This window comes from Chrysoperla carnea, chromosome 5 (genome assembly GCF_905475395.1).
Source record: "Chrysoperla carnea chromosome 5, inChrCarn1.1, whole genome shotgun sequence".
Classification (NCBI taxonomy): domain Eukaryota; kingdom Metazoa; phylum Arthropoda; class Insecta; order Neuroptera; family Chrysopidae; genus Chrysoperla; species Chrysoperla carnea.
The window spans coordinates 65,468,366-65,612,544 of record NC_058341.1 but is presented as its reverse complement, the minus strand read 5'-3'; the positions used below and the strand labels follow the sequence as shown (position 1 = coordinate 65,612,544).

The following is a 144,179-nucleotide window of genomic DNA, read 5'->3' as shown; positions in this document are numbered from 1 at the left end:
CGCACTGGATCATCAAAAGTTTCTTCTACCTCTGGAAGGTCTTCGTCAATGAAGTCATGATCTTGAAATACATTCCTGTTCACGGGATATATTCCAGTTGCACGGAAGCCGTTAATGGCCAATTCTGCACGCTGAGCTCTTATGTAGGCTTGACCAAATAATTCTGCGATGTCGTAATGTGTTATTGCTCGAGCTTGCATTCGTAGTCTTTTACGAATTTCTTCAGTCAAATACTTTTTTAATGGACCCATAAATGTTTTATCAAGTGGCTGCATTTTGTGACTTGAGTGAGGGGGTAGACTCAGCAAGCGAACGTGGTTTTCTCTGGCTAAATCCACTACTTTGATATTTCGGGTGTGACTGGCATGCCCGTCTAAAATCAGGAGAACTGGCGATGTAGCAGTTGGTTTCACATGCTGTAAAAAGTGCTCGAACCATTGAGTAAATAGTTCAAGTTGTATCCATCCTGAGGGATGACAAGCGTGAATGGCACCAGGTGGAGCACCTTTCATCAGTAGTGGATTATCCCGTTTTCGCGGAAATATCATCATCGGTGGCACAAATGTGCCACCTGCGCTCATACATATCACACAAGTGATCTAATAATCACTGTATGATTCTAATTAATTTCCAATGTCTTTAAATACAAAATTTGTAGGTCAAAATATTAAATATTTTGACGTATAAATTAAAATATTAAATGTTAATTTTGCTGACAAGTAAATATAATTAGAACCATTCTGCTAATATAAATTAGACCTCAATTCAATTATTACGATATTACAATATTTAAAATTAGGTTATTAATAAAAATGATTACTTAATATGAATGATTTAGTGTGATAATATAGAACCACGTTTTTAAGGATAACGCTGTCCAGGGCCTAACAATATAGATAGAAACCATGGAGACTATATAGTCTATTCTCCTGTACTAAACTATATTATGTATGTAAAAAAACATTCATCAACAAGAATAATTTTACAAGAAACATAATTATTATTGATGTAATATACGAGATCATAATAATTAAGTAACAACGGTAATTCGACAAAAAGTCTATATAAAAAATTTTGGAGTAGATGCTAATATAGTTTATGCACTTCAAGATGGTATGCGGGATTTTTCCGGCAGTTTTTGAGCGCGCATACCAAGCTATTTTTAAAAATTACATAAAAATGAATAAAATAAAAAAAAAAAGTTTCCGGCATGATGGAGAAATTTTAGCCCTCATCACACACTTCAAATAGGTATGCCAGACTCTTCCGGCAAGAAAAAGTGGTTTGCGTGATTTTTTTCTAAAAGCTAATAAAATTTACTGTCGAATGCATAAAAAAAAATTAATATCCGCGATGACGGTAAAACATTTTTCCATTTTTTAAATAATTTTTTTTTTCACATCGTTTCGGCAATAGGAATCTACGCATACCGAGCTTAATTTATTCCTATACTTACTTTCTATTTATTTAAATAAACATTTTTTGATTCCGCTATGACGGGACTTTCAGTGTTACCGGCTCCTGGACTAATTGTTTAACTGGCTACTGCACATGTCATAAATCTAAAACAATGCAAATTTTTTCAATTTAAAATTTCATAAATTTACGAAATAACATTTTAAGTAGTTTATTTTTTATGCCTTACAGCAGCATCTATGAGAAAATGATAGTTTTTTGCAACATGAAAATTTCATTTTTGTCATTTAAGTATAAGGTATTACATATATTTATAAATTTAGGTATTACATAAATAAAAAACTTACATAATAACATAATGAACCCTTCTCTTTTGAATTGAAACAAACATTATCAAAGCTTTTAATATGTGCAGCTATAATTTCACCAATTTTATTGATGTCTAATTTCATTTTAATTGTAAATTTACCAGGGTTCGAAAATATCCGATATTTATTAAAAATATCAAAATATCGGATATTTTGATATATATCCGATATATATTCAAAATTTTGATTTAAAAAAAAAAAATAAATAAAATGTTTTAAATGTTGTATTTATTAAGGTACTTAAAATTAGACACATGAAACCAAAAGAAAATATTCTTCTATATCACTCAAAATCAACAAAAATCATAAAATTTTATAAATAAAAATCAACTCTAACACATAAAACAATTTTATAAATTCTAATCAGTCAATACCTACACTTAGGTAACAAATCAATAAACATTACAAATAATAACTCTAGAGTATAATCAGTCTTTTAACTATGAAATCAGTCATCAGTCATTCCGAATAAACTGTTAATTATCAAATTAAAAAAAAAAAAACAAAACAAAACAAAACAAAACAAAAGTTGTATTCATAATTTTGCTGGGTTTGCCTGCAAGGAAGATAAAGGTAGGTCATCTTCCGATTCTGAATCTGGACTGGATAGGACATCAACGACATTTTGAATCATACCATTCTCTATATCAGCTGCAAGTTGAGTAACATCATCATGTTGTTTAGGATCCGATATCCAATCTAAGTTCCTTTTCGTTGCTGAAGACTTGTTGAGGCGTTTAAGCAAGTACACCAATTTATTAGCTTTGTCAATTCCCAAACGGTTTCTCAGCTTCGACTGCACCAGACCAAAACTTGAAAAAATTCTTTCAAGACCCGCTGTTGAAGCAACGGCAGTTAAGAGTTGCTCACACATATTCAAGAATCTTTTTTTCTGTTCCCATTGCTCCCATTGAACATTTCTGGTGTTCAAGTCTAGGAGCTTCCACCAATCCAGCGGTGGGGTTGTTTGGAACTGAGACCCGAAAAGATATTGCGGAAAAATTAATGATTGGGTCATTATCGATGTAACCATTGGCATAAAGATTATGTCCAATTCAGAAAATGCTGTGTTTCGTTGTTCAGGGGACAAGTTTTTGCCTGCAAATCGTTGATCGAGTATATTTGCCAAATAATGTGGGGCACCTAACGCCATATCGCGCCTTTTGTTGAAAGCCGATTTCACTTGAATCGGTTGACTTGATAAATCTTTCTCTAAATTGCTCCAAATTTCAACAGCTACAGAAATTGTGGTACCATCTCGTTGGGAACGATCTAAAGCTTTTGCGATTGGATCCAGTCTTGCCAGCAAATCCAATGAATTGTTAGCAATTTGAATGTCGTTGACAATTCGGTAAATGTCACTATCAATTGCATCTCTATGATTCTGGCAAATCTGCACTAGAATTCCGCGATTTTCGACGAATGATCGAACTGTATCCCGAATAGAGTTCCAGCGTACGACAATAGGCATGATCAATTTTTTGCCTTTTGCTTCTTTATACCACGCTGCTGGCAAATGCTTATTTCTGAAATATTTGACGACTTTTATGATGTGTTTAGTGACGCCCTTCACTTCTACGTCTTCAGCAAGTAGATTTAACAAGTGTGCACTACATTCATATTGGATAATGTCAATGCCTTCTTGCATTTCCAACTCACGTCGCATTTTAGTTACATTTCCAGTATCTTCTTCAGTCTTTTTTATTGACTGCTTAGCAACAGTTGTCAAATATTCGGCAGAATGCGAATTGCCAGACGTATCGACAGTATGGACGAGAACGGAATCTCCTTCACTTGTTGTAATATTTCAACAAACAATTGGTTCGTTGAGTATATTTGACCAGCCATCTAAGGACATAGAAACGGTTTTGCCGCGTAAACATTCTTTATCCTTCTCTACAACAGATGCGTGTGTTTGATTGAGTAGTGGTCCAGCTAACTGGAATGCGGACCGTGGTTTGTATCCTGGGCTCAGAGCTGTGATCATTTCCTTAAATAGTGAATGATCTGCATGATTGAATGGTGTATTTGTTGCATAAAAAAATGTTGCAATTTTAGAATCAAGTTCTTTTGATAAAGCTGTAGAAGTACGTATTACTTTATCGTCAATTGTTGAAGTTGAGGTTGTTTTCTTTTTTTTTTTTGATTCAAATTCAAAAATAGAACTTGTATCAGCAGGACGTGTTCTGGACGTACTCTTTGAATTATAATGTGTGGTGGGGTTAGAGCTGCCTGCTCGTAAACAGGTATTTTGATGTTTCACCATACGCTCGGGAATGCCCTGCAGTTCTTTGGCGCAATGTTTACATTTCGCCCACTTGCCCGTGTTATTAGGCTTTGCTATAAGCTGAAAGTCAGCCCAGACTGGATTTAGAGGCTTTGGCATGATTTGTATATTCCTATTAAAGCCAAAATAAATTTGAAGAAAAAAAAATTAACTAAAGAACATTCGACAAAAAATGACAAAAGTTGTATCATTACTTCTGTAATGTTTTTAATATTTTATATTAAATTACCTCGAGGAAAAATGATTGAAGAAAAATGAATGAAAAATTTGAAACTACTCTACTTTTTAATACTAAATTCGTATACAATATTTAGCATAGAGACACCTATTCTCTATTACGAATCAAATAAGCACCTATATTAACAAGCAAATTCAACATTCATTTATCAGCCCAAAATTTTTACGTAAAATCTATCAATCTCGAATAAAAACTTCATAGCATGGCTCTTTGATAACGTTTTTTTGTTAAAACTTTAGGTTATGTCTTAATTTTAAACTTAAGACATAACCTAAAAAAAAATTTCATCATTTAAGAAACAGTTATATTCTATAAACACAAAAGTTATTTATTTAATGCTTCTTAAATACTCAATAATGAAGTAAAATCGTTTCTGCACTTTGTCAATTACTGTCGTTGTAAAAAATAATAGAATAAATACAAAAAAACTTACTCTTTAATAACGAACTTTTTCTCACATGACACGATTAGATTTAAAACTTAGTATGTTTTAACTCAACTACAATGCCATCTAACTTTAGGAAGTAGAAATACAGTAACAAACGCCAAAAATAACTAATTAACATAAAATTTTTTTTCATCATTTTTATATTGATATATATCATAAAAATTCATGTGATATATATCGGATATATATCATGATATATATCCATTGATATATATCCTCGAAACCTGAAATTTACTACTTAAACTACTAACTACTAAAAAAAATTTTTAGAAAAAACGTAATATAAAATTAGCGATAAAATACAAGCGCAATGTTATTACTCAAGCTATTAACATCAAATGCTTAAACTAATTTTTATTTTTCAAAATTTTTTAAATATAGACCTCCTGCGCATAAATGTGGATTTTTATATTTGATCAAAAATTATTAGTACAGTGAATAAATGCAAAATCAGTAAACTTATTTTTTTTTCTGTTTGTAATAAACCGATTTTGAGTTAATACGGCTGATTTTCGGGAAGTCGACTTTAATGACCCATAGTTACCGAAAGGTTTAAAAAAAAATTGAGGAAAAAAAGGCGTTCTACTGTATATGACAATATTCTAATGACAGTTTGTTAGATATATTGTCCAATTAACTTCAGTGCGGATAAAAGTGTCTATAATATGTAAAATAAGGGAGAGAAAAATACATACAATCCGGAATAATTAGCTTTAAATTTTTGATAAAATCGGTGGACGGCGGCGACCATTATTCAGTTATGTATATGTAAAAAAATTTCAAAGTGCTCTGGGGGGGGGGGGGGGGGTTTGGTCCCTTGAATTAGAAAATGACCTAATACTTTTTTATTCAGTACATTATAAAGAATCATTTTTTGATAAAATCGGTGGACGGCGGCGACCATTATTCAGTTATATATATGTAAAAAATTTTCAAAGTGCCCTGGGGGGGGGGTGTTTGGTCCCTTGAATTGGAAAATGACCTAATACTTTTTTATTCAATACATTATAAAGAATCATTTTTTGATAAAATCGGTTGACGGCGGCCTAAATTTTTTTTAAAATAATTTTCAGTTAATAACTAGTTGAAACTTCAGTTACATAAAATTTAAAGCTAATACTTTGAAATAATTCTGAAAAACCTACCTATAATTTTTTTTAATATGTCGATTTTGAACTAATATTTTCGATTTTCAATTATAACACTATACTACCCACTTTAGTTGATTTAAAAATTACACATTAGTTGATTTTAAATTGTAATATTACAATTTTGTCGTTAATTTTTTTTTCTTCACTGATCTACAGGTTGGCCATGCCTTTAATGGGGTCGTGTTAGCCTAACAGGTCTGCGGGTTTTTAGCCTTTGCGTTTACCCTGTGATTGCGTTCATTCACTGATCTACAGGTTGGCCATGCCTTTAATGGGGTCGTGTTAGCACAGGTCTGCGGGTTTTTAGCCCTTGCGTTTACCCTGTGATTGCGTTCATTCACTGATCTACAGGGTTGGCCATGCCTTTAATGGGATCGTGTTAGCACAGGTCTGCGTATTTTAGCCCTTCCATTCACCCTGTGATTGCGTTCATTCACTGATCTACAGGGTTGGCCATGCCTTTAATGGGGTCGATCACAATGATTATGAATTAAATTACAAAAATGGCGAATTTAATGACATAAAAATTTCATTTTTTAGACTTCATTATCTCGAAAACCAAGCCAAAAAAAACAAAAAAAATTAAAAAAAATTTTTTGAATGATATACTGAGAGATTATAAGATTTTGAAAAAAGTAGAGGCAATGCCGTCCGTTTGTTCGTTGACCAAATTCTTTGTACCATTTTTATTTTTGTATATTTCCATGGCTTCCAGAACATCCAATCTGTAACCCATCGATGCTACGTGTAAAATCTCAACTGTAGTTGGGAAACTATGACCCTGTTCGATAAGCTGGTTAGCGAATTCCGACTCCTCGTTCTTGTTTTTTCTGAAGGATCATTCCTCTTAGGTGATCATTCCTTCTGATTTGGAAACTACGTCCAGTTTGGCCGATGTATATACTATCGCAATCCGGACATGAGAGCTTATACACTCCAGATTTTGATAGGTTTTCCAATTTTGTTTTGGAGTTAATTAGGCAGTTGCTGAGTTGGGTATGGGGCTTGAATTTTTTTGTAAAATATTTCCAATTCTGTCTGACAATGGTCCAAGGTACGTGACAACTTTAAAAGGATGGCTTGGCTCTAAAGTGTTGGGATAGGCGGCTTTTAAAGCTAACTTTTTCTGTTTTTTTATTAATAACCTATCCACCATATTAAGATCGAAGCCATTATTAACAGCGATACTCTTGATAGTGTTTATTTCGTTTTTAAATCTATTAGGGGAAAGTGGTATGGTTATAGCCCTATGTATCATTGAATTATACGCTGATAATTTCTGGCTATTATGGTGAAGGGAATCTTTTGGAATAGTTCCATCGCAGTACGTGGGTTTTCTATAAATATCGAATTCCAAGCCATTTCATGACTTAATGATTGTTAAGTCCAAAAAATTAATTTTATTATCACGTTCCTCGTCCATTGTAAACTGAATTTTAGGGTTGATTGCATTCAACCACTCAACTAAAGAAGAAAGTTGTCGATCTGATCCATCAAAGCATATGAGAATATCGTCAACGAACCGGTACCAGAACTTTATGTTTTTGGTTTGATCATTTTTTTAAATATTATTTTCAAACACAGCCATATAAGTTTCAGCCAAGAGGGGGCTTAGTGGGCTGTCCATGGCTAGACCAGAGGTTTGCTTGTATATTTTCTGGTTGAATTCGAAATAGTTTTGTTTGAGGATGGTAGGTAAGGTATTGACAACATCATCAATGATCAATGGGTTGGTGCCTTTCTTCTCTAGGATGTCTTGCACTAGCCTAATACACTCTTCACAGGGAATGTTTCCAAACATATTGGAGATATCTAGCGATACCAATTTGTATCCCTGACGCATGTTGATATTGGCTAGCTTCTGTGTTAGGTCGAATGAATTCTTTACAGTCGGAATGGTCTTTAATTATTTGATCCAGTTTCTTAGAAATTTTTCTGGAGGGACAACCCATGTATGAGACGACAGGTCTGATTGGCTTATTTTCTTTATGATTCTTTATTAGACCATAGAGTCTGGGTGCTCTTGAATTCATTTCTGTTAACTGATATTTGTCATTATTGTTAAAAATGGAAGTACCAGTTTTTATACAGTTTCTTATTTGCTGTTGAAACTTATCCGTAGGATTGGTCCTCATGCGTTGAATTTTTTCTTTTTGTATAAAATCTCCCACTTTGTTTATGTAATCTTGTTTTTTCATGATGATGGTTGTTTTCACTACCTTTATCGGCTTGAGTGATAATATGGTTGTTGTCTTTAACTTTTTTGTTAATGTTGTAATAACTTTGATAACCCTAAAATCACTTTTATTAGTTTTTAAATTTGATTGATTGGTCTTCTTTATAAGTTCTTTTGTAAGATTACAGTTATTATTTCTGAGAGCAACTTCTACGTCGGCTATTAAAATTTCTTTTTGGTATTTTGGATTGGTTGGTAGTGCATATTTTAATCCTTGGTCTAACAACTGGAGTTCTGCATTGTTAAATTCAGTATTACTTAGATTGATGGTACGTTTCTCAAATTGAAACTGAGGCGTAATAATCTGTGGAGTGTTTATCTCAACCGAACACAATTTCTTCAATTTAGCATGTTGTTTCAAAAATATTGTGTGTATTGTTTCACTGACTTTTGTCCTTACTTGGTCGTGATAAAATGGTACAAAAAATTTGATCAACGAACAAACGGACGGCATTGCCTCTACTTTTTCAAAATCTTATAATCTCTCAGTTTATAATTCAAAATTTTTTATCTCCCGGTACTTGTTTTTAATCTTGATCTTGATAATTGATAAACACGTGAATAATTGATTACTTCTTAACAATTTATTTAAACAAAATAAAATCGCCTTAACATGTTACAACAACTCCTTACACATACTGACCACTACTACTCAACTACTAACTGAACGTTATATACAAAAATATTTTAGAAAAGGATAGCTTCTTACTGCGCAATCTCACGTGGTTACTACAGTTTCTCCCACGCTTATTTATTTACGATATATTGACTTAGGTGAGCCGGTATCTTTCGCTTTCGGCCCGAACGACGCGGTTCAATTTCTGAGTCAGTGAAGGCAGGTGCAGCTGGTAGATTTAGTTCAGGCTGTTGAATTGGAGCAAGCTGCGGTGTCTGAACAAGCGGTGGTGTCTGAATAGGCGTCGCTGGAATGCTTTGTTCATCCACTGGTGGCAATTGAGGTAAAACTACCACATCGCCCAATTTAGGGTTTTCTGTAGGTTCGTCAGCGAATGTTACTTTTTTCTTAGATTTCTTTTCAGGTATGTCGACGCATCGAAGCTGGTCTATATGTCTTTTAAGAGTATACCCATCATCTAATGATACTGGATAATGGAGTTTTCCGAACTTCTTCGTTATCGTACCCAGTTTCCATTGATTTTTATTACTTGCGTAATATCGAGATTGCACCCTATCTCTCACGCTTAATTATCGTGCTGGCAAGGCTGGAACATTCGATGATTTTACTGGCAAAATTGGCATGAGAGCATCCAGTTTAATTCTGATGTTTCGATGTAGATATTGCTCCGCGGGCGTTTTGTTATTCTTCAATGGTGTCGCTGTATAGTGGAATAAGATCTCTCTAATTTTTTGTTTCATGCATAATGGTTCTGCAACCATGGCGGCAAGCCTATTTTTTAAAGTTTGTACATTTCTCTCGGCCAGACCATTCGTAGCAGGATGGCCCGGAGCAATAAACTTTTGAAAAATCCCGGCTTCTTTGCAAAAGTTAGTGAATATTTCGCTGGTAAAGATAGTTGCATTATCAGACACCATGATATCTGGAAAACCGTGCCGGGAAAAAACATTTTGTGGTAATTCAATGGTCGATGAAGAATTTGGAGCTGAAGTACACATTTCAATTTCAGCCCATTTAGATTTTGCATCCACAATTACAAGGAAATAATAATCTTGGTAAGGACCAGCGTAATCTATATGGATACGCTCCCAATTAAATTCAGGTTCTTGCCATGGATGAAGAGGCGCTCTGCAAGGGCTGTTCCTAATGGACACGCAATCTGGACAAGCGCGGACCATTCGTTCAATGTCTTTATCGATTGATTTCCAATATACATATCTTCGGGCTAGTTGTTTCATTTTCGTGACTCCAATATGAGTTTGATGAAGTTCTTTTAAGACAGATGCTTGCAGAGAAGCTGGTATTACAACACGTTGTCCTCTAAATAGTAGATCACTATCGATAGTAAATTCTGATTCGGAAGTTTTCCCTTCACGTAGTTCCTGAATTAGTTTTGATAATATTATATCCTTCTGAGTTTCGTCTCGAATTCATTGATAAGTTAGTGCTGGTGAAGAAATATAATTGATTGACGCCTCACATAATTCGTGGACTTCATTATTAATTGCTCCATCCGTTTGTGGCTTAATAGCAATAGGCGCTCTCGATAAACAGTCTACATTTGAATTTTCGGAACCTTTTTTAAAACTGATTTCATAGTTAAAACCAGATAAAAATGCTGCATATCGCTGTAAACGAGCAGATGTCATTTTTGGAATTTTCGCATGTTGATGAAAAATTCGCTCCAATGGTCGATTATCAGTTATGATCTTAAATGGTCTTGCGAACAAATATTGACAGAAATGGTCCACACCAAACACAATTGCGAATGCTTCCTTGTCAAGCTGTGAATAGTTTTGTTCTGCTTTTGTTAATGATCTAGACGCAAAAGCTATTGGTCTTTCTTTGTCACCAATAATGTGAGACAAAATTCCAGCAATTCCAAAAGGACTGGCATCACAAGCGAGCTGGATTGGAAGATTTGGATTAAAAGGCATAAGCACCCGATCACTTGCGATTTCTTCTTTTAGCTGCTTAAAGGCTGTTTCACATTGATTGGACCATTTAAGGATTTATTTTTTTGAATTAGCTGACGTAGCGGAGCAGTAATAGTTGAAGTATTAGGAATGAATCGGGAATAGTAAGTGACCATCCCGAGGAACCGTCTTACGTCATCGCTTGATTGTGGCTTGGGCATATTAGTGATGGCCGCAACCTTTTCTGGGGATTTAGATATTTTATTAAATTCGATTACATGTCCGAGGAATGTTATGCGTGTTTTGAAAAAAAAACTTCCGATTTAAATGGTCGTTCGATCTCCCGCAGTTTATTTAGGCAGCAAATGAGATTACTTTAACATTCTTCTATCGCTGTTCCATGAACTATTATGTCGTCAAAATAGAATTCCGTTTTGGGAATATCTTTCAATATTTTATCCATGATGCAGTTGAATTCTGACGGTGCTGTTTTTATGCCATGAGGTAATCGATTAATTCGAAATGTTTCTCTGTGGGTTGTTATTGTTTCGCTTGATTGAGTATCAACTTTTATATGAAGATATGCTTTAAATAAATCTAGCCTGCAGAAATATCGAGAATCCCGTAGACTATTTAAAATGTCATCTATTTTGCGGATGGGGTAGTGTGCTTTAACGAGGCATTTATTAACACCTATCTTGTAATCCACAAATAGGCGGACCCCTCCATCCGATTTAGGTATAATCACCAAGGGTGATCCCCAGTCGCTAGCGTCCGTTTTTGATATTATGCCCGCAGCGGCAAGTGAATCAAGTTCTTCTTCTACCCGATCAAGAAGCGCATATGGTACTTCCCGTTCTCGATAAAACATCGGCGTCACGTTCTGACGTAATTGGAATGTAACTGTGAAGTGGGGGACGCAGCCGATTTTGTTCTGTTCAAAAATGCCAGACAAATTGTTGATAATGTCGTTCTCATCAATAAATTTGATATACTGAGAAGGTGTAGATCGTGTCGCAACGAGCTCTTGTAAATCTATTTTTAATTTTCTAATCCAGGCTCTTCCCAGAACAGCAGTAAAATTATCTGGAACTATGTAAATATGATCTTGTATGGATGTGCCTTTATAAATAGCATGAACAAAAATTTTACCATCAGGCAGACATACATCTTTAGTATACGATCGAAAAGCTATATTTGCTGGTGTTAAGGCTACATTTAGATTCAGTCGAGCAAATTGATCTCTAGGTAAAAACGTGTATCCAGATCCAGAATCAACTTCGAATTCCACACGCTTTCCTTCTATGTCGATAGTCGTATGATACCGTTTTAGGCCTTTACTTGTTTGTTGAGTGTGATAAATATCTACAATCTGATTAACTCCATATTGATGAGCAACCGAAACATCCGGATCTTCTTCCACTAAATTAGTTGATTTCTTATGTTGTTTAGATTTTTTTGCTAATAGTGTAGTAATGCATACCCTTACAAGGTGTCCTTTTTTATTGCACCCTGTGCATTTAAGCTGTAATTGATTAGTTCGGCATTCTTTTGTTAGATGATTATCTTTTCCACATCTGAGACACAGTCCGTCAATGCCTAAATGTTTGTAATCTATTCTCGATTTTGATGATTGCCTTGAATTAGAAGCTCTATTTCGTGATTGGCTGCGATATCTTGGTGCGGTATTTTCGTTGCGCACTATTAGATACCTTATTGATGTCAACCGTTGTTGTTTGCGAGGTCCTTTTTTGCGCAAGTACTTTTGAATCAATTTTTGAGGCTTCAAGTGCCGTAGCTTTGCCTAATATATCCGCAAAAGACGTTAAATCTGCTTGCAAAAGTTGTTCTCGAATGCTATTATCTCTTAAGCCGCGGATGAATTGCGCTCGAAGAAAGATATCGGTAATAGAAGCTTTGCACTTGCATGATGATACAAATTCACAATTACTTAAATCGCCCCTTAAAGTGGCAACAAACTCAGCAATTGATTGTTGTTCCAATAAGGATCTAACAGAATTATTCGATTTTTTTTTTCGGCTGTACAAACAATAAAGTGTGCGCCAGTGTGCATTAAATTGATAAGGTAATAAAAGTGTGTCATTTAAATTATCTTCTATATTCATAATAGATTTCTGTTCCTTCTTGTGTCTACATTCCCATTTATCGCCTAGAACTGTTCCCCCAATATCTGTTTGGAAATAGGTTATATTCATCCAATCTTCGTTATAACATGCCACGTATGAATCAATTATTTCGCCATCTATCCAGCTGTTCGAACTTTCCAAACATTTGTAATTCATGGTTCTCAATTGGTGTTTTCTAAATTTATTTATAAAACACTTTTGAGACCCTGTATAACTACTTATGTTTATATAAGGCGAAGTGGATGATAAATAGTATTTTTTATAAGGTTCGTCGGGTCTTATTAATCCGTTGTCTAACAGCTGTACGGTAGAGCTTTTATTAGGTTTTGCAATTTTATTTTCAATTACTTCTATATCAAGGTTTATATTATTGTCTGACAGGTCTGGTTTATCTTTTAATTTCTGTATTGTTCCAGGATTTGTCTTAACATGCAGATCTAATTTATTTTCTGCTAATACCTCTACTAGTTCCTCTTTTTCGGATTCCACATTTGGCAATTTTATACGCATATTTTTCTTTTTTTTCTTTTGTTTCCTGAGGTATCTTTTTATCTCTTTTACTATTTGTATCCTGAGGATTGAGTTTGCGGCTTATTCTTTTAATTACTTTTCCATCCATGTGTGAAGATCTTTGTTTTATTTTTTTTTGTAATTTGCATACCCTTTTCCTTTCGTTCCCACTTTTCAGTTTCAAAAGGATTCGCAGCGGCTTCTGGATATAATGGACGCTCTTTTACGTTAATTTTCTTTGATCTTGACGTTTCTATTTCGTCTACAGTATTTAATTGTTCGTTGTACTGTCGAAGTGCGCGAACTATATCGCCTAATTTATTTAACCGCCGTCCATTTAAAATGGCTTCTTTGTAATATTTATTGTGTGCTTCGACATACGCATTCGAAACCCGTGATATTGTTGGATCCTCTAAATCGAGCATAAGTCCACCCCAAATCGGACAATAGGGCATAAAGTTAGTAGTAAAGTATTCCGCAAATTGGGGCGCATAATACTTTGAAACTGTTCCTTTGAAATCTGTTTGCCCCGCGTCTATTTCTTTTTTTGTTTTATCTAGAATTGTCCTATATTCGATATAGAACTCTGAGTTCGCATATATTGAGACGATTTTACGATAAGGAACTATATCGGTTTCCAATGGCGGATCTTCTTTTAAACATTCAAATTCCTGTTTAATATCTGTATAACATGTTTTGTTATTTTCTAACATTGTCTTGAATTCTTTAAAATAGTTTGCTATTAGATTTTGATCCTTTCGAAGGATAATATTTAAAATTAGTAGGAACATGGTTTGCATTTGAATTTGGTTGCGACAAAGAATTAATATAACAACACATTCCAGTAGAAATGCTTTAATGTTTACCAATTCTGAAAAGGTATTACTAATTATTCTACTAACTCTATGAATAGTGTGTGCACAGCAGCTTAATAAAATTACTACTCTAGTCGGAAAAGGTTTTGAATACTTGTAATAATCGTGACAAATTTTTAGGTATCCGATTATATCAATTTCATTCCACACAGACATAACCGAATTCATGAGAGCCCAACTCCAATCCGTAACAATCGCTTTTGCTGGAGGCCACGAATTAAGTTCTTCACGCACAAACATTTTATATTCCATTAAAAAAATGGAAATCGATTTTATATTATATTGCTCTGTTATCATTTTTGCTAGAGGAATTGATGCTGTGGTCGCTCTATGAAGTAAACAGTAGTAAAGTATTTTTGCTCTTTTCATAAAGTCCGGTATATAAGCGTTAGCACCCGTAGCATCGAAATATAGAATTATATTTTTTTTTTTTTTGATTTATTGTACATAATTGTTTCCTAGTGTACATTATAATTCGTAAAGGTAATGAAACTTGTCGAATGAACGGATCTATTTCGTGTCTTTCATCTATATATGATTGCATAATATCCGAAATGTCATTGGATTTTAAAGTTTTTCTTTGAGCAACATTATACTCAGATTTAATTTTGTGTAAAGTGTTTATTCTATAACAACTTTGTCCAAGTCCACTTTCAGCGAGTAACTCTTTGTCACATTTCTGTTTCTCTTCTAATTGCAAATTTCTAGCTGAACGATACTCGAGTAACTTCATCATCTTTAGACGATTTTTACCTCGAATTTGTCTACAAATTATCTTACCATCTTCATCGTGTTCAAAAGTGTTTGTTGTACAGCTTACGACTGTTTTAATGTAATTATTATCAATTTCATAGATATCAAAGCGAAATCTAGCGGCGCAAGATGCTACACGACAATAAGCATACGCAACATAGCCATATTTGTTTCGGCGTAAATCACTATAATATGTATAAGGGCATGGGCAACGAAGTTGTATCATCCCTGAGTTAATATTATTTCTTAATAATTCCGTATCTACGTAATCACCTGTAGCGATATTAGCGGTTGTTGTATCAAACCATCTTAAGAGCATGTTTATATAGGTTGCGTTTTTCTTTAGTTTTAGTTTTTTCATGTAATTTGGATGTTAATCGGACGCTTTTATCCTCGTGTCTGAACTTAAAGATTGCATACTTAATGAATCTGATAAAGATTTCTCGCTCCTAACCGGCGAATAATTCTGAAGAGAGCGGGAGATGCTAATAGGTTTTTCAGTTTCAATTGCTTGTTTAAAATTTTCAAAAGCAAAAGAATCGGTAGTGATAATTGAATCTATGTTAAACATTTCTCGCTTATAACCGGCAAAGAATTCTGAAGAGAGCGAGAGATGCTAAGAGGTTCTTCAGTTTCAACTGGTTGTGTAGTGATTATTGTATTTACTATTTCCGTATTAGTTCTTTTTAATTGTTGAACTTTCTCAACTTGATAAGGTTTTATCGGACCATCGTCAGAGAACTCGTAAATACCCACAGATTTTTGACTTGATTGTGGTAAATTTTGAAGGGTCTTATTATTTTGGCTTTTGATTTTTAAAAGTTCAAAGTGACCTCTTCGTTCGTGCCCTGTAAATAAGGTATTCACCGGTTCTCCTTCAATTATTTCGGCATCGATGGTACTCGAAAAAACAAAATTATTTTTATCATCCAATTTCCAAATATTAATTTTTTTATTATACATTTTCGCAAAAATTCCCAGTTCGAAATCAGTTCCGAAAGTTTTATCTACACCCATAACTAATTCGTAATCTTTGGCATCTTTATATTGACGTTCTACACAACTGGCATTAAAGGTATCTTTTTCATTATCAAAATTGTTTATTGCATAATCTACAATTTTTTGTCGTACTAATGTATACGTATTTCGGGAATCGTACATAACGCACGACAGAGTGCGGAATAAACAATTACCATCGGGATTGATCTTAATTATTTCAAAATAATTTTTTTTATTATTTACCTTTGATTCGGTGAAATTGTTTCCACCCTTGACATTTGACTGCAAATTTTTAGAATCATTTGCCTTTGATTTGGTGAAATTGTCTGGAATATTTTTTGATGATTGTTTTAGTACTTTACAATCTGCTCCTTTGATTTTTGATTGCAAAATGTGTTCCACTTTTTCTCGTAGATCACCTTCATTCCATAGATAATGCAAAAGACCTTTTAAATACTTGTTGCAGGGTATTTTACGTTGTTTTGCAACCTGCCAATATATATTACAATAAGCATTACCCAAGAATATTTATTTAAAAAGTCGTATTGATAGCACCCCCATATTTGAATTTTCATTATATTCTAACGGATTCAAGGTAATCAGATTAATGAAGAAAATAAAGGTAAAAAAATGTGATATATCGAACATTTTTTATAACAAAGAGCTTCGTAACAGCATGATGAAATGAAAATTTTTAATAATCAAAAAATTATTCCTACTTTTATAATATGTATTTCTGCATCTGAATATATAATTTCATTCCTGTATTTCATATATTTTATCCCAAATATAAAAAATTATTCGAAAAATTCTATCCATTTTGATATATATATAAATTTATTCGAAAGGTCATATTTTATTTTTTCGAAAACAATTTTAAATATTTTTTCCCATACGTCTTATTATAATCGACTTGTTTTAAAACAAAAATTGTTTTAAAAAAAATAGCAACTAGATCACCATTAATAAATTGTTTAACTGGCCACTGCACGTCATAAATTTAAAACAATGCAAATTTTTTTAATTTAAAATTTCATAAATTTACGAAAAAATATTTTAAGTAGTTTATTTTTTATGCCTTACAGCAGCATCTATGAGAAAATGATAGTTTTTTGCAACATGAAAATTTCATTTTTGTCATTTAAGTATAAGGTATTACATATATTTATAAATTTAGGTATTACATAAATAAAAAAACTTACATAATAACATAATGAACCCTTCTCTTTTGAATTGAAACAAACATTATCAAGGCTTTTAATATGTGCAGCTATATTTTCACCAATTTTATTGATGTCTAATTTCATTTTAATTGTAAATTTACTACTTAAACTACTAACTACTAAAAAAAAATTTTTAGAAAAAACGTAATATAAAATTAGCGATAAAATACAAGCGCAATGTTATTACTCAAGCTATTAACATCAAATGCTTAAACTAATTTTTATTTTTCAAAATTTTTTAAATATAGACCTCCTGCGCATAAATGTGGATTTTTATATTTGATCAAAAATTATTAGTACAGTAAATAAATGCAAAATCAGTAAACTTTTTTTTTTCTGTTTGTAATAAACCGATTTTGAGTTAATACGGCTGATTTTCGGGAAGTCGACTTTAATGACCCATAGTTACCGAAAGGTTTAAAAAAAAATTGAGGAAAAAAGGCGTTCTACTGTATATGACAATATTCTAATGACAGTTTGTTAGATATATTGTCCAATTAACTTCAGTGCGGATAAAAGTGTCTATAATATGTACAATAAGGGAGAGAAAAATAGATACAATCCGGAATAATTAGCTTTAAATGTTTGGTAAAAAGTCTAATTTCCCAACAAAAATGGGTCGGTTTCCATAGTACATATGTGATAGAACCGTGTTACTTGACATCGGATTCGCATTCAGCGACCAAAAATACCTACTAGATGATAATTCTGAGACAAAATAATCATTAAAAATTTGTTCCCCTAACTTGAATATATTTTTTCGACTTATTTACTGTACTATTTGTTATTTATTTTTATATGACACTATTAAAGATTTTTCGAACAAGATTTAACAGGAGTAAATTTTGTCAATAATATTGATGAATATCGTGAGAAAGTTACTGAACAACAAAATACATTAGTATGGGAGCAACGGTTAAATGATTTTTCTAAGTGGGCTCTGAAGAAGTCATCTGTTTCTGTATATTGTGAAATGCTTTCTATAATTATTCCTTAAGTACATAATGAGGAACTATTTTTTACAAAATTGGAGCTGGCTTTCCGGAAAAAAAATTTTGATTTCAAATACAATGCATAATTGAAAAATATTTGTTAAGTCCTGTGAGGGGGTGTTGTTTCGGTAACTGTATCGTAAAATGCTTCCATAATTATTAATAACAAAGTGAAAAGATAACTGCCTAGCGATAAATGGCTTAGAAATTATTTTATATAAAATTAGCGGGCTTTCCGGAAAAAATCTGTGAATTTAATACAATGCATAACTGAAAAATTTAAGTTAAGGCCTGTGATGAGGTGATGTTTCGGTAAATGTATCGTAAAATTATTCAGTACATTATAAGAAATCATTTTTTGATAAAATCGGTGGACGGAAGACATAAATAAGGTTCAATTTATATATGTAAAAGTCCCCTGGGGAGGTGTTTCTTCCTTTGAATTGGAAAATGACCTGATACTTTTTTATTCGGTACATTATAAAGAATCATTTTTTGATAAAATCGGTGGACGGCGGCGACCAGTATTCAGTTATGTATATGTAAAAAATTTTCTAAGTGCCCTGGGAGGGGGGGGGGTTGTTTGGTTGAAAGAATTTTTTTATTTACCCAGCGAAAATCACCACAAAATCTAAAACCATTCTTTTTTTAACAAAGAAGCATGGCGATGAATACGGAGATTGAATTGGAACTAAAATGTCACGTTTTAATAATTCGTCAATATGCTCCTGTAATAAAATAGTCTTATCAGGCGGAAGGTAATAAGGATGACGACGAACAGGCTCATTATCCTTTAACATAATACGGTACTCGAAATTTTTAGCACGGCCAGGAATCGACGATAGCACCTTGTCATATTTTTTTAAAATTGATTGTAATCGTAAATTTTGTTCATCCGTTAAATTAGCTTTAACTTCAGAAATTAAAGAAAAATTAAATTTACCAGAACTATTTGGCAAAAATGAAATTTTACAATCAGGATTATGACTAAAGGAAACTAATGAATTTTGAAAGTCGATTTTGACACAGCAATCTTTTAACGTGGGAGAACCGATAATAAAATCAAAATGTAATTTATCCACAAGATAAAACCATTTGGACCAAGATAACGTATCAATTTTAAAATGAAGGAGATATTTTTTATGTAAATTTAAAACATTTGAACCAGGAAGTGAAGCAGTAACAGAACAAATAGAGCTTTTAATAGATTTTAAAAAAAATTTTATCGCGTTTAATACGATTAAAGGCAGAACGAGAAATAACGTTAATAGATGAACCGGAGTCTAAGAGAGCAGAAAGATCGATACCGTTAACCGAAATATTTATGATTGGTAACGAAAAATTATTACAGCTATATGTGTGTTGATAAATCAGTTTTTTGGATTAGTTGCAATTTGTAACTTGTCGACATTAGTTGACGAAATTGCAGATGGTGTAAAGTCAGAACACGATGGATTTAAAGTAGAATTAGACGCATTCCTATTAATATTGGAAATTAACTTGCGATTACTATCCAAGTTTTTATTTTTGGCAGCAAGAATTTTACAATGTTTAATATCGTGAGTATTTTTCTTACAATATTTACAGAAAAAATTAGAAGAAAGTTTACGTTCTTGTTTCGTATCGGAAGAAAAATCAACCTTTGGAGATTGAGAATAAGAAGGGATTTTTGAAACTTGAACAGAAGGTTCACATGCACTGTGAAGTTTTGAAGAATTATTTTTAAATTGTTTTGAACGCACTTGAATTTGTTCAAGACGAGCGGCAAGTGCTTTAAGATCGGCTGTATTCTTAGGACAATCAATAAGTTTAATTAATTCAAAGGTTTCTAGATTAACATGGGCAAAAATAATATTTGCAATTTCCATTTCGGAAATACCCGGAGTAAGAAATTTTGCATATTTACAAATAGATTGAACAAACTTGAAGAAGCCTTCGTCATCATATTGACGGCGACGAATAAAAGTATCAATAAGAATTTGTAATTGCGTAGCGGGTATAAAATTCAATAAGTATATCTTTATTTTTTGCCAAGAAGAAACAGAGGTAATGAAACTTGACCAATGTTCTCTTGACTGATAAGCCATTTTAATAGATAAAAATTTAATTAAGGATTGTTCATCAAATAAAGATAACTTGACAATATCATCAACAGCAACAACAAATTTTAAGATAGAAACTGCCGATAAAATGTCAAGCGTTGGTACATCCTTTATAAGGGTATGTATGTCAAATTTAGGCTTGATTAAGTTATTATTATCCTGTTTAGGAGAATGAATACAATTCAAAGAATGATTACTTAACTTGGTTATGATGGTTTCATGTGAAGAAACTGCAACAGTAAGTTGATGTAAAGCTGAACAGGCTTGATTTAGAAGTAAAGAAGTGTTGAAAACTTGTGTATTTAGATTATTTTCACCAGTTGTATTAGAGTTTGGTTGGTTGACAACAGCATTGTCGTTGGGATCTTGAATATTTTCTGTAGTATTCATTTCAACTTGTTGTTGAACATCCAAATTATCCAAAATAACATTATCATCTTAAGGGGACAATGCTCCGTCATTAAAAATCGGATTGGTAGTATTTTCATCCATTATAAAAGTTTTTTGATAACTTGTCTTAATAAAAATATAATGACAAAAGACAGAAAACTATACATATATAACGTAAAAATTTAAAAAAATAATAGATATATTATTTATATCTGAATATAACAAAGAGATTTAAATTGTTATTGCGTAACAATGGATAGAGGAAGCCCAAATTGAAGGAAACGTTATAATAAAAATTTTCTGTCACCAGAATGGGTATATTTGTTTTAAGGAGTGGAAGCGTATTATTAAATATAGGAATTATTGATATTTGGGAAGTATGGTGAATCCCAAGATTGTATAATTTAACTATGGGGACCATAGCATGATTAAATTAAAGAAAATAAATTTAAAATAAGATAAACACTTTTCGAAATATCATTTGTATTATAAATCAATTTAATTCAGTTCATTTGACAACGTGGATATGACAAAATATTTTATAAGATTACGAGAAAAATAAATAACAAAAATATATCAATGATCTCCATTCTCCATAATCATACATAATTAATTAATATCATAAGCTATGATGCTTTTAAATTTAATCAAAAACAAAATAAGAAGTATTCAACAAAGTAACTTGAAGATAATTAGCAATGTGGTAAAACACGTGCTTATCATATTTTCGAATGTCAACCAAAAAATATTAAAAAAATATTTCAACGGTACAAAATAAAAATAATTATGAATAAAATTACCTTAATAAATAAAAATATATTTTCCAGGATTACCGAAAATTATTAACCTCTTCACTACTGATGTACAATATATTGTACATAAAAATTTATGGTACGGTAAACCCAACTTTGAACGCCGAGTAGTAAAAAAATATTTTTCGTGAAAAGATTTCATAAAATACTTTCATTTGACGAAATAACAACAGAAAAAAAAAATTTTCCTTTTATTGTGAGTTTTCTGGAATGTACAATTTATTGTACATTGGTTGTGGAACGTAATAAAATAAAAACAACAGTTAATCAATGATTTATTTTTATTTTTTATTTCAAAGTATAATTATTTTTAACTATTGATGGTACTCCAAAAAATTTTTTTCCCTGTTTATACACAAATGTACTTCACATTTGAGACACTTAAAAAATGTTCTTCCCAAACATTTTTTTGCTTTGCATCGTGTTGGAGCATTTTTTCCGTCATGGATAGGCAAATGGTCAACCGTATCCATTCTCACTTCGTCTATCGGTCGATTTTCAATTTTTCTTTTTTTTGAAGGACCCGGTTCAGGAACTTCTGGAACTTCTGGTAATTGATTCGATGGTCCAGGAATTGGTTCAGGACTATGTAAAATAAAATCTGGCGTTGCGGATCTTGATTTTGTCGAAGCACGAGAAGATGGTCGTCCTTTCCTACGCCCAACAAATGTAGAATCTGCTTTTACTAACGATTCCGCAATCCTCATTCTAAAATGTAAAAGATCCAAAATATTTTTCTTTGGCATTTGTAGTTTCATGGCATCTGTTCGATACTCGATCCATGAGTTCGTTATAGCCAAATCCACTGCATGAAATATCATTCTTGATGTCCATTTTCGCGATTTTATATAAATGCGATAAAGACTGATCAGTCTATCAATAAGATCGACTCCCCCCATTCCGTTATTGTATTTTTTAACAATTTCTGGTCTAGTAACTTGAATATACTTTTTTTCTTTGCTATCCCATCTCTTCACCGTATCTTCTTCACCTATCCCAACAAAAGTTGAAGCAAGGACAACACTTCGATTGTCTTTCCATTTCACAAGGACTACGTCTTCCTCTTTATTGCAAATTTCTTGCGAATGTCCTCTTCTTTTTTATCAACAAGGAACGGAGGGTTTTGAAACCGATTTACCCGAACTGTACATGCTGCGTAAATGTTTTTAGATATTAATTCTCGTAAAAGTGTGTATGACGAGAAATAATTATCAAAATATAGATAATAGCCTTTGTTGTCAAGCCTTTTTGCTAACTGTAAGACAACCGTAGCACCAAAACCGTACATTTTTAAGGACTTTTCATCAAGACCGGTTGTAGATCCCTGGTATAAAATAAAATCATAACAAAGGCTGCTTTTGGAACATAATAAAAACAGTTTTACGCCCCATGGGTTTGGTTTTCCTTTAATGTATTGCTTCATGGAAAGCTGTCCTCTGAAAGGCACTATTTGTTCGTCTATACACACTTCTTGTACTAATTCCAGTTCCAACATTCTTTTTTTAATACAATCGAAAATGGGCCGCACTTTATAAAATTTGTCGGTATTAGTACCTTTTGCCAAATTATCCACCAAGTGCAAATTATTCCGGAGTTCGTAAAATCGATTTCGTGTCATGTTTTTTGTGAAAAAATCAACACATAGGCTCGTATCCCAGTATAAGCTTATACGAGGAAATTTTAGTGATCCCATTGCTATGTGTAGACCAAAAAGTATTTTCAGTTCCTTTGCACTGCAATGTTTAAATCTCGTATGTCCCTTTTGAACAGTGTACATATTCGTATACATTTCCATTTGTTCAAAAAGCTCGTCAGTAATATATTTTGAAAAGTATTGTATTGGTGACAATAATTCGATTTCCTCATCGATTTCAGCCAGCAAAATACAACTTTTTCTGCTGAAGTTTTTGTTTCGCCAATATATTTTTGTCTTTGATTTTGAAGTTGATGGAGTATTTGGATCGGAATTTTCTTGGTTGGGTTCATCTTCTGGAATATCTTCTTCAAAATCATTGAGATTTTCACGCTCATTGTTACGAACAACATCAGCTCCTACTCTTACGATATTTTGGCGAATTAAATATTCATCATTCATAATATCTAAGTCATTTATTTCGTCGTCAAAATCTTCATCGTCCTCTAACATTTCAATATCAGACACATCATCAGCTTCTAAAATTTGGAAAATTTCAGACGAAGTTAATTGTTGATTGGCCATGGCACGTATGGAATCTATATGACATAAAACAATAAACTGTCAGATATAACAACTATTCATAACCAATGTACAAAATATTGTACATCAATTTTACATTGAAAATTCGTCCATGAAAAATTTATAAAAGATAACTTACCTATTATATTTCAATTAGTTAAATATTTAACTATTAATTTTTCTCAAAAATTAATCAAAATTTCCACGAAAAAAGAATGAAAAACACAAATAAAATAAACAAAGCATGAACTCTCAGAACACTAACACAATTGGGCTGTTTTCAACAAGTACAACTTTTTATAATAATACCAAAAAACTGTGAATAGTGACAATTCTTATTCGTAAGTATCTATCCTTTGAAATTTAGTATGATATTTCAAGTTTGATCTCGTTTCTCATTAAATTGTGTACATTAAAGTTTATGTACAAAAGTTGTCAATGAGGGTCTAATTTTTCAAATAAGTCAGTAGTGAACGCTCTATCGGCAATATCACAAACTAAACAAGTATACCGTAGATTCGCAAAATATGTGAACCATTGACATAGAAAATATGTGAACCATTGACATAGAAAATATGATAAACCATTGACATAAAGAATATGATAATTACATAAAATAATCAAATAAATAATTTTCAAAAGAAACAATGTGATGTTTAATATTTTCGAAAATCAAAACGTCACAAACCCGTTGTTTGCAAATAGAGAGTGTTTCGCTTTGAATAAGAATATCATCAAAGTATGCTAAGGTACCTTCTAGGTTTGAAAGAATCGGGTTTAAAATTTTGTGGAATTCCGCGGGTGCTGTTTTCAGTCCGTAAAACATGCGTTTAGCAAGATATGTACCTTTATGAGTTGAGATAGCCGCAATATGTGAACTTTCTTTATCTAGTTCTACATGTAAGTATGCTTTGTGTATATCTAGTACACAAAAATAGTTTCCACCACGTAATTTGTTAAATAAATCTTCTACCCTGGGAATCGGATACCGGTTATCTAAAAGGAGAGGGTTGATACTGATTTTATAATCAGCACATATGCGCACACCCTAATTGCCTGGTTTTGGTACTACTACTAATGGTGAACCCCATTGGCAATAATTTGATTTTTCAATTATACCTTGCTTTTCGAGGGAATCAAGTTCATCGTTCACTTGATCTATTAAAGCGTAAGGAATAGGCCTTGGTTTTATATAAATTGGTTTTGCATTTTCTTGTATCTTTAATGAGCATACAACATTCGGGATACGACCTATACGTGCTTCAAACACGTTTGAATATTGAGAGAGAATATCTTTTGAGAAGGTTTCTGGCGTATCTATAGCTAGAACACGTGGTATAATACTTCTTACGTTACGATTATTTTCAATTTTGTTTAGATTTATAATTCCGAGCCTTCTAATCCATACTCTTCCAAGTATGAGTGAATAATCTCTTTCTACCACATATAATTCTTCTAGTGATTTTTTATTATTATAGGAAACTGGGACGATAGCCACGTCTTGTGGAGAAAATAGCTCCTTAGTGTAAGATCTGAATTTAATATTTGTGGGTTTGAGTTTAACGTCGAGGGATAGTGAGTCGAAGTCCTTCCGCGATATAATTGTGAAAGGGCTACCGGAATCTACTTCAAAAGAAAAACTCTGTTTATTATGACCTATACCAACAGATACTATAATTTTTTGGTCAAGATTCGCTGAATTGATATCGAGTATTATTTTAGTTTTTGAAGGTATAATATTGAGTGCGTTAATAGCGTATTCATCTTCAGGATTATGTTCGACAATATTAACGGTTGATGTAGATGAATTGAAGGATTGGTTAAGTTGCTTGTTACCTAACGCTGTAGACATGTAAACTTTTACTAGATGGCCAGGTTTCTTACAACCTGTGCAAAATAATTTATTCTTAATTTTACAATCGCGTGTTTTGTGATTTTTATTGCCGCATGATAGGCACGTATGTTTAAGTCCTAATCGTTCAATTTGTGATGATCTGTCTATAAATTGAGGACGTTGTCGAGATTTTGAACGATTTCGCTGTTGTTGTTTATTATAAAATTCTGGTTTTGTTAGATCTTCGAGTATTACCGATACGATTGAGAGGTATAGAGGGATTCTGGTAATCTTCTTTGTTTTGTTTTTTTGCTGCTTCAATAGCTAAAGCAATTTCGAGAGTTTTATCGAAACTAATAGTTTCATCTTGTTGCAAAATCTTTTCACGAATATCTACATCTTTAAGTCCGCGAATAAATTGTGCTTGTAATATAGAAAGGATGGGCTGTTTACAGTTGTCGATTGGACAAACCCATTTACACGTATGAAGAAGTAGTTTAAGAGCTGCTACATAGCTTGCAATTGATTCGTCTGAGTGTTGGATTCTCGATAAAAATTTATGACGTTCAGTATGAACATTTGAGGAGGGGTTTAATTGCTTTTCTAAAAGCTCAATTAGCTCCGTGTATGTTTTGTCGCTAGGTTTACTTGGAGATGTTAAACTTGAAATAAGTTGATAATATGTACTTCCTAGACAATTAATAAGAATTTGCACTTTAGCTTTTGCAACCTCGGCACTCGTACCTGAAATTTGACGTAAACTAAAGAAATTTTCTAACCTTTCCCGATATGGTGCGAATGTTTCAGCTTCTTCGTTGAATGCTTTGAATGTTATTGAATGTGTTAATAATGTATCCGTTAAATTTCTTGTTGATGTTTGTGTGTTACTACGGCTTACTGATATTTGATTCATGATAGTTGTTAGCGCTTCACCTTGAGCTTTGAGGGCAAGCAAAATTGCTTGTGTTTCCGGATTCATGGTTATGTTATGTAAAAAATTTGTTTCTTCTTTTAAATATATATATTTTCATTATTTAATCCTCGTCGCCAATTTGTTGTGTATTTGAGAATTATGCACAATTGATAACATAATTAATTAGATATTTATTGTATTAATAATTACATAGTTTTTTAATATAAATTAGCACGCGTTCACATTTAACAGATTCTTAAAAAATGCGTAATCGAATACTAATAATGTTGGCTGCAGATTGAAGTGCATACCAAACACAGACATTAACAATTATAGACATAACAAATAGTTTCCGAGATAAAGACTTTCGAAATGTATCATTTTTGAATGATTTTGGACCCTGAGCAACTTTAGCACACTTCGTCGGAGGTAAGTGGAACTACCCTCTGCTAGAGTAGTTCGAATTACATTTGAAATATTGCAAAAAATTCGAAGTTAGAAAAAATGATGAATTTTAAACAACTTCATCTCGGAAACTATTGGGTCTCTAGATATGATTTTAGTCTCATATATATTGAAAAAGTACTTCAAAAAATACCCCTTTAGGGTTATAGTCGCCAAAATCTGAAAAACGAAATTTTCAGGAGTTTTTTCGATTTTTGCCAAAATTGCGTTCGATGCTCGAGGTCATAAACTTGCTCATTGGACCAATATCTTAAAAAAGTCTGCTAAAAATGAGAACTACCGGATTTGACGTTAGCACTGATGTATAAAGTTACGTCGGTAAATTTTGTGAGTCTACAGAGTCCATTCTTGTCTCAAATTGTAGCAACTTTAGTGTACTTGAAAAACGTTCAAAAGGTTCTATTCAAAAACTAGCCCTTTAGTGTTATAATCACCAAAGTCCGAAATTTTCACGGATTTATCGATTTTTGACAAAGTTGCGTTCGGCACTCGAGGTCACAAACTTGCATTATTCATTAGAACAACATCATAAACAAGTCGAGCGAAAAATCAGAACTACCGGATTTGATGCAGATTAGCCCATACTGTCAGAAAACAAAGTTACTGAATTACAGTATATTTTATACGACAATCGTTAATATTATGTAATAATAATAATAATCATAATTAATAATTAATTAGGGGCAGGGTTGGTACAAAGCCTTATTATAGTAGGGGAGCTCAGAGGGCAAAATGCGTTTTTACTCCAGCGTTTTATAGACCTATCAGATCGCGAAGATTATATGCTAAAGAAATGAAAAGTTTATGTGAGGTATACCTGTTTAGTGGTGGGGGAAGCGTGTATAAATTTTTAAAAATGTAAAAAAAAATCGTTACAAAAAAATTGTCAAGCGCGTCAGAATTCAATAGCGTGTACGGTCTACGAACTCCTGTTTACAGAGAAATATTAGTCTGACGAATTGCTAGTTGCAGGTAGCCGTATTACGAGGTAGAAGTTGGGGAAAAAATGTTTTTTCTCGGATTCGTCAGCTATTTAAAAGAGGGGTTAAGTTAACTATAAAAAGTATCCTATTACTAAGACTGACGATTTGGACGTGACCAAAAGTTTATATCGATTTTTGAAAATGCAAAAAAAAAATCATGACCTTGAAATACTCGTGCGTGTCAGAATTTTTCACAGGTGGTTCAACTCGACATTCTAGCAGTGTAAACTCTTAATCTGATGATTTGGTAGAGGAATTTTTTTAATCTGACGAAAATAAAAAAATTTTTTTAATTTTTTAAAAAATTTTTTTTATGTATTATAAATAAGATATTAATCATAGGAAATATTTTATAAAAAATATATTCATATTCTTTTATATTCAATCTTCGTCATCCGTTGAATGATCCTCGTATCGAAAGTTTAAATCAGATTGATCATTTTCATCGACATCTTGCATATCTGTAACAATAAATAATGATCTTAAAAATCTTTTATTTATTTTTCATGATATTATTACAGCGTTAAAAACTTACCAGAATCGGTAGAATCCGGAATATTTCCTAAAATCTCAGGTGTAACAACAATATCTTCATAAGCTTCTGGTAGTTGATTTCCAGTAAACCAAACCATCTCTAATTTCCCTTCAACATTTTTCCACCCGAAGTCTGTTGGTGACATTTCACTGATAACACGATAGTGAGCATTTCTCCACAGACATGCGATATATTTTGTTCGTAATAAATGCTGTCGAAGCTCTGATTGACATGGTGGTAAGTTACAAGCATCGTAATTACGGACATGTAATGAGAAAGGTTGTGTAGTATCAGTAACTTTGTATGTCCTATTGAAAATTTCAATTCTAGCTCTATTAACATCAGATAATTTTCTTAGACCGTATAAATGGCAAATAAAAGATTCCATTGTCAAAAATAATTCATCAATTGTGTATGTTTCCAAGCCTAAATTGGCAAAGGCTTTCAGAAAAACTTCAGAGCCCATCATTATGTCCAATGGTTTTTTTTTACCTCGCTTATAAAGAGCAGGATTAAAATCACATCCTGTTAATGCGTGTAAAGCTGGTAATGCTTGTGAAGCTAAAAGGCCTAACTTGTCAAAAAGAGCAGAAACATCGACATATCTGCGTGCATTGCCTACTCCAAGATCGAACCATATTTTTACAGAGGCTTGCAGATGCTCCATATTGGCTAACATGATCACAACAATATCAGTATCTGAAGTTCTTATTGTAACCATTGCATCTTCTTTGATTTGACACGTAAAAAATACGATTTTTGTATCTGCTTCTTCATGGTCTTCACAGGATAAATCATAATCAATTTTTCGTGTAACTTTATTATCCGTAACAGAATAAACGTAACATAAATCGTGATTCAGATATATTGTTTTGTTACTAATAATCGAAGCCATCTCAGGATCAGTCCAATGATCAATCAAAAATTTAACAAGAGCTTCTTTGAACTTGATGTTTTTTAGTTCTTTAGTAAAATCTGCCGTTCTCGTTTGTTGTGGCCCGCTAATATTAAAATCTTTATCATCAATAGTACCTCTGATAGTATGTTCGCAGTCTTTTATTGACGGTGTAAAATAGCGATCAAAAATAATAGCTATGTGACTAGCTGAGTTATTCACAAGGCTTTGAAGGATTCTTTTTGACAAATCTCCGAAACTGCGCGGCACCTGCTTCAAAGTATTGAAGAAAAAGAAGCCATCTACAATAAAGAAATCCAACTGCTGCGGTGGTTGATCCATTTGTTCAACTTTTTTTTCTAATTCTTGCATTAAAACAGACTTAACAGTCTTATTCATAGAACCATCAATGTGACAAAGCGATAAAGGGACAGGAGTTATTGGGAAACAGAGAATTTTGTCAAGATCAATATTGGTATCGATTGCAAGTGATAAAGCCAATAAACGACCAAATAAATCACGCTGTAATTTAACTGTTGGGGCGATGGTCGCTGGTTTAAGAAAAACTAAAATATTTCCCAACACTTAGCGAATTTTAAGAGCGTTTGAGAGCTGTTGGACTGTATGAAAAAAAATATATGTACTCACCAGTTTTTTCTCCAGGTTGACACTAGTCAGATAATGAAGTTGTTATTTAAAGGTTTGATCGGATAAAACTCAGGAAAAAGGGAATTTGGGATGATTTATCAAACCTTTACGTTGAATTTGTTCACGCCTTTTTTGCTGTTGGTTATTGACTTTTAATTGATGAAAATTGCAATATGCGTTAAATCCCTCAATGGCGGGAAAAATATGTAAAATGTTTAATGCACTGCACTAAAAACACATGGTTCACTGAGAACTATTCGAATTTAAATCCAAAATTAAACTTGATTATCAAGATAAATATCGATTTCGAAATTAAACTTTAACACATTGTTAAATAGCAAATTTAAATGTAGAAAACCACGCGTTTCTACATTGAAAAATAAAAACTTGAACTTGAAACTTTGAAAAGAAAACAGAATCACTGACTCGACAATGTTTAAATTAAATTTTTAGATTGATTAATTAAATCAACCGAAAGAAATGATCTATTCAGATCAAGAAACGAATTAATTCTAATTATAAAAAAGTAAAGAGTTATGAACTCAGTTAGCTTGGCCAGCCCGTAGGCTGACCGAACTTGAAAATAAGTAAACAACTTATACAACACAAGACTATTGTGCAGCGGAAGTTTGGTAAAGTCAGTTAATACCAACTTATTATTAATTAAAATCACCAAAGAAAAAAGTAAAAACACTAACTTGTGAAATGTCCCTGACATAAGTCGCCCCCCCAAATTCGATAGAATTTGAGCCTACCTAAACAAAAAGGGAAAAATTCAGTTACATGGGACCGAACAAATTGAAAATGTCAACAATGTAGATGAAATAAGAGAAAACATGGATAAAATCACAGATGAAGAGTGGACTAAAAGACCGCTGCCAATTACCTACCAAGAGATGATTTCAACTCGATGTTGTTTTCTATTATTTTTAAAAAATATTTTACAGAAAAAGATGAATGAATCATTGAACAAAATAACAGATATGTTTTATTGTATGGCAACGGATACATTGAATCCTCCTGTTGAAGAAACAATTTTACCAAAAAGATTATTACAAATGTTATAATGACGTACTGAAAATCAGTGATAGAATTTTATTATTTTGTATAAAAAACTTTAATAAGAAAAGCAGAATCTATGTTAATTTGTTTTATGAAAATGTACAATATGATTTTTCATGAAAATTTATATATATATATATATATATATATATATATATATTTTTTTGATATAAATAAATAATTAAATTTTGAAAAAAAAAATAAATGAATGGGGGAGCGAAGGATAAAATGGGATTACTCGATCGACCCACGCAGTGGAAGCAGTCTGGCGACCGCCCGAGTAACTACTTGCTGATCCGCAAGTTTTAAATCGGCAACACGAGGTATACCGTCTGCAGACATGTGAAGTCTGATTATACGACCAATAGGCCAAGAAAGTGGGGGAGTTTGATCCCCTTTTACTAATACGACATCCCCAACCTCAGGGGTGGCGGCAGGCGTTTTCCATTTGTTTCTTTGAATTAAAGTATTTAAATACTCTTTCGACCAACGTTTCCAAAAACTTTAAACCAAGCGTCGCAGGTTCAGCCAACGGTCACGAACGGGCTGTTCACAAGGTGGGTAACGTTCGGGCAACGAGGTCAAGGGGGTGCCGGTAAGAAAGTGTCCAGGGGTTAAATAAGACGATGCCTCAGAAGGATCAGCAGGCAGATCGTACAGTGGGCGACTGTTCAACACCGCTTCAATGCGGGCGAATATCGTGAAATAATCTTCAACGGAATAGGAAGATCCCTTGAACATGCGTTTGAGGAGCGATTTGGCGGATTTGACGCCAGCTTCCCATAAACCCCCGAACCAAGGTGCATATGCACAGTTGAAATGCCATTGTACACTTTTAAGAGACAAATAATCGGAGATGTTCTCGCGATTTTCTTGTAAGAAAATAGAAATTTCATTTAAAAGGCGTGAGGCGCCAAGAAAATTCCGACCTTGATCGGAATATATGTCGGATGGAAGACTCCGACGAGCTACAAATCGATCCAGTGCTGCTAGAAAGCATTGAGTAGTGAGTTCTGAAGCGAACTCAAGATGAACACATTTTGTGGAAAAGCACACAAAAATGCAGAGATAACCTTTTGTTAAACGAGGTTTACGTGGGTTGCCGGATTTAACAACGAAAGGACCGGCGAAGTCGACTCCGGTATGAGAAAATGGTTTCGAGGGGGTGACTCGAGATTCGGGTAAAGCTGCCATTTGAGGCGTAAAGGGCACAGCACGAAATCTGTAGCATGTGGGACAGTTACGGATCACTTTCCGAACGAGACCACGAAGCCCGGGAATCCAATAAACAGCTTGAACAGAAGCTTGGACTGCTCTGGGCCCAGAATGAAGAGAACACAAATGAGCATGAACGCATATTAATTGGGAGATGTGTGCCACTTTGGGCAACAAAATGGGGTGCTTGGAAGCTGAAGAGAGTGGGGAGTGGTCGAGGCGACCACCCACTCTAATTATGGAAGAAGAATCTAAAAACGGACTGAGCGAGCTGAGACTGCCTTTAAGAGCTTTATGAGCGGACAACAAACGAATTTCGGATGAATAATAATGTTTTTGAGTTATATGAATGATTTTGATTTTCGCAAAATCTAATTCAGTGACGGACAACGGACCAGAAATGGATTCTAGATGCTGTAGGCGTGCTTTACACTGTTTGATGAAACGAAGCATCCATGCGACTACTCGGATCAAACGCGTCCATGACGAAAAGCGAGAAAATAATTCTAACATTTGATCCGGAGTAATTAAATTGGCTGCGAGAGCCAAGGGTTTAATTTCAGGCAGCTCAGCAATATTGGAAATTGTATCTGTAAAAGGAGGAGGCCACTGACTGAGAGGCTCCGAAATTAGCGATGGTCCGTGAAACCACAAGTTATGTTGAGTAGATTTGCAAAACTGATCAGGGGTCAGTCCGCGAGATGCGATATCAGCAGGGTTGACAGAAGTGTGAATATAAGACCAGCACATTTGTTGAGTAATTTGTTGAATGGCTACAACACGATTGACAACGTAAACTTTGAGTAAATGTGGAGGAGTGTTGAGCCAATATAAAACGATGTGAGCATCGGTGAATAGACGTGGGGGAATTTTGAACAAATTCGGCATATTTTGACGGACAGACGAGACGAGTTTGCTAAGCAGAAGTGCTCCGCAGAGTTCCAGGCGCGGTATGCTCAGGGTTTTTAATGGAGCCACCTTAGTTTTAGCAGCAAATAAATTTGATGTTATGGTGTGTCCGTTATCGCAACAGAGATAAAGCACAGCTGCGTATCCAAGCTGACTCGCGTCAGAGAAACCGGCCAACCATACCGACCTACTTTCTGAAGGAGCAATGAAACGGGGAATGCGAATTTGAGTTACGAGATGCATGTTTTGTTGATGGAGGTCCCAAATTTGACGAATATGTGGAGGTACAGGGTCATCCCACCCTGAGTGATCTAACCATAACTTTTGCAGAATACACTTCAAGCTAAAGGTAATAGGTGCTAAAAAACCCAAAGGATCATACACTCCTGCCACATGTGAAAGCAAAGTGCGTTTTGTCAAAACGTTTTCGAATGATTTAAATTGAAATAGAAAACTATCTGTGTTTGGGTCCCACAGCAGCCCAAGTATTTTGAACACAGTCTCCGTTTCGAACATAAATGGCGTCTCGATGTGATCTACAGGGAGATCATCTAATATAGAAGGATCGTTGCTAGTCCATTTTCGCAACTCAAAACCTCCCCTACTCATTAAAGTTTGTAATTGTGTCATTAAAGTTTTGGCTTGTTCAGGAGACGAAGCACCAGTAATGATATCATCAACGTAAGTGTTGTGCAGAAGGGCTTGAGAAGCCAAAGGATAATGATGGCCTTCGTCGATAACTAATTGTTTTAGGCACCTTTGTGCAAGAAAAGCGGAAGGAACTAAGCCGTATGTCACGGTATTTAGTTCAAATTCAACGATGTCGGATTCAGTGGATGGTCGGTAAAATATATGCTGATAAATGCGATCTTCTGGACGTACCAAAATTTGTCGATACATTTGACGTATATCAGAACACAAGGCTATTGCGTTAAAACGGAATGAATAAAGGATATCCGAGATATCGTTTTGTAATTTAGGACCGGCCAACAATAATGAATTTAAAGAAATTTTGTTATAACCTGGGTCCGATGCGTTAAAAACAACACGCAATTTGGTGGATGTACTAGTGTCCTTAGTGACACAATGATGGGGAATTATATAACCTGATGAGTTAGTTGCCTTTGACATGTGACATAATGAAATGTATTCATCCATGAATTCGGTATACGCCTTGTATTTTTCTGGAAATTTAGACAATCTTTTTTCCAAATTAATAAAGGAAGCGAGTGAACGCTCCTTGTTGAAAAGGGCAGGGAGGCTGCCCGGACGAAACGGAAGAGCGACAATGTATCGACCCGTTGAGTCACGCGAATGCGTGTCTTTAAAATGGCGTTCCGCCAAAATATCTGAAGGATTTGAGGGGATGGAAACCGAAACTTCTTCAGTTTCCCAAAAATTTTGTAAGTGATCACTTATTTGAGCAGTGCTCAGAAGTGAAATGGGTTGAGTAGGGGGGTTGCCCTCAACAGGACCGATAATCAACCACCCAAAAATACTGTTTATGGCGGAAGGGAATCCCTGAATATTTTGAGAATCCGTACATGACAATATAGAGGGGAACAAATCTGCCCCTATTAAGAAATCCACGGGGGATGATTTATAAAATTGGCTATCTGCCAATTTGAGTGACGTGAAGCGACTGATGACTTCTTGAGATAATTCAATTGAAGGTAAATTTAACGAAATAGTAGACATGACATATGCAGTTGTAGAGACTTTTATGTCAGAATATTTTGACTTTAAAATACACGAAACCGTACCATGACAAGAGGTTTCGGTGGCGCCAATACCAGAAATTTGAGTTGAAGTGGGTTTAATAGGTAAACCAAGAGCACGACAACATGATAATGAAATAATCGACACTTGGGAGCCAGGGTCCACAAGTGCCCGAACAGAAAAATAATTACCACTGGGGGTATTAATTAAAATTTGAGCTGTGCCCAGTAAGACCCCTTGTGGGTTTTGGGCATATGAAGTACATGACAGTGCCGGGATGTCGTTACCGGTGCTGTGAGGGGGTTGAGTGATTGAGTTTGAGGGAGACGCATTCAAGTCCGAAACGGTGGCTTTGGTTGCCGACGTGACCGGTGATTGAAACCCAGGATGAAGGGTAGTGTGATGTTGATTAGAATCACACTTGCGACATACATTTTTAGAAGCACATTGGCTTCGAAGATGAGAACCTAAACAATTGAAACAACGAGTGAGTGATTTTAAATATTGATATTTATTTGATAATTCCATTTTTAAAAATGAAGGACAAGCTGCGAGATTGTGAGGGCCTCTGCAGCGAATACATTTTGAAATCTGAGAGTTTTGTTTAAATGAAGAAATTTTATTCGTGTTGTGAGCGGTGTTTACTAAAAATGATTTCGGTTTATTTGTTTTTGGAAACGCTGAGCTACTGGTGCGAGTAGTGGGTAATTGCAACTCTAATGAGCGAAGCTGATTAGTAACAAACGTGATTAAATCCGTGTATGACGGAATCTCCTTGTCTGAATGACGCAACTCAAATTCACGGCGCATATTAGTGTCCAGATTATTTAGTGTTAAGTTGAAAAAAATGAAATCAATTAAATCTGGTAAATCCATAGAGCGAATAGATTTTACTGCAGTTTCATGAGTGGTGAGAAATGAATTTAAATTATTTAAATTAGACAAATGGGTTGTCTTGAACTCTAAAATTTTTTGTAAATAAAAACTGGCTATGCGCCTTTTATTGTTGTAGCGAAAACGTAATGCTTCGTATGCTAATGGATAGTTTTCGCTAGTTAAGGCAAACCCAGAAATCACTGCTGCCGCGTCCCCTTTCAACGAGGTTTTAAGGTAACGAAATTTGCAAATATTGTCCATATGTTTTGAATGGACAAGGCTGTCAAATATAGAAATAAATTCCAACCAGGAATCTATATCGCCATTGAATTGGGGTAAATTAATACGAGCTAAATTGTTATCTTGTTGAAGAGGTTTGACTGAATCAACCGATGTTGAATCAGAAACTTTGTTTGGCATTAACGCCTTCATTTTGTGGTAATGCAGCTTGATTGAAAATGTCAACTGATCGTAAGCTATTTGAGCTGAAACTGTTTCGATTCGCTTACGTTTTTCTACGGCAGAATTAAATTTCAAAATATCACTTTGAATTATTTTATGATTTTCAATGAAGGATGGCAATTCTTTAAATAATAATTCACACTGTAAAAAATCGGCTTGTGCAAGACCCCTTACAGTGTCATAAATTGCGTTTACTTGCGCAAAGGCATTTTCACGATGAAGGACTAGGTTTTCCTTCACTGCTTCCATGTTTTCTCCATATTGGAGTAAGCTGTCAATAACTTGTGCCATCTTGAATGAAAATGCAAATAAAATTGAAAAAAGGAATAATATTAATTGATGAAGGATTGATAAAACAATCAAATGACTTTAAATAATTAAAATATTATTGATAAGCGATACGTTGATGATTTCAATCGAGTTACAGAACCACTGAAATTAAATTTGTTTAAAATCAAAAGAAAATTTTTAATAAATTAGAGCAAATCCGCATAAGTTACCCGGGCACTCAGTATTATATGTGAAATGAAATTTGTTTTGAAAAACTCGAATACTTGAGAGTGAATGAAAATCAATGAAGAATAATGAATTTATTTGATACCCAAGAATAAACAATTTAAACTTTTTAGAATACAAGTGAAATGAAATAAAAGAATGAAATTAATTAATTTTAAAAAATGCAATCAAAGTCAATAACCATACGTTTACGAATTTTCCCTATAAGAAATTGAAACTAATTAAATCAATTGAGTATTAAATAATATTGAATTAATACGAAATTTTAATCAAATGCGATTTAATTAAAAGAATTTTAAATTTTTTCAGAAAATTGAAATTAACAATTAAAGTCAAAAAAAAATAAATTGTTTACATTTATTTTTGAAATGTCATTTGATAAATTTTGACAATTGAAAAAAATGTAAATATTGTGATTTGTGATTTGAACAAAAAAATAGTCAATAGTGACATCTATTTTATGAAAAGAGTATTTTTATTATTTGTCAAATATGAAATATCAAAATGGCGTCGACTGGCCTGGTGAAAAAACTAGGGTTGTTATTGTCAAGCTATTACGCAATCGCTTGTCAAAAACAAAAAACACGAAAAAACACGTGATTATTTGAATTGAATGAAAAAAAAACGTATATTTGGCTTGAAGTGACCAAAAATGTTGGGGCGATGGTCGCTGGTTTAAGAAAAACTAAAATATTTCCCAACACTTAGCGAATTTTAAGAACGTTTGAGAGCTGTTGGACTGTATGAAAAAAAATATATGTACTCACCAGTTTTTTCTCCAGGTTGACACTAGTCAGATAATGAAGTTGTTATTTAAAGGTTTGATCGGATAAAACTCAGGAAAAAGGGAATTTGGGATGATTTATCAAACCTTTACGTTGAATTTGTTCACGCCTTTTTTGCTGTTGGTTATTGACTTTTAATTGATGAAAATTGCAATATGCGTTAAATCCCTCAATGGCGGGAAAAATATGTAAAATGTTTAATGCACTGCACTAAAAACACATGGTTCACTGAGAACTATTCGAATTTAAATCCAAAATTAAACTTGATTATCAAGATAAATATCGATTTCGAAATTAAACTTTAACACATTGTTAAATAGCAAATTTAAATGTAGAAAACCACGCGTTTCTACATTGAAAAATAAAAACTTGAACTTGAAACTTTGAAAAGAAAACAGAATCACTGACTCGACAATGTTTAAATTAAATTTTTAGATTGATTAATTAAATCAACCGAAAGAAATGATCTATTCAGATCAAGAAACGAATTAATTCTAATTATAAAAAAGTAAAGAGTTATGAACTCAGTTAGCTTGGCCAGCCCGTAGGCTGACCGAACTTGAAAATAAGTAAACAACTTATACAACACAAGACTATTGTGCAGCGGAAGTTTGGTAAAGTCAGTTAATACCAACTTATTATTAATTAAAATCACCAAAGAAAAAAGTAAAAACACTAACTTGTGAAATGTCCCTGACATTAACTTCATGAACTTTTTGTCCAATTTTGATTGACTTTTTTTTCTTTAAACTTGCAAAAGTCATTACAGGATTCTTTTTTACAGCTTTATGGAATCTATTAAAATCCACGTTACATTCAGTGATAAATTGATCACGCAGAAATTCGCCGGATGACATGGAATTTAATAAAGAAGTTGCAATTTCTGGCGTGCTAGCTTGTCCCGTCGAAATATTATACAATTGATCTTTGTCCAATGAGTGAGAGAATGGGTTGGCAGTTTGTTGAACACTATTGAGGAAAGCTTCCATCTGCTTACGATTCTTTTTTATTCTATCTGGTTTTAAATCAGATGCAATGTCCTGTTGATCACTGTTTAATCCCGCACGAGCTAGCACATGGGATATGATGCGCGTTCGACCCCCGTGATTTCTGGCCCAACGTTGTCGAGCAGAGATAGAACTTGATAAATTAGTGATCCCAGTGAGTCGACGGGCTGCCTCCCCGTTGATTGTTTGCTCCAACGTCAAATCTACCGGGATCCGAGAAAAAGGTTTTGCTGTTCTTCGGATACCGAATGAACCTTTTTCAACTTCAGCTCGAAGGCCTGGATGGGTGTCGTCTAAATGTTGCAGTTGATTTAAATAGTATACAAGCCACCGACTGTAGTTAGGCTGATTATAGGTAAAAAATAAGCACACAATTTTACCGAGTGTATAAAAATATAAGTCCAAATCCCCAATTCTAATACTTTCAATAAAAGCGTGATAAAGATTTATAAAATCAATATACATCGCATAGAATTGAGAAGTTTTTCCATATTTACCTTCTAACGTTTCAGTTGTGTATTGATCGTACTGTTGAAGAACTTTTTCGGTATCACTATGTTGTATTTGTGGACAGGTATCTTTATGCTGCATGAAGGTCGTTAAATATTCTATTACCGACTTTTCGATGGTGATATTTTTATTTTCTAAAAATGTTTCGAAATGTAATTGCTGGAGTGTTACTGCCATGAGAGAATGTAATCGTCTACACCGATTATAGTTTTTTCCAGCTATAAAACCTGCAACTGAACCATCAGCAATCAGGTCACATTCGGTCATAATATGAGTTAATCCACAGTCTTCAATAAATGTTCCTATTGCCTTGAAAAAAGCCATCTCAATATGGAAGGCCCCCATATGAATAAAAATATTATCAAATTTTGGTGACTCCTGTGTTTGGATGCAATAACTTATTCTTGCAATGGCTAAATCATAAGTGACCTGGATGTATGGAGCTTTACATTCTTTTGCAATTTTTTGGCTCAATTTAAGGGTTTCTAAAACTGTAGAATGATTTGTAGGCGAGTCGTTTATTGTAGTAAGATAAGAAATTTTTTGGACCGGTGAACTATCTATAAATATTTTGCTGTGATAACCTACCCACATTGGAACATCTGCTATTTTAAACAAATGTGACATCATCCATGTAACATCCAACTGTTTTACCGTTTTCAAAGTTTCAGGAACTTGATTTACTGCTGAAATATCCAGACTATTCCAGGTTGCAACTTTTAATTTTTTTGCAAATGGACACATGTCAAAAGATGTTACATTAAAGGACCGTTTTCGGTTTTTTCGTTGTTGAGATGTAGATACTGCAGTAGTTGGAGATTCAACAGCATGATCAGGAGCCGTTTGATTGGAAGTTGTATTTTCTTCTTCACAGATAGTTGGAGACATCACAGCATGATCAGGAGCCGTTTGATTGGAAGTTGTATTTTCTTCTTCACAGATAGTTGGAGACATCACAGACATTGTGTCATTATTCTGAACTATATCCTGAAAAATTATGCCTACTGTGTCGTGAAGAGTGTCCTTCCCATTTGTTGTTTCGATAAAACGATCATAATTGTCAAACGCTACTCCGGTATTCAAATCTGGGCGTTGTAAAATATCTTCAGGACACACAGAGTCACTATTCACCGTAGCATAAGCTAGATCCGTCTCTAACTGTTCCAAAACAGTGTAAGAACAACAATGTCCATACTTTGCTAGGATATTAACAACTCTTTTACTGCTACATAAACTCTTGACTGCTAAATCCAGAGTTACGTGCTTTGAAGTCTTGATTCTGTGATTACAAGCGGCGTATATAAGATTCTGTCCAAGAGAAAACAGTGAAAGATCGTAATTATCTCTCTTCTTTTCGCGTGATTTTTGCGATAAATGAGTAACATCGCCCAAAATAAAGGTTTCTAAGAAACATGTTAATAGTTCCGGTACGTAATCACATTCACCACGAATTAAATCTTCTGCAGTACAATCTTCAGGCATTTTGGTTTTAACAGAATCATTGATTTCTTCTCTGAGACGTAATGCGACAGAACGAATTGTTTCTTTCATTGCCATAGTTTTAAATAAATCATTGTACGTAACAATATGAGCAGAAAATGGAGCAAGAAATTTTTTTTTCTCTGCATATATGATTTTAATTTTGTTCTCAAAGGTTTCCATCAGTTTTTTCTCCAAATGACGATCAGAAAATGAAGAAACGCTAATTGAATCAGATAATAACTTACATTGTTCAGTTAATAATGAAAGGTATTGTTTCTTGACATGATCAAAGAATAAACATTCGTTGTTTTGTACTATAAATTTATCCAACATTTCGCATAATAAGACATAAGATGTATTAGTTGCCTTGCGCCTCTTGACAAAATCACTTTCTTCACCTTTTGACAGATCCCGTAGATATTGATCTTTACAGAATTTATGATAAGCAATACTGGAATCCTCTGGATATAAACTAAGTTTTTCTAACATTTCTACGTCACTGTGTTCCGTAGCAGCACTTTTTAACAAATCAATCGTCTTCTTTCTAGTAACTGCCAAAGGAAGTTCCCGTCCCTGACGTCGTTTGCGTGTTTTTTCGCAAATAAAACATTTTTGCAGCAAATTTTCTTCGTTATTTTGTTCATCAGCATGAAAGTTATCATTATAATTGTCCAAGTCACCTTCATCATCAATATTATTTGATATTTCCGTTCTGAAAAAATTATACCCATAAGAAACTAATCAACAATATTAGAAAACTAAAATTAATGTATCAAAGAAATTTTATCATTGTTTAATTTCGCAATAACTTGTTTTTTTAATTTGAAATTATTAAAAACAAACATTGATTTCTTTAAAAGTTTTCTATAATTAATTTACAATTATTTTAATAATAAACATTTTTTCTAAACAAGTAACAATAAGTAAAAATATTAAGTAATATTATCAGTGATATTTGCACTTACTCGTCTGTTGATGTACCAGCAAGTTGAGTAGTTGTAGAAGTGCTGGGAATTAACAATTCTGTTGATATTTCTGTATCTTGAGTGATTATAGAAGTACTAGGAATAGACAGCTCTGCTGAAGTATCAGCAATTTGAGTTGCTGTAGAAGTACTAGGAATAGACAGCTCTGCTGAAGTATCAGCAATTTGAGTTGCTGTAGAAGCAGGAACATCATTTTTTTCTGAAACTTCTGGTATAATACTCCTTTCTGTTTCACTTGCTTTTTTAAAGTCTGCGGGTATTTTTATTGCAGTGAACAGTTTATAACACTGTGCATGATAAACTTCACTTAATGATATTTCATCAAATAATTCTACTTCGTTATAATTATTTCGAGATTTTCTTTTTGTTGGTTTTGTTCGACGGTACTCTAAAACCACTAAGCATTTTTTCAAAGTATCTGGTGTAAAAGAAATAGTTTTTTCAAGTGTTTCGTGCGTACAAAATACACATTTTTTTTTATTTTCATTATCATCACTCATTTTCGCAAAAAATAGAACAAATTCACTACATTTATTTCATAAAAATACAATACTTGTATTTTCAAGTATTTTCAATACAATACTTATTTTTATTTCATAAAAATACAATACTTGTAAAAATACAATAAACAAACTCGAGCGTTGTACGCAGATAAACACCGGACGAGTTGTTGTGATCAGCTGGGACATCAACATGGCGGCAAAAAGTAGTGTGTGGTAGTGCGACAGAGTAAGACGTAGAGAAAGAGTGAGAAGGCAAGAGAGGCGTCGAGCGGGAAATACATAATTCTTAGCGGTTGTACATACGACACTCTTTTGATAATTTTAGATGCTTAGGCTCATGAAAATCGGCAGATTATGGTATTTCTATAAATTTAAAACTATTCTTTTTGAAATAAAAAAAAAAAAAAATTTACGCTCGAGTATTTCAAGGTAACGATTTTTTTTTGCAGTTTACTGATTCGCTCACATGTTTAAGTCACGCTCAAACCGTCAGATTATTAAAGGGATTATATTTCCTGCATGTAATTAAGTTATATTATTTAAATCTGATGCGCTCGAGTTTTTTTCAGGATCGATTTTTTTTTACTAATCTGATCGGCTGCCCTAGACACACGTTACTATATCGAGGGACCCTACTTGGTAAAAGTACTTAACATAGTACTAAGATTCTCTCCTAATATTAAACTGCTCAGCTCGAGTCACATCCGAAATCCCCGCTTGGGCTCCCCTACTATTATAGATATAGTTAACAAAATAAATACAATAATGTTTAATGTTGTTTATTGTACTGTAGAATTAATTGGCGAGTTTGCTAGTCAAGTCGTGTCGTCTGCATACGGCAGATGAAAGATGCGGTCTGGTGTGCTAACTTAACACATCTAACAGTATTGTCCTTAAAAAAACTAATCAGGTCGCTTATAAAAATAATAAACAGAAGAGGACTAAGGGAATCACCCTGCACAACACCACGCGTCATTCTCACGATAATTTTTGAATCTTGGTTTAAATAAAGTTTGATTAGTGCTTTTGCGTGCGTATAGATTGGAGATAATCGATATTATTTTTCTACTTATACCTGGACTGAAAAGCTTATCCAGAGGAGACAGTGGTCAATAGTGTCAAAATCCTTCTTAAAATCGATAAAGGTGACATATAATTTCCCTTTTTTGTTGATTATATGAGAGCTTATATTAAGTACCATTACAATAAATGATCTTAAATGATCAATAACTTCATGTTTTGACTACAATAAATACAAAAAACGAAAATCAGTTGCTTCATCCTTGATTAGCATGAAGAATCGACAAGCACCCCGTTCTTCTTTTGGACCACATAAAAGAATAGACTTTCGGTCTAGGCTACTCTGCGTCACAGAATAAGTTACTACATTTGTAGCTTGTAAAGAAGAAAGACGTAACTGGTGTTTTTCTCATTTTCAGGGAATTGTTATGTAGGCTATGAAATTTTAGTAGAAGTATTGCGTTAATTAGACTTTATTTCGGGTCGATTGATGAAAAACGCATCTTTCACGTCATTTTCGGTGTGTTTTTCGATTTTCCGGGTGTTTGCGATGAAAAAGTTGCGTCTTTCTAGCACGTAGAGAAGTCCATTCTTTTGGTGTGGTATGTTTGTGTTAAATGGCATTTGCCATATAGTTTTGAACGAACTAACGAACGAAATTTGCAGCTAATAGTTTATTTTCAGGACCAGGTTCTTTCTAATGCACAATTTATATCGATTCATCTGCAATAGTATATCTCTGCACTTAGTTCACTTATAATGAAAATGGGACGATCTTTTGGAGGTTTCTTTTGCTCTAGCCAACTTCCTCAATTAATTTTACTTTAAGGCTGCTAAGACTTGGCATATCATCTCTTGATTCAATAGTTACTGAATGTATTTATGTAAGCTAACAATGGCGGCTCGTTCATTAACAGACAATTATATTTATCATACCAATGTCATAGTACTGACAAGACTTCAGTCATAAATTCAGAAGATATAATGTTTGTCAGTTCGGAAATCCAAAAATCATTGGAAACACGTAAGCTGAATGTGTTACAACAAAAACTTCAGCAATATGCCAGTCAAGCTAAGACAATTCAAGTAGAAAAAGTGGGATTCCTAAAGCAGAGTGCTCGATTCCTTGTATGAATTACAAAGAAAAAAAGGAACAAGATCACGAAAGCTCAACTTAAGGAGTTATAAATTCTGAAGATACACGTTCAGAAATAAGTGATGCATCGGAGGTTCAAAAACTTCGATTTCCAAGAAGTGAGAACCAGGAATAAACGCAAAAGGCCTTCAAGTCCTTTCACAATCCACAACGCTTTAAAACAAAAAATGGAACCAACGTCTCAAATAAATTTTATGTATTAGAAGAAGAAAATATGCCAGACGCTGACGATTCAAACAAGCAAACTACAAAACAACATATACCCCCGTTCATATTACATTTTGTGGTAGCCATGCCGCCACGGATCAATTTAATCGAGTCATGTATTGCGAAAAATAGTTATTTTGTACGAGTAATGCATGGTATAAAATTCAAGGTACAAGTCAGCACTATTATATTGACAATTATAGAGAGAGGAACAGAGAGAAAGAACAATCTTTTCTTCATTGACATTAAATGAAGTGATTGTAATAATTGTTAAATTATTATATTTGAAATAATGACGCAATATGATTATTGTGTATTATGAATGTTTATTAATCTTTACTATTCAACGGTTGATGCTCAACTGAAGAACATGTGTATCGACTGCAAATACATGGACACACAACTTGTGTAGATCTGATGGGTGCGTTCAATAAATATATCTTTTGACAATGTCATATCGTTACACGCTTTTTTCTTTTTTTTCTGTTTTTTTTTTATTCTTAAGCTAATAAAGATACTTAAAACTAAGGAACCAGCATTTATTGAAATCAAATTATTTAGTCAAAACCAAATCTCTTTGGTGGTCGTATGATACGACCAAATCGTGATACTTTTTCATGTGCAGCTGGCACATTTACATTCCGCTCATTTTCGCTATCCGAACTTGCTTCAGACTCTTCAAAACTGGCAGTTTGATATTCATCTGATGATACATCACCGTTTTCATCAGCCAGTGGTTCAGGTTCATACACATTACATTGATCATTGCTATTTTCAACCCTATCATTCAATTGTTGGTTATCAGGCGCCACAATTTGAATTTCCCTATACTGATCGTCAGCGTTTTCCAATTTATTATTAACAATGTTTTCCTCAAATAACACATCACTAGCCCTGTAGCGCGATTCACAAACATTCGTGATAATTACCACAAAAAATGATACTTATCATTTTTGGCGTTTGCACTAACGACTTAGTGATTCACAAACACTCTATGTTAGTGAAAAAAACGTTAAATTTCTTATCGACTTTATTCACAGACTTCTATATGTATTAAAAAATTATTAAATAAAAGTTAGTTACTTTTTGTTACTAACCAACAGAAGTTACTAGAATAGCTAAATTCACATGTAAGCCATCTATATCAACAAATGTCAAATACTTTATTTACAAACATAGCGTCGCGTCCATTACTATTACTATTCTTCGTTTTTTTATAAACCTTTATATTAATTTAATTTTCTCGTGTGTTTTTTTTTAAATTTATTCGTGTGTTTTTCTTTTTTATATTTTATTTTAATTTGTTTTTTTCGTGTGTTTTTTATTAACTTTTATATTTTAATCAAATTTTTTTTAAATTTTTTTTTTCGTGTGTGTTTTTTTAAAACTTTTTTTAATATTAATTTAATTTTTTTTTTCGTGTGTTGTGTGTGTTTTTTTGGTATAATAGTTAAGTTTAAGTTTATCTTTAGTTTTAAGTTTATTTTTGTAATATGGATATGGAATACAACAGTACTTGTGCAACTACACAGTAAGTATTTTATAAATGTTAAACTTTTGCATTACTAAAACTAATTCCGCAAAATTTTTTAATTTCTGTAGAAAAAAAAAGAGAGCATCTCGCGCATCGGAGTTGCAACTTTTCCGTATGGTGGACTTTTTTGTAGCCAACAAGGGGTTGGCTGAAGGAAAAGTTTTTTCAACAGACGGAAAGTTGCAACTTACCAAGAAATGGAAGGAATTGACTGAATTGTTAAATAACTTGGGAGGTGCAGTGAAAACCAGCGATCAATGGCAAAAAGTTAGTGTTAATTTTAAATCTTTATGTTTTCCAAAACACTAAATTGTTTGGTATTTTAGGTATGGAAAGACTTGAAGTGTAGAGTGGCAGCAAAGGCCCGCGATCTAAAAATTGCCAAGGCTGCCACAGGAAACAAGGAGTTGAGCGTAAACAGCGCCATGTCGAATCTAGAATTGAAGGTTCTGGAATTATCGGGTCCAATTATGTGGAGGGTAGCTCCACAGTACCCGATAGCATTCCAGAGGAAGAAGTTAATAAATATTTTTATTTTATTTAATTCTTAAATGTATATATTTTTTAATTGGATTTTATTCACAGGACTTACAATTACGATTAGTGGCAGGAGATACCACGGTTTTGGAATCAAAACCGACCGTGGTATCTATAATAGAAAATAAAACCCCATCCTGCACACTTACCTCACCCTCCTGCAGTTTCCAAAATATTCCATCTACATCCCGAGCCCATGGTAAGACACTGTAATTTTAAATTAACTTATCAAGGGCCCTATAGGCCAAGGTGTTACATATTCAAATATGTTTCTATTGTTACAATGTTTTATGCTTATTACTTTTCTGTTCATAATTAGGTGATACAATTCCGGTGGGAAGGAAGAAGATGATTCCAGGACAAGGCTCTGGCGAACCAGCAAAATGTACGTAGCACATGCGATTTGAATCTTTAAAGAATAATATAAATTTGAAGTCAAACGTTTTGTTTCAGATACTCGACTAAGATTTTCCCAAAGTTTAAACGTGACCCGGGAACAATTTCGGGACATTTCTAAAAGCAACGCAGATGCAATGAATGTAAGATAAAATACCTATTTTTTATTTACAATAATTCATTGATAATTTTTTTTTTTAATCGTAACTTGTTTATTGGACCACTATCTAAATTAAATATAATATGTTTTTTTAATTATTTTATAATTATAGTGAAACTACTAATGATAATATTTTTCGTAAACTCGTAGGTGTTGGCAGAAGCCCAAAAGATAAGTGCTGAAGCGGCTCTTAAAATGGCAGAGGCGCAAAAAATGAGCGCAGAAGCGGCACTTATTAACGCTCGAGCCATGGAGCGGATGGCAGGCGCCGTAGAAAAGTTAGCCGATGCGGAGATGGAAAGAATTCCAATCTTTGCACGGCTAACAAGTGTTTTAGAGTCCATGGCGCCGAACTATTTGGAACAAGGTATACAAAAATTATTATATTCATAGATAATTTTCGTAAAAAAAAAAACAGATTCTCCAATTATTTTAAACATAGCTAGCTCACTTATATTTAGAAAATTCATAATTTATGTCCTCAAAAGTTTTTCAAACTTTTTTTCCTTTACCTAGAATGAATACAATATATAAAAAAAAAAAAAAAAAAAAAGAAAACTAGAAGAATATAAGTCATTATGACAAAATGTATTTCTCCGAATGAATTCCCTCCACCTATCCAATTTCACCTATTCATCGTGGAAGATTTAAAATTAATTAGAAAAACATCTAACCAATATTTCATCTCCATTTATCCATCTCTACCTCTATACATCATCGAAAAAAGAAGCCCCAAACTAATTAGAAAAGCATCCAACGAATATTTCTTTTCCAATTATTCATCTTCATTTACTCACCAAGGAAGAAAGCATTTAAAAGAGAATTCTATATGTATTCACTAATCCGTAAAATCTGTCCGTAAACACTTTAAATTCAATATTATTACTATGCTATGCTAATTTGCTTCAATATTACTGTGATACTTAATTCCTGTGATACTTTTTTAAATAATTAACACAATTAGTTTATTAATATTTATTTAAATATACATATTTTTATTAATAAAGTTTTTAATTAAATAAAATAAATGTGTATTCTTATTTTTTTTAGTTAGTTATAACCTAAATACAGGTAAGTATTTCCATACCGGATTAATGCTATTATCCTCAGCGAAACACATTCATTGATCTGCGAAATTTAAAAAAAATATTAATTTTACGAATCGGTTTCAATGTTTTTGTTTACTAGTAGAATTTTATGAAACAACGAACTCAAAAATCCTATTAATTCGGATTAAACATTCGCTTTAATTTCTTGTCGGTTCGGTTTCTAACGAACAATAAACGTAAAAAAAAAAATGAATTATAATTAAATTTAAAAATTACGGGGACAACAATATAAACAGAGTTAACATTCGTTAAAAAGCGGTTTCTTGAAACGTTGTAACTTTTCGGATTATTTTAAATTTAATTTATCCTGTCTGTTAACTACTACTATAATGATAAGAATAAAATTCTATTTTACTTATTCTCTATAAAATCTGTTACATAGAAAATTATATTCTGACTGCTAACATAATAAAATTGACATGTTCGGAGGATAATCCAAGACTTGTTTGTACATTTAAATTTCTTTAATTTCAGTTTTTAGCTCGATATAATTGTAAGTATTCTATAATTATCACATGAATTTAATTTGGTATGGGTCAATTGAAAAAAGAAAAACCAAAATTGGACAAAATTTTTTTTTTCTTTATTTAATTATTTAAATATAAAAATAAAATAAAAATAATAATATAAAAATAAAAAACTATCCCCCCCATCTCTCCACAATTAATCTGTTCTGTAACCGCACTGCCACAGCATGGGGTCGAGCGAATTCTTCGGGCAGGGGAAGTTGTTGCACGGGAGGCTCAGCTACTTCACCATCATCTTCAACATCATTAAATACTAAATTATGTGCCCGACACATATTGCCCGACAAATCCAGGATCGTACTGAAGAGTGCGATGCTTATGCATGCACCTCCAGACTGTTTTCAATGTCCCAAACGTCCTTTCAATTACATTGCGGGAACTCATCAGTGCATCATGATATGCACGTCGAGGGGTGCCTGCAGGTGCATGTGGTAATGGGGTAAGTAGCCACGGCTCTAGTGGATACCCCGAATCACCTATAAGTAAAAAATAAATACATGAAAATTGCTTTGAGATAACCAATCTAATTCGAAACAACATACCAAGGAGATATGTCCTCCTTTCACCATTGTTGTAGGCACGTTCCATTACTCGACGTGCTGCCGATGCAGACCAAATGTGTGCGTCGTGCCGTGCACCAGGGAATCGCGCATTTACATTTAATATGCACTGGTCGGGATCACATATCTTCAAAAAAAAAAAAAATTCTTTTATAAATTTTTAATTGAACCTTTTTTTAATTATACTATTGCCGATTTAACTCTCACCATTTGTACGTTAATTGAATGATAACCATGATGATTAACATAAGCCTCCTCGTGTTCCCTTGGAGCCAGGATTGCTATGTGGGAGCAATCTATGACTCCAATAGCACCATCAAATGGCTGGGCCGCCCTCCGGAATTTCTCCCTAGCTAGCTGCCTGGCAACATCGGTCATGGGGAATTGCACCCATTGACGAAATATTGCATCGTTAATTACATCAGTAACACGATGAATAGATCGGCTAATGGATGACTGACTCATGCTAATTCCCCATTGTTCACCCACTGGCCGTTGAAAACAACCAGTGGCGTAAAATCTTAAGGCAGCTAGAATCTACAAAATAAAATATTAACAAGACTATAAGACTGTTCAAAAACTTAATTGACTACTTAACCTGATTTTTAGGGGATATCCCAGTAATTCTTTGATGTTCCAAACGCGGCCCCAAAGTATCCATTAAAAGTTCTTCCACCAAATCAGGTGTAAAACGGTAGAGCCTTTTAAATTCAGAATCCATCAAATCGAATGGATCCTGAATCTCCCGTAATACACTCCGCTCGGCTCTACGCTCCATGTGATAGAGTTGCACCTCCAAGTCGAGGAGATCCGCCGCAGCTTCTGCGTAAGCCATTGCTATGAAGATAACAAAATTTGTATTAAAAACAATTTATTTATAAAAACTCTTAATGCTATACATAAAATTTTGTAATTTTATTTCGTACCCCTAATTTAAATTGAACAAAAATTTTGTTGAGCTAAAATGTGTAGCTATTGAATAAAAAAAAATTATGCTGTGAAGGAAACAAAACCTTGCAAATATGAGTAAATATTTCTTGTAAATAATGCTTAAAATAACTTTATTAAAATAAATTTTTTGTTAATTCCAAGATAACAATATAAACACATTGTTACTGAAATAACACAAACTTTACAACAAACGAAATAAAATCATTTTACCAATACGAATAATATATAATGAAACAAAATTACTTACCTAAATATCAAATAATAACACTACACAATTTATTCTAAAATGGAAAAAAACTAAAAAAACTTGTAAGAAAATTTAAAAATAAATGAAAGAAAAATAATAAAAAAGCTAAACTAACTTTTACAACCTAATTAAACTACCTTTTTTATTACTAATTACACTAAAATTGTTTGAAATTTGAAAAACGAACTTTGCAATTTGACAGCACAAAGATAAATAAATTAGTATGGTTATGACATTTATTTTGTATTCATATTTGACATTTGTTTACTTAAAATCTTGTCATTGCGCAAGCGTCAGAGACGTTACATACTTACCACGAGAATAAAATTTGTTGTTAAGTTAACGCCTATAGACGATAAGTATCACACCGCTACCGTCGGTAAAAAATGTTTGTGAATCGCATTTGACGATAAGTACCGCTTTTTGTGATAATTATCACGAAAACGATAGATATGAATGTTTGTGAATCGCCCTACAGAAACCATTATTTTTAGTTTTAGCAATGAATCTTCGGTTGCGTCTGTAACAATTATCAAAGTTATCTTTAACAATATACGATCGATCGATCATTCACGTTGCCCACTATTGTTTCATAATTCCATTCTTTTTAAAAATAACTAAATCATCCAGATTTAGTGGGGGCAATGTTTTAGCATTTCTATCATAATAATATTTTTTTTTTGTTACGTTTTTCTTTAATGTTTTCCTGAACGATTTCCTCTTCCAATGCCGATCTTTTCAACAATTTTTCCGAAATTGGTAATTTCTTTTTTATATTTCTGCCAAAAAATAAATTCGCCGGTGTCGATTTCAGACTAGCGACAGGCGTTGAGTTATATTCCATTAAGCGATACCGATATTTATCGGTTTCATTTGCCTCATAACAACGTTTCAAGATATTTTTAGCGATTTCCACGTCCTTTTCGGCTAACCCATTGCTTTGTGCATATCGCGGACTTGAGAATTTCAACTGAATGTTAGCTTCACATGCAAAACGTTCGAATTCATATGAATTAAATGGGTTGTTATCGCTTTTAATGATTGTTGGATACCCAATTCTGTCAAACACATGGCTAATTGTTTTAATGACATGTGTTGCCGTTTTATTTTTTAATTGCTCCGCAACCAAAAAATTTGAATATGCATCGAAAACCGCTATAAAGTCATGACCTGCATATTCGAAAATATCCATTGCTACAATATGATAAGGATACTTTGGCACTTCTTCTTGCACCAAGGGTTCTTTTTGCTGATTGCGTTTGAATGTTTCACAGACAGTGCAGTTTGATACGATTTCCTTTATTTGATTTGACATATTTGGCCAAAAATAATGCATGCGAGCTCTAGCGAGCGTTTTTTCGACACCTAAATGCGGTGCATGAAGCCATTTGCAAATTTTTTCTTGCAAAGCCGTTGGAATTACCAATCTATGGCCACGAAACAACAGTCCATTCTCATAATGCATCTCCGATTTGTATTTACAAAATTGCTGTCCAAATTTATCAAGTTGATGATATCCAGGCCAACCATTTTTGACATAGTCACAAATGCGATCATAGGCCCCATCTTGCTTCAACATTGAACGATAATAGTCGAAATTATCCTTTGATAAACAGACACTTTCAATTACTGAATGAATGATACCTGATAATTCGGTAATTTCTTTGTTTTCCGGTAGCTGCACCCGTGAAAGGCAGTCTGCAATAAGCATTTCCTTACCAGGTTTGTATAGAGAACCTGCATAAGAACTAGTAGCGCCTCTGCCGTCAATTTTGTAAGTTCATACGTGAAGACGAAGTGTTTATAAACATGCATTTTAATACTAAATCACGAAGCATGTAATTTTTTATTAATTATTTCTTGGAAATATATACAAATTAAATATATAAGTATTTTACAATAACTTATTGTAATAATAAATGTCATTACAATTAATTTAATTAAGAGACTACGAGTGGGAAAATCGGTGAAAAGAAGTCGAGATTTGGTAATACTGGATGTTGTGTTGTGTTGTGTCATAATACTTATAGTAACACTGAGTCGAATATAAAATTTTATTCGTTTCCATCAAAACCCCATTTAACAGAACGTCGCAAAAAGTGGATAAAAGCAGTTAATCGTATTAAGTAAGCGTATATGAGTTGACAATAAATTATATATTTATTATGATATTAATTTTATTCTTTTTTTAGTCCAGATGGTACCCCATGGCAACCTACGAATAATTCAAGGATATGTAGTCATCATTTTGTTGGAAGAGATAAATCTGAAGATCCTCGCCATCCAGCATATAATTCAACAATTTTTCCGTCTAAGCATAAACGTAAAGAACCTTCAAATACTACTTTAATTCGTTTTGATCGTTGGAAAAAGAAAACTAGTGTCGGAGGTTTTATCTGATAAAACCGGAGGAAACCTTGATATCAAATCGGAGGAAAATCTGATAAATCAGTTCAAGTGGTATCTTTTCAATCTACTAGTGATGACTTTATTTTCTCATGTGACTTTGATCGTGGGTCAAATAATGTTTCAACTCAAGCAACAATATCCTCTACTAAAAATTTAAAAGCAGAAATAGTGACAAAAGATAAAAGTAGTGGACCGGACATTCCAATTTTACTGTCGGATTTCGAGGATACTGTTCAATAAAAAATGATAAATAACTTTTGGCTGTAACTGGTGTAAGGCCGGAAGTATTAACATTATTATTAGAAATGTTACCACGAATTAAATTCCAAAAAATAAACCTTGAAAATAGATTATTAATTTTTTTGTTAAAAATTAAGACAGGTTTATCTTATGATTGTATTGCAACATTTTTTGGTGTGGACCCAACATGTATTTCTCGCATTTTTTATAACGTGCTATCTATATTAGCACAAAAAACTGTTAATTATATTTTCTGGCCAAGCAAAGAAGATATTCAAAAAACTATGCCACCATCATTCAAAGTACATTATCCTAATTGCAGGGTCATAATAGACTGTACAGAAATCAAGTGCGAACAACCAAGTCTCGTGTTTGTACGTAATCACATGTATTCTGATTATAAATCAGGATACACTGTGAAATTTTTGCTGGGAATCACACCTTCAGGAATGATTTCGTTTAAATCTGAGTGCTACGGTGGAAGGTCTATTGATCCTTTTATTACTAACGACAGTAATTTTTTAAAACTACTGGAACCAGGTGACGAAGTCATGGCTGATAAAGGATTTCCTGGTATAAAAAAATCTATAGATGTACCAAATGTTATCATAGTAACACCTCCATTTTTACATGATGAACATTTAACCGAAGATGAAATTGATGATACTTATAATATTGCAAGTGTTAGAATCCACGTTGAAAGATGTATCGCCAGGATTAAGGTGTATAACATCTTAAATAAAATTAATATTGATCTTTTACCATACATTGATGACATTGTTCACATGTGCTGTGTATTAGTAAACTTACAAAAACCTATTTTTAAATCAGAAGAAAAGAAATGAAATTATTTTAAAAATTTTTATTTTTAAGTCGTTATACAACAATCGGAATAAATTTTGTAATATTTTTTTATAAAAATTCTTTTTATAAATATTTTGTTATTGATGAAATAATAATTCTGACATGTAATGAAAAATAAATTTTCTTAAGTTAACAAAACATTTCTTTAATAAAAATTTATCTATTTAAATCCTATACTTACAAATTAATTTGCTAATATAATAATTAACATAAAAAATTTCTAATTTAGGTATAAATTGTGATAAAAAAGCTTCATCTCGCGCTATTGTTAATAAACTATATTCTGAGTTCGGGAAATAAACGAAAAAATCACATTCAAGAAGACCAGTGCAATACATCAATATTTGACATTGCGTATAATATGCATGAGATTTTTTCAAATTTTGCACGTTATTTTCATTGAATTCAAGTCAAGTACGGGTGTGTCAATTTTCCTTGCTTATTAAGCACTTGCTTATTTTATATTGAAATTGGACATTTAATTTCCAAAATTTTATTCGGTGCACTATCAACAATGACCACCCCATCAGGACTCGCACACAACCGTGGTTGACTAGGATGAATTACCAAGCCACATTCTTCAACATCATGTCCAGTAATTTTTTTATAAAATTCACGAGCCTTCATTTTTTTTCCCTCATTTTTTTGTCATGCGTGACATTTTTTAGTCCTTTGCCTTTCATGTGCTTTTCTGTTGTCATAGAATCAGCGAGTTCAAAGAATTTAGATTTTCGAGTTTTGATTGCGTGAGCTCCACTAGCTGAGATTCTTATTGCACGTTCTTCAAACCAAATTTGACTGTCTGGTTGTCCTCTTGTATTTACACAAATAGAGTCCAGTTCATCTATTGAAATAGTTATATTATTTTCATAAAAAATTTCATGAAGTATTCGTGTGAATGACACACTGCTAACATATACATTGAATCTACTATGGTAATTGTAGAAGTGACCGTACAAATTTAAACAATTTCGAGTGCATACTATATCTACTACATTATTAATTAATTCTCGAATTATAAAGTTAGACATTTTTAATATTCATTATTAATTTATAATTACTGTAGTGACCAGTATAAAATTCAATTTCTCTCACATACTAAATGTTAAATTTGGCCACCATGAGCGCTAGTGCCTAGTAATCAAGTTTACGCAGGTTCTCTATACAACCTCTGTGAGAGGGTATTTGAGTAAGTACATAAACATGCCTTGCCAGCGTTTCCAATGGCTTATGGTCGCTGTGAACGCCAAATGATCGGCCATAAAGGAAATAGTGAAATCGTTTGCATGCAAATACAATTGCCAGCAATTCCTTTTCTATTTGCGCCCATTTTTGTTCGCTTTTGCTGAGTGTGCGTGATGCATATGCCACTGGGTGACCATCTTGCATCCAAGACCATCCTTGGATGCATCAGTTTGCATAACAACAGGTTTGCTTGGGTCATACATCGCCAAGACTGGCTTTGATGTAATGATATTAAGTAGATTTTCTAATTCAATATCATATTTTTCCGACCATACAAAATCGACATCATTATGTGTCAGATCTCTCAATCCCGCCGATATAGTTGATAAGTTTGGAATAAATTTGGCCAGGTACTTGAAGAGTCCCATGAGCCGAAGAAATTCTTGTTTTGTAGTTAGTCGTTGGATATCCAAAATTGCATCACAATACTTTTGTGCCGGTTCAATTTTTCCATTACTAACAATGTGACCCATAAAAAGAACCCGGTTAGTTCGATATTGAATCTTTTCCTGATTAAACTTTATGTTAAATTCAACAGCTCGTTTTAAAACGGATGACAATATTTTGTCATGTTCAGCTTCATTTTCGGCAAAAATTCCGATATCATCAAAATAGACAACAACTCCAGTAATATCACCGAAAATTTTAACCATTTGGCGCTGAAACATTTCAGGAATGCAATTAATGCCAAATGCAGCACGATTATATTTATAACGACCAAATGGAGTCATAAATGTTGTCAGATCTGAGCTAGCGTTATCCAATTCCATATGCCAAAAACCACTACTTAAATCAAGAACAGTATAAATGCGCTTGTTCGCCAATGATGACATGATGTCATCAATGGTTGGGATCAAAAAATGTTCGCGCTGAATGCATGCGTTCAGCGGCTTTGGATCAAGACAAATAGTTTTCCGTTAGGTTTTTCATCAACCTGCAAGTTATTAACCCACTCAGTTGGATAAGCAACAGGTGTGATTATTCCATCATTAATCATTTGATCAAGTTCAGTCTTAAGTTTATCAACCAAACTAAGTGGTACTCGCTTTTTATAGTGCAATGAAGGCTTTGCATTGTCCATCAATTTAATTGAAAATTGTCCCGGAAACTCACCAACACCACCAAAAATATCTTTATGTTGCTCAAAAAATAAATCTTTATCATGAGGCATGCTAACAAGAGTATTAACATCCATTCGCTTTACCAATCCAAACTCAACACAAGTTTCAAATCCGAGCAATGGCTCATAAGTATCATCAACAATGAGAAATTGAGAAAATCGTTCAGTTTGTTTATCAAGCTCTTTGCATTTTAATTCAATTGTTACATAAATATTAATTCGATTATTGCTATAATCATACACAGAGTAATCAGTATTTTTATTTTTAAATGTCAAATTTAATTTTTTTATGAGATTAATTGGAACACAATTGACATCCGAGCCCGTATCAATCTTAAAATGTATGGTTTGATTTCCTATTTGATATGCTTTGGTCCAACGCTTCTTGCTTCCATCACCATTATTGCTTATTCTAAAAATATGTTTTTCACAATCAATATTCGCATTCCCATCAAATAAACTACACAAGTTACCTGAATCATACGAGCTTTCCGTACGATAATCCTTAACTGATCGCACTTTTTCCGATTTTCCATTCGCTTTGTTGTTGTTGTTGTCCTTTTTGTTGTTGCTTTCCGATTTACTGCCCTTGCTTTCCTTTTGTTTGCAAAATTTTTCAAAATGGCCGACACGGCCACACGAATTACAGGTGATACCATTTGATTTACAGCTACGAAGATGTGATGGATAAAATTTTTCCCCGCAATTGTAGCAGCGACGAATGACCGCATTGACCGAATCAGCTGATCGTTGTTCAACACTTTTTATCGATGCATTTGTTGCTGATCTATCCAAATAAATTTTGTTTGCATTAGCCGCTTCAAATGCTTTGCATTCATCGATGACATCCTTCAGTGGCTCGTTGCGTTTACCCAATAATTTTAATTGCAATTTTTTATCGTGAATGCCGATGATAATACGATCCGGCAACATGCGTTCTTCATATGACACGTTGCAACCACATTCACATTTGAAATCACAATATTGAATTTGTTTGCGCAGCTCAGTTTCAAAATCAGCAAACAATTGCTTTTCTTTTTGTGCAATTGTGTTGAATTTGAATGATTCCATCGTGATATTTTTTTGAGGCACGCAATATTTATCAAATTCTTTTAAAACATCCCCCAATGTATACACTGGTGCCGCTACAGCCAGTTGTTCATCTGCCACAACAGGTGGTTGTTCCCCATCTTGATTTGCATTTGCATTAGCATTCACGTTTACATTTGCGTTTGCGTTTTCCATGTCACTGTCATATGTTGGATATAATGTATAAAAAATATCCATTGCTTTCGTATCAGCCAGCCACAAAAATGTCGAAATTTTGTTTTTTTCCGGTTTATCCATTTTATCCATTGCCTCCATGTACATCATGAAAGCACGTTTCCAATTTGGCCATGCCTTAGCGATATTTGAACAATCCAATTGTTCAATTGGTCGTTTGTCCAATTCCATACTTTTGCAAAAGTTTTACGAAATACACAAAAATATTATTTGATTTCCACAAAACAACACTTTTTTTATGTTGATGACGATGTTTTGATTTCCGATGGCTTCTCAATTGTTCGATTTTAATCGATTTTATGTTTCCCACACGAATTTCACAATGTTACTGTATTTCACAATGCTTGCGTATACGATTGACACTTGTTGTGAAATTCACTTGTTTTCCGTTGAATTTAATTTTTTTCTGTTTTAATTCGTTCTGAATTGTTTTCCAATTAATTTTTTTTTTAAATGTATTTTCTGTTTTCCAATTACGATTTTTACCTCTGACACCATGTAATAATTGTTAAATTATTATATTTGAAATAATGACGCAATATGATTATTGTGTATTATGAACGTTTATTGATCTTTACTATTCAACGGTTGATGCTCAACTGAAGAGCATGTGTATCGACTACAAATACATGGGCACACAACTTGTGTAGATCTGATGGGTGCGTTCAATAAATATATCTTTTGACAAGTTCATATCGTTACAGTGATAACAACAATGAGATTTTTAAAATTCATAAAGGTTCTTGAAATCAGTGGCTATTTTCAAAGAACCGCACAAAAAACGTCAACTAGTGCAATTTAAAAGATGTCAGTGCTGTGGGCACACTGTTGCTTGAAATACAAAGAAGACATTAAGCCAGCAACATTTGTTCTCTGCAATGGCAATCAGCCTACAAACTATAAAGGATGCATGGTATATCCAGAAATTTTAAACAGAAGAATGCCATTTAAAAACGGTGTGGGACTCCAAGTGAATTCGAAGCAATAATCGGACCCCAGTACTCGAAGCATTTTAGGCAATTCATCCAAACCTATAACAAAACCACCGAGTTCACAAAAATAAACACAACGCAATTACCAAGTACCTCCAAAAACAGGCAGCCAAATTAAGCCCAAGTATTAGGAGGCAGTCAGGCAACTTATGCCCAAGCAGTATAAAGAAGTCAACCAACTTTTGTCCAAGTTTTAGGAGGCAGCTTAAACGTAAAAATACGACCAACCATCAATAATATCTGTTGCCAACAGAAGAGTAAAATTATACTCTACCGGAATACAAAGACTTCTTGCAAGCGGCTGGTGTGATGATTGAAGACTGGAAAGGACCTTTCGCGATTTCTGCAGTATATTGCCCACCAAACAAAGAGGGCTTTATTCAATTTTTCGAAATCCTGGGAAATAGATTTTTATCAGAGGGAGATTTTAATGGAAAACATTAAATTACTCCGCCTGGAAGAGGAAAGATTCTTTATCAGCTCATGCAAGAATACCACCTGGGACATTTACCAACATACAAACCAACATATTGGCCCACAGATTGCCCATAGAAGTTCGTTGACTCTGTTTGTAATAGGCCTCTTTGAAAACAAAACCATTTTTGTATCATACAAAGCCGTGTCAACAGCAAATATTCCATGATGATTTCGCTGTCCAAACCACTTTCCAAAAGCCAATTTTCAAGTAGATTTAAAGTCAATTGGGACACTGAGATATACAGTAGTGGCGTCCAAAGAAATAAGCCTACATTGAAGGTCTAAAACAACATCTTAATTTTTTTTTTTTCTCTAAATTGTTTTTAATAAACTTTTTGGTGCTGCTTGATTATTAAATTCCGAAACAAGCATTTAGTAATTTTATAGGAAAAAGCGTTCATATCAGAAACTAGTCTAAAACTATTGTCCGATTTGTGAATTTTTGTTAAGCAGTATAACCAATAAACACATGGATTTGAAAGTTGATATTTTAATATATCTCGTTTCACAATGATATTGACGCAACTCCTTAAAGCATTAACTGCCTAAATCATTCTTTGATACGGATCTTCTTCCACAACTTGATAGGGTCCTTTAAGGATCACTTTTTGTACGTTGCTGAAATAATCAGCTTGTCTTTTAATCTTAATTTATCCAATTTATCGAAAAATAAAAGTACCCAGGGCAGTATTCAAATTTCAGATTGATAGAGTAAAAGGTATAATTGCAGTTCTTGCAATTCAACCAATGAATATTGAAGAGAATTCTATAAGAAATTATAAAATTTCACGCTAATCAAAAATGTGTATAGAACACCCTTAAATTATATTACTTATTTTCTCAAGGCCTTGTGTTTTTTTGAGTTTGAGTACCTCTTTTGTGTAACATAGTTCCCATAACATATGTATAACTAGAATATTATTGCCCATATGTACTCTACCACGGCATAGAGCCCAATGCCCCTGTACTTTTCTATAATTAAAAAATAGTAAAAACTTAAAAATTTACAAATTAATAATTTGTCTATGTTAATTGATTATTGTACAGGTGGGTACTTGTTGCGACATAGTACCCATGTAATTTTCAATAAGTAAGGGTAAAAATAGCAAAAACTCGGAAATTTTCTAATTTTAATTATTGTATGTTAATTGATTATACATGTGGTGTGGTATTTGTTACGACATAGTGCCCATGTATTTTTTCATAAGTGTGGGAAAATATAGAAATATTCGAAAATTTTCCATATTCAGATTAATATCGATCCTGAATCGCATTTAATCGATTAAATGCAATGTTTTTTTAAAAGTATTATTGGGCCACATTCCAAAAATCAGTCATATTCCAAACATCGGTTTAATATACTGATCCCACAATGCAAAACGTACCAGATATTAATGTAATAAGAACTGATTAAAGCTTTTTATTAAAATAAATCTTAAAAAGATACAAAGTTTACAATATTGGGTATATAACAGGAAATAGTTGATAAAAGTGTAGTACACAATTTAATAACATTTACAATAAAAATATTAAAAATTAGTTGAAATTTAAAACTTATATAATGTATAATGGGACTACACATTTAAAAAAAAAGTTTAAACAATTTCCGTTAGATTATTGGAAAATAATGTTAGGTAAACTTAAGAAATCTGCACCAAGAATAACATTATGCGGTATAACTCCCATAGGCACTATGTCAATTCTTACTTTGTTACGACGTAAATGCGTCTATCGTGTGTAACTGCTTTTAGATCGATCGCTCCTACAGTATTAACCTACATTTATATATATATTACTGTATTCGTTAGTTACTAAACTGTCAAAGTTTCAACACTAGTGACTTTCACGCGATCAGTTTGTTTGGAACCAGACATGCTTTCATGTTCAGAAATGGTAGACAGAAAAATGGATATTCGGAGGGTATCACTCATGTGTTGAAGGTGAGATCAACTTGGTCCTTTTACCGAACGTACGTTACCCAAGATGGAGCAAGCGTAATTAGTTTTTTTTTAAAATGTGGAAACATCATCTCTAAACATCTGATTCAAGGTCTGATTATATTTTTTAATTTCGTTATGGTTGTGATCGCCTGGTTCGCGTGTTGTTAAAACACGAAGCATTTCTTGTTTTTTTTAACCTAAAATAATTTAGCCACGTTTTGTAAAACAGAACATGCTGTATCCAGGGATATCTCACTTTTCTTTGAACAATATGCGATAATCATGCTCGAGGTTCATATTAAAAATTATCGCGTTTAAATATATAAATATAGGAATTTAAAAGGCTACATGAATAAATTTAATGTATTAATATTTTGTTCGATGCTTTGTAGTTGCGTAGGGTAAACTTATTCATAATGTACGAGCGCTATCGTATTTAAATAAATTTTATTAGTTGTTCATATTTTAATGTGAAAAGTTCTTTGGCTTTTCGGTTATTTTTTTTTAGTTAATATAAATACCAGGTTCATATTAAAAATTATAGCGTTTAAATATATAAATATAGGAATTTAAAAGGCTACATGAATAGATTTAATGTATTAATATTTTGTTCGATGTTTTGTAGTTGCGTAGGGTAAACTTATTCATAATGTACGAGCGCTATCGTATTTAAATAAATTTTATTAGTTGTTCATATTTTAATGTGAAAAGTTCTTTGGCTTTTCGGTTATTTTTTCAGTTAATATAAATATCGTAACATTTAAAAATTTCAATTGTTTAATTTTAGTGCTAAGTTTAGTAGTTCGTTGAAAAATTGCTTTGGCTAGTTTTTAGTTCATATAAATATTGTAGCAGTAAAAATTCCAATTCTTATTTTTAGTGTTAATTTAATAGCTCGTTGATAGTTTGTTTTAGCCTAATGTTTTGTTAATATAAATATCGTAACGTTGAAAAGGTTACAATTGTTAACCGTTAGCTCCGATTGTAAAAGTTAGTGGTTAAATTTTAGATTAATTAACTGTCAAGATAAATATCGTGACAGTTAGGTCAGGTTTTGATAACAAAAAATGTTTCATTAAAAAAAAAGCAAAAATATAATATTTGGATGTATGTATTGATACTGTTAAAAATTGCTATCAGTTGTTAAATTTGTTATTCTTGTACGTGGTAACTAACTTATATTGATTGTATAATAAATGTCAAATTCGTTACATTTAGTTATTTCTTTGGACTGACCTTCGTTTACGTTGCAGGTATTTTGAAATACTAAAACCATAGTAATGCCCAGGGATTCCTGAACGGGAATTAGGTTGGCGGGTAATTCCTCTGGGAAAGGGTTGTTATCAACCCCTACTAGGGCCCATTTAAAGACCTATGCCCGTACGCTAAAGCTGCGCTAACTCTGCGAACCGTTTAACATGGTAATACCCGGTCTTAGAGTTCAAACGCTCTTCGTAATTTCGAATCAATAAATATCAATCAGATAACCCGATTTCGGTCTAAAATTTCATTTTGTTACATTTGATACCAGAGCCAAATGGGCATTACTCTATTAATGTTATTAATTTTAGCAACGTTGTTTTAGAGTAGGCATAATACTTATTTTTTCAAAGAATTTTTCTAAACATCCTTTCATTTATTTTCCGAGGTACATGGTTGATTATATTTTGCGGTCCAATAGTTAGATTTTTTAATGAAATACGGTTAAGGAGTTCCAAGCCAAGATGCCTGAAACAGCGAACGACAGCATATCCAGCGATTCCCGAAGATCTGCAACAGCATCTACTCTTTTAGTACTAACACAGAAGATGGACACCCTAGTGGATTGCGTCAATCAACTTACAGCTAACGTTTTACAACAAACCAACAATGTCTCAAAGATGAGTATTAAAAATAATTCTGACTCTCTTATCTTAATACGAGAATTGTCGACGCGTATACCTATGTTGAACATACTTATTTCTAGTTCGGTTGTAGATTTTTGTATCGAGGTCGAGGATGTAGTTAATTTGAATATACTTAAGCAAGATGTACTCCTTAAATTTTTAATGTCAAAAATGTCGCCTGACTCTAGGCAGTTATGGTCCTCATTTATTGTTCAGGATTTGTCGTGGGGTGTCATTAGACAGAGACTCTTGTCATTATTATCCTCGTCTGAACTTCATCAGGTAGTCGACAAAAATATCCGTAGAAAACAAAATCCTAACGAAAAATTTTTTACATTTGCATCGGATATTCGTAGATACGCAAGAATACTCTGCCCTAAATTTAGTCCTGTAGAAGTCATTGAAATTATATTTTCACATCTTAATCATTCTACATTTGATCTATTAAAATTACATTCTCAACCAAATAGCTATGATGAATTGGATAAGCTCTGCGTCAAGGTTGAAGAAATTCAATCTCGCGTTAGAGATTTTTATCAAGGTTCTGAGCTTGCAACTTCATGTCCGTCTGTCAGTAATTCGTCAGGTCATACGCTGTCTGTAGCTAATAGTATGCCTAAGGTCGACACACCTTCACCGTCGACTACAGATTCGTCTGCTTTACCAGCCCATTCGGCTATATGCAACGCTAATGCGTGCACTACTTCGGATCAAAGTCCATGTTCCTCCATGACCAATAATGTTGTTTCTCATGGAAATGCCCCTCAGGCTACGTGTAGCTCTTTATGTTACACTTTAACGGGACATAATTGCCCAAATAGGGTTTCGAATATAATTTCGGCCCAAACGTCGAACGCAAATTCGGTCTGTGGATCCGGCAATAGTTATTCTTGTACTCGAGATAACTCTCAATGTTTAGTTTCAAACATCAAGAATTGTAATTGTGCTAATGCTACGAGTAACTCTCATCCTAGTAATTATCGTTCTGTTACCTGTGCCTACTGCAAAGTTAGAGGTCACCATATTTCGGAATGTCGTAGAAGACGATATAACAATTCCCGTTACTCGTATTCCAATAATAATCATAGCTCCTCAAATGCAAACGTAAACGCTCAATCTTCGAATAACAAGCCCTCTATTGCCAGATCCAATACACCGAACCCAAAAAACTAGTTACTGAACCTCGATATCCTCACGAAAACAATACATCCATAGCAAAACTTCCGTTAGTATATGTAGATTTTTATAATGCTCCATTTTTAACCCTACTCGATTCAGGGAGTACCTTAAATTTAATCTCTTCAAGATGTTTTTATAAAATTTTCGATCCGCGTTATACTAAAGTTAATGTATCTAAAATCGAAGCATATTTACCTGGAGCTCTGTCTTTAAAACTGAACAAATATTCGCTCTTACATTTTAAATTAAATTCGTATTCCTGGACTGCTAAATTTTTCATTACTGAGTTTTTACCATACGATGTTATCATTGGGTCCAATACTATGTCTAAATGCGGTATGTTATTAGATTTCTCAATTTCACGCGTAAAGTTTTCATTTAATCTTGCTGCATCCATTCCTTTTGAAAAACAAGGATTTATTCAAAACTCTATTGCGCTTATTACGGAATTTCAGGCGGATTTAAACGATTGTCAAACTAAACGTCTCAACAATATCATTAATAGTTATCCTATGGTTCTCACCAAAACACCGGGTCGCGCTAGGAATTATGAGTACAAAATCATTTTAAAAGATTTCGAACCAGTACGAAAGGGCCCTTATTATTTGCCTCCAGACAAGTTACCTTTACTTGAAGAACATATTAATGAGTTAGTTGATTCTGGGATACTATTCCCATGTCAAAGTCCATACGCCTCACCAGTATTCTTCGTAGCTAAAAGTTCGGGTGGTGTTAGGCTAGGTGCCGATTATCGGTTCTTAAATGCAAAAATTCAGTTCGATCCCTTTAGTTCTTGTAAAATGAATACTATTTTTAACAGTTTAGGCTCCGCAAAATACTTCACTATATTGGATCTTAATCAGTCATTTTATCAGATTCCGTTGACCCAAGACTCGCAGCACATTACCGCAATCATTACTCAAATTGGACAATACGCGTTTTCCGTTTTACCCTTCGGTTTGGTAAATTCAGCACAAGGTTTAAATAGATATCTAGTCAGAGAGTTCGCTCAATTTAGACGAGAGCAATTTTTCTTACAATATTACGATGACTTAATCATCTATAGTTCGTCCCTGGATCAGCATATATCTCAAATTGAAAGAGTTTTATCAAAATTTAAAGAATTAAACCTAACAGTGAATCCGGATAAGGTTAAATTTTGCATGACACGTTTAAAACTTCTAGGTCATATCGTTTCGAATCAAGGTCGAATTCCTGATCCGGATAAATGTTCAGCTATTATAAATTTAGCATTTCCTAGAAAACTTAAAGATCTTCAAAAATTCATTGGTATGTGTGCCTTCTACTCAAAATTTATTCCAAATTTTAGCTCAATTGTCGCTCCTTTGAACGCTTTAAAAAAGAAAAACGCAAAATTTATTATAGAGTCAGCTCATTACGAATCTTTTGAAACGTTAAAAAAAGCGTTAATTTCACCACCGCTATTAAGGTTTCCTGATTTCAATAAAAAATTTATATTAACCACGGATGCTAGTTCCAAAGGTATAGCCGGCACCTTGAGTCAGGATTTTGATGATGGCAGGCATCCAATAGAATTTTTTTCAAGAAGACTCCAAGGCGCAGAAGTTCGATATTGCGCTCATGAACTTGAACTTTTGGCAGTCGTAAAATCATTAGCACATTTTAAAGATTATCTGTTGGAGAGGGAATTCGTCCTTGAAACGGACGCTAGATCATTAATTTGGATATTCAAACAACCACAAGCCTTCAATAAACTTTCGCGCTGGATACTCCAGATGTCACGGTTTAACTTTACCCCGATTCATGTTCGTGGCCAAGACAATTTTGTAAGTGACGCTCTGTCACGTTTATTTGATGATTGTTATAAAAATGTAAAAGATGAAGATGCTTCAGAATCCGACCCAGTCGCTTTATTAAATACGTTAGTTCATTCGAACCCTCAAGGGTATTTGTCTGTTCGCGAAGCACAAAAGCTTTCGGAATATTGTAAGTCCGTTTATGCTGACATTAAGTCAGGCAAAAATGTCAAAAACTTCTTTATTCGTGACGGTTTACTTTGTCGCTTCGTCGGAAAAAATCGTAACAAAAGAATCGTATTACCAAATACTATGTTGGGTTTTATTCTGGAGTATTTTCATTCTACCATACACCACGGTACTTTAAAAACTTACAGGGACATTGCCAAGCGATTTTGGGCTCCCGAATTATTTAAAACTGTTAAGAACTTTGTGAGTGAGTGTAAAATATGTGCTTCTTCAAAACCATCGAACTTACCTGGTGCTCCAAATCTGGCCTTAATTCCCCCAGATGAAGTGTGGTCCCACCTCTATATAGACTATATTGGTCCCCTTATAACATCTACTGATTCTTCACGTTTTATTCTAGTTGTTGTGGACGCTTTTTCGAAGTATGTAATCGCAAGAGCTACTCGCAGATGTACAGCTGAAGTTACTACGAAAGTTTTAAGAGACATTTTTCTGCAATATGGATTTCCCAAATTGTTAACGTCAGATAACGGATCGGCTTTCAAGTCACAAAAGCTTGCAGATTTTTTAATGCAACATGGTATTAAATCTGTTTTTACATCAAATTATAACCCGAAGAGTAACATGTGTGAAAGGTACAATAAAAACCTTAAAACAAATTTAACCGCTATCATGAAGCAATGTAAACTTCAACATAAAATGTGGAGCGATATGCTTCCATATGTGATCTACAACTGTAACAGATCGTATCATCAAACTACAAAATGTACTCCAGCGGTTGTGTTTTTTGGAAGAGAACTATATACCTCTCTGGATCTGTCTCTTAACATCGATTTGGGCGAAGAAAAGCCAGATTTATCCGTAGTTTTCAACAATTTAAAAAAATACTTCGTTAAAGCATCAAAACCCACGTTAAACTATGCTTCAAAGTTTCACGTTAACCAATCAGTCATGGTCAAGAATCACTCTTTAGTTTCTACAACAGAACTTGACAAAAAGTTTATGGACAAGTATAGTGGCCCTTATAAAATTTTAAAGTTTACTACGCCAGTGTCTGTGGATCTTCAAGAGATCGGCTCCAATTCCATCAGAAGGGCACATATCAAGGACATTAAACCGTATGGAAGTGTTACATAATTTAATCTTGTTTAAGCTCCTTCAGAGATCATTTTAATTTAACTTGCCGTGGATGTATTATACTTTCTTGAAAACAAGTTAATTATGTTGGGTATTTTCTTACGAGTTCGCGAGGCAGGTGATGACAACCAATTTCTTTATTCTTGTGTACGTATGTACATATATATATATATATAAAAAAAAAAAAAAAAAAAAAAAAAAATTTTTTATAAAAAAAAAATTTTTTTTCCCTTAACCCGCTTGGGATGTTACGACGTAAATGCGTCTATCGTGTGTAACTGCTTTTAGATCGATCGCTCCTACAGTATTAACCTACATTTATATATATATTACTGTATTCGTTAGTTACTAAACTGTCAAAGTTTCAACACTAGTGACTTTCACGCGATCAGTTTGTTTGGAACCAGACATGCTTTCATGTTCAGAAATGGTAGACAGAAAAATGGATATTCGGAGGGTATCACTCATGTGTTGAAGGTGAGATCAACTTGGTCCTTTTACCGAACGTACGTTACCCAAGATGGAGCAAGCGTAATTAGTTTTTTTTTAAAATGTGGAAACATCATCTCTAAACATCTGATTCAAGGTCTGATTATATTTTTTAATTTCGTTATGGTTGTGATCGCCTGGTTCGCGTGTTGTTAAAACACGAAGCATTTCTTGTTTTTTTTAACCTAAAATAATTTAGCCACGTTTTGTAAAACAGAACATGCTGTATCCAGGGATATCTCACTTTTCTTTGAACAATATGCGATAATCATGCTCGAGGTTCATATTAAAAATTATCGCGTTTAAATATATAAATATAGGAATTTAAAAGGCTACATGAATAAATTTAATGTATTAATATTTTGTTCGATGCTTTGTAGTTGCGTAGGGTAAACTTATTCATAATGTACGAGCGCTATCGTATTTAAATAAATTTTATTAGTTGTTCATATTTTAATGTGAAAAGTTCTTTGGCTTTTCGGTTATTTTTTTTTTAGTTAATATAAATACCAGGTTCATATTAAAAATTATAGCGTTTAAATATATAAATATAGGAATTTAAAAGGCTACATGAATAGATTTAATGTATTAATATTTTGTTCGATGTTTTGTAGTTGCGTAGGGTAAACTTATTCATAATGTACGAGCGCTATCGTATTTAAATAAATTTTATTAGTTGTTCATATTTTAATGTGAAAAGTTCTTTGGCTTTTCGGTTATTTTTTCAGTTAATATAAATATCGTAACATTTAAAAATTTCAATTGTTTAATTTTAGTGCTAAGTTTAGTAGTTCGTTGAAAAATTGCTTTGGCTAGTTTTTAGTTCATATAAATATTGTAGCAGTAAAAATTCCAATTCTTATTTTTAGTGTTAATTTAATAGCTCGTTGATAGTTTGTTTTAGCCTAATGTTTTGTTAATATAAATATCGTAACGTTGAAAAGGTTACAATTGTTAACCGTTAGCTCCGATTGTAAAAGTTAGTGGTTAAATTTTAGATTAATTAACTGTCAAGATAAATATCGTGACAGTTAGGTCAGGTTTTGATAACAAAAAATGTTTCATTAAAAAAAAAGCAAAAATATAATATTTGGATGTATGTATTGATACTGTTAAAAATTGCTATCAGTTGTTAAATTTGTTATTCTTGTACGTGGTAACTAACTTATATTGATTGTATAATAAATGTCAAATTCGTTACATTTAGTTATTTCTTTGGACTGACCTTCGTTTACGTTGCAGGTATTTTGAAATACTAAAACCATAGTAATGCCCAGGGATTCCTGAACGGGAATTAGGTTGGCGGGTAATTCCTCTGGGAAAGGGTTGTTATCAACCCCTACTAGGGCCCATTTAAAGACCTATGCCCGTACGCTAAAGCTGCGCTAACTCTGCGAACCGTTTAACATGGTAATACCCGGTCTTAGAGTTCAAACGCTCTTCGTAATTTCGAATCAATAAATATCAATCAGATAACCCGATTTCGGTCTAAAATTCCTTTTTGTTACAACTTCAAATTCATTATTGTCGATGTTTATAGGTAAGTACGTTACACCTAGTGTTCGCGTGATTGATGAGTTTATAGAGATAAGATGAGTTTTTTTTATGTTTCGTTGATTTACTGTATCTTTTGAAAAATATATTTTAAGTTGATTAGCACATTCTATTGTCATTAAACTTATATTATATCACTACCACTGTCTATGAGTGCTTCGATAGTTTCGTTGTTAACACAAATGTTTTTGATAAAGTTTTTTGATTGAACGTTTTTTTGTTTGAACCATATTTACGGTTGTTGTTGAGTCAACACTATTATTTTTAGTTTGATCGATTGAATTTTTGTTTTTATTATTGTTGTTTGTTATTAAACAATTTCTGGCTAAATGTCCGTTTTTGAGACACTTAAAACATTTTATTTGAGGGCAACGTCCCACTGTGTGTCCAGGTTCTAGACAATTAGGACATTTTTCACTTTTATTATTAGTAATATTTTTGGTAATAGCTTGAGGTTTGTTTTGATTTAGATTTTCTGTTAATTTATAATTTTGTTTTGAGTTACTGGAGTAATTATGATCACTTTTATTGTATTTAGTTAGCGATTCATATTTTTTTATGTGTGCGAGTATTTCGCGGTGAGATTTATAGTTGTTAAGAGAAATAATTTTTATTAATTCGTTGTCGTTTAGGCCACGAATTATGTATTTTATAATTGTTTGTTCATTTAATTCGATACGTTTTGCTAGGGCAACAGTTTCGTAAACATACGATTCTATTGATTCGTTAAAGCGTCTGCGGCGTTTTGAAAGTTGTTCGTGAATGTCAGCTTCATCGATTACGGTTGGAAAACTTGCAATGAACTCCTTTTTAAAATCTTTCCAAGAATTTATAGTAGATCTGACGGTGTCGAACCAGTATTTCACTGCTTCTTTAAGTTTAGAACTTGCTTGTAGAATTGTAAATGTGTCATTCCATTTGAACATTTTTGAAACATTTTCTACAACATCTATCCATTGTTTTGGTGTAAGTCCAGTTGTACTTTGTGGATCGAAATTGGGAATAGTTTTTGAGGATTCCGGTGAATGTTGAATAATTGAGTGTAGAATGTCGATTAACTCACCTTATTGAGACTCGGTTTGAATTCTTGGTGTTGATTGACTTGATTGTAATAGATTCAATTCGGCTCGCATTTTGACCAATTGGTTTTGTAGCTCACTGATAACATTTGCGACATCTTCGTCTATTTTATTGTCTTTTTTCGGCGGCATTGTTGATTTATCCTAGATAAATACACCAGCGATTGAATCCCGGATTCAAAACACGAATAAAATAGGAGGAAATGTATGATGACGGAGATGTTAAAAATGGAGGGAAAATTTTTTTTACCTTTTGGAGTGAAAATGGACTTTTTATCCCACTTCTGAGGTTGTAAGGGAGTTGAGGTGTCAGGATAGGGGTATTACACTTTAATAACACTTAATCATAGAAAACAATTATATTATAAAAATGATTATACATAAATTAAATAAATTAATTATTTTTATTCAACATGGCTTCCTTCTATTACTCTTATTGATTATCGACTAATAATTATTAATGTTCGTGTATGTTCGTATGTTGACACGAACATAGTTCGGTTATAAAGTATGAATTCACTATGGCGAAATAGTGAACTATCCATAGGCGTACTTATTATTTGAATAGTGTAAGTTAATGTTGGTCAATGGCGGCGTCGCTTACAATATATATATATATATATATATATATATATATATATATATATATATATATATATATATATATATATATATATACATATATACGTATACAAGTGTAGCACATGTAAAAAAAACACCTAAACATAACATATAAAACATGTTTAGAGAAAGAAGAAGCTTAATTTAAAAATTAAAATTAAAACGATACGCTCTCTGCTGCGAGTAAGGTTACCACCCACTGTCATAAAATCAAAAAATTCATACTAGTGTAGACTGTAGATATGATCATATACTTCATTAATGTTTGTTGTAATAATGCTCTTATAAATCAAAAAATAGTTTTATTTAAATAAGTTTATTTAAATAAAAACGCCTATTTTGAAAACGCTGCACATTTGGGGGTGGTCTTTAGGCCACATGGCTTGGAGTGCCTCTCGCAAAGTCTGAAGTAATTGTTGCTACTGCCACCTCAAATTCCTCCCAGCTGGCGGTGTTATCTAAAAGCGCAAGCCACCGAACCTGGTTTTCGGTCAGTTGACTTTCGGCCAAGTCGGTGGGTGGAGTAGGTGTAGGTAACTCGTCAACATTGTTTCCAACAACTACCGGGGTAGTGCTAGGATCAATGATGACAAGGTCCGGTTTGATTTGTGCGACTGCAGCAATCGGTGGAGTTTCATTCTCATTTCGCGTGATGTTAGTGACATCGTTCAGCTCAGCGGGCGATCTAGTTCGGCTAAGTGGTTGGAGTGGTGATCCTAGTGGACGAGAGTCCATGCCAACCAAGTGATCATAACGCGGTGGGTCTATATCAGTGTGAGGATCCATCGGTACATCGCGACACAACCTTTCAGTGACAGTACCAAGAGCAGTCCCTGTGCCATTATCGGTTTTGGGGGAGGGGGAGTTGTTGAGCTTTTGTCGGGACGGTTGCAGTTGTTTCGTTGTCGTCGCTGCTGTCTACTATTCGATGTAGGATCCCTCTAATATTATGTTTGAATCCGGTGGATGTGCTAGGTTGAGGCCCAAATGATAAATTTTTTTGAGCTGTTGTCCTTGGCGTAATGGCTCCTGACTGGGACGCTATCTTGAGCGTGTAACGCGTCTAGGCGGTGAAGTAGGTTGGGGTTCCGGTGAGCTCTCAATATTGGTAGTAGTAGCCGACCTGGTTGTTGTTGGCTGGCTGCTGGCTGGTGGAAGCCTTTTCCAGGGTGCGGCTTTTTTTGTTGGAGCAGTGGCCGCACCCGGTTATTGAGTCGAGAAGTGTTTTTTGAGAATTTTGAGAGACCCAGACCGGAAACCACATTCTGCGCATTCGAAAGTGAAGATCGGTGTCCCGTGGTGATGTTTGATGTGTTATTTAAGGTCGGAGTGGCTCTTATACTTGAAGATGGAACGAAGAGCACCACCCCGACCTGCCGGAAGTGTATCCGGGACATCTGCCCAGTACATCTCGCAACGGAACTCTGCAGGGAACGGAAACATGATGGTAGTGTTAACCGTCCCTGCAGCTTCCACCGCTTCGTCTTCTGCCGAGGATATATTTCGATGAAAGTCCTTGCCTTTGGTTTGATGATTTTTTTTTTTTATTAATTAAGTGAGGTCAGGAAACTTAACCTGACTGAGCGTGACCTGACCTCACTGATTGAGCTGTCAGCGCCATATGGACGATGGGAGTGCACACAAGGAGAGAGTGTACACTCCGTCAGTGGTCCGTGTGACTGGCCCAGAGGTTGTGTTGGATCGAATTTTAAGTAATTGACACTTACGTTTTATTTGTTTCTTCTCGGCCTGTTGGACGGGCCTTTTTTTTTCGTCCGCAGGGTTATATTGTGCACGGCGGGGGAGGTTCCTCATAGGCCGAGGCCTATTTTGAAAACGCTGCACATTTGGGGGTGGTCTTTCGGCCACATGGCCTGGAGAGCCTCTCGCAAGGTCTGCTGTGACGGTTGCTACTGCCGCCTCAAATTCCTCCCAGCTGGCAGCGTTATTCAATAGTGCGAGCCACCGAACTTGGTTTTTAGTCAGTTGACTATCGGCCAAGTCGGCGGGTGGAATTGGTGTTGGCAACTCGTCAACATTGTTTCCGGCAACTACCGGGGTAGCGCCGGGATCAATGGTAACAAGGTCTGGTTGGTTTTGGGTTGACTGTAGCAACCGGTGGAAGTTCGATCCCCATTTCTCGCATAATGTTGGTGGCACCTTCAGCTCAGCGGGTGATCTAGTTCGGCTGAGTGGTTGGGGTGGTGATCCTAGTGGATAAGAGTTTATGCCAACCAAGCAATCTGAATGCGGTGGGTCAAAATCAGTGTGACGATCCATCGATACACCGTGACACAACCTTTCAGTTACAGAATCAAGAGCAGCCCCTGTGCCATTATCGGTTTTAAGGGGCGGGGGCTGTTGAGTGGCACTTGTTGGGTTGACGGTTGTAATAGGTGGTTGGTCGTCACTGCTGTCTTCTAATAGTTGATGTAGTATCCTCGTAGTTATGTCAAATCCGGTGGATGTGCTGGGTTGGGGCCCAGATGGTGGAGCGATGATGGTGGTGCTAGTTGAAGCTCCTGACTGGGACACCGATCTTGCGCGCGTAATTCGCCTTGGCGGGATATCGTAGTTTGGGATTCCGGTGAGCTCTGGGCAGCTTGTGTGGAAGCCAACCTAGTTGGTGGCGGTTGTGCACGGGAAGCCCTTGCTGGTTGTTTCCGGGGTGCGGCTGTCTTATGTGGTGCAGGGGCCGCACCCGGTTGATGAGTCAGGTGGTTTTTTTTTTAAATCTTAAGAGACTCGGGCTGGAATCCACATTCCGCGCATTCAAAAGTGAAGATCGGTGTGCCGTGGTGAGACTTTATATGTTTTTTAAGGTCGGAGTGGCTCTTATATTTAAAGATGGAACGAAGAGCACCACCCCGACCTGCCGGATGCGTATCCGGGACAGCCCAGCACATCTCGCAGCCAAACTCTGCAGGGAACGGAAACATGATGGTCGTGTTAACCGTCCCTGCAGGTACAACTGCCACGTCTTCTGCCGAGGACATTAGATGTGAGAAGTCCTGGTCTCGTGATAAAATAGATGTTTTTTTTTTTAACTACGAAAGTGAGGTCAAGAGACTAAGAAGTCGTCCTGACCCCACAGTTGGTGCTGTTATTCGTGACGGCATCCATAGTAGATGGGAGTGTACACTCTCACTAGGAGATGCACACTCCTATATATATTTATATATTTAACTTTATTTGACGTAAAAAATCAATTTATACAATAAATAAAAGAAAATAAACTTGTATCAATCAAAATGAAAACTTAAAAATAAAATAAATAACAAAAATAATATTAATAATAGAAATAAAACATTAATTGCAATAGAAATTATACAAAGACGGACAGAAAAAAATAAAAAAAAAAAAATTAATGAAAATAATCATTCTAATAAAAATGGAAACATAGACGGCTTCATTTGATGTACGATTCCTCTTTTTTTTAAGATGTGTTTAAGGTAGGCTACCACGGGTTTTATTTTAGCCTGTTCGGACACATTCAAAATATCTGTGGCAGAGTATATGTTTAGGCGAATAAGCTCATCTCTTTCTACACCTGCAGTTCCAGGACAATCTTCTATCAAGTGTTTTATACTTTCAACCGCGTCACACATGGCACACACTCTAACACCCTCTTCTTTCTTGCTGTTCCATTTAAACCCATACATACGAAAACTTGCAATCACATACCTTTCACTCCTCTCACTTATACTCAGATACCTTGCTCCTTGCTCGTAGTGGTGTAACATAGTGAATATTTGCAAGGATTCCTTTACGCTGATATCACTCAGGTACTCACTAAGAGCAAGTTGTTTAATTATTTTTTTTGTTAATAATTTATTACATTCGTGCAACTCATTCAGCCCTCGTTCATCCAATAATTCATCCAGCTTACCCATTGATTCTTCATTCATACAGTTTATTTGCAGATTTTTGTCGCTGGTTTGTACTCTGTAACCATAATTTATAGCTTTCTGTATACAAAGATATTCCACACTTTTCGTTCCCAACTCTAAATTAATTGCCGAATTAGGTATGGATTTAGGTACACATAAGATTTCTTTAAAAAAGTTATGCATAACAACATTAACCTTTTTAAAGTGATCCTTATATTTGGCGCTATTATTCACCCAAATTTCGCAGCCATAAGTAAGGATTGGTAGTACCAAGGCATTACACATTTTTACAATCACGTTTACGGGAAAATTCTCATACCTATACACATACCGCCTAACACTCATTAATACTCTTTGCGCTTTATCACACATTCGTTCCACATGCTCATTCCAACTCCCATTCCGTGATAATATCACACCCAGATACTCGAAGTTTCCCACATTCTCTATCACATGTTCTTTAAATTTCCATACCTCATTTGCACTGCTCTTTCGCCCATTACTTACAATCATCATTTTCGTTTTTTTCACATTTACACTTAGCTTCCACAACTCACAATATTTCTCTAGCGCTTCCAGGCTTCTGCGCATCCCACCAACTGTTTTTGATGTAAGTACAACGTCGTCTGCATAAAATAATACCTTTATTTCTGCACCGCTGATGCATGGAGACGTTGTACTTACGTTATCCATCCACACATACAAATCATTAATGTACAGTAGGAAAAGGAGTGATGACAAATGGCAACCCTGTCTTAAGCCTTTGTGCGTACCAAAATTTGAGCTTACACCACCATTACCTGATCGAATGCAACAAGATGTAAACTTGTATATAGATTTAAAAACATTTATGAAGTTTGATGGTAAGCCGATGGATGAAAGTTTTTGCCACAATAAATGCCTGTCTACTTTATCAAAGGCTTTTTCGAAGTCTATGAAGCATAGATATGTCTTGGATCTCTTAATACTTAGTGATTTGTCAATGATTGCTTTCAAGGCCAAGACATTATCCATGACTTCATAGCCCCTACGGAATCCAGCCTGTGTGTGGTTAATGATATTGCTTTCATCAAACCACCTCCATAGTCGATCAGATAAGAGCTTTGTATATGGCTTGCTCAAATTTGGCATTAGCGTTAAACCCCTGTAGTTAGTGGGATCATTAACCTCACCCTTCCCTTTGTATAGGTTGCTGATGACTCCCGTGGACCATATTCTTGGATATACATGATTTACAGTCATAGCATTGAATAATATATTTAATATCGGGCCGAATTCTGGACATTTATTATATAAAAATTTTATAATTTGGTTCAAAATTCCATCCCGCCCCGGTGCTTTATTATCCCTTGCCGTAACTATAACCGAAGGTATATCCATATCATCAAAAGCCAGATCAAAGTCATCATTCTGGGCATCTGTCCTCACTCCTTCTTCCACTGTATTCTCATTTTTATCGTCTTGGCTATACAATTGCTTATAATAATTCTGCCATTCATCCAAACTTATTCCATCACTCATAACATATTTATTCTTAAAACTAAGTATCTTCCATAATAGCTTAGAATTGTTTTCATTCGCAGCCTCGTTCACTCTCTGCACATAGTCCGATTCATACATTTCCTTTTTACGCACACACAGATCTGTAAACGAAGACTTGCAATCTAAATATTGCTTCAGTGTCAAGTCAGTTTTATTTCTCCTCATTTTCCTCAATTTATTTTTCAACTCTTTCCTTTTATTTTTACATTCGATATCGTATCAGTCGACATAAGAAACTGCACTGTTACGATACCTACATACTTCCAAGTCTTTGCTAATAAATGCAACCCATTCTTGTAGTACCACCGTCGCTTCGTTGATTTTATCACTTGCAATCAGATGTTTCAAACCGATTAGAAACAAGTGAGATTCTTTACTGTTAATCCTATTTATAATATCCGATTCCTTTGTTAAATCCCACTTGTATCTCGTCAGTACGATACCATCATTTAAATTTTCTTTTTCTATTGTGTTAAAAAAGTTTGTTGTCACTTCAAGAGGAAAATGAGAAGACTCAACTATCTCGCCAACTTTCAAGTCAATATGATTATACCACAAGTCCTTCGTTACGCATACGTAATCAATTACACTCTTACCCAAATTCGAAACATACGTCCATTCGCCACATTTGTCACTCGATGCCCTTCCGTTCAAAACCACAAAATCACACTCCTTAATCATACTTAAAAATTTTTTCCCGTACGCATTTACACATTCATCCATACTATGCCTTGGTACTAGTAAGTCACATTCAAAATCCATATGATCCAACTCCACCCCAATTCTAGCATTAAAATCCCCACCCAAAATTATAGAAGCATTTGGATATCTCTGTATCAGATCGCATATTTCCGTTCTTAAAATTGTGAAAAACATGTCGTTAGAGTATTTTGAGTATATAGGCTGCAAGTAAACTACACCCACTAACATTTGATTCCCCTCATTCTCAACTAATAGCCACACGATCTCTTTCATTCCACTTTTAACCTCACTTACCAAACCTTTCATGCTACTTCGATAGAAGACAGCCAAACCACCAGGGTATCTACCTCTGTTTGTATCCCTCACGCCACCCTTACTAATACATTCATAGCCTAGTAAACAAGGTATTTCATCTGAAGCAGTCCATGTTTCCATTAACCCTACAATATCAAATTTATTAAGATATTCCATAACTTTTCCATTTGAAAATTTCTTCTTAAGGCCTTCTATATTCCAAAATGTAATTCTCAGTTTTTTCGCTTTATATCTTGAGTAATCTTGTCAACCGTATCATCCATTTCGCTTGAAGATTGGGCAACAGGTCGTTTACTTCCACGCTTGCTGTAAGCTTCTCTTTTTTTTCTTCTTTCGTCTGCTTCTCTAATTCCTAGTTCCTTGGGCAGATCATCGGTTATAAATATAGGAGTTCCAGCCAGCTTCTTCTTTTCTTTCATAATACTTAGCTTTGTTTTATGATTATTTAACAAAACTTTAATCGGCCGAGCGTTGTATTTATTGTTACCAAGCCTATATACTTGCTGAACATCATGTTTTTTTATATTGACAGCCAATTTACTGTTAAGTAAATCAATTAAAGCATCCTCTAAGCCCGTGTCATCTTTGTTTTCATCAACGCCATGAATGATTATATTATTAGAGTTCAACCTTTTCTCTAATTGCAAAATAACTTCTTTTTGATTTTGAACAGTTTTTTCCATGACATCAACCCTGTTTCTTAACCCTTCATTCGCCACTTTTAAGCTATTTATTTCTTCCATTAATCTCTTTTCATTTTCATCAAACCTCTTAAGAATAGCATCAAGCATGATTTTATTTTGTTCATTTAAATCCATTATAAATAGGTCGGAATAAAAGCAAAAAAACAAAATTTAAAAAAATAAATAAAGGCAATTGATCAATAGCCACGTGCAGGATTCGAACTCAAGCGTTGTATGGTTTTAATAATGGGAAGCTGATACTCTATCCAATAAGCCACCAAGCACTTGAAGTTAAGTTACAATATAATAGACGACAATAACATAATCCACTATCAAAGTTTGTTTCACACTCCTATAAGTATCCCGTGCGACGACCCAAAGATGGTGGTGGGTCGTTTGATTTTGAGAGTAATATTGTAACACTTACTTCTTCCTCTGCTTCTCTTCCCAGCCTGGTTCACTGACCTATCTTGTTGGTTCAGTCGATTTAAGAGCTTTAATCCATAATTTGATGAAAATCTTCACTTCCACGTTAACTTTTGTCGTTGAATAAAATTAAGCTGATAAGAACAGATTAAAGCTTTTTATTTAAATAATCTTTAAAAAATACATAGTAAAAATTTGATCAATAAACAGGAAATAATCGAACAAGTGTAGTACAAATTTAAAAAACATTTAAAATAAAATTGATAAAAAGTAACATATAGAATAAATAAATGGCACTACACATTTAAAATGAAAAAACAGAACAAAGAAAGTGTCATAAATCACAGTTTTTATATCACAAAAGATTCACTATCACAGAACTTCACACAGATGTATATCGGGGAGGATGGCTCAGGTGTTTGGGCCATCCAATACCTTTGTGCTTGGTCACGGGGGTTGATCATGGTACTGCCTCTGTCTTGTTAGGTGTTCGATGTAGATGTCGCCCGACCAGCGGATTGTGTCCGACACCATCAACCGAGCCATGGTCTGCGTATATTTAGGTGCTATTCCCAAAGACTTCGTAATCCTATAGTTATTAACTAGCCAGGCCCCGAGCGAACCAACGACAAATGCATCCAATGAGACTCTGTAGCCTTTCGTGGTTAACTCAGCAGCAAGTTGGTTATATTTTTCGAGCTTTTGCTGCCGAGCAACCTCTAACGCATCAGGAGCACCCTCAAATGGAATGCAAATGTCGATGATTTTTACTTCCTTGCTAGATTCATCCAAGATCACCAGGTCAGGAAGAAGAGTACTCCGTACACCGGGTACTTGTCTATTGATATTTAAGACAGCACCCGGGGGTAGACGTGATCCGCGAGCAAGACGGTCTTGTTGCCACGCCGCTGAATGAATGGTACAATGATTCAGTACGTGTGGCAAAGCCCATTGACATAGCCACAACGTCGGCATCGTTTATCCCTGTTCTTGATACAGATTAAAGCGTTTATTTTTATAATCTTAAAAGATAAAAAATTAAAATATACAATATAGACTTATATAATCGCAACATAGTGTAGTAGAATATAAACAGTAATAAAAACGAGTTAAAATAATTAAAAACAAATAAAAAAATTAGACTACACTACATTAAAAGGAGAAACACAATAAAGAATTTAAAAGAGTTTTTAAAACAGAAGAATAAAAAGTGTCACATATCACAGTCATAACAATTATTTAATAAAATAGCACAGCACACACATATCACAAGCACTTAAATCACAGATGGTTGTGGGAAGGGATGGCTCAGGTGTTCGGGCCATCCATACCTGTGTGCAGGGTCACAGAGGCTGATCGTGGTACTGTCTCTGTCCGGTTAGATGTTCGATATAAATGTCACGTGACCAGCGGATCGTGTCTGACGCCATCAACCGTGCCATGGTCTGCGTATATTTTGGAGATATTCCCAAAGACTTCGCAACCCTATAGTTCTGGGCTAGCCAGGACCCGAGCGAACCAACGACAAAAGCATCCAATGAGACCCTCTTGGCTTTCGAGGAAAACTCAGCAGCAAGTTGGTTATATTTATCGAGCTTTTGCTGCCAAGCCACCTCGAGGGCATCTGGGGCACCCTCAAATGGGATGCAGATGTCTACGATTTTAACTTCCCTACTAGCCTCATCCAGAACCACCAGGTCACGCCAGGTAATTGTCTATTGATATTTAAGATAGCACCCGGGGGTAACCGCGATCCGCGAACAAGCCGGTCTTGGACGGCATTATGTCGCCGTTGCCACGCCGCTGAATGGACGGTACAATGATTCAGTACGTGTGGTAATGTCTCATTGACATAACCACACGTCGGCACCGTTTATCCCCGTTTCCGAATCGACGTGCTCCATTTAATGGAACGACGCCGAGTCGGGCTCGGTGGATAAAGCGGTAGTCACAAAATCGAGTGTACCGCCCATTCAGCAGGAAGTGGTTGCTCGCTTCCCTAAGATTTGTACAAGAGTACGCCTTTCCCTGATCTGGTTTTCCTAGAAGTCTAGCAAGGTAGAATGTTCGAAGTGCTGAACGTAGCTTACGAACAACAACGGATCGCGCCGTCTCCGGGACAATTATACGCTCCGGTGTTTGCCCAGGACGGTTGATTGTGCACCAATGCACCAATGAAAACCCAAATTTGCTGTTTAGGCGACGGCACGCATTTCTAGCTTGTGACCACAAACTAGAAATGTCTCCCCCGTCGCGGGCTAATCGACCCTCTAGTGAGCCAGACAGATACTTGGCAAGCATATCCTCGGTTGGATCTTCTCCGATACAACGTCTCACTACACGTTTTAGGCAGGAGCAGGCCGTTTCCCTGACAATGGTGTCTTTGCAGGTCAGCAGTCTAAAAGCGTGCCCTACGGTAAGATGGAATATAAAGAATTTCCGGAGAGACCTCAACGTGGCTCATCCATTTCTTGACATTGCCTCCTCGCAGAATAAAGTCTAGCCGAGAAAGGATGAACATATTTGTGGCTTCCAATTTTTGCCAGGGTGCGAGAAGAGAATCGTGCACCTTCTGAACGTCCTCTTTGATGGCCCGGGCATCAGGGGGGGTTTGGGCCACACGGAAGCCCATTGGTACACCGAGATGTTGATACTCTTCCCCGTCTTTTAAAACCGTTAGTCCTCCTCCTTGGATGGTAAATTCCGTAGGAAAGACTTCCCGTCTTCGCCTGCAATCAACGTGCAGTGAGGCGTATTTCGGAGTTTGGAACTTTATACTGGATCGCTCAGTATGCTGGTCATGGCTTTTTTTTATTGATCTTGTATAGTTTCTGAATCTTCGCCGCGTCCACAGGGTTATATTGTGCGGTGGGTCTAAATCAGTGTGGAGATCCATCGATACATCGTGACATAACCTTTCAGTTACAGTACCAAGAGCAGCCCCTGTGCCGTTATCGGTTTTAAGGGGCGGGGGCTGTTGAGTGGCACTTGTCGGGTTGATGGTAGGTGGTTCGTCGTCACTGTCTTCTAATAGCTGGTTCAGGATCCTTGGCCTTGGAGGACCTCTTTTCCGTCCTGTGGAAAACTTTTTAATTTTAGAGGTTCCCTGACTGTAATGATGATTTTACTTATTATAACAATTTCAGATGAAAATGTTTTCTTGTTACCATAATTTTAAGAGCGTGATTTTGTAGTCGACGGGGTCTTTATTTTTGAAGTTTATTTTATTATTTTTGAAGTTTATTTTATTATTTTTGAAACGCAATTAATAAATGCACTTACTTATTTTATAAAAAAATGATTGCGATCATAAATGTATTAATTTTGTAGTCATTTTATAAATTCTGAAAATCTTCGAAAAAGTATTTTTAAGGACTCTTTTTTAAGATTCAAAAGTATTTTTAAATCTTGAAAAAATAGGAAACTCGGAAAAAGTATTAATTTCTCCATCTTTGAATTTGTTGAAAACTTTTTTGTAACTCTGAATAATTCTTCCGAAAGAGTCTCAATCTATTATCATTATCTGTCGTTAAATGATTGATTAATAACTTATTTAATATTTTCAGACTTTTTCAGAGATAGTTTTATATTTCTCATAGTTTTTTCTGAATTTCGAACTAAGTATTCTGAGTTCCAGAAGAGCTTTATTTCCACCAGGGAGAAGTTAGCTCTGTTTGGAAACACATGTTTTTTAATGGCCCTGAAGATGATCTATAATGCATACAATTACAATAGAGTTCTTCTTACAAACAACCTCAACTGCTCTACATTCATAATTCTCTAATTTTCGAAATTATTTATTTATAAATCTAATTTTCTTTTACGTTTACGTTATTTAAACGGCAGAAAAGTACCCCTTCTATTGGACGCATTCCTATACTTCTTGTAATAATTACTAACTTTTACGGCGTCCAAATACATCTCTTTTGAGCCAATTTATTATATATTACTTATAGCTACTATTTTTCGGTTTGTGTATGTCACCTGATTAATATAAGAATCGTTTATATTGACTACTGTTTATGAAAGTTTAACTGGTTTTGCGGTCAAAGGACTTAGATATCTTTCTAGAATGAATTGAATTTTGGCTTATACCATGGAAATTCCATGGCTTATAGCATATGGCTGAGATGAAATGCATCTTATTCCTATGGCTATGATGAAATTTATTTCTTGCTTATGAGTCATGTGGCCGAGTTGAAATGTATCCCAGCCAGGTGCTATGGCTGAATAGCATTCTGTAGGAAATTACATTTCGACCATATGGCTGAAATGAAATTTATCTCAGCTCTATTGTTATGACGAATTTTATTTCTTCCTTATGAGGAACAAAAATATATTTTGTCCTTAAAAAACAAATGGCTGAGATGAATGTATCTCACCTGTTTGGCTGAGATGAAATGTATCCCAGCCTTATGGCTGAGATGAAATTTATTTTGCCTCATGGCTAAAATCAATTTTGTTTACGCCCGTAAAAAATGAAATATATCATCTTGGTAATGTGGCTGAGATGAAATTTATCTGTTTATGGTGGCTAGGATGATTTTCTATTCGGCCTTCTGATTAAGATGACATGTATCTCTATCTCTATTTCTATTCTTATGGAATAGAAATTTCATTTCGGTTGTATGGTTATGAGGAAATTTATCTCGGCCTTGAAAAATTTTATTTCGCTCTTAAAAAACAGAAACGCATTTGTCGTTGTTCACTCGGATCCTGGCTAGCTCAGAGATATGGGGTTGCGAAGTCTTTGGGATTAGCACCAAAGTATACGCAGACCATGGCTCGGTTGATGGTGTTAGATACGATCCGCTGGTTGCTCGGCATTTACATCGAAGATCTAACTAGACAGAGGCAGTACCATGATCTGACCCCGTGACCAAGCAAGGTACTGGATCGCCCGAACTTCTGAGCCATCCCCCTTCCATCATCAGTACAAGTTAATTGATATTGTGCATCTGTAATAACGTATGATAATTTTTGTGATGTTTTTAAAACTGTGATGCTATGCTCTATTTTGTTTTTAATTCCTTTTCTTTTAATGTGTTCCTTACTGTTCTTTTTTTTTGTCTTTTAATATGTTATTTTAAATTCAGTGATCTCTTTTTTTTAAATGTTAAATAGTCCCTTTATTTATTATATAAGTTTTAATTTATAACAATTTCTTTTAAAATGTATTTATTATTTTTTATTCATACTGGACTTATACTCGACTAGTTCCTGTACTTGCTCCAATTTTGTAAACTTTGTGTACGTTTAAGAGTATTTAAATAAAAAGCTTTTATCTAATCATCTCGGCCATATGACTAAGATGAAATGTATCTCAGCCCAATTCTATTCTCGGCCTTCTTTACTAAGATGAAATGTATCTTAGCCCCTTGCATCTTGGCCCTATAGCATGAAAATTTCATCTCAGCAATGTATCAATGTATGCTCAGATGAAAAAAAGTGCTATGGCTAGGTTGAGTTTTATTTAGTTCTTAAGACGAAGAATTATATCAATCTTAGCCACATAGCTGGGATAAAATGTACCACAGCCCCTAGCCATGATTTCCGTTTTGGCCTTCTTGCTGAGATGAATTCTGAATTTTATTTCGTCCTTAAGACAAACAAATTTTCTCATCTAAGCCGTATATGGCCGAGATGAAATGTATCTCAACTCGACGACTAAGATGATTTTCTTCTTGGCCTCCCTACACATATAAAATGTATATCAGAGCTATCGCAAGGAGAAGTTTCATTTTATCCATAAAGCAAAGAAATAGATTGTCTTGACCATATGGCCTAAATGAAATATATGCATTCTCGGTGGTTGACTAGGATGATTACCTTCTGGACTTTAAACCTGAGATGATTTGTTTCTTTTTTAAGAAAAAGAAATATATCATATCGTCCAAATGAAATTTATCTCAGCTTGATGGATAGGATAATTTCGTTTTCTGCCTTCATTGCTAAGATGAAATGTATCTCAGTTATATGGCTATATTGATCATATGACTTAGCTGAAAAAAAAAAAAAAAACAAACAAGAAGGAAACTTTAATAGGGATGTTTACTAAATATTTTTATCACTTCAGGTAATGAATTCTCACTGGATGGGCAGAAAAGTGAAGTTGGTTTTTGAAAATATTTAGTAGTATGCCCGATTATTTAAATAAATAAATGACTTCAAAAGTAGACATTTAACTTATTATTATTATATTAATTTGGTATTATGGAAAAACGGTAGATCGATGATATGTTTTCAAAAATTTCTCCAAAACTAATCGGTGGAAATTAAAAAAAAATAATAATAAAAATTATTTAAATTGAAGTAGTGGGAACAAAAATTTAAAAAAAAATTTATTTCAATTTTGATAGTGAATTATGTTATAACTTGATAATATAAGACGAAAAGTAAGAATAAAATTTTTTGTTATCTAGAGTAATTTTCAAAATATCGAAAATTGAAAATTTTGTTTAATTATTTAGCTTTCGATATTTCGAAAACCAAGGCAGATGTCGAAAAATTTGTTTATTATTTTTCGTCTAAATTCATGGAGTTATTACAAAATTTATCATCAAAGTTGAAAAAAAGGTACCTACAAATAATTTCAACCACAAGTCTTAACTTGCCTTGGCGCTCGTAATACCTTAATAATTATTATTTAATAGCTGAAGAGACAAACAATTAGAATTCATTCTGGAAATTCAATGTGTAATGTCGGTATAGACGACAGCGATTCACAAAAACCAAGTGAAAATTAACAATTTACTGACCTAATTGTTGAAATACCCTGTAAGACAATGTTGAATATAGGTGCTTGTATTGTTTTTAATAAATTAGAAAAATTTGACCTAGTTATCGAAAATATTTTCTAGAAAACTTTTCTTCCATATTTTATTCCTAAGGCTCAATAGTTAAAAGTACCTACAAAAGACCTCGCACAAATTATATGTAATCTGAATTTCGGTCAAACTTTTTGGGGAATGATAGTTTAAGTCATTCTGAATAAAAGTTCACATGGTCACAAATCATAAAAATGACAGGATTTCAAGTTATCGCTAAATTAAAATTGGAAAATGTACTTGTTTATATAAAAAAAATTATTATAATTTAATTGTCAAAAATCATGTACGGATATATGTACCTGAAAATATTGATCTTAACAATTCATATTATTGATCCACTAAATTAAAGAATTAAAAAACAACACCCTTACATTAAAAAATACACGTATGCATGTAGTTATACATATCTGTATATGTATTTGCCTATACACACATAGGCATTTATTATACAAACAAGTACATTTTCCATTTTTAATTTAGTTATAACATGAAATCCTGTCATTTTCATGACTTGTGACCATGGGAACTTTTCTTTACAATGACTTAAACTATCATTTGACAAAATTTGAAAAAGTTTGACCGAAATGCAGATTACATCTAATTTGTGCCAGGTCTTTTCATCTCTCGAACTTTTATAGTTTTGGAGAAAATGCACACAAAAGTTTTGTCCTAATTTTTGCACTCACGGGTAATCAGTGATGTTTACGAAAAAATATTGCAAACAAAAGTTGTTACCTTTTTATAAAGAACATTTTTTACATTTAAACTTTTATTTATATCCAACGATTTACAAATGGGCCCTACGGACCAAAGACCCAATTGACCTATGTTGCTCATTTACAAACTCAAACTTGCTTTTTATGTACTGAGCACCTTATAAAAATTTCAGCTTGATATCTTTTTTCGTGTTTGAGTTGTCGTGATCGCGGACGGACAGACGGGCGGACAAACGGAAATGAACTAATTTGGTGCTTTTATGGTGCCAAAATTTTGTCTGTATCATCAATTCTATTCAATCATCCATCAATTCCTAAGTGTTACAAACTTCAGACTAAAATTAGTATTTCTTGGTATATATTTCATACATACATACATATAAAAGGTATAAAAAACAGATATTTAATTCATTAAAAAAATTACCATCTACTATCAGAGCTTAAGAAAATAATTAACTAAGAATTATCGTTGTATAACATTTATTATTTAAAAAAATTTAACATCAGATAAACATTAATAATTCGCAACCTACATAATTTTTATTTCAGGAGTTTCCATGGGAATGACACACTATATTTTATTAATATTTATGAATATATGAATCTATTTTTTGTACATATATGGTTTACATTGAAAATTTAATACTATTTGCTTACAAATTTATAAAAGTTATTATTGTAATTTACATTTAAAAATTATTATTTATGCAATTTCGTCTTTTATTTTTCATAATTTCTAATGCCATAAGTTTAATTAATTATTATTATTTAATTAATTTTTATTTGATATTTACTATACCAATTGGGATTTTGAAACGAAAAAATTTTTTCTACTTTTTTTAAAACAAAAATGGAAAGATTATATATAAGTTTTATTGCAAAACTGTTATCATTTTTTATTTTTTCATGATAATTTTAGAGCTACAGACAGTTTTAAAAGAACTCTTCAAAAAAGAAACGAAAACGCCCGACAAAAAAAATGTTCGTAAAAGATCGTGTAACGTCATAATGTTAGTTAAAAATTGTATGTTAATATTTTATAAATGTTAATATTTTATTTTTGAAAGCAGAGCTTTTTATAAAGAATAAATTTTTTTTGTAAACTTAATAAAAAAGTTTTCCGTATGTAGCTAACTTAGCTAAATATCCTGTATATGATTTACATTGAAAATTTAACATTATTTGCTTACAAATTTAAAAAAGTTATTATGTTAATTTACATTTAAGAAATATTATTTATGCAATTTCGTCTTTTATTTTTCATAATTTCTAATGCCACAGTTAATTATTATTATTTAATTAATTATTATTTGACATTTACTATTAATTTAAATAAAACGAGTGATTTATTGCAAATTTTATGAGAAAACAGCGCTGTAATCGATTCAGTTGTGTCCCCATCAACTTTACAAACAACGGATAATTTGACGATCACTTAAAGCACTAACTATATCACCATAAACCATATTAAACACCTTATACCTCTCAGTCTCTCAATAATTCATTAATGCTTACTTTAGAACGGGTTTTATTATCTACCTTTTTCACAATAACCGCACAATATAAGCTATATTTTCCATCCTTGGATGGTAAACTACCAGAAACAACAACTGAACCAGTTGGTATTCGTCCATAACTGATGGTATCGTTCTCCCTATCGTAAATTTTAGTTGATTGGCCAATATAAACCCCCATAGAAATAACACTATTTTCTTCTACAATTACCCCTTCAACAATTTCTGAGCGAGCTCCTATAAAACAATTATCTTCAATAATCGTTGGAGATGCTTGTAAAGGTTCTAGAACACCACCAATACCAACACCCCCAGATAAATGAACATTTTTACCAATTTGAGCACAAGAACCAACTGTAGCCCAAGTATCAACCATAGTCCCTTCACCTACATATGCACCAATATTGATGAAAGAAGGCAATAATATAGTATTTTTTCCAATAAATGAACCATGCCTGACAATAGCTCCGGGCACAACACGATTAGAAGCTAATTGAAATTGTTCTGCTTTCCAATCACAGAATTTAGTAGGAATCTTATCAAAATAATTATTAACATTATCTCCTGTTAATTGATTATCATTAATTCTAAAAGACAGTAATATTGCTTTTTTTATCCAATCATTTACTTGCCATTGCCCATTATTTTTATTAGCAGCTCTTAAACGTCCACAATCTAAAGCACTAATAACTTCTTCTACCGCCTTTTTAGTTTCAAAACTAACGGTATTCGAATTAATGTTTTTTATATTTTCATAAGCTTCTTCGATAATTAATTGTAGCGACATTTTATTTCGTTTTATTTAAACTAACATAGATTAATTTTTAATTAGGATATCATATTAATACTAATTTTAATGATAGTGAATATACTGATTAGACAAATAGGGGAAGAGTGCAGTATCTACGGTGCAAAATACTTCAGTATTAAAAAAAAATTAACACGTTCGATTTTTCTAAGCGATAATTTGGAGAAAATAGTAGTGTTTAACAAAAAATTATTTGGAAAAAATTGGAGTGTAGGAAGTTATTAAAAAATCAGAAAGATGGTTTTGGAAAAAAAAGATGAAAAAAGCATTTTAACAAAAATTTTTGGAAAAATTATTATACCATTGAATTCTATGGAAAAAGTACAAAAAAATGTGTTTTATAATTTTACGCGAAACAAATTTTTGCCGAGGCCGTAACGATATTGCTAGAAAGATTAATCTAAAATACTATATAGTCACAATTAAAATTGACTGACTCACTTACCGATAAAAATCCTACAGCATTTCTAGACATGCTAGAAAGATGCGGTTTTCGGCATTCGACGCAAAATTGCGGAAACCTACGGGAAACTTCGAAAAACTTCATCTTTTTCATTGCCACACCCCCCCCCCTGGAAAATTGGAAAAACGCCGACTCGACTAGAAATAAAATCATGCTTAATTTTGGGTCATACTTAATGTCTAGAAGTGCTGTAGAATTTGTATCGGCAAATAAGTCAATCAATTTAAGTTGTGACTATATAGTATTTTAGATTAATCTTCCTAGCAATATCATTGCGGCCTCGGCAAATATTTTGTTTCGCGTCAAATAATAAAAAACATTTTTTTGTATTTTTTCATAGAATTCATTGGTGTAATTACTTTTTGCATTTTCCAAAAATTTTAAGCAATTTGTCAACAATTATTAAAAAATTAATTTTTTGTTTTTTCGTATTTTTTTGGACGTGTTTTAAGATGGTTAGTATAGGTATGAACACTGAATGAACCCTGTACGATGATTTCTGAAGTACATTTTTCATTTAAAAAAAAAAAACGATATCAAAAAGTACTCGATAGTATTACTTGAAAAAAATTGCGGTTATTAAGGACACAAAAAGGGTTTTCTATTTTTGGACAAATAAGAAATAAAAAACAAAAAAAAAGACGGTTTTTACCATTTTCCACTTCCTTCCAATTTTCCACCCCCAAAAACATCCAACAACTTTGCTGCTGGGAGATAACCTTATTTTACATTTCTTATAACCTCCTTAACCATTTCTAATCGTTAAACTGCTGTTAACCATTTATTTAATTATTTATTTTGAGTAAATGTTTTACTGTGCACAACCTTTCCCTATTCACAAAAACACGTATCTACCAACAAAGAACTATTTATTTTAATATTTGTATTAGAATAGTAAATTATCTTTTCATTATCAACCTGACAAATAGACGAGATAATTCTTTGATATGCAGTGTAATCTTGTTAAGTGGGCCATGGCCATGAGAGAATTCTGGACTACTATATCTACTGGTAATAGGCCTTTTTATCGATTTGCTTTTGTTTCGGACAGTTTTCAAAAAACTATTCAACCTAAGGAAGTTAAATATATTTAATCTTTTTCAAGCAGCGCTTTTTGACAAGGATAGAAGATATAAGATATGTCTTTACTTGATTGAAAACAGTCCGAAACAAAAAAGAATCATTTTGTAAATGAAAAACCCTATTGCAATGAGGTGTCGCCGTCGGCACATTTGCATTCAAGTATTCACTATTCAAATACTCTGTTGCTTTGTTATTGAGAATAATTAATATTAATATTAAGCATTTATTGGATTTTAATGCTAAGAAAGGCTCTACCTAGCGATAGAAAAAAGAATTTAACGGAAATGTGGTATACAATCTTGTAAACCATACATAAACATAATAAAAGCATACCATACCTACCATAAAAGCATATAAAAGAGGTTAACGTAACAATTTTTGACAGCAAAAATTTTGTTGAAAATTATATAAATAGTACAATCATCCTAGATTTTTAAATCGAATTTTTGGGGAAACTCGAATTTTTGGTTACGATTAGGGTGATTAAAGATAAGTTTAAATTTGAAAAGGCGGGATGCTACCTATTAGGGGAAGGCCGCCATCTTGGTTTAAAGTTGTTTTTTTTTTGCAATAACTGCTACGTTATTAATTTAAGCGAAAAAAGTGCCGAGAAAATTTGTTTAAAGAATAAAATTCGCTACAAAAAGGTCCTATGCACTTTTTTTCGTTAGACACATATTAAACAATCTACTGGAAAGATAATGCAAAATTTGAAACAAATAATAATAACAGCAACATATATATATTAACTGGAGAGCAGAGTGGCTTTTTTGAGTCCATATTTGAGGCACATTGAAAATATTAAAGTTGATAACTTGCGAATTTGTGGATGGTGAAATCGACAACCTGGCTGGGATGTTGGGGAGCGTTAGGGACCTATGAAATTTTTAATTTGCATAGGAAAAATTGCAAATTAAAGTCACCTGCCAGGCCATTTTAGGCCCCACAAAATCATGCCAGGCGATAATATTTCGTATGATTGAATATTAGACTTTAAAATGGTGTAAGTTTCAAAGTGCCTCAAGAACATTTTTTGCGTAGGAAAAATTGCAAATTAAAATCACCTGCCAGGCTCAAATTCATTTTTGTTTGCTTTCTTGTAAGCGATGTAGCTCGTGCTGAGTGGGTTTCGCATGCATTTACAGGTCCCACCGAACAAGGAGTGTATTTCGACGTATTTCGACCCACTAAATCCGAATTTTCAACTTGCTCATCTCTCAGAGTGGGGGAAATGTTTTATAAACAAATTAATTAACATAGCTCCTAAACTAGAGAAAATTTTACCAAACACTTCTGTACCATCATTTTCATTCGTTTTGATACGGCCAATAGAAACGGAGTTATGCAACGCTGTGTTTGAAACATCCGTAGATTGCCAATAAATTATATTTTAATGTTATGCATATAAAAATAGGTTTTATGAAATAGCAACGAAGCTAGCACGATTGTATGTATTAAATTTTGTCATTTTTCCGGTCCGCTATTAATTTATAAGTCGAAAGCGAATCTATAGTGAAAGAAAAATACAAATAATTATATATGAGAAAATTGAAAATTGGTTCTAGTTATATTTTTTCAAATATCTATATTAAAACTTGAGTAATTGCAACCGAACGCGAATGAAGAAATTTTGCGTAAAATCGCTTGAAAAAATTGGCCAACTTTGAAAAGCTGTATCTCCGAAACTATCGTTCCTACAAAAACCGGCTTGATCTCAAATTATTGCAAATTTAATTTTCTTTAAAAAAATATTTTTAGAGGAAAACCAGTTCTTTCGTGTCATAATCGGCAAAAACTGAAATAAGGTCAAATTTTCGAGGTTTTTCTTATTTTTCGGCATGATCCGGTTGTTTACCGAAGTCAAACTTTGATTTAACTTTGCCTTTACATTGCAAAAAAATATCAAAAAACAAACATGCTTGATTTGATGCAACGTTCACCCCCTTTTCATATTTAATTTGATTGAATCAGAATCAATTCATACATTCGCATTCGGTTGCAATAACTCAAGTTTTAATAGAGATATTTGCAAAAATAAAAAAAGATTCTTAAACTAGAACAAATTTGCAATTTTCTCATATATAATTATGTGGGGTTTTCTTTCGCTAAGGGTTGGCTTCGTTGCTATTGCATAAAACGTATTTTTATGTGCATAAAATTAAAATATAGACTCAAATATAACTTTAAAATGAGTACCTTAAAGTACAAAAATATTATTTATTAGCCATTCTATGGACGTTTTAAACTAAGCGCTGCGCGCCGATCTTATGCAATATTTTTTTTGTTTACAATTTTAATCATATCTCCGGTTCTATTGGTCGTATCAAGACGAATAACAAAAAAAAAAAAAAATATTTGTTTTTTCATGTAGGTATAAATGATACAAAATTGAAAATTCGTATTCAGCGGGTCAAAATACGATGAAACTTACTCAGCGCCTACACTAGTTGTAATATCAATTAACATAATATGAGGGAATATATTTAGAATACCGGGTCTTAGCCTAGCAGGAGCCTTGTTTACATTATTGCTATTAAGTAAATAGTTAAAAAAGAATTATGAAATATTATTTAATATTTAATACATTAAAATTAATTCAAAAAGTACAAACGTGTAAAGAAACTTTATTTACATAACAAACAAAATATTAATAATTTTCACATTTTTTAATAAAATTATCTAAAAGTTTTATTGAGATTAATTATTATTTAAAACAAATTGTGTATCTCAGTGTAAGACTATGTATTATAATCTAATTAAAATTGGCCTTGAAAATTTTTTATCTTATTATTACGCATACGAACTCTTTCTTTTTGGTCATTTAGCAAAGTAGCTTGATGTTTTAATGCAAATCAGTGTATTTACCAACAATTAGTATTATAAGTTGTCTGCGAAGATCCATCAATGGTTCTTGATTTAAATAGTGATCGTCGTTGAATACAGTTGTTGGAATGACTGATAAGATTTTCGCGTAAATATTATTAACAAAAATATTTCTGTTAAGCTGCAAAACACCGTCAGTGCATTTACAAATTATTCCAAGCGTCTTAAAGTTTACAATAATCATGATCCTCCAACATAACTTCTGTTATTATTGACTCAGGAAAAACTCCGGGTCATCTGATTTTTATGGGAGCCGGTAAAAAATGTTTATCTGAGTGTCCTGAACAAAATCATATTCATGAGAACTTGTTCATTTTGCGATTTACGCCTATTGAATCGGGCAGAAGTTTCCTACACCCGAACACCATATTCTGTTCATTTAACATTTAAAAAAATTATTGGATTTTATATTTTCAAAGCACTTCACCTATATTTGCAAAGCAAATTTTCGGAAAAACCCGTATTTATTTTTAAACGCTAATATCGAAAACGGTGAGGTAAGGTCAAAAATGTCATGAATCTGATTTTGTTGAGGTTACTCAGATAAACATTTTTCACCGGCTCTCATAAACATCAGCTGGCGCGGAATTTTTACTCAGCCAAATGCTCCGTCGTTTCCTACATTAAATTTCTGTTGTTATGTAAAACCAATAAGCATTCTTGTTGAACTTACTGCGCATGTTTAGCAGATCAAAAATATCGTTGAAATTTTTACAGAATATTTCAGTTGCCTCTGATACAACAAACAAATCATCTTGAATATCATCTTTCTTATCATAAATAAGTGGGCTTTTTCGAGCAAAGTAACTTCTGCAAAGTTTCAATAAACAGAGTGCCGAAAGTATGGCTTGAATTTATTTTTGTTTTTGTAGTTCAAATTAGCTCCCAAATTTTCGCAGGCGGTCTTGTGTGCGACGTCTCCTTCAAACGTCAAATTAACAACAGTTATATACTTTTCTTATAAGTGTAACAATAAATCTTTGATAAGAATGGATTTCTCAATCCCATTCAGAGAGTGTATCAGATAATGTGCACAGCTGCTTTGAAAGCACCATTTAAACAGACAAGTACAAAAACAAAAACTGTGAAAGCAGTTTGGCTGCTATCCTGTCCATCTACTTCTGATAACTGACCCTCCAAGTCCACAAGACCTTTAAAAGAGTATGTAACGCTGTCCCACTTCTCGTGCTGCTTTATTTCCATTTCGTCGAATGTCAAACTAAAAATAAACTTTTTTCCTTGTTTGAGCTTGTTCAGTAACTATTTCTGACAGTTTTCAAATAACTTCGTGAGAGATTCCTGGTTGAAAGGCAGTTTTTTAATCACTTATTCAAAGTTTGAATGCAAGGTAATGATTTCAGGATGGCTTCGACGATGTCTTCCCGTTTTTCATTCTGATGATGAGGTCCTGAACATGTTGCGGTAAATCCTACAAATGGAAAGACATATTTAGTCCAGTCATTATATACATTTGGGTATGCATATGAACTTAATAAGCTAAATTTTTGATATTACGTAGAGGAAGCCTAGAAAAGCTTAACTTCGAATTGTCGGCCAAAATTTCCTAGTGAATTTTCCACCATCTTGAAAAAATTCAGTTTTTTCATAATTACTAAATTCAGTTTTTTCATAATTACTCGGTTCTCAGTTGAGATACGAAAATTTTTATGCAATACTTTTTTTTGTTGCTTTCCTCACGATCTAAAATTAAAGTCCTTTACATTTCTGACCTATCGTCCACTGTTATTGAGATATCGATCGAAAAAAATTACAAATTCGTTTTTTTAATTTTTTCAGTTATCTCGAGTCTTTTTAAACGAGCGTACGTGTTTGAAAATTTGGTGAAACCCTCGCGAATTTCTCGAAAATTGCGAGAATGGTAATCCTTTTCATGAGAATAAAGAATTTATGCCTATCGGTACAGGAGTTATTACAAACCAGAATATTTGTCATCGTGCATACGAAATTGGTCGCGAAATGATGACTGGAATCATAGGAGCGGATTTCGGGTCTTTGTCAAGGAAGGATCAAGTGCTCTCTTTATCAATCCATTTACGATCAATCCATTGTTGCTTTACCAAAGAATGTGCATAGCGAAAAATTGAGACTGACCTGAAACATTTTCTGGCATACTAGCTCGCTCCGTTCTCATTATCTTTGTTCACTAAAGAAGGAATGCGAAAAGGAACAAAGTCGCTATTATACAATGCCTTCGAACCTTTGACAGAACATTTACAACCTGGTGGCAGACATTATCACATAATCGACAGTGGTTTCCTTCTGCACAACACAACAGAAAATGAGACAATTGTATTCGACAGTTATCCGACTGACATGAGACTCGCGGGAACTAAAACTCCGGAAAGAGCACGACGTTCTAAGAAGAACCAATCACCAGAATTTGTAGGTCTGAACACGATCTACAAGTTTGATACCAGACATTTGTTCGTTATCTTTCACGAGAAAAAATAAAACAGCAAAAAAAAATTTCACTTCCCAAATTTATGGTTTTTTCGATCGATATCTCAATAACGATGGACGATAGGTCAAAAATGTAAAGTGCCTTAATTGTAGATCGTGAGAAAAGCAACAAAATAGTATTGCATTAATATTTTTGTATCTCAACGGAGAACCGAGTTATTATGAAAAAACTGAATTTAACCCTTTTTTCAAGATGGCGAAAAACTGACAAGGAAATTTTGATCGACAATTCGAAGTTAAGCTTTTCTAGGCCTCCTCCGCTTAAAATCAAAAATTTAACTTGCTTGTTAAGTTCATTTTCTTATCTATCCCGTTTTTACGACGTAATGACTGGATTAATTGTATGTTGTGCTACTGAATGTGTTATAAATAAGGTTTTATATGTATATAATTAAAGAATCCACGACTGCTAGGTTAATGAATGGCGCTCGAACTACAATATTATTATTAATTTCAATTAATACAATTAATGTAGTAAACGAAGCATTTGACTCAGGAAAAATTCCGCGCCAACTGTTATGGGAGCCAGTGGAAAATGTTTGTCTGAGTGACCTCAACAAAATCATATTCATGAGAACTTGTCCATTTTCGATTTACGCCCATGGGGTGGAGTAAAAGTTCCCCAGTGACCATATTCTCTTTATTTAACATTTAAACAAAAATTGGATTTTATATTTTGGAAAATTCTAAGCATTTTTTGAACCCTGACATTCCTTATCTAACCTCACCGGTTTCGATGTATAAGCATTTGAAAAAATAAAATAAAATATTAAAAAATATTTACTTTTTTAGGTATAGCTGAAATTGCCGATTAAATACGCGATTTATTTCAAACACTTATTCGTCAATATATGGAAAACGGAGAGGTAAGATAAAAAATGTCAAAAGTCAAAAAGTGTTTAAAATAATTCAAAATATAATATCATATGGTTTTCAAATCAAATTTTTGACCATTTTGAACGGATAATAAGGGAAACGGTTCAAGAAATCACTCCTGAGATATGTAGGAGTGTATTTAAACAATTTTGTAAAAGTACAATTGCATGTACGGAACGCGAAGGTGGATACGTTAAGGCAAAAACGAACTAAAGATAACTGTTCAGGAATGAATAGTTAATAATGGGAATGTTTTGACCACTTCTATTACCAATTATTAAATTTTGCGTTTCCTACGTTATCTGTTACTCAAATTAATCAGTCATCGTAATTAAAATGTTTATTTGCGAATTAGAAAAATTTATAACAAAATAATTAATACAGAACATTTATTTTTCATTCATTACGTTAAAGTTTATATTGTTGACGTAAGTAAAAACAATTATCTTCGGTACGTTTTTGACTGAACGTATCCAACTTCGCGTTCCATACATGCAATTGTACTTTTACAAAATTGTTTAAATATACTCCTACATATCTCAGGAGTGATTTCTTGAACCGTTTCCCTTATTATCCGTTCAAAATGGTCTACATTTCTAAATAAACGACCATTAACATTCCCATCGAACTTACCCAATTTGTGAACACCCTATACATTCTATGTCAACAGTGAATAGCTTAACGTAAATATTTTTGAAAGCAGAGCTTTTTATAAAGAATAACTTTTTTTCGTAAACCTTATAATAAAAACAATTTTCCATATGTTCTCAACTTAGCTAGACACCCTGTATATCGAACACTTGATTTTTATGTCTAGTTCTACCATAATTTTTATTGAAAATTGTCACGAGTCAAAAAATACTTAAAATTGTCCTAATAACTAATGGCTTTTAAACTAAATTTTTGACCGAAACCACAAAATAATCTTTAGTTTCGTCAATAACGATTTTTCGTGCAAAATTTTCGTTTTTTTTTTCCCAATGAATATGTCTCGAAAACGGTGAGGTTAGATAAAAAATATCAAAAATTAAAAAATGCTAAGAATTGTCCAAACTATAAAATCTAATAGTTTTTTTAATGTTAAATAAGGAGAAAATGATGTCCGTGAGAAGGGAACTTCTCAGTGGGCGTAAATTGAAAATGCACTGCACAAGTTCTCATGAATATGATTTTGTTGAGGACACTCAGACGAACATTTTCCACCGGTTCCCATAAAAATTAGTTGATGCGGAGTATTTCCTGAGTCAAATGTTTCGTTTCCTACATTAAATATTATTTACAATTAATACAATATTAATTACAATTACAAATACAATATCCACAACAAAAGTTAAAGTTATCCACAAAAATAATTAAACGTACAGTAGTTGCATAAACAAGGAAATGTAAATAAAATTAAACCTTAACGTACGAAGCAACAGAATCTGCCCCCTTTGCTTTTAAATTTTGAATCAAACTGCTTAAACTGTCAATTTTTTTTTGTTTTCGGCAGTTCTGGTTTCTAATGGCTGCAATTCGTAGTTCCTGTTGTCGATACAGCTGCAAAAACTTTTGCCAAGCCTCATCTGATATGCAATCATTTCTTGAGAAGTACTCTGTTCGTGGACCCACTCTAAATTTCACTTTTTTGACAATTTTACCATTTAATATAACTTTTTTTCTAAAAAAAATAAGGTTAATAAGCATGATGCTAAATTAAATTACTAGCTCTCACTATAACACGGGAAAAATAATAAAAATGATTTCTATTTATTGTTACCTTTTCATCGTTGGGCTGTTAAGTGTTGTACGCCCAGGCTCGTTTGTCCATGCAGGTGTGGGTGTATATGACTGTGTTACTTCAGTCGAGATATTAGAGTCGATTATATCCATGTCGACGTAATTCATGGCATTTTCATCTGCTCTGCACTGTAAAACTTCTTTCTTAATATCATCTGCAGCAATGGGAACATCACAACTTTCTGCCCTGCACTGTAAGACTTCTTTCTTAATATCATCTGCAGCAATGGGAACATCAGAGCTTTCTGCACTGCACTGTAAGACTTCTTTCTTAATATCATCTGCAGCAATGGGAACACCAGAGCTTTCTGCATTGTAATAAAAAGTCGAAATGAATGTTTCGAGCAGGCATATTCAATATACGGTTTATAGTGGAGTTCCTGGAGTATTAAAAACATAAAAAGCTCGGATATCCGAAATAGTGAATGAAAAATTAAAAAAATATATAGAATGTTGTCTAATAATATAAATGAAAAATTTTACCTCTTAAAAAATTGTGCTCTCGATTTATAGCCCCCCGAGGAGGCGTGTTATAAGTTTGACCGCTATACGTGCCTGTCTGTGGCATTGTAGCTATTAAACAAATGCACCGATTTTGATTTTGTTTGTTTGTTTGAAAGGTAATTTAACGGAGAGTGTTCTTAGTTATGTTTCAAGTGCGCGTTTAGGTTTCCGTACCCGACACAACTAAAAAAGAGGCGATGATAATCAAAATCGGTCCAGTTTGGAGAGAGCTATAACGAATTTATATTTGCTATAAGGAATTATTTGAAAGGAGCTACAAAGGTAATTTAATGGAGAGTGTTCTCAGCCATGTTTTAAATGCGAGATTAGGGTTCCGTACCCGAAACATTTGTCAGTTTTTTTTTTAAATTTTGTAAATTTCATATTGAACAAGTGAAAACAAACAATTGACTGAGTTAATTGTTGAAAAACCATATATAGACAGTGTTGATTACTCTGTCACATAACACATACACACAAGTCACACATATATAACTGATATTCCCATATAATACATACTATACAATTTGTATAACTGTCACGAGTAAACAGTGATGTTTACGAAAAAATGTTTCAAACAAAAGTTGTTTATTTTTTTATAAGGAATATTTTTTTACATTTAAATTTTTGTTATTTCTAACTGTTTAAAAGATGGGTCCTACGGACGCAAGACCCAATTGACCATATGTTGCTCATTTACGAACTTGGCATCACTTTTTAGGTCCTAAGCACGCTATAAATATATCAACTTGGTATCTCTTTTCGTTTTTGAGTTATCGTGATGACAGACGACAGACAGACAAGCGGAAATGGACTAATTAGGTGATGATTTATGAACCCCTATACCAAAATTTTGTTTATATCATCAATATTTTTAAGCATTACAAACTTGGGACTAAACTTAGTATACCTTGGTATATTTCATATACATGGTATAAAAATAAATTAATAATTGCAATAATTCAAATGGTCTAATACATGTTAAAGCTATATATTTATATAGAAACAGAAATCGGAAAAAATAATACTTGTTTATTTAAATATTTTTCATTATTTATATATCACTCATTTTCCTATTTTTATACCATGTATATTTGAAATATACATAGTATATTAAGTTTAGTCCAAAGTTTGTAACGCTTAAAAATAATGATGCTAGGAAAAAAATTTTGTCATAGGTGTTCATAAAATCACCTAATTAGTCCATTTCCGGTTGTCCGTCCGTCCGTCCGTCCGACCGTCCGTCCGTCCGTCTGTGGACACGATAACTCAAAAACAAAAAAAGATATCGAGCTGAAATTTTTACAGCGTACTCAGGACGTAAAAAGTGAGGTCAAGTTCGTAAATGAGCATCTTAGGTCAATTGGGTCTTGGGTCCGTAGGACCCATCTTGTAAACCGTTAGAGATAGAACAAAAGTTTAAATGTAAAAAATGTTCCTTATCAAAAATTAAACAACTTTTGTTTGAAACATTTTTTCGTAAACATTACTGTTTACCCGTGAGGGCGCCAATTAGGCGGAATTTTTATAATATGTACTATACTTGATTATCAGTTATGTATGTGTCACATGTTTGTATGTGTTATGTGATAAAGAAATCTGACTTTGCATGGTATTTCAACAATTAACTCAGTCAATTGTTTTTTTTTCACTTGTTTATTTACTGAAAAAATTTCTAAAAAACGGTAGATTCAGAAAACACCCTGTAGAACGATTGAAATGATGAAAAATGGTAGAACTACCGTTTAAACGATAAATCCAAAGATTCAAAATTAAATAACCAACACAATTATGGTCTCTGCCTTTTATTTGGTTTTCGTAAATTTGATTTTTATCAACTTTCTAGCTTCAAAATTGATCGACTGCTCATTCAATTAAATAAAAAAGAACCTATCTTGTAAGCCGTTAGAGATAGAACAAAAGTTTACATGTAAAAGTTATTTCCTATAAATAAATAAACAACTTTTATTTGAAATATTTTTTCTTTAACATCACTGTTTACCTGTGAAGGCGTCTAGAAGATACTTTCAAAAATGTTTTTCCGTTTTTCGAGAGTGTTTCACAAAACTATTAGTTGATGCTTCCTGCAAATTTTCAACTTCCTATCTTTTATAGTTTTGAAGAAATTGGTTCCCAAGTTTTGTCCTAATTTGCGCCTTCACGGGTAAACAGTGGTGTTGACGAAAAAATGTTTCAAACAAAAGTTTATTTATTTATAAGAAACATTTTTTACATTTAAACTTTTGTTCTATCTCTAACGGTGTAAACTTTACTCAAGAGCACACAAAAAAGCGGTAAACATAGAAGTACTTTTAATCAAGAGCACAAAAATAAGTGGTAAACGTTGAAATTTATGCAATAAAAAATACAATCCCACTTCGACCACACAAATTCATTCACTATTACCTACGGAAATCCGAGGTCAAAAATCCCAGGTACTCCACTATTAATTAATGTTAATAATACCTTGAGAAATTTTTGTTACATCTTCATTGAAGCCATCCGCCACTGAATTTGTCACAGCTTGACGTGCGGATGAAGTGATACAAACATCAAGCTTCATACTCTGTTCACTAACCACCTCACGCAACTCCTCATCGTTTGTTAAACTGGTGTTGAAAATTTGAGGGATGGCATCTCTCAGTAGTTTCGGTTTTTTTCTGGACTCTTCACAGTCATAAAAATTGTGTTCTGAGAAGTGATCACTGCAGATGTAGCTGGTTTTCAAATTTGGTAAAGTTGACAAGTTTAGGGCTTTTAGCCATTTGCCCTGCATGTCTACATTAGAAGGAAATCTAAAAAAATGTAATTATTTTCATTGTTAAGAATGAAAAAAAAAAATTTTTGTGATTGATCGGCAAAAATACGAAGTTTTTGAGGTATTGTTAAAAAAAATTGTCAAATGTGGCGGCAGGTATTATTTTATTACTTACTTGTGAAAACTGCGGCCACAAATTGGAGAATATGGAAATCTACATATTAAACACTTTTTCATTTTTTTTTTTTACCTTCCCAAACACAGAGACTATATCAGTAAACCGATATATTCTCTGACAAACATTACATATAATATTTTGTTGTGATAAAATCAAATCTCTATGAATCATATCTATACACCTTAGACCATTAAGTTACATAGACTGAGCGTCAAATATTTGAAGAATATCAACATCTGAGGTAATTGCTTAGGTCAAATCCATCAATATAGTGGTGTAGAAATGTCAAAACAAAATCTTGTTGCCATACTTCTCATTGTACATTCGTAAGAAAAAATGTAAAATGATTCGTGCTAGATATTTTTTTAAATCAAAAAGCGAAAAACTTCAATGAAATCATGATGTTTTAAGCAAAACATTTTGTGATATGATAATTTGGCATTCAATGTATGTTTTTTGATAAATGTCCCTATATTCAATGTATATATTTTTGATAAATGTCCCTGTATTCTTTTGATAAATGTATTTTTTTGATAAATGTCCCTAGCTAACCCAAGCAATTACCTTAGACTCTGGCACACCTTTCACTGTACGGGAAGATAGGCGATGTCCAGTCTATGTATGTACTCTATGCATTCAGTCTATGCATTTTTATTCAATCGATAATGCAGTTTGCAGGCTGATTAATTTTTTTTTTCAAACGTTAAACACAAAATGCAAATGGCGTATACGCATTCTTTCTAAAATCTTTTAAGTTGAAGACAATAAACATGTGAGAAATTAAAAATTTAAATATAGCAAAGCCTCTAAAATCTAAATCTTCATTTTGGAATCATTTCACGAAAGTGTTAGATAAAAAGAATATAATACATGGAAAATGTTGTTATTGTGGGTGGCATTAAATATGTCACAAATGCAAACTGAATCATTATTGAAATCATTTATTCAATTCAATTTTGATTCAGAAAACTAAAAAAAAGGAATACATTTCATTTAACATTTATAATTTATATATCCCGCTTTTTATGCTTATTAGCTCCGGTAATACGTTGTAGATATGCTAGATGGCATAAAAACTTAATGGTTAATTTATCTCTGATTTGTTGGTAAATTAACTTAAAAAATATATATTTTATCGTATTAGAAGAGCATCTGTAAAAACTTACATATTTGTCTGATAAGTTTATTATTTAAATTTATATTAATTTATGATATTTTTCGTTCAAATTATTTGCCTAGCGTGTTTTTTCCTAAGCGGTACATTTTTAGACCATTTTTAGAGTAAAGTACCAACCCAAAAGGACCATTGAACATGATTAATTTTCGCATGGAAAATTTTTGCATGATCCCGTATAAAACATGCTCCAGAACGTAAAAGTGCAGTTTGCCGAAAGGTATAACATTGTAGGAAATTGTTTAAACTAATCTTTTTTAACAAATAAATAATATTGACCGAATCGCTTCGGAAAAAGTTTCATCATATAATTGGGGTCAAAAGTAACAAAAACTCCAGTTTTGAATAAAAAATTCGTAAAATTTAAAAAAAAGCGTTTATTACGATTTTCGACCCCCAAAAAGTGTATGAAAAAACCAGATTTTTAATATATAATTTAATTTTTTTTTGTATCGTTAAGAGAGCGCGCGTAAAACCACCAAACAATAAAGATTTTTTGTTCTATATATGCTAGAAAGATTTGATTTTCACTAATCGATTCGAAATAAAGTCAAATTAACAAAAAAGTTCGAAAATTAACATTTTCCACAACCCAACACCGGGATAGATGGAAAAACCGTTTTTCCGATTTTCCGCGGGGTTGAGATGTGGAAAATGAAATTTCGGAAAAAGTTTCATCATATAATGCAGTAGTGTCAAAATTAAGAAAAAATTTTCTTAGATATTTTTCTCTAAACTCTCCAGTGTTCGAATAAAAAAATCGTAAAATTTAAAAAAACGCGATTATTACGATTTTTGTCCCTCAAAAAGTGTATGAAAAACCAGATTTTTAATATATAAATAAACTAGCTGTTACCCGCCCGCTTTGCGTGGCGTAAAATATACCCGCTTTGCTGGGCAACATCCCCACTTGTACCCCTCCCTCCACATTTCCTCGCGTTGGATAACGTTTTTGTAATGTACACGTCATGCTCTTTTATTTGATACCCCACTTAGGTATATTTGTAAATATTCGATATTTCCTTCCCACTTTCTCGCTACACCTTTCTACCCTCCGAAGGTTAAAAAAATTTCTAAATGTAATTTAAAACATTCTGACCAAGTTTTGAACTATTAAAAGCCATAATTGAAAAATATGAATTTTTTATTCATGAACACCCCCGCAACCCCCCTTGTGGGTTGAATTTCGTAAAATCCGTTCTTAGCTGACCTCTACTTGGCAAAAGGAATATTCCTGCCAAATGTCAAGTCTGTAGGTCTTATAGTTCCAGAGATATCGTGATGAGTGACTATCTATCTATATAGATCTATAGAAAGTCTCCTATATATTTATAGATATACCTATCTAAAATATAATAAAATCCTATCTTTCTAGCATGTATAGAACATAAAATCGTTATTTTTGGACGGTCCCGCGCTCTCTTAACAATTAACAATCAAGCACTTTAAATATAACTGGGACAAAAATTTTTGTGGGATGTTGACTAATATGTAATAATCGCGTTTTTTTAAAATTTTACGAATTTGTTTTTCGAAAACTGGAGAGTTTAGAGAATAATATCTAAGAAATTTTTTTGTAAATTTTCACCCCAATTATATGAAGAAACGTTTTTTAAAGCGATTCGGTCAACATTACTTATTTTTTTTAAAAGATTAGTTTACCGGCAACCGGCACTTTTACGTTCAGGAGCATGTTTTAAACGGAATCATGCAAAAATTTTCCATGCGAAAATTAATCATGCTCAATGATGAATTTTGCCTTTTTAAATATATGTTCTTGTGTACACCTTTTCATCATGCCATAAGCGCAAGTGCAGAGTTAAATTTTTCGAACTGACAGCAATAAGTTAGACTAAGATAGAAGATATTTGGTATTCATTTTATACATTTAGCACATTGGCTATAAATCATTTAGTCTGAAACAAATGTGAATCGTAATAAAAATGAAAAGCCCTCTATACCTTTTTATTTCAATTACGATTCGTTATTGTTTCAGGCAGACAGTAATAAGTTGGACAAAGATACAACATATTTGTTATTCATTTTATCACATTAGTTTTTTAACAAACTGTCCAATATAAAAGGTAATCACTTTTTTTAAAAGAAAAGTTCTATCAGTGCTTAACATATTCCTGTTGGCGCTTAAAAAGATAACAAAATGAGAATGACTCGCATAGTCACAGCAGCCACTCTGTTCGGATTCTCCTTGGATTTCTTGGTACATGAATTTCCATTAGGTGGCTCACTTTCAAAAAATATGTTTTCTCAGCTGATAAAATCGAAATGTTGATAATTTAATTACTCCAATTTTATGCAATAGATGTCCCTGCCTTGTTACATAAATATATTCTTAACGAAATACAAAAAAAAATATTTATATAGGCATGTTAAAATTTTCATGTTCACAGACCATGTTGTCGCATTATTGGTTGAATACATATTTAATTTGAGTTACATACAGAAATCCCAACAGTCGCTATATTAATTGAATTAAAAAGTTTATAAATTTAAATGTTCTTTATTGGCAAAAGTGTTTTCTTTTTTTAAAAAATCAATTTTTCGTTTGTTTATATTATGGTGGAATTAAAGTAAGTTTTATTTAATATTTTTGAAGTAGGTTATACACAACACTTTGTTCATAAATTTACTTATTTCGGATATATCAAAATATTTAAAATATTTTTAAATCAATTATTTTATAAAAATGTTTTAATTATTTAAAATTTTTCCAAGTTTTTTCCCATTATTTAAAGGTGTTTTTAACCTTAAATTGAAAAAATGAGGAAAAAAAATCACAGTTCGAAATCTTTTAAATAAGTTAATGAGAAACAAATTTTGTTGAATGTAATTCTAAGTTTTTAATCTTTCTAATATTAAAATAGTACCTTTTGTTAATTCTATATGGGTACTATCATAAACATTAAAAAAGTTTCGATGATAGTAAGTTAGCCCAGGAGCTGAGGGGCACAAAATATGTTGTTTTTACACAAACTTGTAAAAGTTAAAACTACATAAAGATAGTTTGTTGTCTGCCATTGGCGCCTTTGCTAGTAAAAATCTACGCTTTTGTAGTGAGGAAAGTAAAATTTACAAAAATTGGTTATAAGGGAAGAAAAATTATTCCTTACAACTATCACTTGCTTTTACAGAAATTAACCCATAGATTTAGAGATTGATATCAAATTATAAACTATTTGTTACAGTGTGGTAATCCGTTAGTCCAAGTTAAGTTACGTAATTATCGAAAGAAAAATAACGTTCATAGCCCTGATCGTCGGGCCTAATCGAAGAACGATTTAAATAATTTGTTACATGATTTTTTTTTTTTTTATACAGGTTAATTTTTAAAACCTATCATTTTCGAAGAGTCTATTACGAAAGTCATACTTTTTCGACGGCTCCCAATAGCTGCCATTTTCGTAAAGAAAAAAATGTAAATGATAAGTTAAAAATTAGCCTGTGGCAAATTAGATAACATTTGTAATAAATTCTTATCGTTCTTCGATCGAACCCTGACGCGGCGGCCAGAGCTATAATCATCATTTCCATTTCAATAATTATGCAATGATTATTTTAAAAGAAATAATTAAGGTAGTACGAACATCAGGCAATTTTAGCTTTAGGGTTGAAATTATGTTTACCTTATTTTCAACTTTGGTGATTAATTTTGTTATAACTTCATGAATTTAGACGAAAAATAAGAATAAAATTTTTTGATATCTGCCTTGGTTTTCGAAATATCGAAAGCTAAATAATTAAATTTTTCAATTTTTGATATTTTGAAAATTACTCCAGGTGTCGAAAAATTGTATTTTTACTTTTCGTCTTATATTTTCAAGTTTTAACATAATTCACCATCAAAATTGAAAATATATATTTTTTAAATTTATATCCCCACTACTGTGCTCATACATCCTTAGTCAGACTCAACGGGTTTTTTTTTTTGTTTCATAAAACCAATGTTAAATAAGCCTACTTTTGAAGTCATTTATTTATTTGAATAATCGGGAAACCCCTCCCTCATATTTTCAGACTAACAGTTTACAGGTTTATTAATTTACAAATACACTGTACAAAATCTTGGCCAGGGCGTCATATATTTTGTAAACATCTCCTTTGTAAGAATGAACTATATTGATCATGAGCGAGTTCATACTCCGATTCGTATTTGGTCGATTTTTGGGTGTTGTGTCGTGTTCATCACCTTTTTTGAGGGCTGGATCCGCGCTTGGTCTTACCGATCCTTTTTATTATTATTAAAGATAGAATAATAACAAGTGAAAACAAACAATTGACTGAGTTAATTGTTGAAATACCATGCATAGTCAGTGTTGATTTCTTTATCACATTACACATACAAACATGTGACACATGCATAACTGTTAATCAAGTATAAACACACGGGTAAACAGTGATGTTTACGAAAAAATGTTTCAAACAAAAGTTGTTTAATTTTTGATAAGGAACATTTTTTACATTTAAACTTTTGTTCTATCTCTAACGGTTTACAAGATGGGTCCTACGGACCCAAGACCCAATTTACCTATGATGCTCATTTACGAACTTGACCTCACTTTTTACGTCCTGAGTATGCTGTAAAAATTTCAGCTCGATATCTTTTTTCGTTTTTGAGTTATCGTGTCCACAGACGGACGGACACCCGGAAATGGACTAATTAGGTGATTTTATGAACACCTATGACAAAATTTTTTTCCTAGCATCATTATTTTTAAGCGTTACAAACTTGGGACTAAACTTAATATACTGTGTATATTTCATATATACATGGTATAATAATAATTAATTAATGAGTCCATATCAGAGAAAGGCCTCCCCCAAATCCCTCCACTTTTTATGATCAATGGTGAGTCTTTTCCACATTCCTCCTGTGTAGCTTACAAGACTATCTCTCCATCGCTTAATGTCAATTTTGAAGGGTTTATTATGCTTATTCAATCATATAAAAAGGACTCATCTTGTAAACCATTAGAGATAGAAAAAAAGTTTAAATGTAAAAAATGTTCATTATCAAAAAAATAAACAACTTTCGTTTGAAATATTTTTACGTATATTTATCAGATCAAGTGGCACTGAGCAAAAGAGAGTGTGAATATGAGTGCACATACATATATATCTCTTTCGCAGTGCCACTTTGGTCTGATAGAAATCCAAACATCACTGTTTAACCGTAAGAGCGCAAATTAGTTCAGAACATAACATTATATTCTAATCATTTGGTTATAAAAAATGGGTTACCTGGAAAGTTTTCCGGAAGTTTTGAAAATGTGTGATTTTATAGATTTTGATGTGCTCTTTTCGAATTTCCACTTTGCTACCTCGTATCCTTGCCGCTCGCGCCTTATTATAAAAATGGTGTCAAAAGCAGTTTATTGACGATATCTCTTTTCCGAATTGTTTTACGAGGAAAATATGTATACAAAATTAAACTAGAAAAAATTTCCTACAATTTATGTCCAGACCATTTTTTTCATAAACTAAATAGTTTCGGCATACAAGCGCCGAAAATTGTAACCACCCCTTCTAGGGGGTAAAAAAATATATATTGAAATTGCAACGGGAATCGATAGAGTGATGAAATCTAAGCTAAAAATATCATTAAAGTATATTTCGAAAAGTCAATTCTTTCCGAGTTATTGACGATTTAAATTCGGAGTATTTAACGTAATAACTCAAAAATTTTACTTTTTATTGAAAAAAGTAATTTTTAAACTTTTAAAGTACCATAAAAATCGTGAAAATGAAAAAAGTTTCAAGTCATTTGTAAGAAAATTAAGAGTTATAACGAAAAGAAAGTTTCTCGTACCATTTTTTTATGTTTTATTCAGCACAAGAATAAAACATCAATACTTTCCGAGTTATTGGCGATGGAAATTCGGAGTATTTAACGTCAAATAATAGAAAAATTTGATTTTTTGAAAAAAGTGAATCATCCATTTTTTAAAATACTGTACAAAAGCTTGAAAATGAACAAAGTTTCAAATTATTTGCATCAAAATTGACGGAGCTATGATGAAAACAAAGTTTATCGGACCTTTGTTTTTATTTTTTATTCAGTTCAAAAACTAATGAAATTTCCACGGGAACTAAAATTAATGCTTGCTGCTTTCCAATTAACTTTATTTAGGTACTGACAGCAGGCTCAAGAAAATCTAGCACTTTCGGATAAATATTTTTTTAAATATTGCAATTTAAATGTAAACAAAGTTTTCGAAAAAAACAAAAAAATGGCTTTATCGTTAAATTACTCGAAAAAAAATGAAATTACAAAAAAAAAGATTGGAAAACAAAATATTTTAACTCAGTTTTCAGCAAATGACTTGAAACTTTTTTCTTTTTCAAGGTTTTTCATAGTACGTTAAAAAGTGTATGATATACTTTTTTCAAAAAATCAAATTTTTCGTTCAATACTCCGAATTTCAATCGCCAATAACTCGGAAAGTATTGACTTTTCGAAATATGTTTCGATGACTCTTTTTGCTCAGAAATCATTCCTATATCGATTCCCGTTGTCATTTTCAGCATAAATTTTTCCACCTTCAAGAAGGGGTGGCTCCCATTATCTGCGCATGATCGCATAAATTTTTGTTTTTAACTTCTTTAAGTAAGCTTTAAACCATACATTCGCACAGTTTTTATAAAGATTCATCGACTGTTCTCGGATTCCGAGGTATAAATCTTACAGCTCTCCACTATATTTAAATATAAACAAAAATTTTGGAAAATTACAAAAAAAAAAGGTTTTCATCTATTTGGTATCACTTTGATCGGTCTGGATTGGCAAATCTAAAAAAAGGGGGGGGGGGCTTAATTTGTATCCTTTTCTATTTCTCTACAACAGAAAAAAATCTTGTTTCAAAATTATCCACATAATTTATTGTTTTTGCTAGTTTTTATTGGTCTAATTTGATTGACATGTCTTTTTAAATGTTTGTCAATTAAATTATAATGTATTTTGCGAATTATTTCATGAATCGGAAATGAAAAGATTAACAGAAGCTTTATCGCAAAAAATAATCAGGTATTTTCTACAAATTTATTCATTTTGAGTCAGAATTGACATATTTTTAATAATGACAAATTTTGAATAAATAACCTACCTTGAAATGTAAATTTTCTATCAAAATAATATTTAGCCCAAGAGAAATCGGAGCATGAATATTAAAAACTATTTCACCTCAATTTTATACGCGATTCTCTTCAAATTGTCCTGCTGATGATTTAAATGCATGTTGCCATGGGCCAACTCGATGCCATATTGTTTATAGCGAATTTGTTTCAACAATTGCAAGGAATTGTTAAATAAAAAGGAGCATTTTTTAATATTTTTAATGAAATACGAATGGTAGAGTTTATCTTAACAAATTTCCTGCTCTGTACGGATCTTGTTGACACCTTTATCATAATTTTCCGAGAATAGTAAATATTGGTGGTAGAGTTTCAGGAGATTGGACTTCTTCTTAGCAAATTTCTTGCTCTTTAAAGTATTACCAGCAGGAAATTACTTGTAGGCAGATTTCGCCTCTTTTTCCCTCTTCATTTGTGTCTGAAAAGTATCTAAACCTTATTCCGAATTAAATGACATAATTTTCGAAGAGCTACATTAGGTTCATCCTAAAATGATGCTTCTTGACTAGATTAAAAATCTTAGGTTTGATACTATCACGTTAATGGGATCTTATTTTATACCTGTTTTTTCATGAATTATGTTGAATAAAATTTTAAATTTTGTTTGTATTTCTTTTTTTATTAGAGAAGGCGTGCTGTTGGGATTAGGAAATCCCTTATTGGATATATCCGCAACTGTTTCCGATAATTGTCTAACCAAGTATGACATGAAATCAGATGATGCAATATTAGCTGACGAACGGCATTTAACATTAAACGATGAATTAATAAATGAGTACAATGCTGAATTTATCGCTGGCGGTAGTGTACAAAATGCATTACGTGTTGCACAATGGATTCTACAAAAACCAAATATAGCAACGTTTTTTGGATGTGTTGGCAACGATAAATATTCGAAAATCTTAGAGGAGCGAGCACGCACAGATGGTGTTAATGTACAATATCAGTATACGGATAAAGAACCAACTGGAACGTGTGCTGTATTAATTACTGGTCCACATCGTTCATTGTGTGCGAATCTAGCGGCAGCCAATTGTTTTACCATTGATCATATGCGTAAACCAGAAAACCAAGCTTATTTGGAACAAGCACATTTTTTTTATGTTTCGGTATGATTGTTTTCTTTTTTTTTATTAAACAATTATTTATTTTTAAGTTACAATGACGAATTTTTGATAAAATTTATTATAATCGCCCGCTTTGCTGGATAATTTCCATTTTAAAAGACCACCGCGTTATAGCCTTCACCTCCAGTGGGACACAAGTTCCCTACTTCCGTACACTACATTCTCTTGAATTTACATTTTTTTAAACTATTGTATATATTACTAACATTTTCCAGTATTTTGACACTTGACATTTTTTTACTAGCCTCATCGTTTTCGAAATATAAGCATTTAAAAAAATAAAATGCTGTTTTTCTCCGAAAACTAATTATTATGAAAAAAGATTATTTTGTGATTTCGGTCAAAAATTTAATTTGAAAGCAGTTAGATTATATTTTGAACATTTTTACGTACTCTTTGATTCAATCAATTTTCATGAAACCTCACCGTTTTCGATATATAAGCGTTTAAAAAAAGTACAAATTTTTGTCAAAAGAAAACAAAGATTATTTTGTGATTCTGGAAAAAATTTACTTTGAAAACCATATGATGATATCATATTTGGACAATTATAAAGACTTTTTGACTATTGACATTTTTTATCTAACCTCACCATTTTCGATATATAAGCGTTTGAAAAAATAAAATAAAATAATTAATAATATATATTTTTTTGTATAGCTTAAATTAAGGCTTAAAGCCACGTTTTTTCAAACGGGTATATATCGAAAATGGTAAGGTTTCATGAAAATTGTCACGAGTCAAATAATGCGTAAAATCATCCAAAATATAATAAAATCTAATAGGGAATATTCATGAAATTTAAATTTGGTTCAAATATTTTTCTTCCGTAACTTTAATGACTGGACATTTCAACCAAACCATTATTTTAGTAATTATTATCTTTTTAATTACTTAAAATTTATTAATAAAAGTACTAATTCAGTGAGGCCATTTAAGAATTTCTAAAACGGAAATTCAAAATTTTATACGGACGTGACATCAAAGTACGGGCTTGTCAAATTTGTTGACATACTGTATGATATTAATTACTTATATTTTATATGGTATTTCATTAAATTATACTAGTCTACGGCTTTTTATTAGAAAAATTTATAATAACGAGTGTAAATTCTATGTTGTAAATTCATTTTTTTAAAGTGTAAATTATACATTGAACTGTCAAAATTTGACAGTTTACGTACTTACACGTCATCAACAGAGAGCGCCAAAAAACTGCGTTTAAATATCTCAAATTTATAATGTATTTTAAATATTTTTTTACACTTAAATACAGCATTTTTAAGCAGTATTTATATTTTTTACTTTGTTATAACGGTGTAAACTATGAATTAAAAATATAAAAAAAATACATGAATATTCCCTATTACTTTCAAACTAAATTTTTGACCGGAACCACAAAATAATCTTAATTTTTTATAATAACTAGTTTTCCTAAAATCAGCATTTTATTCTTTCAAATGCTTATATATCGAAAACGGCGAGGCTAGAAAAAGCACAAGTTCACAAGTATATGACTTTTTAAGTACACATTTTCCACCGACTCTCCTTGGTCAAATGCTTTATTTCCTACAGTATTTTGAGTCAGATAGAATACAAATACATTTTATCGTAATTTGAATTATGTGTAATAAATAACACTTAATGAAAATATCTGGATTTTCCTGAGGAAATCTACCTTTTTAATTTTAAAAAAACCAAATAAATTTGATTATAAAATTAAACATTATGTCTGATTTAATAGCTATACAATGATTAATATCATTTTTGTATAAATAGAAAAATATTAATGAATATTCATCAATAAATATTTTCAAATATAAATTTTTTAATTATTATTATTAATATTATCTCTGTATTATTGACCTTATTACGTATTTTTTATGTACTGATGCCAAAAAAATATTTTTAAATAATTAAAAACATTAATTTAGCTTGCTTTTATCCGGATGTCTATAAAGCTTGCAAAATCAAAATTTCGAATAGTTTTATTGATAAGAAATAAATGATAAGAATAAAACTTATAACATTAAGAAAAACATATTTAACGTAAGATTTGTTTGCTGTCTAGAATAAGCGCTAGATAGAGTTGAGTGAGCAAATTTCGAGGCCCGCATTACTATTATTTTTGTAATTAAATTACCTTTTTTCTGATACCAATTTCGACTGGTTAACAGATTCTATATTGACTTATCTGTTCATACGGTATGAACAAGTAAGTCAATATAGGTAACTACATCGATTTGTCAAGCAATCGAAATTGGTATCAGAAGAAAGATAATTTAATTTCGAAAATAATGTTATAGTCTAAGAGCTGGTCGTATCCTTGACTAAGGTACTTGCCACAAAGTTACAATTTTTTGTATGATTGATTTAATTATAGTTAAGTATCAAAACGTACTTCTGCCTGAGGTGGCGCGGTTGCAAGAATACTCTTTCTATTTTTATAATTTTAAATTAAAAAAAAAATATATTGTTTCACACGTCTGCCATTTACATATGTTTTAATTTATATTATCTAGAATTCATAAAATAATTGGCAGAAGATTCTCGCGTTTGCAAGTACCTGTCAGGTGTGTTTCAAATTGTGACAAAGCATTTACAATCGAGAAAATCTTCTGCCAATTTTTTACACGCTTTTAAATAGCATGAATTACATACGTAAACGGCAGACTTGTTAAAGTATATTACATATTAAATACGTCCGTTTGTCACAATTTTAAACACACCTGACAGGTGCTTGCAAACTCAAAAATCTTGTGCCAATTATTTTATGAATTCCAGGTAATATAAATTAAAACATATGTAAACGGCAGACGTGTGAAACAATATTTTTTTTTTTTTAATTACAATTATAAAAATTGAAGGGGTATTCTTGCAACCGCGCCACCCCAGGCAGAAGTACGTTTTGATACTTAAGGTAGTACCTACACGAAAGTGATATTCCAAGAATTTCTCAAAACTCAGAATATAAAATATTTAATTCATAATACACTTGCTGTTAAAATTAGAAGATGATTTACCATGCCATACATGAGATATTAGCAATTAAAAGTGACGCAATTTGTACGTGTACATGGGAGAAGTGTATAAAAATACACAAATTTACAAATATTATATTTATTTACCAATGAATGACGTCCACCATCTCTATGAAAAACTAATATAATGTAGAATACTATATTTAGAAAATATATAAATAAAAATAAAAATTATTTACCATATAGTTTCGATAAAAAACTTAAATAAATAACTCGTTTTAGCGATGATTTTTGTGGAAAAGATATGAAGACTGATGTTAAAGGCATATGTCATAGTGTGTGTGCTTATATGTATACTAGAAACAGTAGTGAGGAACTACAGTCTTTTGAAAATAATATATGGTATATGTATAATAGTCATAGCACAGTTAATGCACTGAATGATAGTATTAGTCCAAAACTTTTTGACTGGACGGTCGCGGAGGAACTACCTTAACTATAATTAAATCAATCATACAAAAAATTGTAGTTTTGTAGTGAGTACCTTAGTCAAGGTGGCGACCAGCTCTCCGTCTATAAATCCCCTATTGAGAATCTCTCCACATAAATTTGAACTAACAATATAGTCCTACAAATCAAGGCTCGTGTCAAAATAGAAATTTTGCTCATCTATTTTCAAACAAAATGGAAAATTTTTATTGAAGACTCTTGCGCTCAACTTTTTGAGCCATACTCGTCAATTTTGCTCGATGATTCGCATTCACTCGAAGCACTATATTTGCAATGAAGACATTCTGGCAGTTTTATCTGTGATAACAGCGTCGTCTCAAAACATACCCTTGATCGAAATGTCTGAAATTTTTTTTCTGTACCTCGCAGAATTAACTGATGGATAACTTTTACTCGAAATAATAGTTTTTTGTTTTTATTGACTTCAGGGTCTAACATGATGATCTAAAGTTTGAATCCTTTCCCTCTTGAATGATTCCTGCGTTCGAGCCTGGAATAGTGGAATTTAATCTCGCTTAACACACTGCTTTTCTAGTTGGGTAGTTTTGGGGATTATATATTTTAGCTTTTATATAGAGGTATTGTGAGTGTTTAATAATAGTTTTTTTTAAATAAAAACTGAACTGTAATTAATGTTATTTCATTGCGTGATAATTTAACAAGTTGGTGATAATGTAAAAAAAAAATTATAGTACACTCATATAAGATCAAATATCGACGATTATCAGAAGTACAAAAAGCAGCATTGCTACTTAGGGCAAGTTTAAGCTTTTTATCTGTAAAATATTATTCGCAGATAAAACAAGGGTGATTTCGGAAAAACGATTTTCCACGTTTACGGCGGGTTTTCGATATTTATTAAATTATATATAATATAAATATTATCAAAGATAATAATTGAGAACTTAAGGATATTTCGAAATAAATTTCGATTTTTGCTCCAATTTCCTAGATACGTATTTCGATTACCAAGTAGTCATCATCAGTATGATTTAGCTAATCGTAATTACTCTTACTGTGTATGTTACTCGTTGCTAATTTGGTAGCGGATTGTACATTGATATTTTCATGTATCTACAATTTATACAATTCTAAGTATCTGTCAAATCGTAATGTCAGTGACGTCAGCCAATCAACTTCATTCAGGTGATTAGTGCTTGGCCAATGCGCATAATCCTTATGCGTAATGATTAGTGTCCGACCGAAGGTCGATTTTTGGCCGAAGCCGAAGGTTTAAAAACATGATTTTAAAACTTTAATATTAAAGTTGATTTAGAGGTTATGATCTTGAGCAGTTGATCTAGAAGTCAATCTAAAGATAATTAAAAATATTACCTTGAAATTTATTTCAAAATAATAACATTTAGAACAATTCGTTCAATTCCGACGTTTGCTAAGAACCTTCGGCCAAAGCTTCGGCTTCGGCCTGAAATGTTTGACCGAAGGTGGCCGAAGCCGAAGCTTCGGTCGGACACTAGTAATGATACTCCAGTATTTTTTGGCGTTTAAAATAATAAATTACAAAATCAAACTTAAAATTAAAAATTATAAATAAATCATGAAAGTAAATAATATTTTATTTGCACAATCCATTACCAATTCTAGAAATTCAACCCTGATTTTGCAATTTTTATTTTTTTATTCCTTTGTCCAAGTTCATTGTTTCATTACCCAGTTTTTGAATGTAGTTGCTTTCATAAGGGTCTAATTCGCTAGGGTTGGGTACTGATTTTAGAAGTTTTAAGTTCGAATTGTCAAATTTATGATCATTTTCGATAGCGCGAGCGGCTACACATAATTTTCTATTCATCCATATTTTAAGTGTTCCATATGTTCTTTAAATCTTGTAATAATTTGTCTTCTACATTGACCTACATATTTGTAATTTATTATTTTAAAAGTCAAAATTTCAACGTCAAAAAATACTCGAATACCATTGCGCATAACGATCATGCGCACTAGTCACCTGAATGAAGCGGAATGGCTGACGTCACTGACATTACAATTTGACAGATACTTAGAACAGTATAAATTGTAGGTACGTGCGTGCAAATATCAATGTGCTGTCCACCACCAAATTAGCAACATACACAATAAGAGTAATTTCGATTAGCTAATTCATACTGATGATGACTACTTGATAGTGGAAATGCGTATTTATATAATTAAAAAAATTGATATAGGAAATTGGGGCAAATATCGAAATTTATTAATTCAGTTAAGAGTTGTTATACCAATTTGTAAATTCTTATATATCCCAATCTTATAATCATATTTTCGGAAAGTTATTTATTTACCTTAAATTTTCCGTTTTTTAAAAATTATTCAAATCTATGCGTTTTAGTTGTAGATATACAATCATAATACCTCGTATAATGCCAAAAAATAAATTATAACACCAAGTTTTATTGCAAATGCTAATCGGAAAATTATTCTTGTTGATTATTAGTGATAGAAAACACCATAAACTCGAAAAACGTATATATTTTCTTTGAATTTGCCTCGAAAACAGAAAAATATTATCGGGAAAAATTGATTTTATTATTTTTGTATTACAAATTTGAACATCGGTATAAATCCGAAATATTCGTCAACGCCTGCTGTGTTTTCCTCTCTTGAAAATGTCATTAAGATTCGATGCATAGTGGTTGTGGAAGCACTCATTTCTGAGTTCTACGCCAAATTGATGTGTTTAGACTTTCCTTAACATTTGCACGCGCTCCTACGATATTTTCGAGCGTTTCTGTTTTAACGTCATTTACAGACCCAGTTTGCTTAAATTTTGTCATTAATATTCTCGCAGTGGCTTCATTTGTATACAGATTTTTCGGGTAACACAAAAGACTGAAAGAAATCAAAATATATTAGACCGTTGGATAGAAAGGGTGCTTTATACAATTATTAGTAGATACTTTAATCTTCGTGAGTGGCTATTTTTTGGCGAGTCTACCAAACGTCTACGACATTTCTCAAAAGTGCTGCGTTTTCAAATGATCATGATACCGCTAAAAAAACGCAACAGGAAATTTATAGGACACTATGGCCACTTAATATCATTAATAATAATTATTAAACAATAAAATAGTTTGCCAGGCAAAAATACTGCACCGATGAGCTTGTCTACCAACTGGAACATGCCGTACTTAAGTATTTTTGTTTTTGAATACGTCCATGGTTCACTCTTGCTGAATTGTTTAATAATAATTAACTAGCTCGACCCGTGCGAATTCCGCTCCCGTAGTTACAAGCGTAGTGTAATCCGTGGCTAAAACTACAAACAACAAATTTCGTAGAAAAGTGGTGAAAAAAATCAAAAGTTCTTAAATTAATATTAGAAGAACATCTATTAAAAATAGTAATTATACGTCTAGATTATTAGGAGAGCATCTGTAAAAACTAACATATTTGCCTAATAAACTTATTATTTAATTTTATTTAAATTTTATGATATTTTAAATTATTTGTCTAGCGTGTTTTTTCCTAAGCGGTACATTTTTAGACCGTGGATATTTTACGTCGAACCTAGACATTATAAGCTTGAAAATGAGGAGTGAATCATGGAATTTTATAAAGGAATAAGGAAGATAAGGGCAGTACAGAAAAAAACTTGTTAAGAGTAATAATGTATAAGATGTTATTAAGTGAAAAACGCAGAAACACATGTTTGAAAACGAAGCACTTTCGAGAAAAGTCGTAGAGAGAAGTATAAATCGGTAGAAAAACTTACGCTCAACAACTTTGGAGTAACCTACTTTAAATCGATTTTTTCTACATGTATGAAAATTTATTCTACAGGTAAAAAAATCTAAACTTGGCATGGGAGTCATTGTTGCTTTTTTATTACTTCATTAATTTTCAGCTATTATGAGTGGACTATTAACATATTTAAAATTCCATCCAAATGATAATTACTAATAAAAATAACATTATAAATGATGTAAATTTTTATCTAAGAAATTATAATCCATTGATATCCGTTGGCATTTTCGGTTTGGCACGGCTCGTAGCACGAGCCCGAAGTTTATTTTTTTGATAAAGAGTTATTATCTTTTTCTTCATAAAACAATTTGGTTGATAGTATCACAAATAAAGAACCCCGCTATTTTCTTATGTTAATTGATTTTCAGTGAAATTTATTGAAGAAACTCTCGAAAAATTTTTTTAGTATTGAGTTTAGAAAATGAACTCAAAGTTGTTCAATCAGATTACAAATTGTTTGCGCTCGAAATTAATCTAAAAATTATGTCCTTTAATCCAAAAGGGGGGCGTAGAGCCTCAACAAAGGAACACCATCGCTTTGATTTCTCCCCAAGATTTGTTTTCTTCGACTATTTCCTTGTCTATGGTTCTTCACCAGGAGTGTCGAGGGGGGCCTCTTTTCTTTTTCCTTAGAGGTTCCATTCCAGTGCTTCTTTGACAATGTTATTTTTACTTCTTAACACGTGTCTAATCCACCCATATTTACGTTGTTTTATGGCGATATTCACTGGTGTTTATTCGCATTTGTTCCATTGACCTTCATTGCAGATTCTTTCATGCTAGTAGATATTAAGGAAGTTTCTGAGAAAACGGTTTGTAAAAGTTTGTAGTTGCCTTGATATTTATTTGGACACGTTGCAGGTTTGGCATCCATATAACAACACATATTTAACATTACTTCTCAGTTTTGTGTGCCTTCTGAGTTGATGTGATTTCCATATTGGTCGTAACTGGGCAAATACTGCTTTTTCTTTATTAATTCTTTTTACCACATCTTTGTCAGTGCTGCTCTTTTCCGCAACTATACTACCCAGGTATTGGAATTCAGCCACTCTTATTATCTCTCTATTATCTCGTTGTTAACTTCGAGGTCTTCGTTATTGTTGTTGTTATCTTCAGCCCCACTTTCTTCCCTTCTTCTTCCAAATGTTTAATTTTGGATTTCATCTCGTTGATGTTATGCGAGAAAAGACATAAGTCATCGGCATAACCTATATCTTCGAGTCTGTCAGTCATCTTCCACCTTATTTCTTTGCGCTTTTTTTCATTGTCTTTCTTCATAACTCTGTCCAGAACCATCAAGAAGATAATAGGTGATAGCTAACAACCTTGTTTTACACCTGTTTTAATGGGAAACGGGTCATTGAGTTTGTTTTGGTGTATCACTTGGCATTCATTATAAGTTCCCTTGATGATATTTACTAGCTTTTCTAGTATATCGTACTCTCTAATGATTTTTCAGGCAACACTTCTGTGGATTGAGTCGAACACCTTGTCGAAGTCGAATGCCAGATAAAGCGGCGTCTGGAATTCCGTGCTCTGATCTAAGATGATCCTCAAAGTGTTTATGAGGTCCACACAGGAGCAATGTTTTCGGAACCCAGCTTGTTCTCCACGCAGTTTTTGATTTTGAAAGAACTCGTGTCAAAATTTTACTGTCAATGGGTAGCAGTTTAATAGTGAGGCAGTGAACTTTAATAAAACCATAAATTATATAGGACGAATCATTTTAATCTATTATGGCTAATAACTTGTTTTGTAGTTAACCAATCAAATAATAACTTAAATAAAAGGTGCAGAGTTTGGTGGGGTACATCATGTTCTGACATCAGATTGAACCTAGTTCTCCGGGTTGCTTTAATCGTCAATTTAGATCCTAAACGTTAAGGTGTTTGTTTCCCTACAGTATTTTTAAAAAAGTTTTGTTTTATTGCTCGGTACATACATATAAACCAAATACATGCTTTGTAGTCAAATAATGTGTTATTTTTAGCTTTACAATACCACGCAACTACAAAAATATATAATATATTGTGTGCAAGTGCTGCTTATAAAATTGATAGTATAGATATCTCTCCTCAATCATCAATACTCTAACTATAGTCGTCTCTACTCATCAAATGATGGATTTTCGATGACCTCATAATTAAATTAAAATTTTGTTTCGATATCATCGACAACCTTATATTATTATGGATTTATTATATACTGCAAGATTGTCTAAATATTTTAGATAGTTTTTTATCACGCTCTCTAGATTTTTTGATATAGAAATTTCCAATTGAAAAAGGATAACCTACATGATTCATAATTTTTCCAGCCAACTTTTGGAAACTGTTAATCAAAATATGTATTTATAAAGTTTCATTGAAATCCCTAGTATTATTCAATTCTTGAATGTCTCCTTAAAAGCAAAATTCAGTTTTTTTTTTATTTGAAGTTAGTTTACTAAAATTACCTTTGTCAAGAACACTTTCAATTAGAAAGTTGATCTTCATAAAAAAACTAAAATTTTTAATTTAAAACATTTTTTCGAAAATTGTTAGCTTTCGGAGGAAATGCGACTTAAAAATATGATCAGTCAGACCATAAACTTGATTTTTAAAAGTTGTTTCCTTGATAAGTTTTTGATCAGTACCTTCCAAACTAGCGTTTCTAACATTTCAATTAATTTCACCAAAACCCAATTTCCATATGAAAATAGCGGGATCCTTTAACTCAGTAATCATTTGTAAAATATAAACAATCTTTTTTGGTTTTATGATGTAATCTTTTAATATATTGAAATCATTGTAATTTGTTTTAATTGCGAAATATTAAATTAAATTATTAATAATTTTCAATTAACACACCAAAGAAGTTAGAATAGAAATTGTGAAATTTTTTTCTTTGAATTTTTGAACAAATTATTTATTCATTTAATTTTCATCTTAATAATAAATACATTACCAAATAGTGTTCAATAAATTAGTGTGGCCGTATCGAGGGTCACAGAACTATTATTTATTTTAAATTTACTCAAAAAATTATAGTTCCCTCCTAGGTTAAGGTAGTACGACCACCAAGGCAATTTTAGATTTAGAGTTGAAATTATTTGCACCTTATTTGCAATTTTGATGATGAATTTTGTTATAACTTCATGAATGTAGACGAAAAATAAGTAATAATAATTTTTCGATGTCTGCCTTGGTTTTCGAAACATCGAAAGCTAAATAATTAAACAAAATTTTCAATTTTCCATATTTTGAAAATTACTTCAAATCTTGAAAAATTTTATTCTTACTTTTCGTCTTATATTGTCAAGTTATAATAACATAATTCACCATCAAAATTGAAAATATATATTTTTTAAATTTATGTCCCCACTACTGTGCTTATACATCCTTATTAAGTCGGACACAATGGGTTTTTTTGTTTTCAATAATTTATTAGGGTTTTAGCTTTAACTTTAGTTTTTCAATTTATTTGGGGGGGGGGGGGGTGAAAATTGAATCAATTTAATCATAAATTCGAGATCAGCGACTTGAAATCAGGGACATGAAATCCGTTTCATGACCCTTAGAACACCAACAGGCTCTATGGGGTTTTAAGTTAATATGTCGGATCTGACCGACATACAGGGTAGACCATTTTAATCTATTATAGCTAATAGCTCGTTTTGTAGTGAACCTAGTTCTACGAGTTGCTTTAATAGTCAATTTAGGTTCTAAAAAATAAGAGATATAGGTAGTTCAAACCAGAGTGGCAGACATATATGTGTGCTCTCGTATCTACACTCTCTCTTGTTCGGTGTCACTCTGGTTTGAACTACCTATATCTCTTATTTTTTAGATTCTAAATTGACTATTAAAGCAGCCCGGAGAACTAGGTTCAATCTGATGTCAGAACATGATGTCCCCCATCAAACTCTACAACTTTGGTTTAAGTTATTTTTTGATCGGTTAACTACAAAACGAGCTATTAGCCATAATAGATTAAAATGGTCTACCCTGTATGTCGGTCAGATCCGACATTAACTTAAAACCCCATAAAGCCTGTTGGTGTTCTAAGGGTCATGAAACGGATTTCATGTTGGGGAGTTTTTGAACAACCTATAGAATAACATTTTTAATTAGAAAGTTGATTCCCATACAGAATCTAACATTTCGGTTTAAAACATTGTTTCGGAAAACGTCAGCTTTTGGAGGAAATGTCACCTAAAAATATGTCATTATTGCATTTAATCGAAAGAAAATACGCTAGCTTTCGAAATTTTTTTAGACAAATGTTATAAAGGAGAATAAAGATCATTCATTCGTGTTAATAACTTTTAAGCCCAGGTAAATTTTCAAAATTTTTTGAAGATTAAGGTCAAATGGCCCTGAAGCTAGAATTTTAGGTCAAAGTCATGGATACAGGCGAATGTCCTATTTTGCTCTTGAAAACTTTTGGCTACAGCATTTTTCTGTAGCTAGCGTGCTTTCTTTCGATTAAATGCAATAATGACATTTTTATTAATTGTATTGAGCCTTAACTTGTAGAATTCCATAATGGTTAATAATAAAAACACAATTTTTATTTGCTTAATTCCGCTTTATTAATTATTCATTTATTGAAAATAATTAAAAAAGCGGAATTAAGTGTTTTTATTATCAAGACATATTTTTAAGTCAAATTTCCTTCGAAACTGCAAAATGAACTATTAGCCATAATAGAATAAAATGATCCACCTTGTATTATATACGAAATATCCAACATATGTGTACTGGGTATGAAAGGATCATGAAACAGTTTTTTTTTTTTAAATTCCTTTCAATGTTATAATATAAGTAATAGAATTTTTGTACCATGTATATGTGTAATAAGGTATACTAACTATAGTCCCAAATTGGTAACGCTTTAAAATATTGGTGCTACCAACAAAATTTTGATACAGGTATTTATAAAATCACCTAAATAGTCCATTTTCGGTTGTCTGTCTGTCTGTGTTTATGATAACTCAAAAACGAAAAGAGATATCAAGTTGAATTTTTTATAGCGTGCTTAGAATGTAAAAAGTGAGGTCAAGTTCGTAAATGAGCAACATAGGTCAATTGGGTCTTGGATCCGTAGGACCAATTTTGTAAACTGTTAGCGATAGAAAAAAGTCTAAAAGTAAAAAATGTTCCTTAAAAAATAAACAACTTTTGTTTCAAACATTTTTTCGTATACATCACTGTTTAACCGCGAGAGCGCAAATTATGTGCAAAGGCTATCTTAGAGCGGATATTTTTTGTTATTTACATGACGTAAAAAAAAAAAACGATCATTATTGTCTATACATGGTATTTCAACAATTAACTCAATCAATTGTTTGTTTACTTTTGTTTTTTAATTATAATGACATTGACTTAATCCTTTGTAAAATTTGTTAATATGATAATTTTTTGCTAACCATTTTATAATATATACAGTAAAATTAAGAACAATAACTTAAAAATAAAAAAGATATTTGTTTTGCTGACATCTGTATATATAAAAATTGATGTCATTTGAATACTAAACTAAAAAATATTTTTCATCATCTTTTGTGTTTATTTTTGTAAATATTTTTAATCATGATTTAAAACTTTGAAAGTATGACTGCATGCATGGCAAAGATGACTTAAGATGTAACCTCATGATAACGCTTGACTATGATTTTGAGCATCAAATTAGTCGGAAAAAAAGTTATGCCCAGCGTGTCAAATATTCGTATCAAAAGTCGATATCTCGAGATATACATACTAAAAGTAATTCCCTAATATCACTTTTAATAAAACACATGGTAATGATAAACAACTATATCTATAAGTGCTGGTTTTGGTAAATATAATTATCAATTGTGGGTTTATCTATTAGCACAACAAAATTAAATAAAAAATCATGGTAATAAAGAAAAAAGCCACGCAGGGGGAGGCTGCTTAACCATTTTTTTGGAGGGGGGGTGTTAGTTGGGAGTTTTAATCAGTTTTTTAGAAATTACAACAAAAACTATGCATCAAATAAAAGTTCTAGCTGATTTAATTGTGCACATTTTTTGTTTTTTTCGACTTTCTATTTTCAAAATTGATCGAAATATGCCAATTTTAAAATGGAATTTTTTTGCTTATTCAATCAAATGAAAAATGATCCATCTTGTCAACCGTTGGAAGGAAATAGAACAAAAATTTAAATATTAAAGTTATTCCTTATAAAAAAATAACAACTTTTGTTTGAAAAATTCTTTCGTAAACATTACTGTTTTCTCGTGAGGGCGACAAAACTATTGTCTCTTAGGACAAAACTTTCTCCAAAACTATAAAAGATAGGGAGTTAAAAATTTGCATGTAGCTTCAAGAAACATTCTAGAAGAGCAGAAAAAAAAATTATAGAAAACACTTTTGAAAATTTTCGAAAGTATTTTTAAAAATCAAATTTAAAAAACTCATCTTGTAATCCGTTAAAACTATAACAAAAGTTTGAATGCAAAAACTTTAAATTTCAAAAATTTTAAAATTATATTCTAAATAGTTGAAGCTACCTAAAAATTTTCAACTCTATCTTTTATAGTCTTGGAGACAATGGACACCAAAGTTTTTTTCCTAAGTTGCACCCTCAAGATTCAAACAAAAGTTGTTAATTTTCTTATCAGGAATAAATTTCACATTTAAATTTTTGTTCTATCTCTAATTGTTTACAAGATAGACCAGTCCATTTTTCATTTGATTGAATGAGCAAAAAAATCCAATTTTAAAATTCTCATATCTTTGTCAATTTTAAAGCTAGAAAGTCGGAATGTGCACGATTAAATCAGCTAGAACTTTTATTTGAAAATTAAAAATTTTTTAAATTTGATTCATAGTTCTTTTGCAATTTGTAAAAAACTGATTAAAATTACCGTCCAAAAAAGGGAATTAAGCACCCGCCTTGATTGGCCGATTTTTATACAAAGTTTTTACAATCTAAAAACAACTGTGGAAAATTTGTTCGTGACGCTAAGTTTTTTCCAGATGGCAGCACGGCCTAAAAATTTAAATTAATAAATATGTTAAAATAGATTTATTGTAAAGGTGTATTTTTATGCTGGCATTTGACGCTAAGTTTTAGCGTCAAATTAGATCAAGTCGTCAGTTTAGGCCGTACTGCCATCTTTGAAAAAACTTAGCGGCACATCGTATATAAAAAACTTACTGCCACAAATATATTTTTTCCTTGGTTGATTTGTATACGTAATTCCATTTAAAAAAAAACAAATTTGATCCGTTTCATTTTTTATTTTTTTATTCCTTTTTCGAAATATAAGGGTGGAGATTATTTAAAAAATCATCCTGTATAAAGCTTTTAAAATAATTTTAATTAATTTTTAATTTGTATTAATTTATAGATTATTATGAGATTTCGTAGAATTTGATCAACTGCTTATTTAATTCATTTGTTGTTTTTTGACGTCACTAATTTTTTTTTTTTTTTACAGGGATTTTTTCTAACTGTTAGTCCACAAGCAATGCTAGAAGTAGCCAAACATGCCTTAAAAAATAATCGAATGTTTTTAATGAATCTCAGTGCTCCATTCATTTCACAGTTTTATAAGGAACCATTAATGGAGGCGTTCCCATATGTTGACATTCTTTTTGGAAATGAAACGGTAAATCTTCATCAAATCTTTTAATTTTAAATAAAATAAAAAATGGTGCTTTTATAAATTTAAGAACAAATTTTAATTTTTTCTTGGCCTTATTGCTAATTTTTATGGTTTGTCTAATGTTCGTTGAATTCTACTTTTCGACTTCAGAGGTCTGTTTTGTCTCGAAAAAATTAGCTTGCAGGAAAATACAAAAAAAAAGAATATATATATATATATATATATATATATATTTATATATATATATATATATATATATATATATATATATATATATATATATATATATATATATATATTTTCTATACCAGAATAAATCTAGGTTAACACCAAAACAAGCATTTTAGTATTAAGAACCGAACACATGAATTCGGAATCGCATCCTTCAGAAATTGAACTCTTCTTTAGCAGTTTTGCTGTATCTTTCACAAATCAACTTTTGTTCGAAACAGTTTTTCAAAATCCAACGAATTCGGTAGAAATTCAGCACGTTATGCAAAGTTTCTAACGCCTGTAATTCCGAAGGGGAGCGTTCCTCCAACACTGTAGAATTGATTTTTTAAGATTGCAGTTTCATTAGCTGGGCCAATTCTAATTTCCGCAATTCGCATTTTTATCGTATCATGTGGATTGCAGAAAACTGTCACAAGATGCTTCGGAAGATTGCATATTTGACTCATTGCGCATCGAATTATCTCAAATATTTTATTTTGAAACAGCCATAAAATTAGTTTCAAATCAAATTAAATAACTAATGTACTAACAATTCAAGTAAACAAACAAAAAAAGGTTCCACTAAGCTATTAAACTTAATATGAATTAAGTGAATTAATAAAGCAAATAGAAATATTCATGGAATATTAAAAAATTCATTATATAGATACTGTAAAATAGAGAACCTGCAGTTAGTTTTTTTTACCACAAATTCATACAGTGTGATCATTTCAAAAGTATCCACCTTTTTTAATAACTTTTGACCTGATGAGATTATTGTTTTTTGTGAAAACACGTCGATTTAGATATCGAGGAGGAAGTTTAAAAGTGATACCTAGAGAATTTTTGAAATCCTCCCTCGATATCTAAATCGACGTGTTTTCACACAAAACAATAATCACATCACATCAAGAGTTAATAAGGATGGATACTTTTGAAATGATCACACGGTATATAAATGAAGGAATAATTCATCTTAAGTATATATTATTTAAGTAATTTTTCTTTTTTTTTTAATTAATCATTCTATTTAGTTATTAATTATTACTAAAAAAGAGTTATAATTTTGGAATAAAAAAAACTGTAGTGACGTATATACACCCGTGGAGGCTGTGAGCCAATCGCAATCATGCTAAATTTACATTTTTCAGTTTGTTACTATGAAAAAATTACGTTTAATTAGACAAACCATTTATCATTCTGTATGTTATTTTATCATTTCTCCGTGCGAAGTCGTTGCTTAAATGATGTGTTGACGTCATTGGCATTTGAATTTACTATTTAGAAAACGATTTTCAATTGTAAAATTACATGAAAAATAAATTTAAAAAGTAAACTTTCGAAAAGAAATAAAAATTGAAAAACATGCAACTTCTCTAATAACTCGACAATTAATATAAAATATTATTTTTAAGGAAGCCGAAACTTTTGCAAAAGAACAAAATTTGGGTGTAGAAGACCGTAAAGAAATCGCATTAAAAATATGTGAACTTCCAAAATTAAACAAGAACCGTCCACGTGTTGCAATTATAACCCAAGGTGCATCGCCTGTAATTTTAGCTAAAGATGGTGTTGTCAAAGAATTTCCAGTTGCAGAATTATCCAAGGAGAAAATTGTTGACACCAACGGAGCTGGCGATGCCTTTGTTGGTGGCTTTTTAGCTCAATTAATTTTAGGTAATTTATTATTATACAATATACTTATAGAATATTAAATCGATACTTAGGTGCAGGCTCGTGCGTAGGAATCATCCACGAAGGGGGTTCAAACTTTTATTCAGTATGTTAGGTCATAAAGTCAATAAAAACAAGAAACTCTTTTTTCGAGTTAGAGAACATTTTATTATGTCGAAATGTGATATTCTGTCACTATTTTTCTATAAGTTAATTCTGCGAGGTTCAGAAAAAATTTATCCATAACTCTGTGCGACATTGCTGATCTAAGGTATGTTTTGAGACGACGCAAAGTTGAAATGGAGTGTTCATTCGCCGCTGTTGTCACAGGCAAACCTGCCAGAAGCATTTGGTAGACAATTGGAAATACATCTAAATGCAAATATCGAGTGCTTTGGGTAAATTTTTGACGTCTTGTCCTTCAATGCATTTTCGTAAAACTTCGCCAGCCTTGATGTCACAGAAATCATTGTGTAAAATTGAAAAGTATTAGTTCACAGGGGCCTTTCTAGATTTGAATTAATGTTATAAGTGTGGCGGTCGTTTATTAATAGAATTATATAATTATTGTAAAGATGGTTATAGTCTATTCATCGTCAAGGCGTAATTGCAGGTCGAAAATAATCGACTAGTTAAAGGCTAATGTTTTTCTAGTCGATCATTTTCGAATATTTGATATACAGCAGTCTAGCAGATCTTTAGAACCGCCAGAATAGTATAATATGGTGATTTCCGTGAATGATTGCCCGAAAATGTTTAATTAAAAAAATTAACCTGTAAGAAGTAAAATAAAACCTTTGACAAATTATCCTGTAATTTGAGATCGGAATTTAATAGTACAACTCTCCTTTTTACGGGACCGGGCGGGAACTATTTGTATGAAATTGTAAACAAAGTCAGGTAGGTCAGAAAGCGTAGTCACCTTTTTTAAGATACTTAAATCTGTACTTAAAATCAGCCTACTAAAAATTGACAAACGGCCGATTCTTAATATTTTGCCTAGCGTCAGAGATTGTTAGAGGTATCAAAAAAAATATTAGAAAAAGTTGCTTAGAATAAAAAACGGCGAGGTTTAAGCAAAAATGTCAAGAAACAAAAAACGCTTAAAAAAATTCAAAATATAACATGTGATAATTGAAGAGCTTAGTGAATGAACATGTTAAGTGACATTTTTGAGGAAATCGAGATTTTCATGTGGATGAACATGTTATGCTCTCCTTTAAACATAGCATGTTTCCCCTTTTCGCTAACCTTTCAAATAAAGCTATTTTCAGTGGATGTAGTTGTTATGTCTTGCATAACTTGTTATGCAAGTTAAAAACTTTACAGCTGATTATCTCGATTCCACTTAATTGTCTCATAACATCTTCATCCACTAAGCTCTTCAATTGTTTTTTTCTATGTGCTTGATTTTTAAGCTCGATTGGTTATTATGAACCTGTAAATACACTCATGCGCGTAAATTTAAAAGGCCACACTTTCTGACCAAACTGACTTTTTTTCTTCACCCTCATACGAACAGTTTAGGTTTAGTTTTATTTAAAAATCTTCGTTGTACTATTAAATTTCGATCTTTTGGTCATTTTTCGATTTTATGAACTCGATTATATTTGGTATCCAACCGTCGGATATATAATCCGTCCCATATCTAATCATTTTTAGAGTTAAAAAAATATTTATAAAATAAATGTTTCGATTATTTTTAGGTCATGACATTGAAACATGTATAAAATGTGGAATATGGACAGCAACACAAATAATTCAAAGATCTGGTTGTACATACGATGGCATTGCGGATTTTAAGGCATAACATGAACATTACCTGTTCATGTTCGATGTTATGACGTAACGTTGTTATTATTTAATTGTTATCTATCAGTAATAAATAAATTGTACATATTAAAGTAAAACAAGAGATGCATTCAACAATACGTAAATAGTAAAGAAGCTGGCTTCTTTATCAAGCGCTTGCTACATCGACATCGACATTAAAATTTATTTTGTACATTCATTATACAATTTTGTATGATTTAACTGTTTAATAATGTTGTTTATTAAAATTTTCTTTTGCATATAGTATTTTATTTTATTTTCAAATTGATGTAAACCTTTGAATATTGAAGCAAACAGATAGTATATCAAGCGCGGATCCATTCCTTTAAATGGGTTATGGCCACGACACAGCACCCGAAAATCGGCCAAATACGAATCGGAATATGAACTCGCTCACGATCGATATAGTGCATTCCAAGGAGTTTTTTACAAATATATGAGGCCCCGACCAAGATTTTGTAAAGTGTATTTGTAAATTAATAAACCCGTAAAATGTCGGTTGTTCGCTCACAAAAATTACAAAAGTAAATGTGCGTTTGTTTACACATCACAATGTCACCTCTCAACTACTGAACCAATTTTGATAAAATTTTTACAACTTCAAATTAAGTTCAAAACCAGTATACATTTTGCATTAAATAATTTTATATAGGTTCTTTACTTGAATAACAAATTCAAGCCTTCGTTTTTTTCGCGAAAGCATTGACGATATCATCGATTTCCAGATGTTTAGAAAAGCAAGCCCGAATAATCTTTCCTGTCCCATTGAGTCACGCAACCAAGATTTTACCCCCGAAGAAGTATAGAAAACGATCACTCTGCGGTAGCTACGCTGGTCGAAAAAGTTACGGTACAAATCTTGGTCGCATGCTTCAATCATATGAGCTACTAACTCCGGTATGGCGTAATTATTTTCACATTCTGTTTTCTATTTGACCATCCAGAGTCGATGTTCATTTATAATAATTAATTCACTATCATTAATGAATCGTCGGTACATCTGAATCGATTTTGTCACTGCCTAAATATCGATACTCAAGTACTTGACACCAACATTTGGTTCATGGTACTCTTCTACCGATTTCGCTAGAATTGTTTCCCCTAAAAATTATCAGATGGGGGTTTAGTATAAAATTAGGAACAATAGACTAACTATTTAAAGCGATTCATTGTTTTTTTTTTTTTTTTTAATTTTATTAAATCATAAGTCTATTTAGGTGACGATACCCATCATGCCCATATGGGTGGATCCGCTACTGTAGTATATAGTACAATTAAACTAAATATCTAAAAGGAAAATTTAATGTATTACATTACATGAGTTACATTATAAACTTTAGTTTATGGTTTTATTGATCTAGAATTTAACCTTTAATTGCAATATCAGACCTAAGCAACGTAACTAGCCTGTCTGAGTTGCTTATTAAACGTATACTGGTCAGAAAAAAAACAGTCATTCTTAATAGCTAATAGTTATTTTGTTTAGATTTAACTTTGCCGGAACACGGTCCTATACATCATGTTACAAACGGTACTACATTTTCTATCAATACAAGTGCGTACCATCAATACATAGTATAAAACAAAGTCGCTTTCTCTGTCCCTATGTCCCTTTGCATACTTAAATCTTTGAAACTACGCAACGGATTTTGATTCGGTTTGTTTTAATAGATAGAGTGATTCAAGAGGAAGGTTTTTATGTATAATACATCCATATTATAGTAGAGTAAGGGGCTGAAATAGGGGTTGAAAGGGATATGCTTCAAAAACTAAAAAAGTTGTGCATCGATTAAGCTCAAATATTGACACGATATACAACCAGCTTCAAAGATCTATTGTTTTTATCTACTTTTAACCTTCGGAGGGTAGAAAGGTGTAGCGAGAAAGTGGGAAGGAATTATCGAATATTTACAAATATACCTAAGTGGGGTATCAAATAAAAGAGCATGACGTGTACATTACAAAACTGTTATCCCACGCAAGGAAATGTGGAGGGAGGGGTGCAAGTGGGGATGTTGCCCAGCAAAGCGGGTAGTTCACAGCTAGTAGACATATAAGAATAGACCACGCTAGTAACGGACGATCGTGTAAGTGGGATTCCAGACTCGGTAAAAAGAGAACGATGCTCTGACGTACGTTTTGTCTCTTTTTTTTGGGCGTGACTTACTGACGCTTAAGTTTTGTCCCAAGTTTATAACGCTTAAAAATATTGATGCTACGAACAAGATTTTGGCATAGGTAGGTGTTCATGAAATCACTTAGAAACAACCTTCAATCATAATTTTAATTATTCTTGGTTGGTTTCCACGATATTTTCTTCGACCGCGAAGTATTTTCCATAATACAGAAATAAATAATTTAAAAAGAAAGCCTCTTTGTTTCAATTTATTATTTTCAGGTTCATCACAAAATAAAGTGATCAATCAGCTTGTATGAAAATGATATTTATTCTATTTGCACCACATTAGAAAACTTAAAATATTTAATTTACTTTGAAAAATTATCTAAAAAATTAAATTTTTTAAATTACATGCAACTTAACTATTATAATTGAATTTTATAAATTAGTTTTCAAAGTTAATTAAATACTATAAGTTTTCTAATGTGGTGCAAGTAGAATAATAATGACATTAACCTTTTATTTAAGATAAGAACCTTATTGTATGAGATAAAAACGAGATCTATTTGGTCGATTATACTAATTTATTTTGTGGGTACATACAGAGATGGCATTAAATTCCATGCGATAAAAGTTTACATTGACTTTCGCTTCTGTTTTACAGATATATTCTCTTTTCATTGTTGAACGTCCATTCTTGTTAATCAGCTGTGAAAAACATCAAATATTTAATAAACACGAAATACATTAAAGTGAAAACCAGTATACTGACTCCAATAGACTTTACATATTAATTTTCTTTAAATATTATATTTTGTTAGGAATCATTTTAGTTTAAACTAAAATAAAATGACTACAACAAATAATTTATGTAGTACATTCACAGTCCTAAAAAGAATTTCGCAAGATCAACGAAATCAAATAAAACCTTTTGAATTTCTGGTAAACAATCCAAAATTTTCGGATATTCAATTTATTATTGGAAGGGATAATCAACAACGGATTTCAGCACACAAACTTATTTTAGCTGCTAGGAGTGCTGTTTTTGAAGCTATGTTCTATGGTACTCTAGCAACGAAATCTGACGAAATTCAGGTATGAAAATTCTGTTTTATGTTACGTACATCCCAATTTAAATGGCGTTTTCGAAAAAAATATTTTTTGTTAAAAAGAATAGATCGTTTTTCAGGCTCACGATTAAATACATGACTGATGTAGATTTAAGATAGATTAATTACTTTAGAGTTATTCAGAGTTCCTAAGATTTTTTTGGAGTTTCTTAGATTTTTTCAGAGTTTTCTAAGACTTATTTTTTCTTCAAATACTCTCCAGGGTAGTCTATTCCACCAGGGTAGTCCAATTCCATTTGTCAATAGCATGCTCAAGACGTAAAAAGTGAGTTTGATTTCGTGAACGAGTAGCATAGGCCAATCGGTCAATCGAGTGTTAACTGCTGGGTCTGCAGGGTAAATTTTTTTAAAATATGATAATTCACCTGTACTAATATCATCCTTGTGACCAATGATAAAAAATAGAGTCTGTTATTACCGAAGACTGTGGTATCTACGTAAAAGAATCAAGAATTTGATTTTTTCCCACCAGTTTCTAGACTTTTTTTTTAAATTAAAAGTCACTAAACAGAACTTTTTTGAATTTCAGATACCTGATATTGAACCGTCTGCTTTTTTGTCATTATTAAATTTTTTGTACACGAATGAAGTACAAATTAGCCCGAAAACAGTTTTGGCAATTCTATATGCAGCAAACAAATACGATGTACCAGCATCAGAAAGTTTACTCGACGAACCACAATTAGTAGCCTTGTGTTTAGATTTAATAAATAAGAATACAATGGATGTTTTAGAAGCGGATAGTTTTACCGATGTGGATTTGGGTACTTTAATTTTTATGTTGGAACGTGATACTTTACAAGTGTTTGAATCAAAATTATTTCAAGCAATTGTATTATGGTCCGAGGCAGAATGTGCTAGAAAACAATTACCTATAACGCCAGAAAATCAACGATCTGTTCTAGGTCAAGCACTGGAACTAATACGCTTTCCTTTAATGACACTCAAAGAATTTGTGATTGGACCAGTAAAAAGTGGTTTATTGGATGGTAGTGAAATTACCAAATTTTGTGTGGATACAGCATCAAATGCAAGCTCTACGGAAATACCTAGATGTATTAAAAATCCTATTGAATGTCATTTTAAATTTGATAGTAGCAATGACACACTATCGAGATACGATACAAGTTTCGAAGATGAATTAAAGTTTATTCGGCCTGTGGTCATAATTGGTTTTGTGCTATGCCCAATAATAATAAAATATAAAACTAATGTTTTGTTGACATTGAAGGACGTAACAGAAGACACTGTACGTTGCTGTGTTAGTCAGCGCAATAATTCAGCTTGCCCTCAAGATTTGTTGCGTATAATTTTTAATAAACCGATAATGGTTATACCCGATAATAATTACAAGGTTGTCATTGAAATTGAGGAGCGCTCTGGTGTAAGTAATAAAATTTAGTACTCTAGTACGGGTTATTGTAAAAATAGGTTAACTCTTAAATCATATAGGCAGGGGTGGTGAACCTTTTTGAGATAGAAATTTAAAGTACACCTCCGATTTTTACGCAACCGAGCGCAAACTGTTCGTATGAGGGTGTAGAAAAAAGTCAGTTTGGTCAGAAAGTGTGATCTTGAAATTTATGCGCGTGAGCGCGCTTACAATTTCATAATAATCAATCGTGCTGAAAAATCATGAAAATAGAAAAAAAACTATTGGATCTCATATTTTGAACTATTTAAAATTGCTCATGCATTTTAATGCTGAAATATGGAAAAGAAATAATAACCAGTAATAAGAAATAAGAATCACCAGGACCTTACAAAAATTCAAAAAAAAAATCTCTCTTATTTTGTGTTATATATTCGATTTTAACGCTAAGATGTCAGCGCTACGAGTAAAAAAATGCAAACCATACTTTATACATTCAATTGATTTTTCATTGAATAAAAAGGATAAAGATGTTTACTTCATCATACATTTAAATGTGCTGTGCCATATTTGCTCCTCGAATCTTTTACAATTGCGATAGTTTTCCTACTTTTTTTATATAAACTATCTCTGAAAAAGATAGAAGAAGTCTGAAAATATCAAATAAATTATTAATAAATCATTGAATGACAGAAAATGTTAATAGATTGAAACTCTTTCGGAACAAATATTCTATGATAATAGGTTGGCTGATAAGTCCCCGGTCTGACACATAGATGGCGTCGCTAGTATTAAATGCATATTATTTTTATATAGTACCAACCTTCAAATGATTCGTGTCAAAATTTGACGTCTGTAAGTCAATTAGTTTGTGAGATAGAGCGTCTTTTGTGAAGCAACTTTTGTTATTGTGAAAAAAATGGAAAAAAAGGAATTTCGTGTTTTGATAAAATACTGTTTTCTGAAGGGAAAAAATACAGTGGAAGCAAAAACTTGGCTTGATAATGAGTTTCCGGACTCTGTATTTTTTCCCTTCAGAAAACAGTATTTTATCAAAACACGAAATTCCATTTTTTTCACAATAACAAAAGTTGCTTCACAAAAGACGCTCTATCTCACAAACTAATTGACTTACAGACGTCAAATTTTGACACGAATCATTTGAAGGTTGGTACTATATAAAAATAATATGCATTTAATACTAGCGACGCCATCTATGTGTCAGACCGGGGACTTATCAGTCAACCTGTTATATATTTAACTCTATATTATAATATAGAGTTTTCTTAGAAGACTTTTTCAGAATTAATCAGAGATTTTATGAAAATTTACGAATGCGAATGACCATATATTTAATATAACAAGTGAAAACAAACAATTGACTGAGTTAATTGTTGAAATACCCATGCATAGACATTGTTGATTACTCTATCACATTACACATACATACATGCCACACGTACATAACTGATATTGCCATATAATACATGCTATACAATTTACGCCTAATTTGCGCCCTCACGGGTAAACAGTGATGTTTACGAAAAAATGTTTCAAACAAAAGTAGTTTAAACTTTTTGACCTATGTTGCTCATTTACGAACTCGACCTCACTTTTTACGTTCTGAGTACGCTGTAAAAATTTTAGCATGATATCTTTTTTCGTTTTCGTTTAGCATGATATCTCTGTCACTTCTAGGGTTAGTTTTAATGGGATGCAACCGCATTCAGTTGCTTTTTAAACTTGAATTCATGATCACTGTCCTCGAAAGCCCTCGGGAGATATTTCTGAGGTAAAAATTTGGATTTTTTTAAAAACTTTTTTTCACTTTTACTATTTTTAGTGCCTTTGGGAATGGGAAAACTATCCTAATTTTGTCAGTTATCATAGTAATGCAGAGGTTTGTGCGGCTAAATGTTACCAAAGGCATTATAGGAACCCGTACAAAAAAAATTTGAAATCGGAGGTGTTTCACCACCTTCTACATTTTCCGCCTTGTTAAGTGTACTATATAGTCAGTTAAATCATATAAATATGTTATTGTTTTAGGATACTCAGATCCGTAAGAAATCAGATGGAATCATTTGTGGATATGATGGAAAAAAGCTAGAGAATTTGAATCCAACTGATTACTTTTCATTTAAATGCTGGACTGGTATTATTTCACAAATTATTTTCTACGTTTCACAAGAAATGAAATAATTATATAAACAGTTATATTATATTATATGGTTAACTGTTTTGATGATGAAATTTACATTGCTTTGAGAACCTTGGCAGAATAGTGATGAATATTTTAGCATCGTGTGAGAAAACGAAATCGTCAAGTTTCTATTAGCGGAGACCTTTGAGTATTTACGTACTACTGGGAATAATAATTTCATGTAAAGGATGAAACTAGGTGTTCGCGAGAGGTTAGTTTACTAACGGATCTGTAAGTAGCCACTGACAATTTTGAGCTCGTTCAATTGACTACTATTCATCACCCCATACATTACCAACCTATTTTTTAGGTACATGGGGTGCCGTATGCCTTTTGCCTGCAAATAACTAGCTAGTAAACTAAATTAGCGCTTTGTTCTGTCAAATAGTGACTATTTAAACGTCATCCATAGTGACTTTTTTAAACGTCCCCATAATTCCACGTTCGCTTAACCTTTGAACTAAGCGTGTCTGTTGCGTGTCTGCCTTTGAAAGTGCTATTTATAATACAGAAAGTATCTAAGATAAAAATTTGGATTGCGTATGATTTAGGTTTCACTTTGGCAGTGACGTATTTAGAGTCAAAACCGCTCTTGGATATTGAAATTGGTCGCCATATTAACGTTGGTTATCACAATAATTTCAAAGGCGCATATCTTATACGGGTATTTACTTCAATCTAAGCTTTCAGGTTCGATTAAAACCTCACTCTGATTCATAACTGCCAAACATTAGACGAACACTTCAAATTAGAAAGTCTTTAAAAAAACGCTAACATTTTTTTGGTTGAAACATTATTTTGTAAACCAAATAAACAGTAATTGATAGCAAAAATACCCTATAAGATGTAAGGATGGGAGCGTTACTTTATGGAACATTTTGAATTTGTAAAAATTAAAAAACAATACTTGGCTATATTCCACCAATTTTATTTTATTAGTATTTAATTAAAAATTAACAATAAAATATGTTTGACATATGTGCGTTGTCTATTTCGGCCATTTTCAAAAGTAAATATCCGAACACCATTAAATAATTTAATACAATAACATGTTAAATTAAATTTCAGCCTACGTTTTTCATTATTTATTTCAGTAACACAGGGAAAAATCGAAAAAACGGTGGTGAACTTCTACCTCTTTTAAAATTGACCAGAGATACTTAATCCTTCATCAATCAGCCCACTGTTGAACTTATAATGACTATAGCAGTTACCCTTTTCCTTTGCTGGGTAACTAATTTCAACTTTAAAAATAAAGATTACCGCGTTATAGCATTCACATCCCTTGCCCTCACTTAACCCTCCCTTTTTTTGTTAACAATATCGTCGGTTTTAATTTTTTGGTACGGAAACACGAGTATAAACGAATTTTAGAAGCTGTGATGTATAACGGTTTCGTAAAAAAAATATTAGTAATTTATGAATTTATAAAATTTACCAAATAAATTATTATAAAATCTCAATAAAGGTATCGTAATTTTTCTAAACTAGGCGTAATTATAGAATTATAATTTCAGACTAGCCTTCGAAAAAATTACCACTTTAAAAAAAAGTAGAAGACCCTTCCCACTAACGGCACCTGTTTTCTGTAAATACCAGAAAACCAGGATCTTGGCAAAGATATCGGGCAGCGAAACAGATTTTGAATGAAAGAAGTAAAACGCTGGAAAAGACTTCAGAAAAATTTTCAAAACCGTGATCGAAATATGTCATAATACGACATGAAATTGAGAAAACCAAGGCTCACGTCAAAACAGACTTAACGCTCGAATGTACAGACTGATTCGATCGAAGATTATTTCTGGATCACAATCTTCATACCATACATCGATTTGTTTCTAACACATTTACAAGATGGATTTTTGAGTCAGCGCTCAACTTTTTAAACAATACTCTTCAATTTTACTCGATAATTTTCGTGATATCTTGGTTGACGATGTTAAACTTTGGCGAAAATGCATTGCTGCATAGGACACCAAAAATTCACTCGAACCTCTCGATATTTGAAATGAAGATACATTTCCAAATGTCTTCGAATTCTGCCAATTTTACTTGTGACAATAGCGACGAATGAACATTCCTATTCAACTTTGCGTCGTCTCAAAACATACCTTAGATCAACAATGTCTGAAGATCGGCTTAGCCTGGACTTATTGAAAAATATTTACTGAGTTTTCACATGTTGACATAATAAAATGTTATCTTGTTCGAAAAAGAGTTTCTCATTTTTATTGACTTTATGACCGTTCTTTGAATGACCGCCCTGCCCACGGGCCTGAATGGCAGTAAAAAATGAAGATAGCAATTGAACAACAATTCATAAAATGATTTTTATTTTGAACGTCTAATACAATTTAAAAAAATATACAATTTATTTATATTTAATGTTTTACATCATTATTTATTTAATAAATAAATATTTATAAATATGCTCTAATTATTAAAATATTAATAAAAATGTCACAGCACATCTCACATTCACATATTCTACGAATAAATACATTATTTAAATATTATTATTAAAATTAAATTTAATTACCATCCTAATACTAATTAAATCGAATTATTAAATTGAAACAATTTGATTTTATCCTGCTCTATAGCGGTTAAAAAACAAACAAGACTAGTTTTCCCGGTCAGTAAATAATAATAATAATAATGTTTACAAAAATTTGTTTAGCGATAATCTTTTGACAATTTTCTTGTATCAATATTGGTATCTTGTTATTTTTAATGTAAAACCTAATAAAGATTAATTAATTTAAAAAAATAATAATAAGGTTTAACTCCACCATTTTCATGATAAAACATTAAAAGTACTTGAGAGAATAAAATGCGAGTATTTTACCGTGTACTTCAAAGGGAATCCTTTGATTAAAATTATGCAAAAGTACATGGACTCTAATTACTATTTCAATTCATTTTTTTTTAAATAATGTGATTTATTATGAATTTAAATTGATCGGTAATCAAAATAATTGAATTATTTCTTTTAACGGTAAGATATCAGCGCCACGAGTAATAAAAATGTAAACCATATTCATTAGACTCAACTGCTTTTTCCATTGAATAAAGGGATAATAGATGTATCATATGTAAGTACAAATAATTTATATTACAATATCTCTGGTACACACACTTTGAAATTTTAAGTTTTTAAACTTCCCTTCTGTTAAGTATTTCTTTACTTTCCATTCTTGGAATTTATGAAAGCTTAAATCGGGACTTGAGAGAATAAAATGTGAGTATTTTAACGTGTACTTCAAACAAAATTGTTGATTAAAATTATGCAAAAATATATGGAGTTTTTTTCATGTATTATTGAATGCATATGGGTATTCAATATCGTCGCAAATAATTTTTACGTCATTTCGTAGCAATTTATTGCCTTAATAATGTGATTTATTATGAATTTAAGTTGATCGGTAATCAAAATAATTGAATTATTTCTTATGGGATTTTAACGCTAAGATATCAGCGCCACGAATAAAAAAAATGTAAACCATATTTGTTAGACTCTCTCTATTTTTTTCATTAAATGAAAAGACAAAAGATGTATCATGTATATACAAATAATTTATACTACAATATTTTTGAAAAATCACTTTCTTAAAATGAAGGCAAGTTTTTAAACTTGCCTTCTGTTAAGCATTTTACTTTCCATTTTTCATTATATTTTGGGAATTTATAAAAGCTTAAATCGGAATTTATTATAGTTTTTGAAGAGTTTCACATTGGCATAATCCAACCGATATTTAAACGGACACAGTGACCCAAATTAAAACAAAAACAATTATTTAACGTTTTATATAATTCTTTAGATAAATTTTTGTTGTAAAAATTATTAACATGAATCTAGTTTAAATATGTATGTCTGGTAAATAATATACAACGTTGTAAACAACATTTCCGTTAAATATTATATATCTATGCGTGCTAACATGTATAGTTCTCTTTTCTATCGCTAGATAGTGCCTTTCTTAGTGTTAAAATCCCTATATAAATTGCGCAAATGTAAGTATGTGTGAGAATTGAATAATTATTGAATTTGAGAATTTACTCAAATTAGGTTTTAAAAATGTTTACTATGCCTGTAATTAATAAGTATTAATTTGAAACACTAAAAATATTATTTTGATGTGATTAATTATTTTTTTCGAAAGTAAATCAAGTTGAATGAAAAATATTTTGATCAATACCTAAATTATGTATATAAATGCCATTACAATTTTCAGCCATATTTTTACATTTATATTGTACCATTAAACGTTTAATACAATTGTAACTAATGTTACCACTGCCACCCAAATGAAAGTGTTCAATTGTTTTATGATGTTGCATGAAACAATCTAGAAAGCCTTCTGAAATCCAATTGCAATCAATTAAACATATTTTCGTTAGTTTTTTAAAATGATATATAACTGGTTTTAATGCTTGATCACTGATATTATTACATCCAATTATTGTTAAAAATTCAATATTCTTGTTGTTTTCAAAAAATTGTGCTAATATATCATTTGATACATAATCAACATTGTCCAATTTTATACGTCGAATATTTTGACAATATTCCAATAGTGTCTAAAATAAAAAATAATAAACATTTATTTACATTTTAAAAAGGGTCTACATTCATATTATAATTGCTACATATAGTATTGGATTCTTTACTTCGATTTAAGATCGGTTACCACGGTCGAGGTTTATATGAGGGACCTTTCTGCTCAAAAAAGCATTATAACAAATATCTCCGAAAATGTGAAAAGAACATAAAATTCTCTAAAAAATTGCTCCATCCAAAATTTTTCGTATTTATAAAAACTCTTGTTTTTTTAGCTACAGTTACTGCTCGATCCTAGCAAAGAGCTTGAAGAACAATTTTTAACTTCCAAGTATAGAAAGTTATTGTAATATGGGTACTTACTTTTGAAATAAAAATTACCAACATACCTGATGGTCAGGACAAGGCGTTAGTTAATACCAATTTGGAGAAGAAGTATGTGTGTGTGTATGTGTACGTGCGTACACTTTGTGTTACAATATAGTACTATATGTAATCCGTACATTTTTAGTGACACAAGATACGTACGCACGTTCGTGGTCATTTGTTTTGTCATTGAAATCAGGCGAACAAAAAATTATATCGACTTCGTTGAGGTGTCGAAGCGTATTAATAACAATAAGATCCGAAAAGAATTTCATATTATTCGGTCGAAACGTTTCGATTCGGTCGAGTTTTTATTTTTTTATATTTTCTACACGATTCGACCAGACAAAGTTTGTACCAGACACTATTCACGGCTTGTTTTTATATTAACATGTCTTTTTCAGAGAAAATGCAGAGATTTTAAAAGTATAATCTCACATTTCATAGTATTAACCTATTACATATTTACTTCTGTATCCAGTTCTTTTAGTACAGGAGGCGGTAAATATATTTTTTATGAAAATTTATTATTTGATTTATGATATAGCTTGCCTATGATTATCTATGATATAGTTTTTCATAAAAGTTTTTTTTCAGGCAAACCTATATCATTATTTTCGCAATTAAATTATCTTTCTTCTGTTACCAATTTCGATTGGTTAACAGATCAGTGTAAATCTATTCATATCGTACGAACAAGTAAGTCAATAATTACGAAAATAATGATATAGGCTTGCCGGCAACAAACTGTTACGAAAAAGTTATTTAAAATTAATTTAATTAAAAATAGCCATGAACACTTTTCATAGATCAATCAATTAAACTTCACAAAAAATATGTCTCATCTGGTTATCATATGAGTGAAGGTGGACCTTATACCGTCTCTTGGACTATTTTAGAGCAGGCGCTAGAAAGAGCTGAGAGTGCAAAATCCGAACACCGTATTTTGTCAATTGATTCTTATTCAAAAAAGCTTATAGATTAATATTCTGGATGATGCCAGAAACCCTATTGCCCAAAAAGTTATAAACAGTTTAATGTTTGGAAAAACTCCAAAAGGGTTATTTTCAAAGCTGAAAATTAAAGCAAATAAATTAAATTTTTGAGCTTTTCACATAAAACATAACTGTATGTAATTTCATCACTTTAAAGATATTATATTGTTATAATTTTCTTTATAGGAAAATATTTTTTGTGATGCTTTTAATTAATGAATCTTAGTTTTCCAAATTAATTTTAATAAAATGAGCCTTTTAACAGCTCAACGCAAACTTTAAGGATGTTCCCTCGGCAATAATAGAAAAAATAAATTAGTAGATAAAGATCCGAATTTTTAGTATGTTATAGTTAACGAAATATATTATTGTATAAAACAAAAATTTGGGTACCTTACTGTTCAATTAAGAGAGTTTTTATTAATTAAAAATACACTAAATAACATAACCTGTTATGAGGATGGTATGTTATTTAGTGTATTTTTAATTAATAAAAACTCTCTTAATTGAACAGTAAGGTACCCAAATTTTTGTTTTATACAATAATATATTTCGTTAACTATAACATACTAAAAATTCGGATCCTTATCTACTTATTTATTTTTTTCTATTACTGGCGAGGGAACATCCTTAACAGCTTAAATCTATAAATTTAACACCGTAAGAGGTATTACAAAATTTACCTATGCTTATAAAGGACATTAATGAAAATGTATACTTATACACGATTTAAAGATTTCTCTAAAAAACGAGATTTTTTTGGCCCTTCCCGAAGAACATCCTTAATGTGTTCTGTTCTCGATTTAAAAATAAAAATTTTAATATAAAAGCTTATTCTACCATGTTATTTAAAATAAATTATTCAATCCCAAGGCTTAAGCCGACACTGCCAACACTTTTTACACAATAAGCTACTTCCTGTATTCATTTTTTCTACGAATAATATATAAAATAAAATATTTAATAATTACCAAAAATTGTTGTTTAGTAAAATATTTCGAATCCAAATGAAGTACATATTTCGCAAAATATTGATCAATTAATTCTTTATACAATTGTGAACAACATCTCATATTAAATAAATCATGAAATGTTAACAAATTTAAAATACGAGGAAAAATTATATCATCCCAACATAAATCAGTCAGCTTCACTGTACGTTCATTTTGCATAATCGTTTTTGATTTTTACTTTATTATCATTATCATTCCCAAAAATATTAGCATTTTTAAATGAACTTTTTTTATTTTAATCCACACACCAAATATTCACTGCAAGTGTTTATTATGCATGTATCACAAATCGGTGTCCAACTTGTAGCACTATTAATTGTTTATTTATGATGAGTGATGATAAAATTGTCATTAATCGAATATTCTAAAAGAATTTATAGGTTAGAAAGAATAGAAAAGAATAAATCAAGAGTAATTTTTACATAACTCTCTATTTTATTAATTCATAATTACTAATTATATTTTTTTCTTGATTGCACTTTAGTAATAATCAAATCAAACAAATATTTTGTTTGTGAAACCAATTGTTTTAATGTTGCTTACAATATAACAATGAAATGTTTATTATAGATAGATAGATGTTATTTCTTCTTATTTGCCAAATCTCTAATGTTTTAATTGATTTTCATTGTAATTTTTTAAATAACATTAAAAAAGAAAAATACTAATCGCTATAGTTGTGCGTTATCCAATGTAAAAAAGTTCAATAATCAATATTATACATTATTAATAAAAATCATATAAGTCTGTTATTGTTATAGATTTATCTGTAATTTTTGGAAGAGTTAGTTTCAGTGGCGTATCAGATATATTTTTTTTTTTTTTTTGAAACGGGGTGGAGTGACTATACGCAAATATTTATATTAACATACTTTACGTTGAGAAACTGCTCGTTTCAGCATCTACAGAAAATACATTGTCAATTTGCTTAGATAATCTAGAAAACTATACATTTGCTCTCTAATATTAATTATATCATTCCGCTCGTTTTGTTTGATTATACGAACATTACGATCACAATTAATAAAATAATGGATGGCAAGA

The 144,179-nt window shown here is 32.4% G+C and overlaps 6 protein-coding genes across 9 annotated transcripts in view; 2 read left to right on the top strand and 4 right to left on the bottom strand.

Moving 5' to 3' along the window:
* LOC123301313 overlaps positions 1-581 on the bottom strand; it is a 3,644-nt gene extending 3,063 nt beyond the window's left edge. The window contains exon 1 of the mRNA XM_044884049.1: positions 1-581. This exon is cut by the window's left edge and continues 613 nt beyond it. Coding sequence (XP_044739984.1) covers positions 1-581 — 581 coding nt within the window.
* A 48,208-nt stretch (positions 582-48,789) lies between these two features.
* Positions 48,790-89,637, bottom strand: LOC123300851 (putative nuclease HARBI1). Of its 2 annotated transcripts, none has more exons than XM_044883504.1 (5): positions 89,449-89,637; positions 49,825-50,063; positions 49,434-49,763; positions 49,209-49,353; positions 48,790-49,142 (listed from the first exon to the last, which is right to left on the bottom strand). In XM_044883504.1, the coding sequence occupies exons 1-5, from the start codon at positions 89,486-89,488 to the stop codon at positions 48,925-48,927; spliced, it is 972 nt and encodes a 323-aa protein (XP_044739439.1). In that variant the 5' UTR covers positions 89,489-89,637; the 3' UTR covers positions 48,790-48,924. The 2 variants fall into 2 exon arrangements, with proteins under 2 accessions (XP_044739439.1, XP_044739440.1); XM_044883505.1 differs by lacking the exon at positions 89,449-89,637 and adding an exon at positions 50,425-50,457.
* A 3,988-nt stretch (positions 89,638-93,625) lies between these two features.
* LOC123300848 lies at positions 93,626-101,429 on the bottom strand. Of its 3 annotated transcripts, none has more exons than XM_044883500.1 (5): positions 101,336-101,429; positions 100,869-101,197; positions 97,879-98,206; positions 97,521-97,779; positions 93,626-94,191 (listed from the first exon to the last, which is right to left on the bottom strand). In XM_044883500.1, the coding sequence occupies exons 1-5, from the start codon at positions 101,395-101,397 to the stop codon at positions 94,120-94,122; spliced, it is 1,050 nt and encodes a 349-aa protein (XP_044739435.1). In that variant the 5' UTR covers positions 101,398-101,429; the 3' UTR covers positions 93,626-94,119. The 3 variants fall into 3 exon arrangements, with proteins under 3 accessions (XP_044739435.1, XP_044739436.1, XP_044739437.1); XM_044883501.1 differs by having other exon boundaries at positions 97,531-97,779; XM_044883502.1 differs by lacking the exon at positions 93,626-94,191 and adding an exon at positions 95,577-95,676.
* Positions 101,430-104,909: 3,480 nt separating this feature from the next.
* LOC123300850 (adenosine kinase 2) lies at positions 104,910-129,553 on the top strand. Its single transcript, XM_044883503.1, has 5 exons — positions 104,910-105,100; positions 110,284-110,767; positions 125,489-125,659; positions 127,285-127,546; positions 129,250-129,553. The coding sequence occupies exons 1-5, from the start codon at positions 105,087-105,089 to the stop codon at positions 129,351-129,353; spliced, it is 1,035 nt and encodes a 344-aa protein (XP_044739438.1). The 5' UTR covers positions 104,910-105,086; the 3' UTR covers positions 129,354-129,553.
* A 2,791-nt stretch (positions 129,554-132,344) lies between these two features.
* Positions 132,345-136,920, top strand: LOC123301312 (BTB/POZ domain-containing protein 2-like). Its single transcript, XM_044884048.1, has 3 exons — positions 132,345-132,590; positions 133,155-134,009; positions 136,047-136,920. Exons 1-3 carry the CDS (start codon positions 132,345-132,347, stop codon positions 136,197-136,199), a joined length of 1,254 nt encoding a protein of 417 aa, XP_044739983.1. The 3' UTR covers positions 136,200-136,920.
* A 1,720-nt stretch (positions 136,921-138,640) lies between these two features.
* Positions 138,641-143,498, bottom strand: LOC123301310 (F-box/LRR-repeat protein 15). Its single transcript, XM_044884047.1, has 3 exons — positions 143,094-143,498; positions 140,400-140,781; positions 138,641-138,687 (listed from the first exon to the last, which is right to left on the bottom strand). Exons 1-3 carry the CDS (start codon positions 143,292-143,294, stop codon positions 138,641-138,643), a joined length of 630 nt encoding a protein of 209 aa, XP_044739982.1. The 5' UTR covers positions 143,295-143,498.
* Between the last annotated feature and the right edge of the window lie 681 nt (positions 143,499-144,179).

What these genes read in the sequence shown, in the direction of transcription:
- LOC123300848 (XM_044883500.1), bottom strand. Translation starts at nt 101,397, where the DNA reads ATGAAAAAGTGTTTAATATGTAGATTTCCATATTCTCCAATTTGTGGC. An exon ending in TGTGGCCGCAGTTTTCACAA is followed by an intron (nt 101,198 to 101,335) that starts GTAAGTAATAAA and finishes ACATTTTTTTAG; the next exon opens with ATTTCCTTCTAATGTAGACA. An exon ending in AACAGCCCAACGATGAAAAG is followed by an intron (nt 97,780 to 97,878) that starts GTAACAATAAAT and finishes TATTTTTTTTAG; the next exon opens with AAAAAAAGTTATATTAAATG.
- LOC123300850 (XM_044883503.1), top strand. An exon ending in CACATTTTTTTTATGTTTCG is followed by an intron (nt 110,768 to 125,488) that starts GTATGATTGTTT and finishes TTTTTTTTACAG; the next exon opens with GGATTTTTTCTAACTGTTAG. An exon ending in TTCTTTTTGGAAATGAAACG is followed by an intron (nt 125,660 to 127,284) that starts GTAAATCTTCAT and finishes ATTATTTTTAAG; the next exon opens with GAAGCCGAAACTTTTGCAAA.
- LOC123300851 (XM_044883504.1), bottom strand. Translation starts at nt 89,488, where the DNA reads ATGTTTTTGGGGGTGGAAAATTGGAAGGAAGTGGAAAATG. An exon ending in TTGGAAGGAAGTGGAAAATG is followed by an intron (nt 50,064 to 89,448) that starts GTAAAAACCGTC and finishes TTATCTTCATAG; the next exon opens with CAATGGCTTACGCAGAAGCT. An exon ending in ATTCAATTAACGTACAAATG is followed by an intron (nt 49,354 to 49,433) that starts GTGAGAGTTAAA and finishes TTTTTTTTGAAG; the next exon opens with ATATGTGATCCCGACCAGTG.
- LOC123301312 (XM_044884048.1), top strand. Translation starts at nt 132,345, where the DNA reads ATGACTACAACAAATAATTTATGTAGTACATTCACAGTCCTAAAAAGA. An exon ending in CGAAATCTGACGAAATTCAG is followed by an intron (nt 132,591 to 133,154) that starts GTATGAAAATTC and finishes TTTGAATTTCAG; the next exon opens with ATACCTGATATTGAACCGTC. An exon ending in AAATTGAGGAGCGCTCTGGT is followed by an intron (nt 134,010 to 136,046) that starts GTAAGTAATAAA and finishes TTATTGTTTTAG; the next exon opens with GATACTCAGATCCGTAAGAA.
- LOC123301310 (XM_044884047.1), bottom strand. Translation starts at nt 143,294, where the DNA reads ATGCAAAATGAACGTACAGTGAAGCTGACTGATTTATGTTGGGATGAT. An exon ending in TTACTAAACAACAATTTTTG is followed by an intron (nt 140,782 to 143,093) that starts GTAATTATTAAA and finishes TTTTTATTTTAG; the next exon opens with ACACTATTGGAATATTGTCA. An exon ending in CATTTATATACATAATTTAG is followed by an intron (nt 138,688 to 140,399) that starts GTATTGATCAAA and finishes ATTTATTCGTAG; the next exon opens with AATATGTGAATGTGAGATGT.